Source organism: Saccoglossus kowalevskii, chromosome 4 (genome assembly GCF_978046115.1).
Source record: "Saccoglossus kowalevskii chromosome 4, keSacKowa6.1, whole genome shotgun sequence".
NCBI classification, from domain to species: Eukaryota; Metazoa; Hemichordata; class Enteropneusta; family Harrimaniidae; genus Saccoglossus; species Saccoglossus kowalevskii.
In genome coordinates, this window is record NC_140644.1 from 28,601,307 (window position 1) to 28,745,485 (window position 144,179).

General features: G+C 36.4%; 6 protein-coding genes and 1 non-coding gene across 8 annotated transcripts; 3 read left to right on the top strand and 4 right to left on the bottom strand.

Annotated features, from left to right (window-relative positions):
* Positions 1 to 18,278: 18,278 nt before the first annotated feature.
* Positions 18,279 to 30,391, bottom strand: LOC100378720 (putative methyltransferase-like protein 24). Its single transcript, XM_002735592.3, has 6 exons — positions 30,214 to 30,391; positions 21,775 to 21,854; positions 20,960 to 21,240; positions 20,504 to 20,575; positions 18,866 to 19,028; positions 18,279 to 18,705 (listed from the first exon to the last, which is right to left on the bottom strand). Exons 1-6 carry the CDS (start codon positions 30,287 to 30,289, stop codon positions 18,388 to 18,390), a joined length of 990 nt encoding a protein of 329 aa, XP_002735638.1. The 5' UTR covers positions 30,290 to 30,391; the 3' UTR covers positions 18,279 to 18,387.
* A 16,792-nt stretch (positions 30,392 to 47,183) lies between these two features.
* On the top strand, positions 47,184 to 50,666 carry LOC146747260 (uncharacterized). Its single transcript, XM_085498373.1, has one exon. The coding sequence runs from the start codon at positions 47,184 to 47,186 to the stop codon at positions 50,664 to 50,666; it is 3,483 nt and encodes a 1,160-aa protein (XP_085354499.1).
* Positions 50,667 to 55,071: 4,405 nt separating this feature from the next.
* On the top strand, positions 55,072 to 56,400 carry LOC146747261 (uncharacterized protein F54H12.2-like). Its single transcript, XM_085498374.1, has one exon. It carries the CDS (start codon positions 55,072 to 55,074, stop codon positions 56,398 to 56,400), a length of 1,329 nt encoding a protein of 442 aa, XP_085354500.1.
* Positions 56,401 to 60,723: 4,323 nt separating this feature from the next.
* On the bottom strand, positions 60,724 to 70,782 carry LOC102804374 (putative methyltransferase-like protein 24). 2 transcript variants are annotated; one of them, XM_085498603.1, is made up of 6 exons: positions 70,669 to 70,782; positions 70,013 to 70,092; positions 69,260 to 69,540; positions 68,804 to 68,875; positions 67,631 to 67,793; positions 60,724 to 60,789 (listed from the first exon to the last, which is right to left on the bottom strand). In XM_085498603.1, the coding sequence occupies exons 1-6, from the start codon at positions 70,742 to 70,744 to the stop codon at positions 60,772 to 60,774; spliced, it is 690 nt and encodes a 229-aa protein (XP_085354729.1). In that variant the 5' UTR covers positions 70,745 to 70,782; the 3' UTR covers positions 60,724 to 60,771. The 2 variants fall into 2 exon arrangements, with proteins under 2 accessions (XP_085354729.1, XP_006819456.1); XM_006819393.3 differs by lacking the exon at positions 60,724 to 60,789 and adding an exon at positions 66,203 to 67,461.
* Positions 70,783 to 83,428: 12,646 nt separating this feature from the next.
* On the bottom strand, positions 83,429 to 114,970 carry LOC100372627 (sacsin-like). Its single transcript, XM_085498375.1, has 5 exons — positions 114,717 to 114,970; positions 112,502 to 112,590; positions 111,646 to 111,904; positions 85,010 to 97,598; positions 83,429 to 84,875 (listed from the first exon to the last, which is right to left on the bottom strand). The coding sequence occupies exons 1-4, from the start codon at positions 114,733 to 114,735 to the stop codon at positions 85,030 to 85,032; spliced, it is 12,936 nt and encodes a 4,311-aa protein (XP_085354501.1). The 5' UTR covers positions 114,736 to 114,970; the 3' UTR covers positions 83,429 to 84,875; positions 85,010 to 85,029.
* A 7,311-nt stretch (positions 114,971 to 122,281) lies between these two features.
* Positions 122,282 to 122,707, top strand: LOC102802690 (forkhead box protein D3-like). The gene has a single exon (XM_006823599.1). It carries the CDS (start codon positions 122,282 to 122,284, stop codon positions 122,705 to 122,707), a length of 426 nt encoding a protein of 141 aa, XP_006823662.1.
* Positions 122,708 to 143,987: 21,280 nt separating this feature from the next.
* Positions 143,988 to 144,087, bottom strand: TRNAI-UAU (transfer RNA isoleucine (anticodon UAU)). The gene is made up of 2 exons: positions 144,050 to 144,087; positions 143,988 to 144,023 (listed from the first exon to the last, which is right to left on the bottom strand). It is a non-coding gene; the product is annotated as a tRNA-Ile (tRNA).
* Between the last annotated feature and the right edge of the window lie 92 nt (positions 144,088 to 144,179).

The window sequence follows — 144,179 nt, forward strand, 5'->3', positions numbered from 1 at the left end:
ATTCGACAACTATTCAGTTGTTTGTGGTCGAAATATTAATTCAAGTTGGATGCATGCAAGCTCCCACGTTACTACTAAATTTCGCTCTTTTAAGTATTTTGATGAACCTTCTTTTCTGTGTGATCTAGCAGGTGCCCCTTGGGGCTTGGTCGATGATGCTGACAATGGTACAAATTTTCAACGATATCTGTGACTTGCATGTTCCGTTCATTGAAAGACGTGTGAAATGTTTTAGACAACCGGGTGGGTGAATAATGAGATTCTGAATGCTATGCATAACATAGATTCGTTATTGAGGCAGTCGCGGGGTGACCCGAGCAAAGTTGCTGTTTATATTCGTGCAAGAAACATGGTTGTACATATGGTCAAAAACGCTAAACGCACTCACTTGTATGACGTCTTAACATAAAGTGGAGGTAATGCTAGTGCTATATGGAAACTTTATAACAATATGTTCAATCCCAGTAATTCAAAAAATACTCAAATTTTAAAAAATGGGGCTTCCTTATCTGACCATTATGATATTGCAAAAGCTTTCAATGCTCATTTGCATATTCCAATAAGCCTCAGGTTTCTATAGATGCTCCTCCTGATTTTGAAATGTTGTCTAATCATCTTAGGTCCAGATTAGATAATTCGTCGTTTCGTATACTATATTTAACAGAGTGTTTTGATAAACAATTATTGAGTGAATGTAAATCCACGGGGTATGACAACGTTAATGCTAAACTATTACGTTTGGGTGCGTCTATTGTTTCTGTTTCACTAACACGTATTATGAATCATGGCTTAATTGTTGAACTTTCCCACAGGTTCTGAAATGTGCGCACGTAGGTTCGAGAAAGATTAATGACATGTCAAATTAAGATTTTGACAGCAATTTCTAAAGTGGTTGAGAAGCATGTCCATGTTCATTTATATAAGTATTTTTGTGAACACAAGCTTCTGTTTGAAATCAGTCTTGCTTTAGAAAAAATCATTCATGTCAAACAGTACTACTTCGCTTAACCGACGAATTGCTTGGTAACATGGATGAAGGTAGCATTTCAGGTTTTTTTTTATCTTTCTAAAGCTTTTGATCTCGTAAATCATGATTTACTGCTTCGTAATTTGTCCCTATATGGTGTGGATGCACACTCATTAGATTGGTTTAAATCATACATGTTTAATCGAAGGCAGGTTGTAAATTACTTTGCTAATTACTTACAAGATTTCTTACGTAGGTGATATTTCAGTGGGAGTACCTCAAGGTACAGAGAATTCATTATTTCACTGCTATCAGTGCTTTCAAATGTCCCAATAATACTGCTCCACTGTATCTATGCAAAAAATTTACTCAGATTAATCAAGTACATCAATATCAAACTCGTGGTGCAGCACATCAGGATCTGCTTTTACTCAAATTTCGTTCAGAAAGTGGGCACAGAACGTTTAGTATGCGTGGCGTAAGGATGTGGAACTCTCTACCTGACAATATTAAGCAATGTACCAGTTTACCAATGTTTAAGCGTTTTTTAGTTATTGTCATTAAGGAGAATGTTGATAGATAGTTTGTCTTATAGTATCTGTGTGTGTACGTGTGACCCCATGGTAGATTACTTTCAGAGTTTTATGTAATTATTCATATTTCTTTGATGTGAATAGGTTATCATTAAATGTGTAAATAAATAAATAATGACTCCTGTCATATCCTTCTTCCTTTCCTAAAATATAGCTATTTCGATTGGCCTGGGCTACAACCAATTAATGTGTAACAGCTTGGTACATACTACACATATTCTGTTTTGTTTTTTCCAATCACTCCTTGTTCTCTCTTTTCTTTTTTTATTTTATTATGCTTTCAATTTGTATTTTGTCTTGCTATTTTGAATGTATCTGGCTGGCACTTTATGGTAATTTGAAAATCTAGATCCTAAACAGGGTATGATTTCAATAAAGGCATTATTATTACTACACACCATGTATATGTTTGTACGATACTAGAAAAACATGACACACGATCGGAAGGTCTGGCACAGCTCAACAACCAATCTAAACAGACTGGCAACGCATATAGTTAATCCGCTCAATTCTACATTCTGTATGCATCGCTCAGTTGTATTGACGTGGACACCGTCGCAGTTTACCGAACACCGGATATTCTGCACACTTCGCGCTGCTTCGGAAATTGCGTATTTCATCGTAAAACAGACCCGGATATTTTAAAAACAACAGGAGATACGTTCAGGACATTTAGACCTTTGTAGCTTTGTACGATTTTAAGAATCTACCAACATTTAGGCGAGTTACAAGTAACTGAATGTCTTAGTATATATACAGTATATAGAGGAACTGTGGTATATACCGTACCTGAAATAGTTTTTGAATATATAATGAGCAATTTGAAACGATATTTCTCGCTATTGCGGATTTTGCGGAAGGTATCCGCGTCACATCAAATATTGGTTTCATAGTATAGTTTAACTTGAGATATTCTTGCGTGTGGTTTGACGCTGTATGTTGCCCGTAACTCGAGGTTCAGTTATCTGTTAGTTAAAATTACTAAATTGAGCCTACATTGCTGGGTGTTCCGGAGACGGTGACTTTTGATAGGAACATAATGTTACGTGCTTGTAATTTTCATGAGACATATAGAGGTGATTGATTTCATAGTGTTTATACTGAATTAATATGGCGTGTGGACGGAAGATTAAATGTTCGCCAGATGATGGCGTAGTGATAGGCTAGTGTGTTTTGTTAATAAAGGGCCATTAGCGGCGTTTTCAAGCTTTTTTTCGTATTTTTCTTATATTGAGCTTTTTTTCACTATCATAGCGACGAGAGAGCTATAAACTGTGATGGGCAGCAAAAAATTATCAACGTGTTACAAACGCACAAATATCAAGTTAAATTTATTTCGGGACGTCCCGATAAATGCCGTAAAATGGTGAATAATCTGAGAGCATGCGCAGTACCATCTCAGAAAAAAAATGGCAGATCAGATTGGGTGTAGGAAGCGACAAATTGTTTTCATATTATTTTATCTACCAGTTTTTTCAATTTAATTTTTTTAATTTTTTTTAAACTCATTGTCATGCTTTAGATAGTAATTTTTTGTATGTTTTTGAATTTGTATGTTTAATTTTAAATATGTGTTCTAGTGTAACCATATTAACTCCTGAGGAATTTTAAGTGTTTCAATAAACAATAAAGCTGGCCTAAATAGTCATGTTTGCACTGTGAGACACATCCTACTAATTTTAAAGATAGACAGTACTGATAAACTATTGTTTAAACATGTGATGTCATCATTTGGCAGAAACAGAGCACTTCCTGTTGTTCAACTCATGGAGCTCCATGTTCAACCGAAACCAAAATTAGCATATCTATAGCAAAGGGATATATTCATAGATATTATGAGAAGGAAAATTTAGGTATATTTGATTATCTACCCTGAATTACAAGACAAAACAAAAATGTTATCCAGGCCAGGGATAAAAAAGTATTGTACTTCAATGTATTCATTTTGTTGTATATTTGTGCATTTATGAGTTGGATACGAGATGTTTTTAGAGAAACATTGTACAAAACGGATACTTTGCAGAATATGTGTTTCACAATTTTCTGTGGTGAAACAATCATTTCTATGTATTTTGTTTTACTACTGGGTGCTCATAATTATATTTCCCACATAATAAAAAATATGACCAATGTAACGGGACACATACAAAAGATGTGAGACACCGACTAATGGCTAAACAGTTCTGACTTTTTAATTGTGTGTTTATTCTCTTGCTGCAGGTATCATGCTAGTAAGGCTGTACCCTCAACATCAGCTGCAGGTCCCAGTACTGCCAGTGTTCAAACTATGCAGCTACAGGAAACAACAGAATTTTTTGGAAAAAATGGCTGTTGAATTTTAAAGCTATGATTCTTGCTATCATGTCTTATTTACTATATTCACTAGACAATGTCAGAAAATATGTGTTCTATTCATGTTTTTGTATGTACAGTGGTAACGGGTTATGCTATTTGTGCATGATTTAATACTGTTTAATTTTTACTCGGTCAGATGAGATACCTTTCTAAGGAGTCTGTTAACCCTTCATCGTCCACTCCAGGCCCCAGTAAAACTGTTCCTATACTAAGAACTCCGGAAGTGTCAGAAATATCCTCTGCTGAATCTGAAAAGTGATTTTTTTCTCAAAAATTTTATCAATATTTTCTGTGTAGTTGTTTGATATATTGTCATCTTCATGATGCATGTATTATATCTTATGAAATACTTGTATTGTTATTTCATAGTGTTGTGTCCTGGATTGACCAGATGGATCAAACTGCTAAACAGAGCTCTAAAGATTCAAGGTAAACAAAAACAAAACATTTTTATTTTTTAAAACACTTCCCCCTGTGGCAAAGTATATCACAACAGTTGAACAATTACAAGATCCATGCTCACCCCCCCACTTTTGGAACATTTCTATTTTCAGGGTCACGTTTGACTAAGCACATATACTCTTTGAAATTCTTAATACTAAGAGTATATCACATTGACACATTGCATCCAAACACTTTCCATTTATTTACATTGGATGCAAAAGTGCTGTCACACAATGGAAATGGAGTTCCATCACTGAATACAAACATTCTTCATACGGTTATCATGAGAATACTACAGTATGCACTCAGGTAGTACAAGGTTGCATCAATCTCATCTATGTGTCAGTCGGTATGATTGCTGTATTGCCTTTGTTTATACTTTGCTGTATTCTTGTGATAATTTCATAATATAAGTAAACACTGTTGAATTATTAACTGCTTAGAGAAATAACGTTTACACATTTATTATTTTTAGGTATCATAGGTGCTACAAAAAAAAGACACTTAGATACTCTGTAAAACCAATCAGGGTACAAAAGACATATTCCCACATCGTACAGTTGATGAAATCAGTTGTGGTGAAGAGGTTGACATGGAATGCAACAAAATAAAGAGCTGGAACCCCAAGATCCAAGAAGAATATCACTGCATCCTACTCCACTTAGTCCACCTCCAACTGCTACTCTTGTTGAACAAAAAAATTTCAAGACGCACATAATTATACCAGTCTACCAGGCAGAAACCCTGTGTATTGCATGTTAGCATCCAGGTATTTATCCCTGATGCTCTAAACGCAACAGCTAGGTATTACCAGTCTGTCACCAACACCAAGTCTACCATGTGTCTATAATGTGTACTGCCTATATGCTGCACGACAATTTGCATTGTTTATATCATCATAGTCATCCAGTACTAAAATATCTCTGTGATAGTACCGCGCCAAAGCAAGTACAGCTTCATCAAGGACAAGTAGTTCAAAATCCTGAAAGAAGAAGTGTATTTCAGCTTAAAATATATTTTACAATGTTCGCTTGTTTTTTGTTCCTGTTTGGAGTGGCCAAAGTTATTGCTGTGTTTTAGCTTTATGAACCACTTGTAGCATGATTTCATGCAAAAGTATTTTTGGAAAACCCTTTCATATGAACCTTGTATATTTTTATTGTTAGTAAGCAATTTACTAAAATTATTCCCACAGCAGTAGGGTCTACATGAAGTACCGGTAACACGGTACCCTGTTCTCAATGTGACCAGAAACACTATTTCATTTGTTACTTTGTAGGAGTTATGTAGCACTTTTGATTTACAATACATGTTTATAAAAAATGATAAAACATGACTCATTGTGCATGTATAACACAGAAAGAAATCATGCCTATTTGAAACTCTGTGATACTCACTGGCCAGGTTGTAGTGCACTGTGGAGGCTGTCGCATGTAGCATACATTTTCCCTCTCTGTAGGCATCTCTTGACAATTGCTACAGACACACCAGCTGGGTTTTTGAGAGTCTGGGGATGGATGATATCCACCTGGATGTGGCACAACTGGTAACAAAAGATTAAACATCAAGCCTGGATGTACCTCCACCACTTAAATCTTTAATTTTTTCCCCATGTCATTTCATCAATTATAGTCTGAGACACAAGTGAAAAAACAACTTTTTAATTATATGCAAGACTTGCAAAACTGTAGGCAAAACCATTATTTTTATAGCCACTGTTCTCATTTGCCAATGGCCTCTGTACCCTATTTAAAGAATGGAATGATCTGCTTATCAATAACCTGTCAATAGGTTTTCTTTCTCATTGTGAGCTAAAATTTTATCTCCTATGTCTGCATATCCACTATTGCTCAATGCTTTCATGTAACACTCAAACTATAGGAACACACAAAATGAAATCAAATCCTTTTTAACTATGGTTATTTTAAAATGTGTATATGTTTAAAAAACAATGCAGATGGCAGAGTAAACAAAAGTTGTTAGCATATATTTTTGTTTGTACGGTTGTAGCTTGTACATGTGTTTCTGCCAATTTTCTTGCCCCAGGCTTGTTTGACCACTTAGCCTGTGCTACGAATGCTTAATTAATGTTGTACACAAGTTAGGTAATTTTCATAAATGAATAATCTTATGTTCAAGGTTTTTTTATGACTTTCTTTGATTGCTTGTTCACTCCTAAATGTTTACAGTTTTTATGTATTACTACACTGGGTTTTATGAAGGCGATCATTTATAAAACATTTATCCAGAAAGATCCTTGCACTTCATTCCAATTCAAAGAAGATGATTTCATTTGCTGTAGAAACCATTTGGTAATGCCAATACCCCTTGAATCTTGGCTATGAATGCAAAGTGCATTTCAAATCAAAGTCAATCTGCACTTTGTTGGGTTATTTTTTTATATGTTGTGGCAGCTTAAGTACACATTAAAATTGCATTTGCCAAATAAAATATATGTTTCTGTCTACAAAAATATACTCACTCGTATTCTGTTCTTTTTTTGAATAAGAAGAAGCCTCAAAGCATCATGAGCATTTCTCACAGTTTGGCCTTGCCCTCTACAACGTTCACCTCTTCCCCTTCCACGGCTACGACCTCTATTTCTACGCCCCCTTCTACATGGAACTGGCTCACTTTCACCATTTGTTGTGTCCAGGGAACTGCTTGATGCCTATAGAAAATGCAGTAGTAATTGTTTTAAACCATCTGACCATTTTTTGAGGTAATACTGAACAGATGATTCTCTGAAATCAAGCAGCCTGTCGGTTGAGACAGGTCCACTGCTAGCAATGCACATTTCAATTAAAGAACTTAAGATATCATTAGAAAATCAACAATATGTATAGTAGCAAAGCAATCGGACTTGCTGTTTTCAACAAGAAAATATCATTTTCCACCAAAAATGACAAAAATATTCATCAAAATTAGATAATTGAATATATCATCGTGAAATGAACAAATCTGAGAGAGGTCCACATGTAGTACCTATATGTGTATGATATCAAAGCAATTGGACTTGTGGTTTTTATCAAGAAGTCAAAAATATTTTTACGATGAACAATCACTAATATGATAAGCTTGGATAAGTTTACAGCTTAAAAAACAGCGAATATGTTTTTCCCTATATTATACAATCAACTCATTAAGAATCAATGAAAATAAACTCCATACAAAAGCTTAAACACCCAGAATATATATAGAATATATATATATATATTTAGCGACAATTAATGCCAGCTAAAATAAAGTATTTTACATCATAGCATTGTTAGGTGTGGGGATTTACAGTTTAATTTTCAGCCTCTTTTGTTCAGGTAATCCTTATCTGTGTTGCATGTACAAATAATTTGGGGCCTGAATAGTAGATTTGGCAGATAATGTAATTCATGCAGAATAGTGACCATGACCTTCACATAAAGTACATGGTTTATTTCATAATCAACTTTCTGTCCATAAAATGTATGTACTAAATATAAATAAACCACGGTTCTTCTATGTAACCATGACTAAACAATGGAGTAGTATGGTAACGTATCATAACGATAGCAGTGAGTTATAATTCATTCCAGGCTGTTGCAGCATACTCAATTTTTATACTTCTATATACAATTCCATGTCTCCACCCCTTCCCATCGCTAGCTACACAGTGGCAGCGACCAATGAGCTAAATAACGAAAATAATTTAGTCGACTTTCATTCCAATGCTTTTAATAAAAATCACTAATGTCTACACATTATTATGTGATAACTCGCCGAGAAATTCAATTGTATGCACTGGGTTGTATACGCGTCATCCTAGGCAAACACAATCGGCGTACAGTGTGATCGGGGTCGCCAAGAAAACAGTGAAATAGGTCGAGTGAGAACAACATGGCAAGAGAAAAAGTCTGGGAATTCAACTACAATAAAAGTTGTGCCGGTTTTTCTTGGAAAACGCAGCGAAATAGAATACACACTTGAATCGTCCATTGTTTGGTAGTACTTTGAGTGAGATGACGTCATTCAGAACTCTTAGGAATGTACGCCGCAAAGTATTTAGACCGGAAAATCTAAATATCACCTAGAGCTAGAACGGGCAGCTACATGTGGAGGGGGTCGTATTAAAAAATATTTCGAGACGCAATTGCCGCTATATATCGCGATATTTAGACAATCTAAATATCATCTAGAGCTAGAACAGGCAGCTACATGTGAACGGGGGTCTTATTAAAAATATTTTGTGACGCAATTGCCGCTATATATCGCGATATTTAGACAATCTATATATCATCGAGAGCTAGAACAGGCAGCTACATGTGGGGGAGGGGTTAAAATATTTCGGGACACTATTGCCGCTATAAATCGCGATATTTAAAAATCTAAATATCATCTAGAGCTAGAACAGGCAGCTACATGTGGACGGGGGTCTTGTTGAAATATTTCGTGACGCAATTGCCGCTATATATCGCGATATTTAGACAATCTAAATGTCATCTAGAGCTAGAACAGGCAGCTACATGTGGAAGGGGTCTTGTTAAAAATATTTCGTAACGTAATTGCCGCTATAAATCGCGATATTTAAAAAAAATATAAAGTAAGCCGTTGTGAGGGTGACATCATATATTATAACATGATTTTATTAGTACTAACTATTGCCCTTCAAGTTATAATTTCAGCTGGTGTGCAAACAAGTTCTGGTTATCCGTCATACTCTTTACTATCGTTTAACAACATGTGGCAGTGTAACATGCAATTTACAGCTTTTTCATATCACTTTACATTCTCTAGATATTTAACTTTTCATTAATTTATGTAGTCCACCATCTTGATTCTTCAACAAAGGATTATGAGTAAAATATGACATCATAGCCACTGTTGTCAAATATTGAGAAAATGATTTCTTCTATAACGTGAGAAATACTGGTGCATTGTTTTTCAAATCTTCAGTGTGCATATTACTCACGTAACTGTAAATTGCATTCTTCTACATTTGTGTAGGTCTTTCTCTAGGGAGCATTAGGTTGTTTGGTTTGACTTGCCCTTCAAGTTGTAATTTCAGCTGCTGTGCAAACAAGTTCGGGTTATCCGTCATATTCTTTAATATTACTTAAAAACATGTGGCAGCATATGGTCTATACCACACTAATACACTGAATTACTTAACATAGCAGTTATCAATGGGAAAACAATCCCTGAACGCATGATACGCACTGTGCTGGCTCTTTTTTGTTGACAACGAATATTCGGCGTTGTGATTAAAACTGGTCTTATGTTGATTAAAAACAACCTGCCACAACACAAAAGTAAACGATTTCTGTAACTGTTTGTGCTAGCTTTAATTGGGGTTAAGCGCTAAAGATTTCTAGATCTTTGAAGTGTCGAATGTTTAATCCAAAATGCTTTTACAAATATATTTGCGGGGAAGAATTCGGTCTTATTTTGATAAAACAATGTACAAAATTACATAATTTCATACTTTTACCATAACTAGAACAGTACTGATCAACCACTATCAGGCGCTCTTCATTTAGTACTATGTGAACAATTATAACCTATCGTACTATAATTGTATTTCTATTCAACAGTGTATAAAGTTTGTGATTTACGTCTGATTAATCACTTTTTATCTCATTTATATTCAATTAAAATTATTATAACTTTATTTTAATGAAATACGTCGTATATCTATAATAATACGCTTAACATATGCACTGTATATCATGCTTAATGTTACGGTTGGAGTTGTTTTAAGAATTGGCAGTTTTTCAATTTTAATTTTTTTTATCCCAAATGTTGTTTTTAAACCTAAATCTATTTCTTTAGAGAAGAGACCCGCAGTAGGTTCATCTATGCATCCATGCTTTGGATGTGAACAGCAAACTTTACATACCAAATTTCATGCTTTTATCATGATTTGAATATTTCCTTAGGTTGTTATGGCTTAACCACGAGACTACAAGTAAATCAATAACATGATAACAACGTGCGTGATAACAGTGTCATAATGGTTTTAGATTATTAAAAGCAATATCATTTGTTCTTGGTCTAGAAACATAGATTGAAAAGTATTATACTGGTGAAACAGATCATACTGGAAAAATCATGATCGGGAATAAAACTTTTACAATTTCAGTGGCAGTGATCGAATAATGTGAGTTATATCCCATTTTATACAATGGCAGGTGTCGCTATAGCATAGAGATTTGAACCGTTTTGTGTGAATGCTTTAGTGCACATTGAATAATTATACTAATGTGGGAATTCCTTACGTTATATTTGTTCTAAACAAATATATTTGATCAACCACTACGTAACTGTTCTGTTGCTAAATGCATATATCATTATGTAAAGTGTTGCACATTTTGGCCAATGTATGATATGAAATATATATTTGTTATCTTTGTACGTACTTTTTAGTTGTGAAGTTGTCCAACACAGTCACGTACGCTTGCAGAAAATGCTCATATTACCGGATGTGTTACAGCAGAACAGAAGATAATTTGAGAAAAGCGATTATAACCAGCTGTAGTGGAACATTAAATTCACATTTCACACACACATATGTTGCAATGTGGTCATGATATCAAATAAAATTAATGACTTAATGAGTATGCGGCCATCTTTTTCTCGCATTTCTATTTTTACAGCCTATACATATTCATTGCAAATTCACGGGATTTTTTTCGACGTATTATCCACGAACACAGAGTGTCAATATGTCACTAGGGCATATTTTTTATTGTTTTCCGAGTAATGGCTAGAACTCAACTGGAACTGAATTACATTACTTCCCGACATAGAAAGCCAGACTCTGCAGCAAACTAATAAATGCTTTGCATTTACATTAAGATCAACCCCACAATTCTTGCATTGTCAATGTTTTGCCATTTCAGCCACTTTTGTAGCATTTATAGTTGTGCCCAACCTCTGCCTTCAAGGAATACTATAACAACCAGTTATTGTTGCACGATAAATAATACCTTATCTCAGGAAAAAAAACACACATTTACGTTTATCAACTATATACACTCATGCACTCATCTAAAACACACTTTAAGGTAGAGATGCAGTTTACTTGACAGGTATTTTAATTAGTTAATTAGGAAACCAAGATTACCTTCCTTGTCCACAAAACTATATATTTTCGGAAAGCTTATTGTATGAATTTTAAGATTTGGTTAGTATTTTTTTTATGGTCACTGTAGTTTGAGTTTTATAGTTTTGGTCAATAGTGATTTAAACAAAAAATAGCTCCTAAACCATGCTGCTGTTTACTGTCAAAATTGGTTTATGGGTACATCTGTTTACTATGAAGAAAGTGCCGTCTTGAAAACTGTCTACCAGTTGTCAATTTTGCAGGGCAGCAGCCCAAATTTCACTATTTCAAGTTTATTCATAAATCAACACCAAGGCTAGTTGTCTGTACGATTGTTGTAACACTGTTCAACCAAAAACAATGCCCCAACGGCGTTTTGAAGATGAACACATTGTCAATCATTTGTGAAAATTTCAAAACAAAAGGTCAAAGCGTCTAGGAGCTAGTCCTGGGATGTGCACTAAAAAGAAGCTGAGATAATAGCTAATTTGCATAACAATTCACTCAGTAAGAAGTTTGCTAATGCTCATAATAAAAATGGCTATAACAGTTCTAAATTTAAATGTATTATCGTTTTGTTAAAAGTTAAATATCGTGCATATTATGGAGATCCCGCCATTTCGTTTTTTCACCATGTTTCTTTTTTATTATTTATGTACAGCCTTGCTAAATCTTGCTAAGCATTCAAAAGAAAAAATGTTTGCACCTGTTATCTATATTATAAAATCGTTTTTTTTGAGTATGTTCCACTATTCACAATTCTACAAAATTTTAACAGTCTATAGCCAAGACTGTTTGGATAATAAAAAGCAAAAAAAAAAAAAAAATCACTTCCAAGTGCCCACGAACCTGCATCTCTACCTTAAATGCGCGGGTTTATGTGGTTTAATTATACTGCTGTGAAAGCAGCAGTTTACATGGCTGTTTTATGGTGCTCTTCAGGTTGATATACTATTTATTCCATGCATCTAATTCGCAGCTTCTGTAACACAGTGATCGTGAGCGCGCATTCAAGACATCTTAAATCGTTCTGGCTCATTTGCATAACATATCGCTGTTCATGAATACCGTTTACCGATCAGTTTACCTTGTTGCGATTAAGGAATTATATTGTGATAACTCGTTGAATGCACCTAGGCCATAAATGCTGAAAGCTAACTTTCGGATTCGTGGGGTTAGTAGCTATGTTAGTGGTATATTGAAATATTTTAATGCTAAGTAGCTTTATCTGCTGTACTTGAGTGTTGTTCATAATCTATAAATAATGTGTACAACACTCATTGCATATCGCCTCCGTGAACAAGATTGACTTGATCTTTTCGAACACGGCCTGACATTTCTCTTCTGCAGATCCCCCATTCGATAAAGCGTGGCATAATATTATCATTCCTTATGTTTCTAGCTTAAGTGCGTGCGTCCACACGGGGCACTGTCACACACTTTAACATTGGACTGTAGCAATAACTTTAGATGCGGGGGGGGGGTGTAGTGTGTTCGTTATGAGAAACACGAGAAGCTTAGCTAAACGGCTCATAACATTTTGAGTTTCATCGACACTATCCTCACACAAAATTAGGAGAGGCGCATCATTTCCATTTAGAAATCGATTGCTGCCTCTTTTGTTTCCGTTCTTATTTACTTTTGTAAAAGCGCTTTCTTTGCTCAGCTCAGCGTTTTAGTAATTTCACACAGAGTGTGCACGATAGTTATTACTGAGTATAGTAGTGTGCTGCATGGTGAGTTTAATTCAAATTGTTCACAGACTTTTCTCTGGACTTATTGTACATTTTCTGTTTTCTGTTTTATATGGGCACACCATATAAAAAGGGGCCTCCCCTACCCCTGGTCATTTTTGCATTGGCTTTGTTTTTGTCATATTGTCTCTGTGATATAAGTTGTCTCTTCGCTGGTGATCTCTGGAATGGCGAGCAGTGTCCAGGAAGCCCTATATATACCCCTGCACCGACGCGGGCGCCACTGACGCGCAGTAGTCATGAACTGCTCGTGAACTCGTCGCAAACTGCTCGTGTCATGAACAAACTGTTAATGAAGTGCGTAAACTAGTCACGAACTGCTCGTGCCATCAATGCGTGAAGTACACGCGAGAAGGCACCAATTCGTGAACTCGACGTGAGCTGTTCGTGAACTATTCGTGGCTGTTAGTGATAGTCGTGGCATGACGCGCACCGCAACGCACTGGCACGCATCGTCCCGACGAGTTCACGAACAGTTTGCCCATAGTTCACAACCCGGTCGCTAAATTTTGTCGTGACCAAAATTTTGAACATTTCAGAATTCTCGTCCCGACATGGCACGCAGTCACGACGGGTTTACGCACACTTCACGCCAGTTTATGACTAGTTTGCAAGCTGGAACGACTCGAATCGTACCAATGCGTGCCACAGAATCGTGCAAGTGTCAGCCTTGCTTTATTTTACGTCCGCAATATTCTGAGGCGTTTCAAACTTGGTGATGCGTGGTTTCATGTCGATACATCTTCTAAACAATAAATTTAGTCGGGTAATGACAGTCAATAATATTATTCTTTTTTGAGCGGTTATTTGGCGGATATTGCTGTCATTCTTTACTGCCTGTCTCTTCCCTGTATTAGTCATCAGTTCGAGCGTCCGTGATCATGACAGCTGGAGTTCGTGCGGTCGTATTTGTTTTGAATGAGTGACTGGGTTGGTATCAGGTTGAGCGATTGTATTGAGATCAGTTCAAATGATTATTAAGTGATTATATTGGCACCGGGTTGCGAGCGTGATGTAAACATACTGAGAAGTCTCGTATTTTGTCCCCGTCTGTAAAATGCATAGATATGTTTGAAGACACATGAGCAAAATCATAGTTGGTGTAACATGAGACAACTGGTCATAAACAAAATGTAGCGTTGTTTTGCCGATCGTGAAGAATCGCCGATGCATTTTTTGCGGCCTTTCCACAGTTCCAAATTGCCAGATTGTCTTCCGTATGTGGCTGAGTATTGAAAAAAATACAGTTGGTCGTACTATTTATGTAGCTTATCACTTTATTCAGTTACAATGTGTATTTGACGCAGGCACCTCAGCCGATTCACACCCGTTCTTTCGACGTACAGCGCGGAGCCGACACGGAGCCTCCACCTCAAGCATGGGTTGGTCTGTGCAAAATATTGAAATCATTATTTTAAGTCCTACAGTCTTATCAATTTAGTTTTAAGCCCAGACACGTACCGCAAATACAGTTACTATGTTTTCAAACGTGTGACGGTTGGAAATCTATGTTTATATTATACTGAGAGCACAGCTTGCATCATACACACGGATATTACCGCGCATTTCACTGTGGCCGTATTTTATATCTGTTTCTTCAGTGTGGTACAATAAGAAAATGGGAAAACAAATTAATGGATTGAAATTATCTAATTAGCCATGTTCAGCCATCAAGTTACAGATTGTAAAATGTCAGCTCAATCTCTGGCTGGGAAGAACGTCTTTTACTGTACAATTTTGTCCGTGATGCAGCTATGACGAGCAGTTTTACTGGACAGAAGATTGACGAATACATCCCTAGTATTTCCAGAGAAGGCACTTAAAGAAACGTTCACTATATAACATCTGCCAAGGTGTAGTGGTGAGACGATAGTCAAATAAACAAACATTGGCTGGCGATGGTATGGGAGCTGTTGTTTTTTACAACCCAAAGGAATTAAGTGACCACTTACCATAACATTTGAGTTTGTACTCCAGTACGTCATTGAGAATAATTAGGACCCCTGAAAGTACAACTTGTGTAGCCGGTTTGACCGGAAGCTTTATATAAATATAGATGTGTATATTGATAGCAAGATTGCCAACATAAACTTCTGCAACTGATTTAGCGTAATACTAAACTAAATTGAAACTGTACATATACATACCACTATCGTGCATACTAAGCCTAAGGGGCGTTGATTTGTGTCATATATATCTGACCAAGGATTGTAGATTTAAATAGCTCAACTTCCTGTATCTACTTTACGTCGAAAACAAAAACGTGCAGTCAGTCCTTCCATCAAGACTTAGTTATAAGCCACATTAGTCTTTTAGTACATGACAGTGGGTAACTAGTAGATACATTTCTCCTACGCTATGGGATGTTTTTAATAATAAACGAATATCATGTGTAATAAGGATTCAGTAAATGTATCTTCCCAATGTCAGTATGATGAGTGAAATAATGGTCAGATTATTCCTTCTTAGATTTGTGTGACGTGACTTACTTTAGTGTTTTTCAGACAAAAAGGCTTGTGATAAATTCAATAAAGATGAACTAAATTGAAACTTAGTTATTTTGTAGTACGAATACATGACTAAACATGGTCTGTATTATGATAACGTGCTTAATAACCCTTAAACAACAGATAACACGCGCGTGCAACCTGTTCAATCTATTTTGTAAACACGGAATGTGAATAAAAATAATACAATTCATGTTTCTACTTCACATTGTAATGTGATACTTGGGTATTTAGGGTTCAAAGAGATTTATTTCTGAATTACTCAAATGACGCCAACAAATGATATTCGTTGATAGTTTGTCGCTCGTGAATCGGGAAGTTTTGTCGACCCTCATGATGATGATTATTTGGCCACATACTGAAATCACAGTTTCAGAGATATTAAGGAAAGCTAAGGTGAAAATTATTTTGAACAGCAATAATACAATTTTATTTTTCTACTCGACGTACTGGACAAACAATCGCGATGAATTTCCTGCAATTAGACCAAATTACAATTTAGTTAGATGTTTTTGGTATAAAGAATATTTATATTTACAGCGGAAATCCTTTCAGCTTAACACTTCAACACGAGCAGTTTGTTTAGCGACTCACTGAAACAATCATAAGGTCTCAGTGGTACAGCTGGTATAGTACTGTACAGGTCGCACGTTTTTATCCATGCAGTGCGATGACTAGTATGACCCCGAACACTCGAATTGAATGGCTTTTTAACAAAATCATTCAAATGCGTACACATATTCGCAAAAGAAGAAAAAGAACATTCCGAGTACAAAAACATCAAAAGATTTGCCCGGAGATTCGCCAGCATGATCGACGGGGGACTCTCAAAAGAAGTTAAAACATTTTGCGTTTATCTTTTGACTTTTTAAACAATATGCTCTAATATTTTCGATTTTATAAAGCCTAAACACCGTAAGTGTAAACACGTGACTATCTGTCAATTATAACGTTTTATGCTGCAGCATGTGTAGCTAATTTCAATTCAAGAGCCCCTTTGGAAGTGCGAGTTGTTGCATTTAAAGAAATTGACATCAACAATGTTTATAATTGAAGCTGCAAGGTGGTTTGTAAATCTAAATTGTCATTATGCTGATAAACTATAACTGATATACCTACTGTGATATGATCACTTCAGAGAATTGCACATGTGCAATAAATATTAATCAAGTAATCAAAATGTTGATATGTAAATTATCATAGCCAATTTGTCTTCACTTAGCCATTACCCGAGTCTCGTTGATATTTCTTCACATATGGCCGGTATATGCTAACGTTACATTTCGATGTGAATGTGTTCTTCCGACTCTTACATCCAGCAAACTCTAGAGAATCTTTCCAAAGGGAATCTCATGTTGTTGAGTTCGTTATTTATTCCGTTCAGAAAAAAACGGTTTCATTAGTTTCCGAACTAGTGTGTGCTTAGAACTGAAAACGGCGCTATGCTGACTGTGTCAAACATTTATTTTATTTTTAAAGTACAATATGGCGAAGTCACGTGACCGAAACGGCAATGAGCAACATATCTTTACGCAAAATCCAAGATGGCAGCCAAACCAGGTGACTGGTCAATATTATTTTATTTCCTATAACAAACTTTGGCCATTAATACTACATGTATAATTTCAAGTCGATTGGTGACAACGCTTACGAAAAACAACAAAATGCTAATTTTTTGGCCATTTTGCCGGAGACCTAAGAAAATGGCCCAACCACAAAACTGGTGAATATTATTTTAGTTTTCTAATGTCATAGGTTACTACAAGCACAATTTCAAGTCGATTGATTAAAGCGGGAGGGTCGTCACCTGCGCACGCGCGGGAATTGAGTCCCAAGCGACGATAACACACGCTAAAACGGAAAGGCTCATGGGTAGATAATGACCATGACAACAATGGCACGCTATGGCTATGTGACGACTCCCCCCCGCTTTTAAGCACTCATGAACAACAAAGATAAACATGTTCGCCATTTCGCCGGAAATTCAAGATGGCGGTCAAATTGCGAATTCATTTTCTTTCTGGAGAGTTTCAACATAGCAAAAGTACTCTCGGTTCAGGAGAAATCTAAGATGACGGCTAGTCTACGTGTTCAATCATAAAGAGGTTTGTAAACAGTAATGCCCTCTAAGCCATATCAAGGCTTACGCACTGTGATATTGTATGCAGCATGAACATTCACGGATGTTGTTCCCTTACACTAGTTTGATAATAATTAAGGGTTAAAATAAATACTGTATACCCAGTAATTATATTCAGATTAATCTATTGTTATTGAGTAACCTGTGGAGAATTTTTCTCTGCAAAAAGACAGTACCAGTTACTGTAATACAATATGACTCGTAGTTGGCTAAGCCACATATTGTATTCATTGGCAGTAATATAATAGTAATATCATGCAATTGTTAAAGAGAAACAAATTTAAATGTAAGACAAATTACTTGAATTCATCAATTACCCTATTGCTTGCGTAACTCATTGTTGTCACATTTTGAATAATGATCATATACTAGAAAATCGATTATTTGATGAATGCGAATATATGAATCGAGTTTCTGATAGTAATATCCAACAATTAAAAATGTTCAATGTCACACATTGGTATTTTTATTTCATAATGAGCACTTTGACCAGATGATCATCTTTTTATTGGCTTACAATTAATCGTATTTGTCGATAATACATGCAATACACTATTTCATGAACTTCGAATTCACAAAAAACACTTCAATGCAGCCTGAGTGTCTGCCCAGGTCATCGAAATCGAACTGACCACACGAATAGGGAACTTCGTGAACATTCCATAGGTAAAAACCATGATCATTGAAAGCCATTAAAATGTTTTTATTTATGTCTTGAAATTTGTGTTCTTGGTCCTCTGGTGCAATTCCAAATATGTGAAACTCGAATGCTAGTTGTTTCACATTATTAAGTGTTCCAGTTTGCAACATCTGTGGGATTGCGGCGTACTCCGATTTCTCGATGTCAAACTTCAAGTACTCAATGATTCTCTGGAAATAATTGTCACAATAACGACGTAATTTGTATTTTCAGTGTTAAATATCTAATAGTGAAATTATGTGTGTTATTATATAAGCAGTGCGCGACTAACGTATAGTGACCATTTGTAAATGAATATGATTTGGACAGCCGTTATGTGTATATACTTACATCAGTGTGACCATTCTCCTCAAATATTTTATCAAGCGAACGCATTTTCCAATGTTGTTTCTGACCTTTCACAGTTCTGACAACATCATCTGAGTTATATGCGTCGAGGCCAGTATTGAAGAACCATACTCTTTCAGAATGTTTATGGTCAGGTAAACCTATCCTGGAATATACATATGAATCAATAAAATGATTCTTTTTAGGTAAACTTGTTTTGACTGAAATGAATGTTTAGTTTCTGAGCAGAGGGCCGACGAATAATGTGTTTCATGTGTGACCGTCTGTTCTTTCACACGCATCTTCGGTCAGTTATATTGTATGACGACATGTTAGTTTAGTATAATAATAATGATCAAGAATGAGTATTGGTACGAGTACATGTTGAACAGCTATTTGTAAACAATAGATAACTTTGGTACTCAAACATCTGTATCTAGAATGAAATATGTACACATACATCAGAAAGCATTTGACTTTACTGAAGACCATCCATCATAAATCCTCATTTATTAAATTAAGATTGAGTTCAGTCAAGTAGATACAGCAATGAAAACGTCCAAACTTGGTGGATACATTATAGAAATTGTGAGATCTTATGGAATTTTATTTCCCAGATCAGAGTCTAATTGCCTAACTGGCGATCATTTTGTTTGAATGAATCTCTGACATGACCAATCATGTTCATTCTTTATATATTGTCGCGGAAAGGTGGTTGGCATACCCCTTGAAGGTGACATACTCAAGTGAACTAGCTACCGTAGTTTGATATCCATTGTAACTAGGTCATGATGCTTTTCTGAAACTGAATCTTAAAGATTGTAACTTCCTGTCTTGATTAATCGCCTGATGTAATTTATTACTTGACATGTATATCCTATTTTGGCGGATCAGTGACCCCACTGCCAATCAAATTGCTTTTATTTATATACGACCCAATGGAATCCCCGAACATTTTTGATTTATTTAGCCTCATTTTGTCTTCAGTCACACCCATAAAAATGCAAATGAATATAAATTGCTATAAATAAATGCTATAAACTGGCACACAAACCAGCACTCCTCGGTAGTTCTTGTAACTCACCCACAAGACCTCAAGATCAAGCCGACCCCTGAAGAACTAAAGGCCTTGCACTCCACAGAGCTTGGACAAAGAATATAGAAATAACTTTGGCTCTATACCAAGATAATTGTGCATTGGTTTGAGCAAAACGTTACAATATACATCATAAAAAATGTCACACATATTTAATTTACTTTGTTCGACAACCCGACTCAAAATGGCCAAATGGTGGTAATTCTTTTGTTTTGTTAAAAATGTATAAACATAAACAGTTACTATTGAGCGGCAGTGGGGATTTTTTTAAATATATAATAATAAATAATTCTCGAATGTGGTGTGCGCTTTCTATTGTGGCTTACATTCTACAGTATTTAGTGAGGGATTACAGGTGGCAGCCGAGCAAGCACCATACACAAACTGGTAATATGACTGAGGTTTAGGCTAGAACTGTTCCCTCAAAAAAACTATAACTAATTGCATATTGCCGTTGTTGTGAAAAAGAGGGTGCAAGATTGTTAATTTATGTATGAGAAATTCCAGAGTGTTTCCGTCTCCCACCAACGCTATTCCATACTTACGATGGGTCATGTGAATACACGTTACATCCAGACTTTGACATCTCCTCGTCGAAGGTCCAGTCTGTTCTGATTCTAATAAATACATAGATAAGTATGAGTGTTATTAGTTTTAAAGATGCTAATGTAATTTGCTTTAGCAAACATTTCACAAACGTCTCTTTCTTCTGATTGCTGGTTATACATACTTTATATTACATACATTGGCACAGTCAGTAAACTAATTTAAAAACTATGAGGTTATTGTCATGACATAGATATGACTGTATCGTTTTCATTATGTCAATATGTAACGTTACATAAATCGAAACAGTTCTAACGTCATTTTGTACTGACAGTTTGTTTCAAGTCTGAGAGGTATTTGGTAACAAATGCAATTTTTGGTTTGGCGGGTTATTTTACATTGTACATATGATAAAAAAGATGTGTTTCAAATATATAGGACGTTAGTAATCATACCCAAAAGAATACACAACACAGTCGTCGAAATTTGGCTTAATCTTATCATCAAAACACACAAACCACCCGCCATCTTCAGGTAGTTGAGTTCCAACTCGCCGAAAATTGTTGCAGTAAAAACGTGGCTTTTGGAAAACATTCAAATTATATATGAAACGTAGAAATTCTTTTCCTGCATCTGGTGCCGAGTTGTGTACATGCAGCGTAGCTGATGGTTTTTCCTCCGATACGTTACTTTGTTTCTTCAAGACGTTTGTTTCAAATACATGTCTCTCCATGGTCTGTAATGACAAATCATCACTTAAGTGTTATACTCTGATGGACCGCCCAGTATACAGGAATCAGTAACAATATCTCAATTTGATATTGATATCAATGTCTGCATTGCAAAAATCACGATTTCGTCACAAATAAAGTTGTAATCAACGACTCATAAAGTTCAGTAACCAAACATTTAATCGTGGACAACAGAAAAAATAAACAAGCAGTCAATTTGATTGAAGGTGCGAAACGGTGGAATCAATTCCCGATTTATATTTATATATGCTACGTTCAACTTTCTTATTATTGATTTGTCAGATCTATTATAAGCCTCTTGTATTTATATTATTCAGATTGCCGTGGAGTTTTATCATATGCTCTATCTTTCACCTTTACACCAACTATATAGCACTTTGGACCGAATCAAATGTCCATTATATTTTAACAACTCTGAACAAATGGCTAATAAGGTATGTGCTAAAATTAAACCTCATGCTTTATGAATGTTCATGTCAGACAGCACGATATACACGGAGTATAATAACTATATTTACCGAGGCACCATTTGTTGGTATAGATTTTTTCTCCGGCTGAGTGGCTTCACAATGGCACGTCACGTTTCTACTTCTGAGATCTATTAATTTGATTGAAAGACTTACTGGTTAGACCTTATTCATCAGCTCCCATTCCTCAGCTCCTAAGATCGAGGTTATTTGTTATGTTGGCGATCGCCGCTGTGCCTGCGGAAGTACTATGGGAGATTGCATGATGGGAGTGAAAAGCCTTTTGATCAGAAAAATAATTTTTCGAAAAGTGAAAACTAGAGTGACTGTGAAAGGTTGGTTTTAAATATTAAATATCGTGTGAATCTGGATGTAATAATGAAAGAAAATTGAACTGGTATGAAAAGGTAGTAAATGTATCCAGAATGCAATCCGGGGGTCAAAATACGTCACAATAAATCCAACAAGGCGGTTGCAAATTGTCAACAACTATGGATGCGGTAAAATACTTGATTTGCAGTTACGTGAATGGCCATGGACAAAATCATGCAAATTCTGTGCTTCAGTTACAGTATTTGCTGCTTTTTTGTGCAATGGAAACTAATACAAGAAATGCTGCCAAAAGACATGTCCCTCTAGTAAACAAAACAACCTTGGAACGTTTATCTTGAGAAATTGAGAAGACGAAAATATCTTGGGACAGTCGTTGTAAAATAATAGACATGTTTCTCCAGGTTATCATGGGTATTTTGATTATTTGAAGATGGAAACTGCCACTTTATGGAGAGCCAAGTTCAAAGTCATTGGCCACAGTAATGACGTTTTAGTGGGGTGACTCGCTAGAAGTATTCGCCGTGACTCCGGACTTTTCATTCGGGTTTATAATAATAATAACTTTATTACGCTCCTAAAAACCTTCAGAGGGGTTGTGTATGGTAAGGAATGTAAATACACAGAAATACAAAAAACATAAAATTTAAAAAAGAGAAAATAAAATAAAATGTTAGTCAAAAACAAGAAGAAATTAATTACTTTCTGTGGTTTTAAAAATTGTGCTCTTCAATTATTTTGATAATCTTTTTAAATATGGAATTCACATCCATTGTGTAAATATTTATTGAACACTCGTCAAACATTTTTTTTATTTGTTCTATATGGCCAGTACAAAATAGCAGGAAATGTTTTTCATCTCCTAATACTTCAGTGTTACACTTTTTACAATGTGTATTTTCTAATTTTATTTTGGGCTTTGTTCTTCTACCTAATTCTATTTCTAAGTTGTGGTCACTTAGACGGAATTTTGAAAGCATTTTCCTGAGGCGGGAATTTGAAATGTTTTGCAAATAATTTTCCATATTATAACTTACTTATAACTTTTCCATATTATAACTTACATAGATGAGTTGCTTTTAAATTTTCCATTTGGAGTATATATTGCCCCTAAATAGCAAAACTCACTAACAGCTGTTATGTCTTGGTTGCTGATTTAAAAAATCATGTTTTTAATCAGTCTGTTACTGCAATTAAATACATAACCATAACTATAAATTGCTTAATTCCGCAGGTGGACTGAAATCCGTCAGTTATACCCTTTGGCAATATAGCTTTATATTTAATATCCTTATACATATATTTGATTATTTCATAAAAGCCAATGCCAATGTTTTTGTAACTTGCTGTCGAAAGATTTTCTAAACTCAACAAAACAAGTGTATAAGCAATTGTCAGAACTGCTGCTTTATTTTTATTATAAATTGTTTTTTCAACTGCTGTTTTTAAAAGGAAAATTAAAATTGCAAAGGAAATTTGTCGCCTGATTTGTGTGGTGGAACAAGAATTGTAGATTTCCAGATTGCAGGAAATTTTCAACTGTCTAGAATACTTTTGAAAAGTTTCTGTAAACATCTCATCATTAACTTATTTTTGGTTTTCAACATTTCATTGGCAATGCTGTCATCAGCAGCTGACTTATATTATTTTTTAGTTTGCTGTCATGAATTTGTTTTTGCGTATCTGTTAACCGACTTAATTAGCTGATTATTAGCGAATTGCTGTGTTATGTCTGTCATCGTTTAGGTCTATTTGAAGTTTTGGACGGAACTTGGCTCAGTGGTTTGGAACTAATTACAAGATACCGTCGCTATTCTGACATCCGTAGTTATTAATGTAGTGAACGATTAATCAAAAGATATGACGTATTCAGTACTTAGTTTGATTGGCTTTATGATTGAAGGTTACGCCCTAGAGTCTTTTTACTGTTTTGTAATTGGTTAGAGTTTTGGAAATGAATAAAGAGAGTTTGAGTTGGTCTTGGCGAATACTCCACGATAGACGCAGTCGAGTGCAGTCCTGGGCAGTCGAGTCCAGTCCGAGAGAGTCCAGTCCAGGGGCGAGCCTTGAGGCAGTCCAGTCTTGGTCTTGGGGATTTTTTCCCCAGGGCGCTGTGTCTGATAGAGTGCTCGATTGACCGACTAAGACGAGAGCTGAAACGTATTTCGTTGTGTGTGTCTTATTTGACTGTAAAGTTAAAGTGACTTTCCCGATCCCGTACCTCAAGGGGACGAGATAGAGAGACGAGACGAGATTCCCCCCTGACAAGTGTGGAGAACCCCCGAGAGAAAAGAATTTTACCCCTGATATTGCTAACAGCGCTAAGAATTTCTTCCTATGTGATATTTGAGTTTAGATATTGGTTAGGAACTTGTTGCATTTCGTTTTCTATAAGATTATTGTTTAACTCATGATTGTTATTGTTTGTTTTATTAAATGATCAATCCATTTTTTTTCCTGATATTGTTGTGTCTTGACTTTTGGTCTTTTGATTACGTAGGATTTTCAGCACAGATCAGTACTCATTTTGGTTGGCACTGTCCATATATTCAAGTTTGGACACGAACATGTTTTTATATTCTCTTTTTTTATATTTTATTAGTTTTGCATAATGCTTTTTAAGAGTATATTGGTGATATACGGGTTGGTTGGTTGATTTGTTAGCAACTTAGAGGTACTAATTAATTCCCTTTTACTGCAGAACACGACTTATCAAACCATTGTTGTTTTGGAAGTTCATATTTTATTGTTCTTTTATTGGTTAATTTTTAAGGCAGTTATCCGCTGCATCAATTGATATTTTGTTGAACTGATCTGTTGGTTCATTGACATCACTGTCTATGAAATCATTGACCGGGTAGTTTTTGAACATTGTTTCAAAATTTGAGTTTTGTAACATGACTTTGTATTTTTGCTTTGCCTCAACGTCCCAAATAATTTTTTTACAGCGCGGTTTCAATTTATCCAAAAGATTTGTGTTCTTGGTGTGATTGTAATTTACAGTCAGTGAGAAACCAATAGGAAATGATCTGACAAGTAATTAATATCATGAATTTTAAGATATTATATATGTCTATGTAAATCCTGTGTGATAATGCAGTACTTCAACTGTACTTGAACCAGCCGGATTATGACAGGTAAAGTTGCCATTTAAATCACCTATATTCCTACTATTTGCTATTAAAAGATTATTTATAATTCAAAGTTCGACTAATTGTTTGCCAAACTTATTGTTAGTTTTATCTTGGGTGTGCTTTTTCAAAATTTTCTAAATTATTTGGAATGTGTACATGAATGTTATCTTCAAATGCAATGTAATCAATTATATTTCCAATGCGACTATTGAAATCACCTGTTATAATTACCTGGCTCTGATTGGAAAAAAAATGTTATTTCTTTTTCTAAAATGCCAAAGTAGTCAACATCTATGTATATACAACCCAAAGAAATATCATTTTCTAATGAGAACAATTCCTTGTCCAATTTACACCAAAGGAAGTCATTAATTTCAGATGTTATTTCACTCAGCCCTCCCCTCAACCCTGATTTAAACAAAATTGCCACTCCCCATAGTTCCTTCTACTTCTAGCTGATTTGCATTTTCTGTCTCTTTTAAAATAACTATAACTATCTAATACATCTAATGAACTACTACCTAGAATACCTAACCAAATCTCTTGTAAGCATGAAATATCAAATTTCTCTAAAATAGAAATATAGTCAGACTCTACACACGTGGCACCATGGCCGTGAATGTTCCAACTACCTACATTAAGATTAGTCTGCCTAATACTGTTGACAGTTGTTCTTTTCATCATTATTCTATTCTCCACGATACGGGGTTGTTTTTCAATGAAATGAAATTATATCAAAAAAGCTAAGAAGTTAAATATTAGTAGTTATAGTAGTCATGGTTTATGGTTGTAGCTATTGTTTGTCTGCCACTTTGAACGTTGACTGTATTTGTTGCCTGTGTGGTGATAGTTCCTGTTTGCATGGTCATCTTCATAACCTGCACTGTGATATTCATATTGATTAGTAGCTGCAGGACTGTAGTAAGAATCATGATGGTCATTATTATATCGTCGATGTGAATGATGTTTCTGGGAATTATCATAGTAATATGCATTGTCGTAATGGTTATTATGGTCATAGTAGTTTTCACGATTGTTGTATCTGCTATAGTACTGACTGAAATGATTGTATTGTTCATCACGGTGATTTTGGTTTCTGGAATTATTATCCAATCTGAACTTGGATGATAAGACTTGTGTTTGTCTGATTTGTGGTACTGCTGTTGATCATGACTACCAGAATTTCTCCTTTTCTGGTAATGAGAGTGAGTATTCCTCTGAACATGAGCAGTTGTGTGTTTGATGTCAGCTACTAGTAGACTGGTGCCTCTAATGTTAATATGGATTCCATCACTGGAATACATATTTTTAGCACTGCTTTGCTTTCTATGTTCCACAAATAAACAGTTTATAGTGTTATTGTTTTTAAGTCTGGTTAAATTGTTTATATCATCTATCACTATCTTGAACTGTGGTAGAATACATGGTTGATGTGCGAATTTTCTTCACCTTTTTATATTTATACATGTGATTAGTGTTGTTTTGTCATGGAATCTCCAATATTTAATATGTCAACACCCTCTAAATTATGATGCATATGTTGTTTCATGTTATCAAACTTGGCCGCTTTATTTTGTTTGTCCTCGATAACAATTGGTTCTGAAGTAGTAGGGACAAAATGTTTTATTTCAGCTTGTAGGTCAGTAAAGGAAGTGTTTTCGTCACTAGCACTCTGTAAGCAGGATTACCGATTTCGAGTTTCAATTGGCTATGTTTGAATATTCTTAATATCCTATTTTACCTTATCCATTTCTTGCTTCCATTCCTTAGAAAGTGCAACTTGTCGACTTTTTGCTTCTATTTCCAATCCAGTTTGAGCTTTCACTAGATCGTCACGCCACTTTTCACTAATATTAAGAAATTGTTGTTTAAGCTCCTTAAATCTCTGTCGCCATGGCTCTGTTTTTGACTCTGAGTGTGCTTATCTCTGTTTGTTTTCCTTAACCTTTGTTACGTTCTGGAATTTCTCGAAATCGCTGATTTTTGCTTTAGATTAAGCTCCAACTCGGCAAATCTATTTGATAAAGTGGTGTGTTTATCCTCAATACTGTGGATCAAACTGTGGATTTCAAACTGTGACATTTCTTGATTCCTTCGATGAGAAATGAGAGTACTTGTCGCCCTGTTCACTGTTTCCGTCTTTTCAAGATGGCGGCTTGTTGTTTATCTACTGCAAGTAGTCGATTGTTGGTAGTTAGTTGTCTTTGGCGTGATTTTTGTTGTCTTCATAACCACATTCATTATTATTATTATTATTATTATTTAAATTCAATAGCGACTTGATCATGGTGATAGAATTGTCTTCATCGGATTTTACGTAACTTAAGTTTGACGTGATTTCCGCTCTGTTCCCATTAATGATGCCATCGTTGTCTGTTCCGTACATTTGAATATACTGTTTTGCGTCTTCTAAAGTATCGTAGCCCTTAAAACAGTTGCCTAGATAACCATTCGCCAGTCGATGACATTCTTTCTAAGTAGTCATGATCCCCGTCTTCTGTTCAATTACAACTGCAAAGAACTTCATTATCTTCCCTTTCGACCATTTATATGTCGGCACATAATTGATGCAACTCGTTGGAGATGTAAGCAAAACGTTTGGTTCTGTTGTTCCGTACAGATCTCCCAGTCATGACTAACGTTCTCCGAGCTTTTTTTATATGTTTAGTGGTTGATCTACGTTGATTTGAAAAAGGTAATGAACCTGCAACCGCCGTATCGATTTGATTTTGAAGAGCTCACTCACACACGTGTTGACAGTACAACGCCATTAGCATTATTTATACAAGACATACACATTACTCTCAAGAAGGTTTAATGTCTTGTTTGTATTTACACAATGTGAATGAGGGGATTATTGTCAAAATATATACGGGTGCTTGAAATTATACAAAATTCTGTTTCATGTGTTAAAAGAACATTACAATGTTCTAATGAAATTTTTAAATATTGGTATCATTCCCAACTGTCACCAAACTATACGTTTTGAAGACTTGTATGCAATTGTAAGATTATATTTCAGTTATACTCGAATTAAATCTCAGCACTGTGCCATTTATTAATGTCGTGGTTTTGTTATAAGCAAGTCTCAGAAGTAATGGGGTAGCCAATTTGCAAACTGGCTAGCGAATTGGCTAACTGCCTGGGTTTTGACTAAAAAGTTGACTTTCGAATCTCGCTGATGCCAACTTGTGGTTGCGTCTACTCTGGTCTATATTGTTTTAGATGACATAGAATGCTTTCACTTGGCCTGGTACGTGTTTGGATTCATCTGGACGATTTGCTTTGTTATGTGAGGCGTGATAATGCAAAATTAGTGCGAGTAATTTATAATTTATATAGGGGGGTAGCCATCTTAAACACGGCTTGAAACCAAATAAAGAGACAAGTTGAGAAACAGTTTCCTACAACTCAGGGAGAAAATAACATTTTCACATCCAAACGATCTGTTTTGGGTAACATTGAGTCAAAACCCAAACAGTTAGCCAATTCGCTAGCGACTTTGCAAATTGGCTGCCCCAATACGTCTGAGACTTGTAATAATTTTCTGGAAACTGTACAGCAAATCACATATTTTCATTATTTATTGTTCATAGTTTTTCTAAATTTCAGTTTTTATTGTTAATTATTATTTACAGTAATAAAACATTTTATTATATATGTGTGAGTATGTTTCATGAATTAATAGGCCACTCCTTTGCTTCAATTCCAACTATATCTTTGGGAATACCACTTGCTGTTTATCATCCATATTTTGATATCCCACAATGTCTGGTAATTCGAACTAACTACTCTTTCGCAAAATTTGCCCAGGCTTTCTTCTACTCCCATATTTTCCTTAACAATGAATGTTAATGCAGATATACAGTACAGTTAACTACAATGCATTTCCCTTACACTCCCTTGTATTACACAACGGTCTTTGTGCTGAGGCAGTTATGACCCACATCCATCACCAGCCCTCTTGTGTACGTTTGATATTTACATTTGTAGGGATACAGCGAAATGATTCTTCCACAGACAGCTCCACATGTGATTCTATCATATATATAGATTAGTCACGGCTGAGGTCAGAAATTAATTCCTCTGTATATGTTTTAGTCACGTTACCATTGTTTACCACTGGCGCGTTTTCATAATAGAACAAAACAAGAAAGCATTGGTTATCGGACAAAAGGCCACACGTTTGACCAGAAGCTAAAACTCGTGCGAGTTCTATAACCAATACTTTCGAGTAAATTTTATTTTGATTATACAACGAAAACACGATCAAATTGAAGGAGTCGTAAATCCAACAATTCATAGCACAACATATTTATATTCTAATTTTGTAGAGTCGAACTCACCATTTAAATACATACAGAAAGTGTTCCAAAATTTGAGAAAGCGAGCAGGAGACACAGTCTACTTTTTCACTAGCGTAATTTAAAAACACACATTCATAGTTATGTGCTGGTATTGGCACCCACTCAAACCTAAACATTGTTTTCTTTAATTTTTTTTAAAATATTTTTTGTGCCAGGCGACAGTTCCGGACATTTAGTGTCACTGTTGTCTCTCCTGACTTTTTTTTCTGTATTCCAAAGACGCATTTGTCAGTGAATGAATCTCGGCCAGCGGAATTGGCCTTCCCATTGAGTCTGTGGCACACTCACCCAGGGTAGGGGTCGACCCTTTGATGTTCAACCTAAGGTAGGTTTGAATTTGGGTCTACCGATCATGCGTCTGATACGGCAACCACTATGCTACCAGTGACCGGTGCAACCTAAGCGTTGTTTAAGAATTTGATAGTGACTGTAGCCATGCGAAGCCTGGTCGTAGCATACCTCTACTAGTCTTAGATTTTTGGCATCTATACTAAAATGGATTGAATATTCGGGCCGGTGGGGATTACCTTGAGTTTAGCAGGAGGAAGTCCTATATGTGGCACTCTCACATATCCCGTGGAGCATGTTTAAACATGCACGGCACTGACCAATTCTCACTTCTATACATCGGGTATGTAAAATGAAAAACAATATCTTACCAGTTATAAGTAGTAGACAAACACCTGCAAGTAGTATTGCAGATAAAGCCGCTGCAGAATTGGTTCGAATACTCATGACTATGTCAGCACACTACAAACGTTATAAACTCAATGACAAATAGTACGTATACTTTAGGCATATATGGTGAAACGTGGATATGCTAATCACATCAAAAAGTCAGTGGGTGTGTTCAGTAGTGCTTTCAAACATTCGATTATATTGATGCTAATTTATAACGAATGATTTGTTGGTCATTGGGGGCGCTAGCATTGACTAGAAACACATTTAAACAGTAGAGGCACAACAAAAAGTACAAATGAAGAAATTGAAAGGTACAAGGTTTACTTATTAACTAGCCATGGTTGATCAATTACATTTTACACACTGTGAAACATCAACATGTTTTGTTTTCTTTTGAGCAAATGGGAATTGATCGAATATATTTTGCACAGTGTCGTTCTTCAACTTGTCTATAACCAGCATTCTTGCCATTTGAAAGACAACTTAGTTCTCTATTGCATTGATAAATAAGATACGTGGATTGTGCAGTAGACCTTTAAATGAAACACATTCACATTCCATGCATAGATACAGTAATATTGTCATACATAGCGTCCTACGAACATAGAGATGTACACTATATGATTTCTTCAATCTGCCACACTGTGTGCATGCAAGACAATAGAAATAATTAAAATATCACCTATTTTTAAGAAAATTTAAAATATTTGCAGTAGAGAAAACTTGTGAAGTAACGCAGTGAAACAAGATCACTGATGAAACAGTTGATCAATTATTTTAATACTGTTACATCCAGTAAACACATCCCATCGGAACATAAATAAATAAAGAATGTTCCTAAGACGGATTGATTTATTTATGTTGTCAAAATAAGGACTGAAACTATCATTATTTGAAAAGAAATATTTGCACCACAAGAATAACAAACAAACCAAACAATACAGGGAGTGCAGTTTATACTGCCACTTGCTTACCATTCAGTCAGAAAAATGTGCCATCGTATCTTTTGAAATACACAGTAATTTAAACCAGACAAATAAGAACTCCCAACAAAATATGAATATCATCTCAAAATGGTTCAAGTAATAAATAATTAAGTTCGCTTAAACTGGTATTACTTTCCAAGCCAAAGTGACAGGATACCTTGTCATGTGGTATAGATCAATGGTTACGTCATGGCACAAGATATACTGGTTTCTCAAAACCTGAACACGTGTTTGATGTCGTGACATTTAACATTGTAAAAGAGCGTGTCCAGATATCTTGTAGACATTAAGTATATATTTAAGTCAGGAGGTGACTGTAAACGAAAACTTTAATCTTGTGACAACATTGAATTTTCTATTCCAGGAAGAAACATGGACAACATGCAACCTTAATTGGGTGGTGCGATTGAAATTTATCTTACCTCCATCTGTCCTAATAAAAATACAATACACACAATCTTGACGCGAATTCAGAAAGTTGCGCTCATTTCCGCCATTTCTAATACACTGAGTTATTATATGTTTGAAGCGTTTAACATTCACCTGGGCAGATGAACTGTGATTGTTTAAACATCACTGTCCTATGTGGAAGATACATATTGTACATTAATTTTATTCTACTGTACACATTGACCTATGCATGTATGTGTGTAAATGTAAATCGTTATAAGTTCACTAGTTGGCCATTTTGAATCAATTCATGAAACAACGCTAGAATGCACTTGCAAGCAAAATACACAAAACAGTCGTCAAAATTTGGCTTAATCTTATCATGAAAACACACACACCACCTGCCATCTTCAGGTAGTTGAGTTCCAATACACAAATTCAGAAAGTTGCGCTCATTTTCGCCATATCTAATACAGTCAGGTATGATATGTTTGAAGCGTTTAATATTATGAGTCTCGTAATATATGTAGTAAATAAATAAACAGTAAAATAGTTACTTCGGACTACTATATATCACGTAATATATGCCCTGTAATAAAAATGACCATGCTCAGCAAGCACAAGATATCTATATAAGTTCGGTATACACTTAAATCCTTTGTTTCGAAGAAAAAACATCATGTGCCCTTCTCCCAACCGTAGTCACGTAGTATTTTGTTCACAGTAAACGCGATCACGACTTCGCGGGCGAATTCATTTCCAATGAGCTTCTTTGCTCTGCCCCCGTTTCTCGTTTTAGTGCATTAGGTGTAATATTTATACTACTATTGTAAAGTAGTAATATAATGAATGTTTCGTCGATCAGCACTGCACGAAGTTTGCAATAGTGCAACAATGTTTCTGATTATTTGACAAACTAGTGTTCGAATTCAACGATTATTGCTGCCACATTACCTGCAACTAGCATAGTAAAATAAAAACAAATCAGGGCAAATCAAATCCCAATCGTGGAAGAGCGGGTGAAAGAGTGTGCTTGGCAGAGAATTTTTAAGAAAACCCTACCCCTCGAAACCAAAATTTACCAAAATACACCCTATAACATACTAAATATAACACAAGCTCATTTTCACTATTTCAAATTCACGGTATAAGGCAAGCCACTCTGTCTAAGAAGAAACACAATTTATAGACTCGTTGGGTGCCTCGCACACCCATTGGTAAGTTCCTACTCGTGCCCCGATCAGTAAAACGGGGTGACAAGCTCAGTCTGTATATTACTAGATGACAGGTACATCGCACTTTTCACTTCTCAAGAAGCACATTAAAAAAAACTCACCTGCGACATCCATTCACATCTTGTTCACTCAGTATCATGGCAGAAATTCACACCATAGTGTGTGCATGACCAAGTTAAGGTAAATTTGTAATCTCATACGTTTTTTTTTGTTTTTCGATACCATAGCTGTAACTTTACACCGAAACTCGACCGAACATGCAGGGCCCGTGTCTGGCTGACACATGGCGTCGGTATTCGAAATGCAAATTCGTTATTGAACTATTGTAAACATCACGCTGTACTTATTGAGTAATAATAACATTTCTGTGCACTCTCACTAAAACTGTCATTGATGACTATGTCGAGTGGTCGTTTTGCTCCGCTCAGGTGTTACCTGTGGTATATGTTTATAGGACACATTAAAGTGTACGACTGTACCCAATTTTCATTCCATTATAATAACATATACCACCAGAGGGCGCCTTTACTTATATATCAGAAAATGATTGATGATGCGAGTGACTCAATTTTGCGACGTTTAAAGTTTCTAGTTAAACGTGCATAATGTTTGTGGGATATAACAGAGTAATCACTGTATATCTCATATTCAATTTTTGCTTTCATTTTTTTTAATGAAGTGTGTATATACGTATAGATCTATAATATCATGATTAACATATCCACTGCATTTTATGCATATATTAAGGTGTATTAGTTTTTCTCAGGTTTTGAATGTAAAAAAACGAATAACCCAAATATCGGTCTTTAGAGAAGAGATTCGCAGTGGGGGGTCATCTGTTTTTTTTTTAAATATGTAAGTTTACGCTTCTATCATATAAAAAAAACACCTCATCATCGCAACTACGAAGCAGCCTCTCTTAATGAATTAATCAACCCACAACAGTTATGCGCTCATAATTATTCAGGCAAAAAACATCAATTATCTTTCTATTATATATCTATTTGAACTTGAAATCAAAGAAACCAGAACCAATTTCTTCTATCTCTCATATCCTCGACATGTCCTCCTTGAATTTGATTGAGTATAAGGGCAAGGTAACCTTTTACTATCCTGTATGATACACGAGATGACTTAGATTTTACCATCACAAATTTCCCCATCTTTGTAGTAATATCCCTCTTTCTCCTGAATATGGTACACACATTACCCAGCTTTTTGGATATGCTGGATATATTGGGACTTTGAGAAACTTCACACAGAACGCCTGCCTACACAGAGTTCTTTGCAATTTGTATGAATATACCAAAATTCACTGCATTGTGGCCCTAGTGAAATGTTAATTCATGGGATCGAGTTTATTTATAGATCTATAATATATATATATATATATATATATAGGTCTACGTCGTATTAACATGTCTATTTCGTGTTTTCAAAATTTGTTACCCGAACGTTTTAGCCAGTATTATTAAGTATTATGGACTTATTAAGTTTGGGTTGACAAATTTTTGGCGATTTTTGGTCTACTACTGCTTCACTTTTTTTAAATACGGCTGAAGCGACTTCTTTAGCTCAGCAACATGGGTCCCCCAAAAAGTACGTTTAGAAGTTCATTTTATTTTTTATATGTTTTACACATAAAACATTTTTTCGAGGTACTATGTAGTTTCTAGAACTTTGCAACAATAGATCGTCGAATATTATAAGGTTATTACGAAGATACCTCAAAGTATGCACGAAGACAGTACATCGGCAGTATCGACCGACGCGCAGCGTACTGTCTGAGGTATCTTCGTAACACAACTTAACACAATCGATTAATGTCCGAAAAATTATATTTGACGTATGCATGAAACCTAATTTCTCAAAAAACAAACAATATTAACAATTTTAAATTTCATCTATATACTTAATTAAAATATAATATAATGCTACTTGTGTTACAATTATTTGTTTGAATTAGTATCTTATGCGTAGCATAGAAGATACAATACTAATCAAAGAAAGCTTAGAAAGAACACCCGTGTGCTGAAGGTATTGGAGCCATTAAGTTAGCTTTTATTAGACCAAATACAGCATTTAATCAAAGAAAACTAAGAAAGAACTTCTGTATGCTGAAGGTATTGAAAACACATTACAAATTAATATTGAAATATTGATGAAAAGCTGAAAACTAATTATACAAATCAGGTAATTAATATGAACAGATTTGAGTGTAAAACTAATGTCAGACCATCTATGCGCCAATTTTCATTGAAATGTAATTAGAACCCAAAAATATGAATTATTAGGTAATTAATATGAACAGATTTTAACCCAAAATTAATCAGGCAGGTCTATTGTCCTAGAGCATTTATGTTTTATTGAAATGTGATGATCAGTATTTGAGATATCAGTGTGAAAGTTGAAAATTGACAAATTATGCAAATTAGTTAATTAAGATGCAAAAATGTTTACCCTCAAACAATCAATCTCTTCATAGTCCTAGAATACCTATGTACCACGTTTCATTGAAATGTGATTACTACTTGAAATACCAAAAGCTGAACATTTATTAATTATGCAAATTAGGTAATTATTATGTACTGACATTACCCTAACAACTTTCAGGTTTATGCAGTGTCCTATGACATCTATGTACCAGGTTTCATTGAAATGTGATGATTAGCAGTTGAGATATCAGTGAAAAAGCTGAAAATTAACTAACTATGGAAATTGGGTGATTAATATGCACAAATATTTACCCCAAAACTAATCAGGTCTCTGCATATTCTAAAAGATATATGTACCAAGTATCATTGTAATGTAAAGATTAGTACTTGAGATATCAGTGTAAAAGCCGAAAATTAACTAATCATTATGGAAATAAGGTAATATATGTACACATGTTTACCCAAAACTAATCAAATCTGCATATTAGTGTAGAGCATCAATGTTCCAAGTTTCATCAAAATCCAATGAGTTGTTCTTTAGATATCAGTGGAAAAGTCATGGAACAGCTAACAATTAGCGAATTTTCATGCAAACTAGGTAATTAATAAGCGTGGATTTTTACCAAATCAAATCTGCGCATTGGCCCAGAGCATCTATGCTTCAAATTTCATAAAAAACAACATATGGTTCTTGAGATATCAGTGGAACAGACGGACACATACACACATATACAGACAGGCTAACTGCAAAGAATCTCATTGTGTGTTTCGCACATGGGAGTCAAAAACTGTAAATACAACAACATTTTAAAATTTCATCAACAAACTCAAAGTTTATAAATGAAACTTAACTACCTATACATCTGCTTTGTCACTCTATTGTTTAAACTTGAATAGTATAAATCATTAGCAATGTCTCCGTCATGCTTTTAGTGACAAACAATAAAAAGTCAGATTATGTTTAGATATTGGGATAATATTTAGCATATTAACTACAAATGTTGATAACATTTTGTTTTGTTAAAATTTTGCAATTTTATTCCTTTTTCATAAAAATGCCCGCGATTTCACTAAATTTCACTGAAATCCAAAATAAATGATAAACAATATTTAACCAGTTATATCTTGCCTTTGTACAAAATGTAACCCAAATCTGAACAGTCATCTCTGTAAAATGAGCAGAACACTCACAAAAACCAATGGCCACCAGTCCGCCATTTTAAATCACATCACCAAAAACAATGACGTGCATCAGTATGCCAATTTTGAAAGATATCGGTCAAGGCATGTCCAAGAAACAGTTGATAGCAGTAACATCTCTACTCTATCAGACATGCAGCATGCCAATTCTGTCAGGCCTGTAACAGGTCTGCTCTATCAGACATGCACCATGCCAATTCTGTCTGGCCTGTAATAGGTCTGCTCCACCAGACATGTAGCATGCCAATTCTGTCAGGCCTGTAACAGGTCAGCTCCACCAGACATGTAGCATGCCAATTCTGTCAGTCCTGTAACAGGTCTGTTCCATCAGACATGCAGCATGCCAATTCTGCCAGGTCTGTAACGGGTTTGCTCTATCAGACATGCACCATGTCAATTCTGTCAGGTCTGTAACAGGTCTGCTCTATCAGACAAGCACCATGCCAATTCTGTCAGGCCTGTATCAGGTCTTCCCCATCACACATGCATCATGCCAATTCTGAATATTGGATAATTTAAAAACATTTCAGTATCCCCTAATCGCATACCACATGTAACTTTTCATATTTTATATTCAAAGATATAAAAACCAAAAATATCACCTTACAACGCGTTTTTGAAATTTTGTGTTCTATCAACCATTATAAATCAACAGTATCAGAATTGAAAGCTTTATATTATCACAACTTTACATTATCACAAAATAATGTTAAACCTCTATTTGCTAGTGAGTTCATTTCAACAAAACATCCAAATTTGTTTAATAATGGTGGTGATGCCCCACAGCGCCATATTCAGTGAAGAGAATGGTCTAAGACACGTTATCATTTTAATGAAAAAGTCCTCTGGCTAGTATATTTTTTGGAGTCGTGTGGTAAGCCAATAGTCCACTATTGTGCAAAATAAATGTTGTAAACTAAACTCTAGTGAGTACACAATTCAGTAGTTTGATTTATTCAGTTTGATCAATTGAGGTTACTGACAGACACTGAAAGTACACCAAGAACATATTGACCATCACATGATATGGAATTTTTAAAATGATAAAATATTAATAAAACACCTCTCCTTCAATGTCATGGTAAGCATTATAAGCACCCCGTATTGACAATGCCACTTGCTGTATCAACCGATCCATACATTTCTACCATGTCCCCTGTTTGTTTCTCGCATTCAATGGCTCAACATCTCATTCTCCTAGAAAACAAGACATAATGTCATCATGCCAATGTGGTTGCTGAAGTGAATCATTTAAATTATAGTGTATATTAGAATCAAATCATGTAAAGCAAAACATAGCATTCACAGTCTACTACAGATATTAATTAAAAAAAATATAACCCCTTTATAAGTTATATTTTTGAAAAAAAAGTCAGTTGAGATTATTACGAATTAATCAATTTAAGTGTTATACAGTCAAAAACAATGTTTTGTAGTCATAGTCAATGACAAAAACTTATTTAGTCCCTATTCAGTTTTAGTAACAGTGTAAATTATAACATTATCAATACCAGTGAATTGCTGCAGATTATTCACAATAATATATTCTGTTTTTGAGCATCAAGGCTTGTACCATGAATATGAATACAATATTGTTTTCAACAACGAATGAAGGAGAGGGTATATAAAAAGAAGAGAAAATATTGGGTAACACATTTTTAATCATAAAGTTGACATTAAAAAAGTACCATTGGCAATAACAATGGATTTCATTATTAAAATTGATGATATTTTCGGGACATCGTCATCTGCTCCATGACTTGATTCTTGTCCAAATGTGGCGTTCCATCCAGTATACCGTGCTTGTAGATCCCTGCTGGTGTCATTGTGGTCATTTGAACGTGTTATTATTGATTAACAATTTTTCACCAGTTGAACTATGAAACACATTGTGACACAAATTGAATGTTCGAATAAAATGAACAAAATCAATCAAGGCCATTTGAGAAATTATGTCTGATGGACACACAAATGTACAGAACCCAGAACATTCCAGTCGCTTATTCAACAGGACAAATGATGTTCCAGGGATTGTTTTGGTTCTTCTATTTACTGCCTTAACAAATAACAAATATTAACTTGATAGAATCAAATAAAGACTTAATTCTTACATGTTTACATTGCTGGCGTCTACTTCAGAAGGTTTTAACTTCTTGCAACTATATTTATTAAAAAATATATGTGTGAGACATATCGTATTAAATACAAGTCATTACACCATACAAACGGAATAATAAACACATTATTATACACCTGTCACCATAACGTCATAAGTTACAGCGTACAGTAATTTTGCGGTGTTTTACAGGGTATTTTCATCCTACCATACAAGGAAATTCGAATTCCAAATATTGGATGATTACGGACATAAGCGACCTCTAATAATAAAAAAAAAACATTGCTGCCACCAAAGTTTGACGGGACTCAACACAAAGTAGTTCGCTAATTCTGTTCTAAACGTTTTTGATTTCGGAATTTCCATGATGTATCCTTGAACGAAAAAGATGTATAATAATAAGGTCATTACGAAGATACCTCAAAGTATGCACTCAGACATATATGATTTTTCCACATTTTATACCACTATACCACATTCCCAACTTAAAAGCAGGCTTAAAGATTTAATTTTTCATTTTTTCTTGTACAAAAATGGCAAACGTCGATATTATTTAGTATTTAGTATTGAATCGTATATCTTGCCACTTTGTTCAAAATCATACAAATTCAAGACGAAGTATACTGTGGTTGGGTTCGGTTGGCCACATTCCAATTTGAGTAGGATTTCAGAGGAACTTGAACTTGAACTCTCACGAATCAATTGATAACATTAACTGCATTTATTTGCGAATGAAACTCTTTAACGAACTGATAAATACATAAACTTGTAGAACTGACCTACAGTTGAGCACGAACAAAAAACTGGAACACAACTACCGTTTAACTTTAAAAAGGGAAATAGAACATTACGGCGTTTTCTACGCATACGGAGATTAACCAATCAGTGACTGCGTACTTAACCAATAATGGAATGTCAGTCAACACCTATGGCTTATTATGGTTTCAATGATATATACTGAAGACGATTTAGTGAAAATGGTTAATTTTCTTATTGACAACATATTTGTTCTTTGTGATGGGCAAGTCTTTCAGCAAACTGTTGGTATTCATACGGGCACTAATTGCGCCCCTTTGCTTGCTGATTTGTTTTTGTATTCTTATGAAGCGGAATTCATTGAATGTTCAATGAAAAATGAAGCCAAGACACAGGCTCGTTCCTTCAATTTCACATTTCGTTATATTGATGATATTGAACAATCACTGAACAATCCTCGGTTCAGTAGTTATTTACATGCCATTTATCCTAACGAACTTCAAATTAAGGATACTACTGACACACTGACTTCTGCTTCATATCTTGATCTACTACTCGAATTTGACAGCAGTTGAAAACTGCATACTAAGCTGTGTGACAAGTGTGACGATTTTAATTTTTCTATTGTGAACATTCCATATATCGGTAGGAACATTCCTACATCACCAGCTTATGAAGTTTATATTTCACGGCTTGTGCGTTACTCGAAAGCATGTTTTAGGTATTCAAATTTCCTGACCAGATCTCGGCTATTGACTGCCAAGTTGATAAGCCAAGGGTTTCTGATTCCTCGACTTAAACGTGCATTTAAGAAGCTTTTTGGTTCGTAATAAATTTCTGTCTGTAACATGATTGTAAATGTGTTTGTTGATTGATGTATGTGGTCGTGTTTGTCCTTGTGACTTGGTGTGGTTGTTTGTCCAATAAATTTGATATTTTTCCCTGGCATGACTTTGGAACATCACGGCGGGTGTGGCATGCCAGCAGCAGATGTTTACCCTTCACGTGCACTCGGTCTGACTTCCTTGTGAGGGTTTGTGATGTTCCGCTTCCATCGATTTTGTCAGTATATTTTTTCTAGACAACTGATATTTGGCTTATTGGTACTACTATAATTATTGTATTATTCTCCACTGTAGGTCTCCTTCTCTTTTAGTAGAGGGCGCAGCATAGCAAACTTTGAAATTAGACTTTATATCACCGCTGAGGCCCATTTTATTCCGCCACACTGAGTCAAGTCGATCCGGAAATTGCATAATGTATTATAGTTCTAATATGTACTTATTGATGGCACCCTTCACAAATTTATAAAGCGGTTGGTTCAGGCTTTCATACTCGTGCAGCCTAAAGCTATACCTGAGAAGACATGGCAAGTCTGTTTTTTTTATTTGTAATGTAAATATTTATAACTTGTTTCCACTTGTTAGATATGGCATCAAGCAGTGCTTTTAGAAAGCGGAATTAGAGCCTCTTCAGCCGATTATTAAGATTCACATGTAGCTGGTTACTAGTATACCAAGTCTTGTTTGTGTGGGCGATAAGGTCACCTATTTTGGTGATGCCTGAATTCACATAATTTTCAAATAAAAACGGTGTATCTGTGTTTGATTGTAAAAGCACAGGATTATTAAAAAGTGGTTTATTAACAGTAAATTGTGGATTATAAAAAACATCTTTCCTAATTTTATTGAGCGTGTTCCAATATTAAGATTCCAGCATAAAATGAAGGAATGTGCAAAGACGTACAGTCAATATTGGTAACAAGGAGTTGTTTACCATAAGACGGACACCCAACTGTTTTGAAGAAATAATCGATAAAAGAGAATGGTGTGTGGTCACAGTCTACATACAGGTAGCGTTAGATTAACTGCAATCTCATGGCCTTGATCCTAGATGTTAGGTAAATTAGATTTTGACCTCCTTTCTCTAGAGGTAGGTATACAATTTCATATGGAATCCAGTAGCGGCCTTGCCAAAAATAGTCAAGAAACAGTTTTTCCAAGTCTGTGATTACAGTGGGTAGTTGGGTGAAGCAGTATAGACGATGGTAGAGTTAAGTCGCTACAAGCTGAATTATAATTGATCTAATTTTATGTATTGCATCATCCCAGTATTTTTCAGTGTGCTGAGTTGCCTATATACGTGCCAAGGACTGAGGCCTTCACTGTTCTACTGTATACCCATGTAAAGTCAAAACGATATTTCCACTGCCCAACCCATAAACCTTTAGATTTGCCAAAGTTAACTCGCGCATTGCTTGCTCTCTCATACACTTCAAGCCATTGCGATAGTTTGTCAAAATCTTTATTTTTGGTGATGTAGAAATTAACATCATCTGCATAGGCGGTGATTTGGCATCGCCTGCTGTTTGTTTCTGGGATAGTGATACCTTCAATTTCGCTCTTTGTCCTTATTTTATGGAGAAGAGGCTCAATAGCCAGTGCATAAAGTTGGCCAGAGAAGACGCAACCCTGTCAGTAGTTTAGGATGGACTATAGGTACGACCATGAGGGCGCTGTTCATAATCGGATGTGATGACGTCATACGAACAGCGCCCTCATGGTCGTACCTATAGTCCAGCTTTAGCATAAATAATGACGTCACAATGGGAATTCGTGTATAAATTAGCATAAATGAGGAGCAATGCCGTAAAGGGGATCATTTGAATGAGGATGACGTCACAATGGGATATTGTGAATACATTTGCATACATAAAATTGATGTGAATACGAGGTCGTGTCGAGGTCATCGTGAATACATTTGCATAAATTACCATCATTTTTTAATTATTTTTTAATTATTTTTAATTATTTTTAATTATTTTTTAATTGGACAGGCGTGGACGAAAGATTTTTCACTCACACACACGCACACACACACGCTAATAAATACACATCATTTTGAAAACTAACAGAGTTTATTACACAAAGAAGGGAAATCTACTAATGAGTAAATAATCAAAAAGAATGGATTAAAAACTGAGTAATTGAAATTGAGTATATAGAAAGTATACATTTTGTTTTTGTTTTGTTTTTGTTTTTTGTTTTTTTTTTGTTTAAGTAAATAATCAAAAAGAATGGATTAAAAACTGAGTAATTGAAATTGAGTATATAGAAAGTATACATTTTGTTTTTGTTTTGTTTTTTGTTTTTTGTTTTTTTTTGTTTAAGTAAATAATCAAAAAAAGAATGGATTAAAAACTGAGTAATTGAAATTGAGTATATAGAAAGTATACAATTTGTTTTTGTTTTGTTTTGTTTCTTGTTTGAGTAAATAAACAAAAAGAATGGATTAAAAACAGTAATATAAGAAATATTCGATTATAATAAAAACAAGAGAAAAACGAAAAACATCGAAAAGTCAATACACACTTTTTTCTAATCAGAATCGCTCATCTGTGATAAAAAGAAAAAAAATAATATGAAATCGATTTTTGTTTTGTTTTGTTTCTTGTTTGAGTAAATAAACAAAAAGAATGGATTAAAAACAGTAATATAAGAAATATTCGATTATAATAAAAACAAGAGAAAAACGAAAAACATCGAAAAGTCAATACACACTTTTTTCTAATCAGAATCGCTCATCTGTGATAAAAAGAAAAAAATAATATGAAATCGATATATATATATATATACATGTGAAATTTCAAAAGCATAAGTCATCTAGTAAAACTGCGTGGGAAAAAATATTTGTCATAAATAGGGAGGTTGAGTCCGGTCACGTTTTCGATATATCTGTTCACATAAAGGTCATTCAAATGTCTATCACGCGTAAAAGAGTCGGCTACGGAGTTCACAGGTTTCCCCTCGTCATCTGCGCAACAAATAGGGTTAGGGATCAGTAGAAAACTCACCGAGTGTCTTTCACTGTACTACGGAGAATGATTGACATTCTTATTATTCTATATATGTTGTTGTATAATGTCAAGGAGTTGGGAATCCATTTCACGAGTTGATAGCGTAATTTCACAGGAATCTAAACACAGTTCAGGGTTAGATTTATACCTTTGAAACAGAATACGTGTATAACGCTTGGAAAATTTTCCAACCAAATCTGGGTAAATGCGTTGAAATGCGTCATAACACATGGAAATTTTACCAATATCAATCTCAGATAAAGCTTGGTCAATAAAAAACCGGATTTCATCGATCCGGCTATTTTTATCGACGAATCCATAGGATAGACACCAATGTTGACGTTGTGACGGGTGGTCTATTTCACATCCGAGACAATTAGTTTGGATGATGCTACGTACGTGTCTACAAATGAATTCAGCGATGAGTTTTTTGGAAACAAGTTTATCCAGTGGTTTCCTCAGACTGCTGGCTGTGAAAAAACAAAACAAAACAAAAAACAAACTGTAAATGACTATTTCTCTGATTTACCATTTCAGGCATATTCAGTGGGTTTTAAATTCACGGTTTTATCGTTTTAATACATAAAATGTTCTATGCATTAGAAGTCGGGAAATGAGCAACGAATATTTGGATTTTTAAATGAAAACTAACATACCTGACAGCCCGGTTGATTTGCGGGATAATATCATTCAATATTCTGAACTGGTTAGCCCGTAAGGATACACCACGTTTTGTTGGGTGACCATTATAGTGCTCGCGAATGTGAACATAAGTTTGTCCGCGAAAAGTATTCACTGTGACAAACAATTGCTTGACTGGGCAAAGCAAATATGTAAAAATGTCTGTCTCACCTCTCGGTGGAGCTGGTGACGGACGCATTGTGCCACTTATAGCTAGTGCATTCGTGACTTTGCGTCGTTTAATACGGCGAGTTGAATTTTCAGAAACATCGGGCTGTTCTGTAACCGGAGTGGACATTCCAGGAGTGGACATTCCTGCATTCGTGACTTTGCGTCGATTAATACGGCGAGTTGAATTTTCAGAAACATCGGGCTGTGCTGTAACTGGAGTGGACATTCCAGGAGTGGACATTCCAGCACTCGCGTCCTGTAGGAGACTGCCTGAGAATTCATTGAGGTAGGTGCTGAGCTGGTTCGAAGCCATGTTGCGAGTACGCTCATCAGTGATAAAATGATTCGCAATACTATCGTCGCGTGTTAAAACAAATTCCCTTTCTGTTACCCCGGATGTTTACATCATGTCAGCATTTTTCCCAACCAAGTCAAATATATTTATAGATTCATCACACACTCACACACACATGTTTATGGTAAAATAAACAGGTTTCTTCCGTTCAAAACAATTCATGAATCCAGGGGGGAAATCAAAGTCGAGTTCGCTATAGTGTTGAGCGATGAATGTCAGACCTATGTCGTCATAATCCATTTTTATCACACAAACCACGGTTACTAGTTTGTAACTGTGCACAAACTGACCACACAGACACAAAGATGTTTATAGTAAAATAAACAAATTCACATCTGTTCCTGAATCCAGGGGGTGGGGGTTTATGAATGTCTGTTATCTAGGGCATTTCAGGGTGTCAGATCTGATATCAAAACACAAATCGTTGGAGTGTATTATCCCAGTGACTTCATAGCTTAGCCAGTATTTTTAATCGAGCCACACTCGTTACACGGAATGAAATGGCGTCCACAGATAATATAAGGTAGGGAATTCATTGTTTACTTTTTGTTTTCATGTTGTAAACACTACCTAATAATTCGGGATATGTGAAAAACTGTCAGTTGAAACCAGGGGAAAGCTTCTACCATGAGTCTTTACGTCTTTAAAGAATACTTATCTTTTTATGCTATGAGAGACATTGTTATAAATTGGCACAGAAAATAGAAAGTCTGAGTAGGTAGAAAATGTATAATTAATGAAGACTTGTTTACTAAAAAACGAAAACTACAATATTTTCAAATGATGTCATACCGCGGTCATTCGCAAAGAATGTCTTGACACAGCGAATCAAGACTTGCTTGGACTCATTCATCGAGCATACCCCTCAGCTTTAAAACAATGATTATGTGCGGTATTTTCCCAATTAGTTAGGGTGTCTTTTCACTAGACTTGACCTTTTATTTTGTCATGAAGGTCAACATAATGTATAGCGTTACCCGCCAACATGTTTGAACATACCGGTAGCAACGTTATTTTCCAACCTTAGCTCGTTCAAAATCTTTTGTTTTTTAAGCGGAGCATGAATGCACGCCCTCTATATCTGAGTAAGTTTTTTTTTTTTTTTTTGAACTGACCACAAAGTTGTAGCTGATTCAAAACTCTTGTTATTTTCAGACAAACAGAAGAAAGCGACAATTCAGATGAAGGGTGATTTATTTATTTATTTATTTATTTATTTATTTATTTATTTATTTATTTATTTATTTCAAATTTTACCTGAGGAAAAAATAAAACAGGATAAAACATGTTTTTTAACTTTTTGAATTTACAGGGAAAGCAATTCACAGCTTAAAACTTTGTCAGACCTAGAACATGAATATGGTTTTATAAGCAGGTGTGTATTCGATATTATATAAATAACTCGTTCGATATGCGTATGAAGATTTAGTAAACAATATGAATAATAACAATAATATAACTCTTATTTTTTCAGTGAAGACGACGCATCTGAGAAATCACCTACGAAAGATAGTGTTTCGTAAGTTATTTATTTGTTTGTTTGTTTGTTTGTTTGTTTGTTTGTTTGTTTGTTTGTTTGTTTGTTTATTTATTTATTTATTTATTTATTTATTTATTTATTTATTTATTTATTTATTTATTTATTTATTTATTTATTTATTTATTTATTTATTTATTTATTTATTTATTTATTTATTTATTTATTTATTTATTTATTTATTTATTTATTTATTTATTTATTTATTTATTTATTTATTTATTTATTTATTTATTTATTTATTTATTTATTTATTTATTTATTTATTTATTTATTTATTTATTTATTTATTTATTTATTTATTTATTTATTTATTTATTTATTTATTTATTTATTTATTTATTTATTTATTTATTTATTTATTTATTTATTTATTTATTTATTTATTTATTTATTTATTTATTTATTTATTTATTTATTTATTTATACATAGTTCATGGTCTCCAGCCAGCAGTATAGATACTCCAGATTTCAATCAGAAGTTGAAATGTCTTATTAAATCTGGTTCCTGCTCACATGTAACGTAAGTATACAAAAAACAAAAACAAAAAAAAACAAAAAACATGTGAGGTAAGTTGAAATTTGTTTTTTCGTCTTTAATCTTTGTTGTTGTTGTTGTTGTTTTTATAGTTCTACAAGTACTGGATTTGCAACACCCAAGTCCGCTAAGAAAAATTTGTACTCTATATATGGAGAAACGAACACGCCTTCCCACCCTCCGACTCCAATAGGGCCTGTTAACCATCCATCTACCTCGGGATATCAACGTGGGGGTCGTAAAGACTATGTAAGGTATGTTTATTTATTTATTTATTTGTTTATTTATTTATTTGTTTATTTATATATTTGTTTGTTTGTTTGTTTGTTTGTTTATTTGATTATTTATTCATATATTTGTGTATTTATTTATTTAATTTGAAATTTTATTACAGTGATACTGACACAGATGATAGTGACGAGAATATCACCGACAAGATTAATTTCAATCTTGTCAGTAAGAGAAAACGTTTTGTCAAAAAGTTTAAGGTGAGTGGAACGGACTGGGTCGTAAAAGTTTCGCATCCAAATGCCAATACGTTTGATGAAGTGTATAGCGTATTACACGCTACTTTTCATCAACTGCTCGAGCTGGTCACCTCTGACCTTGACGGACGTGACCAAATTCGCATTTCCATAAACGTACCCAACTTGAACAACGAAATTTGGTTACCATTTATACCGGTTGAGGACATGAATGTTGACAAGGTGATGTCAAAAGTGGAGAGGATTCTACAATCTTACCAAGATATATCCCTTGAGGAAAACATCACCATCAGGACAGTATCTGTTGAAATGCCTCTTGGTGCCGGCAAAACACGCGGGAGGAAGCGACAGTTTGATACAAAGATCGCAGACAGGTTGAGAAATTCCAAATCTGTCATTGAAATCGTTTCCGATGACCAGATGTGTTGCGCCAGAGCGATCGTGGTCGCCATGGCACACGCCACAAAAGAGGAAAATCCACCATCGGTGTGGAATTCTATAAAGAGGAAAAAAACGGCAAACTACTCTATGCAAACCGTCCGAGCTAGAGAACTTTTACGGAAGGCCAGAGTCGAACAGGGACCATGTGGCATCGAAGAGATTAAAAAATTCCAGAGCGTGTTACCCGATTTCAGAATACACGTATTGTCGCACGATCATTTTGACTCCATCATCTTTGTGGGCGATGCCGCAGAAGATTCCAAAGACATATATCTGTTTCTGAAAGATAAACACTACAACGTCATCACAAAAATGACTGGTTTTCTGGGAAAGGACTACTATTGCACTCGATGTGACAAGTCTTATTCCAAACGTTACGACCATGTGTGTCCGACTGGGTGTTTGAGTTGTGGAAATCAACTGGACTGCGTGGTTACACGATGGCAAAAATGCGGAAATTGTCACAGATTTTTCAAGAACGAAGAATGTTTCGAAAAGCATCAAAAGTCAGTTAATGGGAAAAAAACTCTTTGCCAGTCAGTTCAATGTTGCGAAAAATGTCACAAACTCCTCAAATATCGTGATGGGTCTCACAAATGTAACGAAGTTTACTGCAAAACCTGCAAGTCTTTTCAGACGTACGACCACCTGTGTTACATTCAACCACTCACCGATAGAAAAAAGAACCAAGAATCTGACGATTCGATGGAAGAATTTGAGGAGGATAACTCTGACAGCCATGGTAACTACGTCTTTTACGATTTTGAATGCACGACCGACGAACATTGCACTCATATTCCAGATCTATGCGTAGCGCGAATTCCACCGAATACGGAGAAAGTGTTCAATGGTTCACGTACCTTGGAAGATTTCTGCGAGTGGGCATTAGAAAAAGAGCATAATGGGATGATTTTCATCGCGCATAATTCAAAGGGGTATGATGGAATTATGATTCTGAAATACTGTCACGATCACAAGATACTACCCGAAGTCATCATGAATGGTTCGAAAGTCATGCAACTATACATCCGTCGTGCAGATATCAAATTCATTGATAGCTTGAATTTCCTGCCCATGGCTCTATCTAAACTTCCTAAGACCTTCGGCATAGACGAGTTACACAAGGGTTTTTTTCCTCACCTGTTTCCGAGATCCACTGGAGACAATTACAGAGGACCGATACCCGGGGCTCATTATTTTGACCCAGATGGTATGAAGGAGGTGGCTAGAAAGACATTCTACACATGGTACAATGGAGAAGTAGAAAAGAATTCCGTTTATGATTTACGTAAAGAACTGCTCAAGTACTGTCGGAGCGACGTGCGCATACTCGAGGAGTGTTGTTTGGCATTTAGATCGATGATGATGGATCTCACCAAAGTTGACCCCTTCAGCCGTTGCATCACGATCGCTTCCGTGTGCAACGTCATATTTCGAAAGCATTTCCTGACTCCTGACACAATCGGGGTTGTGCCTGAGAAAGGGTACCTCAGCGCCCAGAATCAATCTGCAGATGCTATAAGATGGATGGAATACGAGGCACACGTCAATAACACGCATATTCAACATGTTCGTAATTCCAGAAGGGAGATGAAAATTGGACCTTATTACGTAGACGGATATGATGCTTCTACCGAAACCTTGTATGAGTACTACGGTTGTTACTTCCACGGTTGTCCAAAGTGTTTTCCCAGAAGGAATGAGACGAATCGCAAGAATGAACTCAGTATGACATCCCTCTACGAAAGACTACTGGCGAGGGAAGAGTGGTTGAAATCGAAAGGATACTCGCTAGTCACCATGTGGGAATGCGATTTCAAAAACCTGATGAAGAACAATCACAAAGTCGAGAGGTTTGTCGGAAGCTTAGATATCTCAAATCCTATCAGAGGTAGGGAGGCTTTTCTCGGGGGTCGTACCAACGCCCTAAGTCTGTATTACGAGGTCAAGGAAGGCGAAAAGATAGAATATGTTGATTTTTGCAGCCTCTACCCGTACATCAATAAGACCTCGCGATATCCAGTTGGCCACCCGACAGTCGTAACTAAAGACTTTATCGCCAAACCCACAGACTATTTCGGTATTATCAAGTGCGACGTTTTACCTCCGAGGAGAATGTATATACCAGTTCTACCTTTCAGGGTGAACAACAAACTGATGTTCCCACTCTGTTCCAAATGCGCGGAAACCATGAATCAAGACGAATGTCACCATGGTGTCAATGAACGTCAGCTGACGGGTGTTTGGTGCACTCCAGAATTGGAAAAGGCTGAAGAAGTAGGGTATCGCATCACCAAGGTATACGAAGTTTGGCATTATGATGAGTCGGCAACATACAACCCTGAAACTGGAGAAGGAGGGCTGTTCACCGATTACATCAACATGTTTCTGAAAATTAAACAAGAGTCTTCCGGTTTTCCAGAGTGGTGTCGCACCGAGGAAGACCGAACCATGTACATCCAAAGGTACCGCGAAAGAGAAGGTATCGTCTTGAACAGAAGCAAGATAACCACCAATCCAGGTCTCAGAGCTCTCGCCAAGCTAAATCTCAACTCGTTCTGGGGAAAGCTGGGACAGAGATCAAACTTTGGACAGAGCACGTATGTTGAAACGCCCGCCAAACTGTTGGAAATGTTGATGGATAATACAAAGGACGTCACAGATCTTTCTTTTGTCTCTGACGAAATGGTTCTTGTCCAGCACTGCGATAAAGAAGACAACATTACCGAAGCACCCAATACGAACGTTGTACTGGCTGCCATGACGACAAGCTATGCCCGACTTAAACTCTACAGTGTTCTGGAGAAATTAGGTAGTAGAGTCTTGTACTTTGACACAGATTCCATCATTTACATCCAACGAGCTGGAGAATGGGATCCACCGACAGGTGATTATCTCGGAGATTTGACGAGAGAAATAACTCCGATGGATAATTACATCACACATTTCGTATCTGGAGGACCGAAGAATTACGCGTACCGACTACACAAACCGGACAAAAGTGGGAACCAAACGGTGTGTAAAGTGAGAGGGTTCACCCTCAATTACAGAAATCAACTGGAAATTAATTTTGACTCCATGAATCGACTTGTTCGGAGAACAAGCGGTCCTCTACACGTCAAAGACCCTCGAAAAATAACGCGCAAAGGAGATAGAATATTCAATAGAGAAGAAGTTAAAACGTACAGTTTAGTGTATGACAAACGGGTGATACAAGATGATTACTGTACCATCCCATACGGCTTCTAAAAACAAAAAATATATAAATAGAAGCTAGATCGTCGGTTACCCATCATTCATCCATTTGAACCTTGAACAATCACATTGGCATGGGCTCTACCAAATCGGACTTGGTTCTATCACTCGTCTATTCTGGCTTATGTACACTACCTTATTTTGTTTTAAACTGGATGTTGAAAAAGTACATTGAAGAACGTAAAAGGAGACGCGATAACCAGCGAGGTCCTATGATATCGTCATGGATGCAAGATTGAAACACCCATTTACCTCTCTCGTGTGCGGTCCCACGCAGTCTGGGAAGACGTTTTTAGTCAAACTGATATTAGAACAATGTGACAGCGTCATATCTCCATCACCAGATGTTATCTATTGGTGCTACGGCGAGTTTCAGCCAGCCTATTTGGAAATGATGAAGACAGTGCCTCAAATTCGCTTTATCGAAGGGATACCTCCAGATATTGGTAGAATAATCGACCCGGCTAAAAGAAACTTGTTGGTGATAGATGATCTGATGACAGAAACGGGTAACGATAAACAAATCGCCCAGTTCTTCACGAAGGGATCTCACCATCGAAATTTATCCGTGATACTGATTTTGCAAAATCTCTTTCATCAGGGCAGACAATCGAGAACCATCAGTCTCAACACGCACTACATTTTCCTGTTTAAAAATCCAAGGGACGCATCACAAGTCAACGTTCTGGCAAAGCAAATGTACCCCGGAAACATTAAGTTTCTTCAGGAGGCATTCACTGATGCCACCCAAGAACCTCACGGTTACCTCCTCGTGGATCTGATGCCAGACACCCCTGAGGAAATACGCATTCGAACGAACATACTTTCATCTCAAGTACCGATAGTGTATGTGAGAAAGGTATAAAAAAAAGACAGTCTTTCATCGTCAGTCATTTCACCATGTCATCCCGCATGCGAAAGAACGCTGATTTTCTCTCTGTATTGCACAAGGCCAACTCGAAACAACAAAAGGGGATAATTGATGGAGCCTCTAGTGACTTGATACAGTGTCTGTGTGAATGCTCGCTCAATGTGTTGAAAGGGAACGTCCAGCTATCACCTAGTCAGAAAAGAAAATTGGCGTTGTACGTGAAACATCTCCGAGCACTGTCCAATAAGAAAACTCCAGTCAAGAAAAAGAAAAAAATTCTGGTTCAGAAAGGAGGTTTCCTGGCCGCCTTGATTGCTCCCTTAATTTCGAGCATACTCCCTCCCCTACTAGGTCTTAAATAGATGGAATCCGTGAAGAAGATGGCTTTAGTCCCTGCTGAGCTATTATCTACCATCCAAAGCCAGAATGCTCAAATGACGAGACCTGTGGTGAAATCATTGACTTCGCTGGATAGAGACATGAACGACATAACGCAAATGGAAGAGTTGCCTGAAGATGAAAAAGTCAAACTGTACCAACAGGTTCTACGCAAGTACTTGTTGTTGCGGGAGAAGAAAAACGAACCGATTCCAATCTCCGTTACGCAGCAATTACCCAACACTGATGCTGTAGCCGATCAGGAATCTCAACCCAACAAAGATGGTGTGCCAGATCAAATTACATCCGAAGTCTTACAAAGTGTTCCCAAGAGCATGCAGAGAAAAGCGAAGCTTCTACTACAGAAGGTTAAACAGAACCAACGGGTCGACTGGGGTAAAAATGGTGAATTAATCATTGATGGACAATCCGTACCAGGCACGCACATCATCGATTTAGTCAATGATTTCTTGCGTAAAAGGAAGAATTTCACCCCCACAGGTTGGAGAGAATTTGCCGAAGTTATGAAAATGTCAAATGTACCTCAAGACCTAGTTGGCAATACAGATCGGTGGTCTTACATGCATACCAACACACTCAAGGGGAGAGTTCCGAAGAGACGTGGACCCCATGTGGTTTCCACTCCCATTCATCCTCGACACACGTGGGTGACGTATTAAATAGAACCTCGTCGCAACCGCTAGATCTCACTTTGGTTCAGTCGGTCGTGATGGATCCACGCTGTCCTGCTTTGCTTTCGTTTATCGAACGTATCCACTGCCTCTGCGCGTGTGAAATAACCACACCCGTAAACAATGACGAAGAAGATGGACACCGTCCTAGACGAACTGTTTTACGATGTCCAAAGTCCTGGAAGTTACGGGGGTTTGAATTCCCTTTATGTTGCCGTAAAAAAAACAAAGAGAGGAAAAAAGATAACCAAGTCGGACGTGAAGAAGTGGTTGAGTAAACAGGATACATATACTCTGCACAAACCTTCTAGACGGTCCTTTAAAAGAAGGAGGGTGGTGGTTTTCCAAGTGGACGAGCAGTGGGAGGCTGATCTATGCGATCTCTCCTCGATATCCAGATACAACAGTGGATACAAGTTCTTATTGACGTGTATCGATGTTTTTTCAAAATATGCTTTCGTCGTACCTCTGAAAGACAAGAGAGGGGCGAGTTTGGTCGAGGCATTTCGGAAAATACTCGGGAAGGGGCGTCGCCCTGACGTTTTGCACACGGACAGAGGAACTGAATTCACCAACAGACTTTTTCAGAACTACCTCAAGAGCGAAGACATTAAGTTCTTTACTACAGGCAATGAGACTAAAGCCAGCATTGTGGAGAGATACAACAGAACCATCAAGGGAAAAATGTTCAGATATTTCACGAAGAACAACACGTTGACTTATCTACCTGTATTAGACGACATGGTACGTTCTTACAACAATACCCATCACAGAAGTATAAATACCAAACCCTCACTCGTTACCTACGCGAACCAGAAAAAGGTCAGAGACATATTGTACGGTGATCTAAACACAGAGAAAAATGGGGTGAAGAAGAGGAAGATTTATAAACTCGGTGACAGAGTCAGAATCAGTAAAACCAAACACGTTTTCAAAAAAGGTTACTTACCCAATTGGACCGAAGAGGTATTCACGATTGTTGGACGTCTCAACACACAACCACCTGTTTACAAAATTTCAGATTACAACGGCGAAATGTTGGAAGGTACTTTCTACGAAGAAGAACTTCAGAAAATAGTAAAAGACGACGATGCATTGTACATTGTGGAGAATGTGCTGCGCAAGAGAAAACGTAAAGGTCACGTGGAATATTTCGTTAAGTGGCGTGGGTATGATGCTTCGTTTAATTCTTGGATCAGGGACTTGCAACGTTTATAAATACCATTCACACACACGATGACCCGATTCATTTCAAAAGATCATCATGTCTGGAAAGGATTTCTTTTTGACGCTCCCTAGTAATGCCTCGCTCGATGTGTTCCCGAACAACACATTGACAAAATACACTGTCAAACTACCGAGAACGCTTTCGCTAGATGGCGATTGGGAAGTAGCATTGGCCGACATCCACTACCCAAATTCGTGGTACAACGTCGTACATGACGAAAATAGGATCTTTTACGATGCCTCACCCAATATGAGAGATCACGGAGAACTGAAATTGAATCCGGGCTACTACAACTCGATCGAAATGATTTTAGATGCGATTCGAGAAAAAGGTCTACCAGATGAAATACTGATGACATATAATTCGAGGTCAAGGAGAGTGACCGTGGCGGTTGAAGAAGGAGCTCGTGTAATCTTGATGGGTGGATTGGCTGAACTGTTAGGATTTCCCTCAAATACAACAATTACAAACGAAAGACGCACTAGTCCCTACCTTGCTGATGTTAGAAGTTTGTATTCTCTCTACGTGTATTGCAATATAGTCGAACACCAAATGGTCGGTGATGTTTCCGTACCTCTCTTGAGAATAGTCAATGTTGAAGGAACCCATGGAGATAGCGTCAATCACACTTACAACAAACCTTACTTCCTGCCGATTCGAACGTCAACATTTGAGACTGTGGAGATTGATATAAGGTCTGATACGGGGGAGAAGGTGCCATTTCAACGCGGACGAGTGATCGTGACGCTGAGTTTTCGCAAAGCTCGTCCTTCGCTAGTGTGAAGAAAAAATGAACAGACATCGACCTTACACTCCTCACGTGGGGGTTTATAGAAATTACTACATGAATCAGATTGGACGAGGATCTGTATTTTCTGGCGCGAGACTGCAACGCGGATATGGAATCGGAAGTATGTTTTCTGGATTGGCGAGATCGGCCGCACCTCTGTTAACACAAGGTCTGAAAGCAGTGGCAAAACCAGCGCTCGATGCCGGTTTGGGTATTCTAGGTGATGTTGTACAAGGGAAAAACTTTAAAAAAGCGGCTTCGAGTAGAGCAAAGACTGCGGGTCGTCAAATTACTTCTTCAGTATTGAGCAATTTATTTGGAAGACCCTCTCAAACGGGGCGAGGACGCACCATCAAAAGAAAGAAGACAACAACGAGACGTGTCATTTCTTCCAAGGCTAAGAAGAGGAGAAGATCTCCGGATATATTCGACTGAACATCATGGCTTTTGTACATGAACACTCCTGTGAATGCGCAAAGACGGAACTCGATCTCTTTACTATTCCTCCGACACAGACAAGTATCGAAAAAGGAAGTTACGAAGAGGTAAACCCACTCACGAATATAGCCGATGGTCCGATCGAATTTGTAATACCTTCGGCCGGAAGTGACTACATCGATATTGGTTCTACGCTTTTGCACATCAAGGCTAAAATCACGAATGCAAATGGAAGTAATTTGGCTGCGGACGCCACTGTAGGGCCTGCAAACTTGTGGTTGCATTCCCTCTTCAATCAAATCGACGTGTATCTAAATGGAAAGCAGATTTCGGATGCATCTCCCACCTATTCTTACAGAGCCATGATCGAAACACTATTGAATTATGGAGGCGATGCCAAATCAACGCAGATTGGTGCTGCGATATTTGAGAAGGACACCGCTGGAAAAATGAATGTTGCAAACCCAAGGGCTGATGATGGTGACGCTAACATGGGACTCAAACGTCGATACGCATATACATCACTCAGTAAGACGGTCGACATGATCGGACGAATACACGGGGACATATTTTTTCAACCAAAGTATTTACTCAATGGGGTGGAAGTTAGACTGAAATTACATCGAAGTAAAAATCAGTTCTGCTTGATCAGTTCAACCGAAAATCCAGCATTCAAAGTAGTCATCACCGATGCTACCCTCCTAGTGAGAAAAGTCAAGTTGAGCCCCAGCGTACAACTGGGACACGTTGAAGCGTTGAAACAGGGTACTGCAAAATACCCCATCGATCGATGCGTTATGAAAATCGCTTCCATCCCGGCTGGTACAATGTCATTAAACAAAGATTTGATCTTCCTCGGTCAGCTGCCCAAAAGGATCATCCTGTGTCTGGTTTCTAATACGTCTTTCAACGGATCCTACGAAACAAATCCATTCAACTTCCAGAATTACGGTATCACATCACTGGTTCTCAATGTTAGAGGCGAGCAAGTTCCCGCAAAGCCATTGAAGACAGACTTCACGGCAGCTGGTGGCAGAAGTTGCATCATGGCTTATTACACTCTATTTACCGGTACAAATAAAATGGGTCAAGACCAAGGCAACGGCATCACTCGAGACGAATATCCCGAAGGGTACACAATCTTCGCATTTGACCTCACTCCCGACGAATCGGCCAGCGATTATCACCTCAATTTGATACAAGAAGGAAAGATTGGTCTTGAGATTCAGTTCAGACAAGCATTGACTGAGACTGTGTCCGTTTTGATTTATGCTGAATACGATAACGTTATCGAGATTGACAGAGACAGAAACGTATTGACTGATTTCTAGCTGCGATGGACACGAATCAACTGAATCGTATTCTGTCGACTAATCCGTACACTAGAAACGTGTTCTTTGGCGTTTATGCTAGAGATCAACTGCCTAAGGCTAAAGTGTTGGAGTATCCCGCAGCGTTCGTATCAAACACCGATGATAGTAGCGAAGGTGGGACACATTGGGTGGCTTTTTATCTGAAGGATCCCTACCGTGGAGAATATTTTGACTCGTATGGTAGTCAACCCTACTACGTGGAATTTAAGAGATTTCTCGATAAAAACGTTTGTACATGGGTCTACAATCATCAAATACTACAAGCTCCGTTCTCTACAGTGTGTGGTCAATACGTCCTGTATTACTTGCTGCGCAGATGTCGAGGGGAACCTATGAAGTCCGTAGCCGACTCTTTTACGCGTGATAGACATTTGAATGACCTTTATGTGAACAGATATATCGAAAACGTGACCGGACTCAACCTCCCTATTTATGACAAATATTTTTTCCCACGCAGTTTTACTAGATGACTTATGCTTTTGAAATTTCACATGTATATATATATATATATATATATATATATATATATATATATCGATTTCATATTATTTCTCTTTTTTTTCTTTTTATCACAGATGAGCGATTCTGATTAGAAAAAAGTGTGTATTGACTTTTCGGTGTTACTCGTGTTTTCTTGTTTTTATCATAATCGAATACTTATCCGCATTTGAAAATGTATACTTTCTATATACTCAAAATGTCATTTTTTATTCTTATATTACTCAGTTTTTTAATCCATTCTTTTTGTTTATTTACTCAAACAAGAAACAAAACAAAACAAAAACAAATTGTATACTTTCTATATACTCAAAATGTCATTTTTTGTTCTTATATTACTCAGTTTTTAATCCATTCTTTTTGTTTATTTACTCAAACAAGAAACAAAACAAAACAAAAACAAATTGTATACTTTCTATATACTCAAAATGTCATTTTTTGTTCTTATATTACTCAGTTTTTAATCCATTCTTTTTTTTGATTATTTACTTAAACAAAAAAAAACAAAAAACAAAAACAAAACAAAAACAAAATGTATACTTTCTATATACTCAATTTCAATTACTCAGTTTTTAATCCATTCTTTTTGATTATTTACTCATTAGTAGATTTCCCTTCTTTGTGTAATAAACTCTGTTAGTTTTCAAAATGATGTGTATTTATTAGCGTGTGTGTGTGCGTGTGTGTGAGCGCCCTCTACGAAACATTCTGAAAAATCTTTCGTCCACGCCTGTCCAATTAAAAAATAATTAAAAATAATTAAAAATAATTAAAAAATAATTAAAAAATGATGGTAATTTATGCAAATGTATTCACGATGACCTCGACACGACCTCGTATTCACATCAATTTTATGTATGCAAATGTATTCACAATATCCCATTGTGACGTCATCCTCATTCAAATGATCCCCTTTACGGCATTGCTCCTCATTTATGCTAATTTATGCACAAATTCCCATTGTGACGTCATTATTTATGCTAAAGCTGGACTATAGGTACGACCATGAGGGCGCTGTTCGTATGACGTCATCGCATCCGATTATGAACAGCGCCCTCATGGTCGTACCTATAGTCCATCCTAAACTACTCCTGTCTATTCCCCGCAGAAAGGGGGCAGGTGAGGTGAGGGCGCTGTTCACATGGATTACGCTTTGTGTTCCAGTGTAGATTAGTTTTATAAATGATATAAAGTTTTCATCAAATCCAAATGCACTCAAAGTTCTAAAGAGATGACCATGGTGTACTCTATCAAATGCCTTTTCCTGATCAAGCGCCATTACAGTAATTGACTATTTCACGTACTAAGTGGATGTTGTCATAGATCTGCCTGCCTGGAATTGTTTAGTTTTGATTAGGATTGATAATCTGTCCAAGTGCCAATTTTAGGCGTAGTGACAGTGTTTTCTTAAAAATCTTATAGTCAGCAAAAATGAGGCTAACTGGTCGCCAGTATTTTAGTAAGGTGTTGTCTCCTTTTTTTGGTAGGAGAGCAATAACTGCTCTGCGGCAGGACAGTGGTAGGACGCCCTCAGCGACGAAGATGAAAATATTCATCAAAATTAGAGAATTAAAAATATCATCACGAAATAAACAAAAGTAATCGGACTTAAATATTACTTTTTACCAAAAATAACAAAAATATTCACGCAAAATAACGAATTCGAGATTTTGACATGAAATGAACAAATCTGAGAAAGAACCATCCAAGGTACTTGCATATCAAATTTTGGAAACATTCTGACTTGCGGTTTTGAAGAAGTAGTTGATATTGTAAAGTTGACGACGACAGACAACTACGAACAATCAGTAATATGAACAACAGGGTCACAACAGTAATCAACATTCCATGAAGTATAGACAAGGGGACGTTATAAGATGTAGCAACAAAGATGTGCAGTACATTATTGTTAAGGGTTTTTTAAGTTTCGAATTTTTATGTAGTTCTGTAGTTTGATGAGTATTTTATGAATTCGAGATCTCGGATGAAATGTTTTAGCTTTTTAAAAGACTTAAAAAGTAGACAGGAATCTGAACAACACTAGACAGCGCTCCAGGATCTTTTTATACCCTTTTATGTCGTCTAAAAGTGTACTCAATCTAGAGGGCGTAAATAGACTTTTTTGTTCTGCAGATCAGATATTTCCGAGGAAATAGACTCGACTTCTATATCACCACATTGCCCGTCTTCACTATCCTGATCAATGTCAGCGTCAGCAGCTAACAGATTCGGCAGTGATAAGCTGTTCGTTAAAGAGGGCGGTTTGCAGGTTTGTGATTTTTTTGAAGGAGGGGTCGTACCCCACTTCATCTAATGTTATCAGTGTCTATGTTCTCATCGGCGGTATCGGTGATCTGTTCAGTATCATTATTCACAGTTCCTTTAGCGTCTGTTTGCTCAATTTCAGTATTTACATCTTTATTAGTTCCAATATTACCAGTTTCATTAGAGTTAATTTGTTCAGTTTCAATGTTTATAGTGTCATTTACATCCATATGTTCGTTTTCAGTTTTGTTAGTTTCAATATTATCGGTTTTAATATGTACAACTTCTTCAGTGCTTTTTTCATTGTTATTTATAACGAATGTATTACCAGCTTCCACCGTTTCGTTCAATTCTGTTACTTTCGTTTCTGCTTGAAGTCTTTTCAGGGTTTTGCGTTTTATCTGTACATGGACAGTTTTTTCGAATATGACCAACCTGTTTACATGAAAAACATCGCATCTCGGCAGTAGAGATGTATGCAGAATAAGGACGACCTTCGTGCATCACATGTATCAAACCATTAATGTGTTCATTGCGTAAAAGCATATGAACTTGTGCCTAAAAGACTGGGCGTGCTTTAAGGTGTCTGATTTGCACCCCAATGGGATTGTCCGCATTGAACCAACTATCCGCCCGTATACAGAGAGCTCTTTAATTAATGCTGAGTTTGGAACAAAAGGAGAAACATTAGCAACTGTAACTAGAGTAGCAGGTTTCACCACTGGCTCGACACCGACCATTTGGTCATCAATAACAAGTCCAGAGTGGACTAGAGAATCAACAAAAGAAAAATGACAACTGATCGATTCATTATGGATGCTACAATAACATGTTCATCCCCGATCAGTTCTCCTGTTGCAATGACGTACTTTCAACAGACATGTTCTCAAAGCTGTCACATCTAACATCATGTTTTGTGGTGAAACTTACACCAGGTAGTCGATCAATTGGGGCGGCGCACACTCAACCACAACACAAAATAAAATCAACCAAAAATCACAGCACGCCTGTGTAAGAAAACCAAAACCAAATAGAAATGATGACGAAAATACCATGAACAAAGATAGTGCATTGTACTTTCCTGACTTAAAATGATCCAATATCCCGGAGCTCTCACAACACACGTCCACAAGCGGCGTCAGCGGGACCCAAGCTTACATGATTCTGTTTCATGATTAATGAGGTCACATGACAGACAATTAGATAGTCTGAATGATCAGTAATATGAGGTCGAAATGCAGTTGGTTTCATGTGTTTACCTGGTCTGGTTATCGAGATATGGTTTTCAAAATATATAATGAGCCATGTGCTGATGCATATTAATGAGGTTACATGGTCATATATGGCCATTTCTTATGTCAGTTGCATCTTTTATTTGATGCCTTCATTATGGCACTAGTTGCATGTCCCATATATGTGCTATTTTAATCAAATCTCTTGTTCAACGTTGTCATAATAACACAGGATTCATCTTCGTAACGTCAGTGATATTAAAGAAAGCGAAAGTAACACTTGTTTTGAACAGCAATAATACAATTTTATTTTTCTACTCGACGTACTGGACAATCAGTCGCGATGAATTTCCTGCAATTAGACCAAATTACAATTTAGTTAGATGTTTTTGGCATAAAGAATATTTATATTTACAGCGGAAATCCATTCTGCTCGACAATTCAACACGAGCAGCTTAAGAGAGTTTGTTTTGCGATTCACTGAAACAATCATAAGCTCACAGAGGTACAGCTGGTAGAGTACTGTACAGGTCACATGTTTTTTATCCATGCCGTGCGACGACTAGTACGACTCGGAACACTCAGACAGCCAGCAGAAGGTAGAAAAGTGTTCAATTTTTTTTTTGCGGCATTTTTTGTTACAAGCAGGCATCTATGCTAAATCACGTCATTATATAGTAAGGTTGCACATCAGGGGCGATGCCAAACTTGAAAATCATGTTTGACCCAGAAAAAAACAATTTTGGGGCCAAAATTCAAAAATGTTTCAATCCATTTAAGATGCATATCAATTTACTCGTCTTGATGAGTAGAGTTAAAAAATAAATAGTTTGACCTATTTTTGACCTTGCGTTACATCGACCGAAAATGTGAAAGTCTCAATACACTTTTCGTGAAGGGTCAAATTCATAAAATCTGTTATAATGGTTCGATTTTGACAATTTTGGTGTCTAATTATATGTTTTCTTGCATGAAAAAGCCAAGAAGACAACTTTAGTAGACCATTATGCCAGTCTTAGCTATGATGATACAATTATGTCAGATAAGATGGGTTCTGGTCATAATTATTCATAATAGTAACTGGCCTAGATTACACAAGGACCTTTATTGTACATTAAAACTACTTAATATTAAAGTGTATTTTGGTGAATATGAAGGAAACAAAATAATAATAACAATTGTATTGATTTTCAGAAAGATATTTTGTGAAACACAGTTGATGTGTTTAAAGGGGAACCGATACTATAAATAAGGGTCAAGATGGCCACCGTAATAGTATGCTAATCCGAACCAAGCCGCTAACATCGTGGCGGGAGCTCCGTGAAATATGCCATTTACGATGTTTGGAGATCAAGCTGTGGTTCCAAATACACATCCGCGGGGGCATGAATATGTACGCTGGCGATTACACTCGTCTGGTTGGGCTTTTGGTGTATAAATGTTGTTATTTTCGGTCGAAACGTGCCGCGACCGGTGAAAATCACAAGTTTAAAATGGTGGCCAATGTATGCAAAATTCCTGTCAATCACAGTTTGAGTAAACGAAAATGTAAATCCCCTAGATGTTTATTCAATCTACAAAGCTTGTTGGTTTACAAACAGCATTATCGTTACATAGTTTGTATATGTCTAACCATGGAGGTAATAACTATGGTCTAACCATGGAGGTAACGGTCTAACCATCGGTAACACTGGGACATGACGATGTAAGACATGAGTAAACAATGTCAATAACATTAGGTTACGGGCTTTCGGATATCTATTGCAATAAATTAAATGTAGAAGTAGAAAATAATTTCTCGTTGAGTTCAAAAGCACTAAAATAAAACCACGCAAAAAATTCCCGTTGGAATGTAAACACAATACCCAAGTCAAAACAACACTCACTCCTGACCCACAATCTTACGAATTTTACCGTAGTCATTGACGCCTATTCAAGACTACGATTTTTATTGTGGTTAGCGTGAATGGGTAAAGCTTCGCGTCGACAATCAGCTGTTATCACCGTAAAAATGTTAAATTAGTTACGGCAAAACTAAATTGAAATTTACTTGCATTTCAGAACAATTCAACGAGTTTACTTTTTGTACTTTATTAATAATCACTACCATGTAATAATAATAATTTTGAAACGTAGCATGGTCGGAATGCGCTACCGTGATTATTTGCTACTAAGCAATGCAGTGTTCGTTTTTTAAAAACTTTTTTTAGGAACGCCAGAACGATTTTGTGAACATTTTTCTTTTAATCATACGGCAAAGACTTGTGTTTTCTAAGGGATGGAACTTTTTGTATAACTTTCTAGACAGTCTGGAAAAAGGAAGGGGTACAGTGAATAAGTGTCAGACTGCAATGAGCTGCAAATGGTAGTTGTGTAATACTGGTAGGCGTGTAGGAAATAACCGTTCTGTTAGAGCATGGTTAGAGGTTCCAGGTTTCGGATATCAACAAGACATTGGCCTGACTTTCGTATGGTGTTACCCTTTATTTTATTTTTCGCGAAATACTTCGACAGCTCAAAACCACAAAATAAGATGTTTCCACAGCACACACCACAAGTACAAGAAGTGAATACGCCATGCTTGAAAAGCATGAACAACCAGGTCTTGGCATAAGAAAATAAATCAGTTTTTGTTTCTGTATTTGACTGTCGGACGAAACGGCACCCAGACAACACGTCACAGGCAGTTCCAATTCATATCTTTTACAATAGATCGTTTTCGTTCATGCGTCGCATATGTGTCCAGAAAATTTAATCGAGTGTATGTGTGTATTTATATTCTATTTTTGGATTCTTATTTATAATAAATACAACGCTGCAGAATGGTCGTTAAAATTGAGTCTACGGTAAAATTGTTTTGACAGAACGCTCTTCTCCCCCTCACCGCTCATTTGATTTTGACTGTAAAGACAACCCGACATTCACCCACCAGATCACAAGAACTCAAATCTCACACGAGATACAAGCCAGTACCACCCGTGTACATACGGGCTAGGCTTCACGGAAGACAAAGCTGTACATTTTGATTTTCCACACGAGTGTCGTAAACAGGTTACAAGATAAGCCCGTGATGTCGCGGCGACTTTTCTTTACTAATGATTTTGATAACCTGTACTTATAATATACAGTTTTCACACTTGTTATATTAGCAGTCTGGAGTAGTAGTATGTATACAGAATGTGCATAGGAAGTTTCGTTCTCAGGTTTACTGTATACGAGATCAGTACCGTCAATAGACCGACGCAACTGAAACAGACAAATAAACTTGAGTCGGCGGATTTTCTTCGCGACCGTTTAGCAACAATCTGGTCGTGTGTATCCGGTGGACTCCCGCCTTTTCTTGTTGGCCATCATCAACTTGAATTAGTTCCGCGTCATATTTTTCCGACGATGTATAAATTACCGAGCACGCGATGTTTCAAATCATGGCACATGAAGACTGCTCTGTATTTGTTTGAAATTCAATTGCTATGTTAAACAACCAAATTGTAATCCGTTCTTAGAATGTTTATATCAGTTGTTGTTTTGTGGGATTAGCGGTACAGGGGGAAAGATAAGCATTCATTTACTCAGTGGACAGAGGCGGAGTTAATTACCCATGAGCACTTGGTGCAATCCAAGGGATTGAGCGGTTCCCCTTTAATTGAAGTATATCCATCCCTATCTCTTGCAGCTATTTAAATGGCAGATATGTCATTTTGAGCTGGAAACTGTCGATGTTTATGACTTATATTTAATGTCTTTACGTTTTTACCACCATTTTGAGTTTATTGTTTTACCAATTCATGCATGTTATGCCCACATAAGGCCAAACGATTAATAAATGGCTTTCCTATACCCGCTGACAATTACAATCTAGCATTCGACCTGTTCAACAAAAAATATGGTCAACCGCTGAAAATTATTAAAGTCCACATGTCATCCCTGTGGTCACTTCCGGATTATAATGCAGCCAGCCTGTGAGAATACCACGACGAAATTGAAACTACAGTAAGAGCAATAAAAGGTCTCGGTCGAGATGAACAGTACAAGAATATATTAATTCCAATATTGTTATCAAAAGTTGCATTTTTTTACAATAAATGACACGTTCCAAAATTGTACACTAGATTCTCTCAACAAAGCCATACATTGATTGAGTGTCGGACATGACTTCCATATGTTCATCCATAACTCTGTCGCTACCTCTAATATCTGGACAAACACTCGCCCAAGCAACGCAGGTGAAGTCTTGTTTCACGGTTCAGCACATCGTAAACCCCGCTACCCAAACCCGCTGTACCGCTAGTCATAGATTGAATTCACTGACTCCAACTCACCGAAGTGCTGAATCGCCAAATGAATCTACCCATCGATCGACCAACTCGAGATTTACTCAACTATCTTGTGCATATTGCAAAGGACGACATTTATAGATGAGCTGTCAAACTATACTATCCCTTAAAGACCGCCTGGACTATGTGAAGCATAACAAACTGTGTTACAATCGTTTAGGTCACCACGAAGTTAAAGTATATCATTTGCAGAACACTTGTAAACGATGCAAGGGTAAACATTATACATCATTGCACTTAGACACCAAAATTATCAAAATCGGACCATTATAACAGATTTTATGATTTTGACCCTTCACGAAAAGTGCGTTGACCCTTTCACATTTTCGGTCATTGTGACGTAATACAAGGTCAGAAATAGGTCAAAATATATATTTTTCGACTCTACTCATCAAGACGAGTAGAATGATATGCATCTTAAAAGGATTGGACCATTTTTGAATTTTGACCCAGAAATTGGGTTTTAGGCAAAAAATGGGCAAAAAATTATTTTTAAGTTTGGCATCGCCCCTGACGTGAAACCTTACTATACAAGAATGTGATTTAGCATAGATGCCTGTTAGTAACAAAAAATGCCGAAAACAAAATTTGAACACTTAAAATCCTTCAAATTCGTACAGATATTCGCAAAAGAAGAAAAAGAACATTCCGAGTACAAAACATCAAAGCAAATCCTATGTTAGAGGGAAGTATACAAGATTTCGAACATAGGTTAAAAATTTACCCGGAGATTCACCAGCGTGATCGCCGGAGAGACTCTCGAAAGAAGTTGAAACTCGGAGATTGAAAAATAATCCTTTTTGCGTTTATCTTATGATTATGGAAACAATATGCTCTTATTGTTCGATTTTATTAAGCCTAAACATCGTACGTGTAAACACGTGACCATCTGTCACTTATAACGTTTTATGCTGCAGCATGCGTACCTAATTTCAATTCAAGCGCGAGTGCGATTTCTTGTATTTAGAGTAATTGACAAGTTTTCAATGTTATAGGTGATTTGAAAATCTAAATTGTCATTATGCAGATAAACTATAACTGATATACCTACTGTGATATGATCACATCAGAGAATTGTACATGTGCAATAAATATCAATCAAGTAATCGAAATGTTGATATGTAAATTATCATAGCCAATTTGTCTTCACTTAGCCATTACCCGAGTCTCATTGATATTTCTTCACATATGGCCGGTATATGCTAACGTTACATTTCGATGTGAATGTGTTCTTCCGACTCTTACATCCACCAAGAGAAAAAGGTGTTATTAGTTTCTGGACTAGTGTGTGCTTAGACCTGAAAACGGCACTATGCTGACTGTGTTAAACATTTATTTTATTTTTAAAGTACAATATGGTGAGAGAAGTCACGTGACCGGAAACGGCAATGAGCAACATGTCTTTACGCAAAATCCAAGATGGCAACCAAACCAGGTGACTGATCATTTATTTTATTTCCTATATAAAAAACTTTGGACATAAATACTACATGTATAATTTCAAGTCGATTGGTGAAGGCGCACACAAAAAACAACAAAATGCTAATTGTTTAGCCCCCAAAAAAGATCCAACTACAAAACTGGTAAATATTATTTTAGTTTTCTTGTGTCATAAATACTGCATGCACAATTGATTTGTTAAAGCACGCATGAACAACAAAGCTGAACATGTTCGCCATTTTCGCCGGAAATCCAAGATGGCGGTCAAATCACGAGTTAATTATCTTTCTAGAGAGTTTCAACATAGCAAAACTATTTTCTGTTCAGGAGAAATCTAAAATGACGGCCAGTCTACGTGTTCAATCATAAAGAGATTTGAAAACAGTAATGCCCTCTAAGCCGTATCAAGACTTACGCACTGTGATATTGTATGCATCATCAACATACACGGATGTTGTTCACTTACAATGTTAAATTTGATAATAATTAGGATTAACATAAATATCGTATACCCAGTAATTATATTCAGATTAATTTATTTTCATTGAGTAACCTGTGGAGAAGATACATTTTTCTCGGCAGAAAGGCTGTACCAGTTACTGAAATACAATAGTACCCAAAGATGTCTAAGCCACATATTGTATTCATTGGCAGTAATATAATAGCAATATACTGCAATTGTTAAAGAGAAACAAATTTAAATGTAAGACAAATTACTTGAATTCATCAATTACCCTATAGTTACCACTTTTGCTCTACTCATTGCTGACACATTTTGAATAATGATCATATACTAAAAATTCGATTATTTGATGAATGCGAATATATGACAATTTTCTATGCCACACATTGCCATTTTTACTATATAATGAGCACTTTGACCAGATGACCTTCCTTTTTGGCTTACAATTAATCATAGTTCTCGTAATTTGTACAATACACTAATTCATAAACTTCGAATTCACAAAAAACACTTCAATGCAGCCTGAGTGTGTACCCAGGTCATCGAAATTGAACTGACCACACGAATAGGGAACTTCGTGAACATTCCATAGGTAAAAACCATGATCATTGAAAGCCATTAAAATGTTTTTATTTATGTCTTGAAATTTGTGTTCTTGGTCTCTAAATCCAATGTGAAACTCGAATGCTAGTTGTTTCACATTATTAAGTACACCAGTTTGCAACATCTGTGGTATTGCGGCGTACTCCGATTTCTCGATGTCAAACTTCAAGTACTCAATGATTCTCTGGAAATAATTGTCAAAATAAAGTGACAATTTAGTGCAAAATATCTAAAAGTAAAATTATGTGTGTTATTATATAAGCATTCCGCGACTAACGTATAGTGACGATTTGTAAAGTAAAAAAAAACGTCAATGGACATCATTTGGACAGCCGTTAAGTGCATATACTTACATCAGTGTGATCATTCTCTTCAAATATTTTATCAAGCGAACGCATTTTCCAATGTTGTTGCTGACCGTTCACAGTTCTGACAACATCATCTGAGTTATATGCGTCGAGGCCAGTATTGAAGAACCATACTCTTTCAGAATGTTTATGGTCAGGTAAACCTATCCTGGAATATACATATGAATCAATAAAATGTTTGTTTTTTAGGTGAACTTGTTTTGACTAAAATTAAATGTTTAGTTTCTGAGCAGAGGGCCGACGAATACTGTGTGACCGTCTGTTCTTTCATACGTATCTTTTGTCAGTTATATTGTATGGCGACATTATATAAACTATATGTTCTGATGTTAGTTTAGTGTTATAATAACGATCAAGAAAGAGTATTGGTTCGAGTACATGCTGCACAGCTATTTGTAAACAATAGATAATTCTGGTACTCAAAACTCGGTATCTAGAATTAAATATGTACACATACCTCAGTGTAGAAAACATTTGACTTTACAAATTTTAAGTAAACACTATCCGCATTATAAATCTTCATTTATTATATTAAGTTTGAGTTCACTCAAGTAGATACAGCAATGAGAACCTGCAAACTTGGTGGATACATTATGGAAATTGTGGGATCTTATAAGATTTTAATTCCAGATCAGGTTTTAATTGTCTAACTGGCGACCATTTTGTTTGAATAAATCTCTGACATGACCAATCATGTTCATTCTGTATTTATACATCATAAAAAATCACATATGGAATTTACTATGTTCGTCAACCCGATTCAAGATAGCAAAATGGTGGTCATTTTATTGTTAATGTTATTGTTATTGTTGCATAAGAATCAAACATTTATATAAGTAAGTATCGAATCTCGTTTAATCATAGAAAGTTAAAGTATCCTATCATATATTACATAAATAATTCTCGAATTTTGTGACTGTGTTGTGCGTTTTCTATTGTGGCTTAAATTACATTGTGGCTTACACTATGTAGTGAGGGATTACAGGTGGCAGCTGAGCAAGCACAATACTGGTAATACCACTGAGGTTTAGGCTAGAACAGTCCCTTCAAAAAAAACTATAACAAATTACATATTGTGCAATGTCCACCAGACATTAGTGATTGTTAATTTATGAGCAATTCCAAAGTGTTTCCGTCTCCCACCAATTCTATACTTACGATGGGTCATGTGAATACACGTTACATCCAGACTTTGACATCTCCTCGTCAAAGGTCCAGTCTGTTCTGATTCTAATAAATACATAGATAAGTGTGAGTGTTATTAGTGTTAAATATGATAATGACATTTGCATTAGCAAACATTTCACAAGCGGCGCTTTCTTCTGATTGCTGGTTATATATACATTATATTACATACATTGGCGCAGTCAGTAAACTAATTTAAAAACTATGAGGTTATTATCATGACATAGATATGACTGTATCGATTTTATTATGTCAATATGTAACGTTACATGGATCGAAACAGTTCTAACGTCATTTTGTACTGCTTGGTTGTTTCAACCCAGAGAGCTATTTAATAACAAATGCAAATTTTGGTTTGGCGGGTTATTTTACAATGTACATATGATAAAAAAGATGTATTTCAAATATATAGGAGGTTAGTAATCATACCCAAAAGAATACACAACACAGTCGTCGAAATTTGGCTTAATTTTATCATCAAAACACACAAACCACCCGCCATCTTCAGGTAGTTGAGTTCCAACTCGTCGAAAATTATTGCAATAAAAACGTGGCTTTTGGAAAACATTCAAATTATATATGAAACGTAGAAATTCTTTTCCTGCATCTGGTGCCGAGTTGTGTACATGCAGCGTAGCTGATGGTTTTTCCTCCGATACGTTACTTTGTTTCTTCAAGACGTTTGTTTCAAATACATGTCTCTCCATGGTCTGTAATGACAAATCATCACTTAAGTGTTATACTCTGATGGACCGTCCAGTTCACATGATTCAGTAACAATATATGCAATTTATTCGACCAACAGTGTTCACATTGTACATTCTCATTATTCATTGCAGAAGCCATTATATTGATGCCAATATCTGCATTGCAAAATTCACGTTGTAATCAACGACCCAGAACGTTTGGTGACCAAACATTCAATCGTGTATGAGCTCGGGAAACTCATACATCATGTCAGTGAAAGGGAACAGAAAAAAACGAAACAAGCAATCAAATTGATTGAAGATGCGCTTTATAGTTTATATTTTAACAACTCTGAACAAATGGCTAATAAGGTATGTGCTAAAATTAAACCTCATAGATTGACTCAACACACATCAAATCGCGTACCAACATATGCTTTATGAATGTTCATGTCAGACAGCAGATATACACGGAGTATAATAACTATTTATTTACCGAGGCACCATTTGTTGCTATAGATTTTTTCTCCGGCTGAGTGGCTTCACAATGGCACGTCACGTTTCTACTTCTGAGATCTATTAATTTGATTGAAAGACTTACTAGTTAGATCTTGTGTATGTTTCATATTCACATGTGTAGGGATGGGGGTTATACAGCGACATGATTCATTCACAGACAGCTTCATATATGATTCTATCATATATCTAGATTAGTCATAGCTGACGTCAGAAAATAATTCCTCAGTTTATTTCTTAGTCACGTTACCATTGCTGCTACTGCCGCGTTTTCATAATCGAACAAAACATTGGTTATCGGACATAATGCAACACTTTTGACCAGAAGCTAAAACTCGTGCGAGTTCTATAACCAACAATTTCGAGTATTTTTCTTCTGATTATACAACGAAAACACGATCAAACTGGTCGTAGCATACCTCTACTAGTCTTTTTTTGCATCTATACTAAGATGGATTGAATGATCGGACCGGTGGGGATCGTACCTTGAGTTTAACAAGAGAAACGAACACTATCCATGCACTTTCGCATATCCCTTGGAGCTTATAATTGAATGTTTAAACAATGCACTGACCAATTCTCTCTTCTGTACATAGGGTATGTAAAATAAAAAAAAACAAAAAAACAATATCTTACCAGTTATAAGTAGTAGACAAACACCTGCAAGTAGTATGGCAGATAAAGCCGCTGCAGAATTGGATCGAATATTCATGACTATGTCAGCACACTGTAGCCCACAAACGTTATAAGCTCAATGAGAAATATAACGCATACTTAAGGCACCATATGGTGAAACATGGATATGCTAATTACATAAAAAAGTCAGTGGGTGTGTTCAGTAGTGCTTTCAAACATTCGATTGTATTGATGCTATTTGATGACGTATGATTTGTTGGTCATTGGGGGCGCTATCATTGGCCGATCTCTAGAAACACCTTTAAAACAGTAGAGGCACGAGGTACAAATGCAATGAGAAACATCAACATGATTTTCATTTTCTTGAGCAAGATGCAATTGATAAAATATATTTTGAACAGCGTGGTTCTTCAACTTGTCTATAACCAGCATTCTTGTCATTTGAAAGACAACTTAGTTCTCTATTGCATTGGTAAATAAGATATGTGGATTGTGCAGTAGACCTTTAAATGAAACATACTTTCACATTCCATGCATAGATACAGTAATATTGTCATACATAGCGTCCTACGTTAAATAGAGATGTACACTATATCATTTCTTCAATCTGCCACACTGTGTGCATGTAAGACATTAGAAATAATTAAAACATCAAATATTTTAAATATTTTTTTTAATATTTGCAGTGGAGAAACTAGTAAAGTAACGCAACTCGTGAAACAAGATCACTTACAAAAAAGCTGATCAATTTAATACAGCTGTAACATCCAGTAAACACCCCATCGGAACAAAAGTAAATAAAGAATGCTCCTAAGACGGGTTCAAGTTAAACATTTATTTATGTTGTAAAATAGGGACTGAAACTTTCAATGTTTGCACCACAAAAATAAAAAATCTTACCAAATAATACAGGGAGTGCAGTTTATACTGCCACTTACTTACCATTCAGTCAGAAAAATGTGCCATCGTATGGCAGGAAAATTTCACAAGTTTCTTTTAAAATACACAGGAATTTAAACCAAACAAATAAGAACTCCCAACAAAATATGAATATCCTCTCAAAATGGTTCAAGTAAAAAATAATTAAGTTCGCTTAAACTGGTACAACTTTCCAAGTGACAGTATACTATGTCATGTGGCATAGATCAATGGTTACGTCATGGCATAAGATATACTGGTTTCTCAAAACCTGAACACGTGTTTGATGTCGTGACATTTAACATTGTGAAAAGAGCGTGTCCAAATATCTTGCAGACATTAACTATAAATTTAAGTTAGGAGGTGACTGTAAACGAAAACTGTAATCTTGTGACAACATTGAATTTTCTATTCCAGGAAGAAACATGAACATAAATGCGTCAACCTTAATTGGGTGGTGCGATTGAAATTTATCTCACCTCCATCTGATAAAAATACAATATAAACAATCTTGTTACTAATTCAGAAAGTTGCGCTCATTTCCGCCATATCTGATACACTCAGGTATTATACGTTTGACATTACGAGTCTCGTAATATATGTAGTAAATAAATAAACAGTAAAATAGACAATGATTAACAAATTATATCTCTTATATATAATGTAATATATGCCCTGTACTAAAAATATCTATATAAGTTCGGTATACACTTAAATCCTTAAAACATTATGTGCCCCCTCTCCCCACCGTAGTCACGTAGTATTTTGTTCACAGTAAACGCGATCAAGACTTCGCGGGCGAATTCAATTCCAATGAGCTTCATTGCTCTGCCCCCCGTTTCTCGTTTTACTGCATTAGGTGTAATATTTATACTACTATCGGAAACAACCTACAGCTGGCATAGTTATTCCTTACAGAACGTCAATGCAAATCAACACCCAATCGTGGAAAAGTGGGTGAATCTGCTTTGAAGAGAATTTTAAAGAAAAGCTTACCACTTGAAAAATAAAAATATTACAAAAATGCACCCTAATACATGCTAAACATAACACAAGCAAATTTCCACTAGTTCTAATACATGCTCAATTGTGCTACGTTTAATGTTTCTAATCAAACGTGCATAATGCTTGCGGGCTATAACAGAAGAGAGTAATCACTGTTTATCTCATATTCAATTTTCCTAACATGTTTTTAAAGGAAATTTGTATATTTTTAAATACGTATAGGTCTATAATATCATGATTAACATATGCGCTGTATTTCATGCATATATTAACGTAGTTTTAAGATTTATTATTTTTTTCTCAGTTTTTGAAGAAAAAAAAACGAACCATGTACACATTACCCAGCTTTTTCGATATGCTACATAAATTGTGACTTTGAGAAACGTCACAGACTTCCATCTTCCAAGTATTTTTGTATGACAACGTCTTATCTAAACATTCAATACAATTATTCACCTAGGCAGATGAACTCTGGTTGTTCAAACATCACTGTTCTATGTGGAAGGTCAAATACAAATATTGATATACTGCGATAGCTACCATTAGGGCAGGATAAGCTCACTCATTTGCAAACACCTGGTATCACTTTTCGGTCTTTATCTCGAGGTACATATTGTACATTAATTGTTCTACTGTACACGTTGACCCATGTATGTATAAGTAAATAGTTATATGTTCATTGTTGAAATGCATGAAAATAAACAAATATGACCACTAGTTGACAATTTTGAATTAATTCATACAACAACACTAGAATGCATTTGCAAGCAGAAACAAGTTCGAGCAATTAGGCTTTTTGAAAACAGCACCTACTTTCTGCTGTAAGCTATTGAAGTGTATTGTTTTCAGGCTTTTCAGTTGTGTCTATATATAAAAGACCCTGCAATTTTAATTATCTTTAATTATGCCATTTAAAACATTTGTTTTGTTACCTGTAATGATCCGTAAAATATATCGATAAGACCGTATCGATGGCATCAACGTGTAAAATTGGGGAGAGTAAGTTTGTGGGTGTATGCCGAAGACACGCCCCCTCTTTAAAATTATCCAAACACCAATTTTTTTTCACAATGTGCCATATTAGGAGAAATATTACTGTCAGCATCTATTATTCTATTTTTGTATATTAACTCAAACCTCCAAATAGAAGTGTACATGAAATCATGGGAAGAAACAGTGTGTATTGTCGTGTGATCACTGTCATAATGGTGATTGACAGGTCATACTTGTTTACAACTCTGGAAGGACAATTGGAATATACTAGGTGTGCTTGTGATTTACATAACAAATGATGGTTACGAACTACAGACTTGCTTGCATGTCATCGTGAGGTGAGAGAGCTGCCAGAAAGACTACTTTCTGATTGGCTCCTGTAGAAACCCAGGTGGTGTACATGAAACTGGGCCATTTATGCTCTATAAATAGGCTATACTGAGGACAGTTGTGGTCCACCATTTCAATTGAGTACTCTGTGGTTGCTGCTACATAACAATATTGTGAGACAAGTGACACAGGCTTCAATCATCATTCTGTGAGACTTGCATGAACTGCTAGTCTGTCATCAATTTCCACACCCTGGAACTGTGAGTTATCACCAATGCACACTTCTTTAGGCAATCCCCTATTTTAGTGAATTTATTCATTGTATTATTCTGTGCTTTGTTTCTTGATATTTTGGTGATATTTTGGTGTGCGTTTTTAATTTCCAGTAGTAGTGTCTTGCAGTGAAAGAACCCTCGTGTCCAGTGCGAGTTCTGTGGGTGGCCCTCTCCATAAGCAGGCCTAGCACTGTGACAGTTACGTCTCTTTGAGGAAAATAAAATTGCAAAATGAGTTTCGTCGTCATTGATTTCCATAACACTTTATACAATGAAGTAACAAAAATGTTCAAAACAACATGCATATTTTATTACAAAATTATTTACATACCATCTGAATTTACGGTGTAAAATTATTACTGTCTGTGGAAAAAACAGTCGAAGTCAAGATCATCATCATCTTGATTTCGCTGTCGATATTTTCCGGTCGTACACAAACACAAAGCAATTTTCGTTATGTTTTACAGCACGATGCTGTGTCTAACTAAAACAAATCTCCGAATATTGACGATAGTAGATATTTCCGTGATGTTAAAATACGATCTGTTGGTACTGGTAGGTAAATTCATTGTAGACGAATATTTTATTTTATTAATGTTTTATTTTATTAATATTTTATTTTCGTCATCGGAACACGTTACCAGAATACATCGGAACTCACATACTGTACATAAAGTTGTGTAAGGTATACATGCGCGAGACATGGACAACAGTGTCGCTGTTTATAATTTCATGATTGCAAAGCATAACTAGGACAACAACTCAGCTAGCAAATATACACGTTGGTGGGTGGGCGTACGTACGTGCAAGTCATAAAATATATATGCACATTTATCGAACAACAACAGCTGTAAACATAATTTCAAAATCATCCCCTATTAAGGTAGCAACAGCGGGAAATCTGGTCAAATTTTCATGTTTTTTTTAATAATCGGTATATCACTTTCTTTTAGTGTATTTTTTTAGTGCAGCTAACAAAAAATAGTACTAATGTTAATTAGGATGCAGGTAGGGGATACTTATCAGATATAATGGCTTTGTTTACATCTCGCAAGTCTACACAAAGTCTAATATCGCCGGTCTTTCTGCGTGCAACAACTAAATTTGAAATCCACGGAGAATTATCAATGCGTTCAATAATGTCCAAATTCTCAAGACGACTCAATTCCTTTGAAACTTCCCCGCGTACTGTTAGCGGTAATCGTCGAAGTTTCTGTGACACTGGGGAAATGCTTGGATCAACCCGTGGTCGGTGCGCAAAAGTAGTAATTTTCCCAAATCCAGAAAATAATTCAGGAAAGTTGTCAACAGCATCCACTGAGTTGACAATTGTACCATGTCTACTTATCTGAAATCCAAGTTGGTTGAATAAATCAATTCCCATGAGATTACTACCATTTTTTGTGACATAAAACTTAAAGTTCTGCACAGTATGTTCATCATACTGCACTGGAAGACGTACTACACCAATAACCGGAATGTTACCTCCATTGTAGCTGGTTAACATTTGTCTAGTTGGTAGCAGTGGTATAGCTTTGAAGTGTTGTTTGTACAATTCCTCATTTAAGATGGAAACCTTAGCATCAAGGTCTAGTACTAGGTTGAGTCTAATCCCATTTATTGTCACAGCACAAGTTTTGAAACTATTGTCAATTGCGTTAACTTCGGAAACAGTATATATTAACACTTGTTCAATGTCTGAGTCCTTATTGGGTGTATCCACTTGTTTAACCTTTGTAGTTGCAGAGCTTCTACACATTCATGCAAAGTGACCAATTTTATGACAGTTTCTGCACTCTTGTCTGTTGACTGGGCAGTCTGAGTGACGTGTATCATGGTTATTGGAACCACAGTTGCGACAACCTGAAAGTTTATTTTGTGTGGCCCGATTTCTATTACGGTAGTTTTGAGTACGATTTCTGTTGTACTGTCTCTTGTTGATACCTTGTATTTTGGGGTTTTCTTCCAGTTTTACTTTTACTGGGTTTGGTTCGAGTGACATCGTGTCAGACGCAATCACATGTGAATCAGATAAAGCATTTTCAATTTGTTCAGCTAAAGTTGTGGCTTTATGCAAAGTTAACGTGTCTGGCTCCATTAGTAATCTTTCTCTAATACGTGGAGTATGTGTTTTCTCAATCAGCTGATCTTTGATCATTTCATCTGTGAGTGTACCAAAATTACATTTGGCAGCATGTTCGTTCAAAGTAGCAACATAACTCGATATTGACTCACCAGGACGCTGTCCGCGCTGACGAAATCGATGTCTTTCCAGGATAACGGATTTTCGAAGACCAAAGTGCGACTCGAGTTTATCCACAACATCCTTATACGTAGGGCAATCACCAAGAGACTGGAAGATTCGCTGTCCCTCGATCCCTAAACAATGTAGTAGTACTGCACGTTTTCTGCCGTCAGCAACGTCATCACTGTCTAGATTAGTGGCAGTCATATAAGTTTTAAACCCGGAATACCACCTCAGCCATGAAATCGCTGGTTCACGTGGACTAGCTAAGAAAGGTGTTGGTGGTGGGAGATGAAATTCAGCCATCCTCGTCGCCAAAATGTGGTGTCGGGCCCAATAAACACGCAGACAACAGGTTCGAAATACAAGCAAGGTTTACTTGTGTGTAATAACTAACAGAACTCACAAAGATGGCAGCCCTGTCCCAGAATCCCATCTGTTGCTAAGCAACCCAACTGATGGCGGGAATATGGCCATGTACGGTATATGTTTATACTATTAATGCTCAGACACAACACAAATGAGACAACGATTGTCAAATTGTTTTGGTAATTATCGCATGTCGATTCATTTAATTTGTACAGGGTACTCTGACACAAAAACCAGTGGTAAACCAGCCTACTTGGTGCTAATGATTTTGTGATTTCCCACACGAAGAGCGTTCTCAGAAATAATCCGACATGCTGATCAGCACACCAACAATCGGCACCAAAATTGATCACAGCTGTCATGGTAAATTCAGTATGTTTTACGAGTTTTTTCTCTCCAAATCCCAACACATATTTACACATGTAGGCAAATTTTGTCAGCTCTGTGTAAATAGATATTTTTACTGGGAATGTGCCCCATTTTACGTAAGAGAAGCCCTTACACAACGCAGTAGTCATCAACACACATTAACATCCCATACCTACTAATCGACTTGATAGCTTCGTAATTTGGGGAGGGTGTGGATGAAAGTGCGCCATGCAAGTTTCCAAATGTGTAAAGAAAAATAAAGAAGTACAATACAATGTTGGTATGCGATACAAAGAAAATATCTCCTTACGGCAGCGACTTGATACAACTACATTGATGCTGGAGGTCACCATATTTGTTCTCGCAATAATACGGTCAGGCCCGTAGCCAGCACTTTTGAATAGAGGGTTCGAACACAACAATAAATGATATATTTATTTATAATATTCAAAAAGTATTTTTGAGCTCTGTTACATATTCTCGGTTTTAAATTCAATTGGTTTACTTTGTGTTACGTTGGTAAGTTATTCCACATAACATTTTTGAACTATTTTACCATTTTAGAGAAGGGGTCCTAGGCTATTCCCCACCCACAAACACACCCACACCCTTGATCCATTACGGCAAAATGTTGTACACAAAAAAGACAAGACTGTACGTATCTTAGCATTATTGTCCAAGCATTTTAAGGTAGAATGCTACTCACGAGCTTTTTCGCTCTTCACAGATGTTAGCGCACATAAAAGTGACACAATTTCATGTCGAAATCTGTCTACAATTATTCATTTTAGTATTAGTCAATTATGTAATTTTATTTCTGTACAGAGCCTCACCACACCGTACAAAATGTAATGGGTAGAAAAGTGCATATCACGTTTTAAAAACAATACAACATCCATGGTACTAAGTTAAGCTGAATTCATATTTATCTCGTCGCTTTAAAACTTTTAAAAGATACAGAGCTAGTTGATATATGGTGTGGCAGTTTGTGTAGCGACGAAGTAAGCCCAAACTGTCAGTATTTGCATAAATCAGCCCTTAGATCATTATAAAATGAACATATAAAATGAACATATAAAAACAAAGTGAATTTTAATTGTCTACCATGCTAAATTCAAACGTATCACTGCAAAAACTAAAAAAGATATTGATCTAACTGTATTTTTGTGTCTGCCTAATTCAACATTATGTTTATGGCCAAAACAGCGAAAACTCATCAGTATATATTTTAGTCTGTAATTGCTTGCCAATAAATCTCCCAGGTTATAATACTACATTGGTTTTTCCGAAAGTACACAACCTGGATGATTGTGAAATTGAGGCATGCCATTCTTGCTGACAACATTTTTTTTTATTCTTTGAGTAAATTTCTCTAAGAAATTTGCAATATCTACAACTTGTTTTTCAAACCAGGCAATGCCGAAACCATATTTGAACAGGAGATTTTTATGTGGGTTTCCCAAGTAAGTCTGCCGGTCTTGTCTAATCGTTTAAGCATGATATAACATGTTTTGGGGTTCCAGCTATTTATTATTTAATTTTAACCAATATAAGAGACAACGCTTGAAATAACCACAGCATAATTGCAGCCTTCCACATTCGTCCAACATCGCTATATTGTTTGTACAACTATTAATGCCAAGTAGATATCAGCAAAATGTTGTCTGTACCCTCTCGATTTCCGAATTTTGGTACCCCCATATCGCTACCATAAGAAATAGCTGGCACAATGATTGCATCAAACAAATTAAATGCACTAACCAATGGCATACTACCAAGTTTCTTGCAGTACGTAAATTTGTTGGTTCACTGTAAATCTGTTTTTAGATGGCGGTAAAATAATATGCATATAGTAGCAGTTTAGCAGTAAACAAATAAATAAACTTCAATGACTACATCTCCTTTTTATGAACCCACTAAAAACATAGAAAATTTTCTAAGACATCAAAAAAAAAAACGTGTAAAAAATATGTTTGAAAAAAATATGATTTATCGCATAGTTTCAGTGCTGAAACAACACTGTGGGATAATTATTTGGCTGCAAGAAGCTCTTCGACCTATACAACTTGTGATGATAAATATTCGTCATTTTTTTAATGATGTTTTCAACTCTTAGCTGTACATTACATTCAATAACACAGTCTACACGTGCTAATACAATAAGTTGACTACATTTGGCTGATACACTTAGAACAAAACAGTATATATGCCATCATTAACTTGAAGAATACAAAACTAATGAACCAATATGAAAGTACAGTGTCGTGTTGTCGTCTCAATGCCGTTCGAATCCCACACTTTACTAACTGAGCGAACACTAGCACAATACAAACGGACCTATTCAGGACCACCACATCCTTCAGAGAGTGACTACCATTACATTATTGTTTCAATGTTGCTTTAATATTCAACATCAGCTACTTGAACGCGATCTTCATTACACCATCGTGGAATCACCGAATAAAAGCTCGCCCATTTATAACAACCTGTTTTGATTGGCTGCTGTTGAACTGAGACGGCGTAACTTCACGATTGACATTCAAAGCTCGTTGCCACCTAAATGCTCATTACTATGCTATTTCGACCGAGTCTGATAGTTACCTCACTGAGTCAAGTGATTTAAACGATGATAATTATTTTAATTAATACTGTTTATTTTATTATGTTCTAATCTACGATCATAAATCTATTCACTTCCAAAATTTAGGGGGTTCGACTGAACCCCCGAAGCCCTCAAACTACGGGCCTGACGGTGATAAATCAGGATTCACAAGTACAACGAATTTACACAACATTTTACCATGAAATAAAATCTACCAACCATTTTCATATCTTCAATACTGCCATGGTTTTGGCGAGGATGAATCTTACATTCATTATTTCCTTGACTGGGCTCACACAGGTTTCAAATGTTCCATGGCTTGAATGTAATTGTACACTACACATGAATGTAAACTAGCTTGCACAGTAATTCGTTTCAGTCATTGAGGTCATATATTTGTTCAATTACTTATTTATTTATTTACTTATACGATAATAAAAAATCATACATGTAATTTCTTAGACCTTTTCAAAATGTAAACTGATACATGTCATCTCCCGGGCGTTTGTTTTGTTTTTGTACAACACACTGGAAATAACAAAATGGCTGACACCATCATAAATTGTTGGTCATGCGCAACATTATGTAAATTAATCCACTCACCGATTCCTATTAGTTGCATTTATGCAATTGGGCAGAAAAAAATTAAAAAATAATAATAAAAAATACATAAAAAATTCTAAATTTTAATTAAAATGTAAAATAAAACAATGAATTGCAGCAGCCAATCATTAGTAACATTCTTACCAAATTATATAAAAATCGTTTTAATGCTTCTTGAGATATAACTGAAATAGCTTAAAATTCACACATTATTATGCAGATGAGCTCAATAATATGCATGGATGTCAACCAAAAAACTAATCAAATCTGTGCATTGCCCCAAACAAGCTATATACCAAGTTTCATTGAAATCCGAACATTGGTTCTTGAGATATCGATGGAACAGACACACACACACACACACACAGACAGGCACACCAACTGCAAAGCCTTCCTTTTTGTGCTTCGCACACGGGAGTTGAATTGAATCAGATTATCACTCAAATTGATTGAAGAAAAGATTACAGAACCATTTACAGAACCCAAACAAGCCACAACTAGTTTATGCAGGATGTAATTAATGCCGAAGCTACTACTTGCCCAAGTAAATCCATGGATATGTCCAACTGTTAAAGTACCACACTTGGGAATGCAGAAGGCCCAATACAGTTACTTTATCATGCTGCACAAATTATCAAGGGTGATTTGACAGATTGCAATGGAATTAATACCAATCCAGTCGACATTGAGGACCTTTCGAATTGAAGAAATAATTCCGCAAAGCCTTTACTGGTTTTTGAGATGGCTGATTACAAAGAAGGATGTAGGAACTGATGGGCTTGGTAATCGTAGTTCAAAGCCATTCAGAGTTGTACATACAAATCATACTGTCAGAAGAAAAGCCTTAATTGAAACAGACTAAGTTCATAATATTCTGGAGTGTGGAGTATTTGGTAAGAGACCAACTGTCACAAACCACTTCAACAGCATCAATGTTAAATGGTGCCAACGTAACAATCACCTTGAAGAAAGTCCATAATCCATGGATCTGACATGGGCAACTCCCGCATGTGTCCTTCTACGTTGTTTTAAGTGAATATCAACCCTATGTTTAATCCAGAGAGAAAAGTAGTTTCTAGCTGGAGTTTCTTTAATTCACAAGTACTTCAATGTAATAAACCACCAACCACAGAGATTGGTTACTGCCCTATGATTGCAGGTTCTCCAACTGAATTTAGTGTTGTGTATACAGTCATGAAGCAAGTTCAGAAAATGATGAAGGTGCTGGGACAGGCAGATTCAGTAACCACATTCGACTTGTCAATTTATGTAAAAGCAAAGGAACTGCAGTGGAGACATGGAGAAGAGTGTATGATACTGTGATCAGAATGGGTGTTTCCATATAGCTCTCAACTACTTGGCTGTTATAGGGAAGCGCTTTGCAGACTCAGGCCTAGAAGATTAAGATTCTCATTAAATCTAAAACATATGGCGCTAACACAGCATCTTCTCTACTAAATGGTAAATCCTACAATCGTGGTGTTAGAGCTCATAAACTATTGATAGAAACCATGCTGCGTTTACAGTGGCAGTCATTTTCCCAACAGCAGCTGAACATGGCACCTGAACACCATATGGATATGACAAGAGTTGGAAGTTTAGACAGAAAGATTGAAATATTCAGAGATCAAGCTGTAAAGAAAGGTGAAATAGTTAAGGAACTTGAAGAGTTACGCAGAGATCTACGGGACATGCAACACAATTTCACGTCTTTCAAGTCAGAAGCAGTGTCAAATCTCTTTGCTTTCTGGAACTCTTATATTGACATGGTTCAAATATTGCTTTTGTTTATTCGTGCTGAGAGAACTAGAGACTGGAAGCTACACTTGTCTGCTACTGCTGGAATGGTGCCTTTTTCCTACTGCATGGATAGAATCAATTATTCAAGATGGTTGCCCATATACCTTGCTGACAGGAATCAACTGCCAGACACTCACCCCCAGGTATAAGAAGAGTTCATGGAGAGAAATCACCCTGTTAGTCGCTCAAATACACCTTTCAGTCAGGTTTGGTCAGATATTGCCCTGGAACAGTCTGTCAACCTGGATTCCAAGAAACGGATAGGATAATCGGAATTACTCAAAAGCCAGGGGCCTTAGAAGGATTGTTTCTCACCAGTCACAGGACGGCAGCCATAACAACTGCAACAAAAGACATGTGTGGTCTGCAGATGAATGAATCTGTTGGTGTGTACAAGGAATTAGGAAGAAAGCGTCTGAAGAGAGATGAAAGTGATGTGCAGAAGCTTCTGACAGTATGATCTGCATGTCACATCCGAGTTGATGATAAATCCATTCACACTTGTGGGAGATAGCAAGTGCTTACCACTTGTTAACATTGCCACGGCAGTTGTGCTACTACCAGAAATGAGACCTAATACACTGTATGCTGTGAGGAAATTGGTAAAGAGCATATGAATGTGTTCATTCAAGAACGGCTCAATTCACAGGTGAAAAGCTTCTGGGATTCATTACCACATTTTAAACTAAGAACATTTGCAAATCTAGTACAAAAGGAAGCAGTAAATACAAAAAAATGAGAAAGGGATGGGGATAGAGAATTGTTTGGAAGACAGACAATTGCAGCAACAAGCCGGGATAGCCTTAAGCACCACATTCAAAGGGCAAACTACCAGGCTTTGGTGTGGAAACGGTCATTGAAAGCAGTCTAGCTAGTACCTTCCATCTCCAGGTGGGCATGGTTGGTGCTCAGTTGGTGGAAATTTCAACCCAGTGCTTATGTTAAAAGAACCAGCTCCAAGTGGATTACTTGAACTCACGACATTAATTTAAAATTACCAGGTTGAACAGAGCAATATGTCGTTTTACAATGATTACAATGCCAGTGCATGACCTTGACCTTTGACTAAATATTCTGACTAATTATAAGATAACAAATATATGTACCTGATGTGGTCATCTTATAACAGTTTACTACAGAGTTTTCAGATCCCAAATATCGTTTGCCCATGTTGCTATACTATACAGTAATTAGTGGTTTGGGGTGCTGTTGCCATACCAACTTCAAAGGAAACAAGACTTTGCTACCAGCTTTTTGAAGTACAACAGGGCTAAAAATGTTCCTTGAGTACTCCTTTATTCAAAATAAGTGTCAAACCTTTTAAGTACTGGGGGTGCAACGAAGTAATTTTGAGCTGGTGTCAGCTCCTCGACTAATATTTAGTAGAGTTGGTGTAGGTTAAAATGGTTATTGCGATGGGCCCTATATTTACAATCATTTAGCTACCGCATTATAGCAATTAAAGGTAAAGAAAATATAGGTGCAGGCTATTTAAGCAGGATTGACAATACTTAGATTTACTGTTACAATATTTTTTGCATTTTTGAGAAATGTAAATTAATTGGCAGTTGATGCTGATTATTGGTGTGAAAATGTCAGCATCCTTTATTTCATGTTTTTGTCATATTACCTCAAACCCTGCAAATGGAAGTGTGCATGGAGTCATGGGAAGAAACGATGTGCATTGTGATAACTGTCATAAAGTGATTGACAGGTCATACTTGTTTTCAACTCTGGGAGGACAGTGGGTTCTAACAGGTGTGCTTGTAATTTACATAACAACTTACAATTTACAACTTTGGAAGAACAATTGGAATCTACCAGGTGTGCTGTTATTTGATTAACAAAGGATGTTTATGATCTACTGAGTTGCCTACGTGACACAGCTGCTAGCAAGATTACATTCTGATTGGCTCATGGGGAAACCCAAGTGGTGTTACTGCCTATAAATTGGACAGACTCAGGACAGTTTGGGGTGGATCATTTCAACTTGGTGTCCATCACTTCAACTTGCTTTCCTGTGTGTTCTGCTACGATACGATATTACAGGCTACAACCATCATTCTGGGAAATTTGTATGAACTGGTCTGCGATCTCCTGCTTCCAGCGATGCCCTCGAGAATACCAGTGTTCCTCTGCAAGCAAGACTCCTGTATTTCTCCGTTGTTGTGTTGCAGAAGCCATTGACTGTCGTCCAATAATACATCCTGAAACTGTGAGTTATCACCAATGCACACTTCCCTAAGCAATCCCCTATTTTAGTGACTTTATTCATTGTATTTTTCTGTGCTTTATTTCTTGTAATTGTTTTGAGAGGTATTAAAGCCAGGAGCTTTAACTTGATATTTTGGTGTATGTGTATTTCATTTCCAGTATTATTGTCTTGTCTACCCCATACTAGCAGTGAAAAAAAACCTGTCCAGTGTGAGTTCTGTGGGTGGCCCTCTCAATTGCGATAAGCAGGCCTTACACTGTGACAGCATCTAACTTAACTTAATCAACATCTATGTATTATTGTTTTTAATTTTTGAATGCTGATAATGTCCCATGTTTATGGCATACTGGACTATATGTCTAAGAACATAATGCTATTTGAAAAAAAACATTGATATATAAGGCTGTGCATGATATTGCTTCTTTTTAGTACAATCTGAATTGTTGGCTGGATGGAAAGCGGATTAATCATCTCACACAGCAACTGTGGAAATACAAAAAAAACACATAAAATCAATGTTGGACATGTCACGATATACTTCTTGACATTCTGACTTGATATTACAATAGAGTAACAATACCACACCATATTCTGTAAAATATTACAAAGTAACAAACCTTGTAATGTCTGGTAAAGTTTAGAAGCGTTGTATTCCAATAAACTGCTTCAATTTGTCCAATAATCTCTGTGCACATTTCACTGCATCCTTAGCTTCTCTTATTTTGTATCGCTCATTTGGTGTCTCAAGTCTTTGTGGATATCGAGTGTCATTAAAGTCACAGTGGTTTCGAACTAGCTCTGCAACATCTTCTTCTACACCTGGAGGACAGTCAGGGTGAAACTGTACTGCATGCATTAGACTTCTAAGATTTGTGCAGTTAAGCATTGGGTCACCATCTGTAGCAAATTTGGCAGCTTTTAAAGCTTTCTCTGCAGCTTGGTGTACTTGAAAACAAACCCACTCAGCAGATGGATTTATAGATTCCAGACGAGCAGAAGCATCCTGTAAATCACACTTAGCTTGCTTGAACCAAACCCTTGCTTCTCTTGGCATAGGGGTACTTCTGTTGAATGATGGTGGAATGTTTGACTTTGAAAAACGACCTGATTGATAATGACGACCATATTCTCTGTAATATCGTTCACTCTGTGATCTTTGATTTCGTGCCTCTGCATTCCATCTATCATACTGTCTTCTATAGTTTTCTCCAGTTATGCCACCACCTTCCATTATATCTAGTTGTTGACGGAGATATTGAAATGCTGCGGTAGCTACAGCAGAATTATTTGGGTTTTTGTCAGGATGCCATTTTTTATACAATCTTCTAACAATCTTGTTACATTCTTCTTTTGGCATTTTGGAAGCTTCATATAACGTCTTTTCAATGATATTTTTTGCTTCTTCTAGCTGTACAGTAAGAGAACGAGTATCTGGCAAACTGGCTTGACCTGTAGGTGGAGTTGGTCGTAGAAATTTGTACAAGTCATTGCCACTAACAACAGTTTCTTGAGAACCATCATAAATGTTATACTTAGTTGCAAGGCCTAATTCATTATCTGCATCATTGCTAATCACTTCTCTAATCTCTGCATATATATAATCACAGATGTCTGTGTCTTCCCCATCATCTATAAGTCTCTTTAATGCCACAATTTCTCCCTTGCGGAAAATGTTAATTGGGTCGTCATCAAGAAGATGGTGTATATCCAATGGTACACTTTTACCTGGTGCATGTTTGTTCTCTTGGATTGCTTTCCTCTGCGTCTGAAGTTCAGGAATATCAAAATTAGTTATCAAATCATGAAAATTTTCAATCTTGCTTGCTAGAAGCGCTGTAATTATCCTTGTGTCTCGAATTTGATATGATATTATTCTGTTGACTGTTCCTGCCAAGAGACACAACAGTGTAGGATTGGCGGGAAACTCATCAGAATGGCTGATATAAAGCATTTGCTCATCATCCAAGAATAACTTTACATGTTGCTCGCTCATTTCTATGTAAGTATTCTGCTTCTGGTTAAACAACTTGGTTCTCAGTTCAGTCACACAGCATACTTTAATCTTCGTCTTCAACATTGTTATCTTACTTTCAATATTTTCATCTATCATTTTTTTGTGTTGATGGCGTACAAGACGTATAATACACTGAGCAAATTCAGGGCTTTTCATTCTGTCTTCTATATACTCTTTTAATAGACACGTTTTCCCAGCAATACAGCATTCACACTGTGGGTCTACTTTGGCCACAACAAAATTACTGATGTTTTTTGGGCGAAGATTTTCAGGTAAAAGATCAAATTCCATGTCTTCAGGGCAATCACATTCATGTAACTGTAGTGCAAATTCATACTGCACAGGGTTTATGCGTTTCAGTAAGTCGTCTTTGCCATAAAACAGATCTGTTGACAGTTTCATTTTCTCTGTTATACTTGGCAGGTAAAGCTTGTTATAAACATTACACTGCCTTTTATTGTCTTCAGCTAAGTAATAAAATAATCCTTTGGTAGCTTTCTTTGCTTTTCCCAATTCATTTGGTCCCATGATTTCATTTTCACATTCACTGTGAATCTGTGACAATACATTTGAATATTGTCTGAATGTTGCACTTTCTTCTGCTCCTAAACGCTTCAGGAAATGTTCATATGATCCCAAGGAACGTGGAGGTACATACATGTAAGGATGTAGGTCATCTTCTTTTAAATGATCAAACTTATATGCAAGTTGGTTAGCACACACCAGTACTTTTTGTTGATCGACAAGCACAAGTGGAGTGTTATGCAGTCTGGACATCAAATGTGATTTATTTTGGTAATCTCTCAGGAAGTCATACACATCTTCCAATACCTCAGCCAACAATTTACGAATCTTGGGAATGGTATGTTGTTTTTCGGCCGAATTTTTTCCAGCCAAATGATGACATACATTCTGACAATGGCTTATGACTGTATCAACCGATGGTTTATCTAGAATTCCAAGGCATTCATGCAGATTAATAACTTCATTGCTTCTGGGAATGTGTGAACTTTTTTTAGGAATTGCCCAGTCAGGTAAAAGCGATGAATTGGACCAACTAAGTTTCACATGAAGTGATGAAACATTCCCTCTAAGACATATGAACATTGTAGAGTCAGTTGAACTTCCAGAGAGTAGTGGATATATTTCAAGAAGGTCTTCACGTATTGGAACAGATGGAATAAATTTAATTGTAGAAACTTCTTTTAGAAATGTGGGATAGTGAAGTGACTCATTAACAGAAAGCTCCTTGGCTAACATTTGTGATTTCTCTAGTACCACTTTCATGTCACAACTTCTTAATCGAACTGCTTCAGAGGCAACCTCGTTTGCATATTCTAAAAACAGGTCAGGCGTAACTGTAACATTAAATCCCAATTTAACAAGGAAGTCTCTCCATTCATATGCAATGAACAGATCAGGCAGAAGTCTTCTTTTTTCTACCATTACTTTGAAAACTTCATTCAGCCCATCAAAGAAGTAGTCTGCACTCTGCATGGAACCATCTGCAGCTTTGATGAACTTTACCTTGGAAAGTGCTGAAATGAGTTGCTTAATAGTTCGTTCAGTAGATGCCCAGTTAATTGTGTTACGTAGGTAAGTTATATGTGTCAAACGACATTCCACAGTTAGAAGGTTGAAGTTAGGTATAATGTATTTTAAGTAGACATCAACAGCTGTAATGGCAGTTGCTCCAAGAGTTTGTTGAAGTAACTGTAAATGATGACTCGGCTTGAGGAATATACAACGACAGTGATATGTCCATTTATCTTGCTCTGCTTCTGGAAATCTAACTGACAGAAGGTGATACTTTTGATATGCATCTAAGCTGGAAAGATGTCCATCTGTCTTCTCATAAAAAGGCAACTTCTTCAATGTAGTGAGGGAATTATGATCATAGCTTTGTACATCTTCTTGAAAATATTGCAACATTATAGAAGAATCCTCTTTGGATACATTATGAAATTTAATTAGGTCCATGTTCATCATATATTCAAATAATGTCAAAATGTCTTGGCATTCACTTGGAGAAGCAACATATGGCTTTAGCAAAGTTTTCATATGTGTAGTGATGTTTTCTGACACTAGATCAAATTTAATCTCTAGGCAACCAACTTTCCTCAGAAAATCAATTACTTTTCTTTGCAAACCAAAACTGTCCTTATATTCAAGTAAACTAAGGACAGTCTTCCCTTGGGATGGGGATATAAACATTCCATTTGTGGTTGGAATAATAGGCCAACGTAGTAAAGAATCAAGAACATTTTCCTCCTTCCTTGAGCAAAGGTAGTTCCAGAGTAATACCATTCGTGCCAGTATACTTCCGGTGTTACATTTAACATCCAAATTCAAATGTAGGCCAACATCACACCATTTAACTGGAAACACAGTGCCAATATAACGATGAAGATCTTGTGGAGTAAAATCCTTCCAAACTAATGTTGTAGAATCATCATCATTCTTTTTTTGAAATGTTTCCAGTAAGTTGAGTACATCTCTTGAGACAAATTTGCTCTTTATAGAAGGCAACAGACCAGCATAATGTGACAGGAAATGTAGTTTATTTGGATGAAACACATCAACTGAATTATCTTCACGAAGTAATACAGGTAAACCAGTGAGATCGTTTGGATGTTCCATTACATTTAAGATGTACTCTAATACACTCTTGAAGGTATTAACATTACCGTATGTTGTCTGTGATATACTGCAAGGCAGCCTACCAATATGACATTTTTCAGGGCACATAAATGCAATAACAGCTTCCGGACTCACTTGTTTGACAGCAACTTCTGCATTAATGAATGCATTATATATCTTTATTGTTGAGCTTATAAGCTTAAAACCAGACTTTAAAAGGAATATTCGTAAATCAGCATCATTTTTCTCGACCAAGCAGTTAAAATATACTTGATCATCTTCATTTACTGGTTCATGCCATGTCAGTTCAGCACAACCGTCTCTTTGTCTAACTAAAGGTAAAACATGCATTCCATCCGTGGACATTATTTGTAGCGTCCTGGCAGAGAGATAACTCCATATTCCCTTACTAGACCAGGCTACACCAGCTTCAGTCTTATTTTGTGATGAATAAGATGGGAAGAGGTTATGATACCATTCTAACTTTTCTTGTTTATTTGCAGTTAGATATTTATGACCTGCCAGCATTATCAGAGAAGCATATGCATGTGCCAGAGCAGATTCAACTAGTGTCTTATTCCATATGCTTCTGACAGTCTGGTGTGTCCCAGCATCACTCCATATGTACCGACGAGATCTATCAAGAGCAAAATGACCATTAACATGTACAGGTAAATCAGTTGCTATTGGTAGTGGAAGGAAGCAATATGCATTGAATCTTTTTTTCATTTCAGTTTTAGGTGAGTGAGTGTAATTCTTCTCTTCTCCTTTGTGGCCATCAACCAAGGCAGCTACACCAACACGGGGAAGTAGCTTACCAAGCTCTTCATCTGAGAACTCAACATCAGGAGTGTTGTAGAAGCCAAACTGTTGCACTACAAGCCATTTTTCTGTCCTGTTCTTGGAATCACATATCTGTAAATTGTAGTCCACCAGCTTTTGTGGAATATCAGTGACGCACATTTTCTTATGATTCAACATGTGAGTTGCAATGTCTTCTCTTCTGAGTCTGTTTTCACCAAATAACTTTGCTTCAGCCTTATATAGTTGTTTCATTTCGCCAGTATTAAGTATCTCTGAGAGGGTTACGACTTCCACATTGTTGAGAAATAAAAGACAGTCACATGCCTCATTTTCAAACCTATTTAACATGTGCCTGATATCTTTATCAGAATAGGTTTTGCTTGAGATTTTGGAAGAATAAGCATTCTGTCTGAGCGGCAACCGAAACATAGTACCTCCTTTAAGAGAGAAATATTCACCAAGGAAACCACTGAGCATGTCACCAAAGTTTTCTTTCAAGATATTAACAGGTTTGTAAAGAATACCAGGATAGTCATGCGTGGCATCTGGCACATATTTAAGATGTGGGTCAAATACACCCAGCTGGTGATCATCAGAGAGAAATGAAGGGCAGTCAGTGAGATGGTATACTGAATTAAAACCGATTCCATACTGGCCTGTTGTATGTGCATCTGCTGATTTAGCACCAATTCCAACTTGTTGAACTCCAGCTATGTCATCATCACTGAATATTTGGTTATTATATACACATATTGCAGGACTCTGTTGAATAGGTTTCCATGATTCACTGACAATTTTGTCAGTGGAATGTGAACGTGGGTCATATATGATGTGAAGTTCAGTAGCCTTGGCATCATCTGCATTTTGTAGAAGTTCTTTAAAGATTTCTGACTCACCAGGATATGCTTTTAAGATATCCTTCAGACGATTTGTGAGCTTTTCTTTCTGACCAAATCGCTGAGCACATCCAAGTGGCAATGTGAACTCTTTTGCCCTCTTCTTTCTTGCTGCAATGATACCAAGCCTATCAGCCTGCTTCCAGTTGATTTCGTGGTGAGCATAGGTAAACTGAGCTTTATTAAATAACCATGGCGCATCATCATAGGTCAGCTCCTTGATATCTCTTAGAATTCGATCTGTGTCAGGAGCATACACAATGTTATCCGAAAAGTCAATTCTTTTTAATATTAGTAAAGCAATTCGTAGTTCATGTTCATCAAGAGGTTCTGCACCATTTTTCTCTTTTAGCTTCATCAGTACATCTAGATAATCACCAATGGAGAATGATTTTCTAACACCACAAACTTGCAGAAGCTTTTTATACTTCACAAGATCGTTAGGGACCTTATACAAATAAGGTGCAGTCATCTCCATCCACGTAAATGCTAACTGATCAGCGCCAACAAACATTTCATCAACTAGGAAAACCTTCATGCTTTTAAGTTTCTCTACTTTCCTTTCATAACCAGTAGTAATCTGTACTATAGTATCTCCATCATCAGTTGCCACCTCTTCACATAACACTGTTTGTAAGTACTGGTATATCTCAGAACACATTAACATTGTTTTCTTGGCTTTTGGAAACATTGATACATGCTGCAACTGTATGAGAACATCATCAACTAGGGCCTTGCTCCTAACACCTAGGATTTGCATTATTTCTTGACTTACGTCAGCACTGTCTATACAGCATTCGTCAAGTATTTGTGCAACAGAGCCAAGATAGTACAAACATTCTTTCCTATACAAGTTATCTCCATTCGACAGCTTATTCTCACCAAACCATTCACAAGGATAATCATTTGGTTTTGTCATTACTGGCAGAAAGGACGTTCTAGTCAATCGTTTAATATCATTTAAATGTGGCATTTTTCCTTGTTTCAGCAAATTATTCATCACTTTAAATATGATTTTGGTGCGAGAAACAGCAGCAAAAAACCCATAGCTTTTAAAGACATCCATCACAGATTCTGCTCTCCCACACAAATCTTCCCATGATAGTTCATCTGTAGCCATTCCAAGGTCAATGAGTGAAAACAGTCTTTCTTTGGATAGGAAACCAGCACCATGGGGGAATCTACCATCTGAATCATCAAACAGTTTGCCTACTAAAGATTCTGGATGCACAAGATTCTGGGGAACATCAATGGAGAAGCCATCAGGAGAGACCGGAAAACATGGTGCCTTCTTCAAATTCACATCAAAACTAATATCTTTCTGAGCACCAATACGAATATCTAGCAAATACAGCAGCATTGAATTTCTGATTTCCAGGGAAATATCTTCTGTATATTTGAAGAATACATCCTTATAGAAACGTGTAATGTTGTACACATTTTCCTGGTTGACTTGTCTTATGATACAATATTCTACGGCTTTATTTAGTTGAATAACTTTCTTTGGTTTGCAATATTCATTCAGGAGAATCATTGCATGTTCAGCAATAGTTGTTTCTTGCTGCAAATCAGTTCCGAGGAATAAACAATCATTCAGTGTTACCCATTGAGATTCATTGTAAATTATTCGAGGTGGCTCACTGTTCTGATTTCCACTCATCCCTTCATAGAAAGCTTTTACAAAAGGGTGGAAGTCAGTCTCAGTTGATTCTAGGTTTGGCCACAGAGTATGAAAGTCATGCTTCCCAACTGTTCCTTCCATTCGAAGTTGAATCATGTCAATTAAAAGATTTATGAAAGCTTTTTTCAGAACATCAATCATGAGACACAAATTCCATTCTCCTTCAAATTCTGTATTTTTCCCTGAAACAGAGGATTTGCTCCATATGTGTCTTCTGTTCGGCTGTAATGCAAATGGTGCGTTGAGGTGGATTGGTAAACCTGTCTGAACAGCTACAGGAAGAAATGAGTATAACTGTCCTACTACTGGGGAAGGATTTAGTCCATTTACCTCTGATTTTAACTTAGCTGCTACTCCACCACAAGGAAGAACTCCCTGTTTCCTACCATCATCAGTTTGGGCTGCTTCAAAAGCGGCTCCACTACTAGCACAGGCACTAACAAGCCACATTTCATTTTTTGTCTTCCAATCTTTTAAACACTTAGACTCAAATACAACTTCTATTAAACTAGTTGAATCTGGTGGTTTACCATTTACATTGATCAACCATTTTGAAGTGGCTTTCAGGATGTTTGATTGATTTTTTAGCTGTTCAATCTTGTTTGTTGGTGGACATTCAGTAACACTGGTGATTTGTCTCGGTAGCTGTTGTATTAAGTTGACTTTAATGGTTAACATTTTCACAGCATCTGCACCTGTTTTCCCTTCAGTTTTCAATTCCCATATGCTCATTTCCTTCACACTCTGGGTAAACACGAGAAGAGATGGTGCTGAATCTCTAAGTTGCACAATCAATTGCTGAAGTTTGTGTTTGTCCAGATAAACCTTATCAGTGATACAGTTTTCCATTTGGTCACTTGCTTGATAATGATTTCTGAGAGGAAGTCGAAAAAGGGTACCATTAAATTTAAAATCTTCAGAAATATTACACCCAAATATTTCATGATAAGGTTGAAACTGATCTACACATACACTGAGGGTCTGTCGATGAGATTCTTCATGGAGGTTCAACTTAATGCCAGGCTGGGAAGGGTTGTGAATACGAGATTTGAGATGAGTCATCCTTGGATCAAAAATCATGATATGCGACCCACTGACAACACTTGGAACGTCTGTAACATGGTATACTGAAGTAAATCCAAGACCGAAACGTCCTATCTTGTCAAGTTTGTCTTTCTTTGATGCTGCAGCTATATCACAAATGTTTCTTATGTCTTCACTTGAGAACATGGCATCATTGTATGACCAAAGTGCAGGACCATGACAGTGTTTCATACCAGGGTCTAGGAGCTTCAATTGCACATCAGTATTTTGTCTGTGGTCTATGAGAAACCTAATTTCACTAGCTCCTGCATCATCAGCATTTTGAATGAGTTCCTTGAAGATGTCAACACCTTCTTTGTACATTTCTAAATTCCTCTTTATGGCATTTATGACACTTTCATGAGGACCAGCCAAGTCATATCCTAGATTATCAGTTGGAGCCACATGGTTACTCAAAGGCTGCATTCCTAATTTACGAGCTGTTGCATTTGGTATGTCATCATGTACAATATAATATGAGTTGTCCTTCAGGTCATCAGAAAGAAACTCTCTATCACAGTAAAGACATACATTTACTTCAACCAACTTTAACTTTGACATATCATGCATCTTTGCAGGTACAAGAATCAATTTCTGAATATCATCATTCAAGTTACTATCCTTGCACAGTAGATGTATTATTTCGCATGACAGCTTCAAGTCAGATTCTACATCCTTTGAAGAGTCAGTCCTACAATGTTTCTTCTTAATGCTATGCAAAACATCAGCAAGTGCTCCTGGATTAAACTCTTTAGGGATGTACATTTTCTTGAACAACTGTGAATGTTCTTCAGCTAATGTCAGTGGCAATGTAAACAGGTAAGGTTGAAGGTTGATATGCAAGTTTGAAGTAAAAGCTACATTATTTGCACTTGTGAAGCCTCTTCCATGCCAGATCCATTTCAGTGTTTTGCCTCCTTTGACATTTATCCAGTGTCTCACCCACTCAATGTTGGACTTGGAAAGAAAGCTGTAAATTTCAAAAATCATATCTTCCAGGGGTTTTAGCATATTTTGCACGACTTCCTCTGCTGAATCAACTATGAGCTTCATCTGCATTACTACTTTCTGCACATGGTCAATAGATGCCTCACCATCCAAAGTCTGCCATTGAAATGTGGAATATAGGGAATTATTCAGATACTGTACAGGTATGATAGGCATGACACCACCAACTTGTTTACAATGCTCATGAGATGTAACCTCTGTAGGAGTAAAGAGGCATTGGCTGTTTTGTTCATCATCAGCAAACCATGGAAGCCATTCTGGGTAACATTTTGGTCTGTTAACATCACAGGGAAGCCACGCTAAAGTTGTTAACCTATTAAACAGTAGCTTGGCACTGCATCTGTCAGTTGTGTGTTTGTTAAGCTTCTCTGGATATTTACTCACATATTCCAGCAAACAATGTGCTTTCTGCATCATATCTGGTGTACACTTACGTCTCTGACAGTCAAGGTTCATTGCTATGTTGTATATCATATCAGGACTCACATTGGATTCTTCCATGAGACCAACTCTTCTAATGAGTTTAATGAATTTGGGTTGAACGTAAGTGTCAACCGGCAGTCCTGATTCTCCAAGAAGCATTCTCAGTAGAGAGTTGTCTGGATCAATGATTTCACATGGTTTAGACAACTGCCCACCACGAGTCTGTATACATCTATATTTCTTCACAATATCATCATACTGGGAACGACATAGTACCCATTCCATAATCTTCAAGACTTCCCGGTTAGAAAAATAACCATTATCAAACTCATGTAGAATGTGGTTTTCTATATATTCAGCAAATTCCAATTGATTTGCCCCAAGAGCCTTTGCTAGGTTAAGAGTATTCACATCATCACTTTCAATCATCTGCTTCTTGATCTTGTTACAAGGGATATCTTTATATTCATTGGGTGCTATCAAAGAACAACGGCTTACAGAAACGCAGGTATCACATAGTATTGTTCCAAAAATAGATAATTGTCTCAGAGTCAGGAAGTGTTCATCATAGCTATGAATATTAAGTATGGACAAAAATGTGCACAATGGTCTAGCTAAAATAGGATTGTTCTTTAGTTTCTGTTCAACCACATCAATACCAATGTTCTCCAGGACTACCAAAACACCAGTAGCATCAGGTGAAGCAATATATTTGTTGAATGAAGAATCTTGTGGATAATAAAGTTGTTCTTTTATTACAAAACCACCACAATGCTCAACAACGTTGACTATATCTTCTGAGAGTGTTGACAGTGATGTTCTATTAAATATTGCCTTAGGACCCGATTCCAGTTTAAGTAATTCAATGGTACAACTAGAATTATTCAATGGGATTAACGGCAACCCTTCTAGAACTGTTATAGAAAGCTGTATCTTGCATCTAAACCAGTTCCAAAATTGAGACAACCATTCAGGTGGAGGACATTGATCATCACCATCCTGACTCCACATTACTGTACTTTCAGAACCTTCAGTCCATTTAGAGGGTAGAGCAGATCGCAGGTTCTGAACGACAATCTCTGGATTCAGAATACTTAGTTGTGTATACTCAGAAGCATCTTCCAATTTTGATTTGAGCAGTTGTGGCAAACTTCCATCCAGGAATCTGTTGTTCATATTAGGCAATAAATACTGAGGGCAAATTGTAGTAGCAATGAAAACTTTTCTAGAGTCACCTACACAGCTAAATGATGTAAATGTCCCATTGGCTAATGGTAGCAGATGAAGACCATTAAGATCACTGTATTGTGCATCAGCTAAAATATATTCCAGTATATTCAGTTTGGTCCGTCGTTCAAAATGTTGATGCCATATTGACTTTAAAAAGCACCTAACACTAGATGGTGTGACTTTAGTGAGCAAAATATTTGATGCCTTTAACCACTCTAGGATATGCATTGGAAGAGTGACAATTGGTTGTTCATGCTCTAATAACATGTTCACGATGTCTTGTTGCACTGTACAGGATATATTCCTTTGAGGGATGTTAAATATAGCTTTCTTAAGTCCAATCCAAGATCCATAGTAAGCTTCTGTGTAAAATACATCATTTTCCAGTAGCTGCTTTAGCAATTTCTCCAGCAGCAATTTCCAGTTTTCTGTAGTTAATTTACAAGGATCTGGCCATGCTGCATAAACACATTTTGGCTCCAGTTTATACTCGCATATTAATGATGTAATTAACTTCACATACACTTCAGGAATAGCTTCTGATGTCAACAGTTTGTTCCACCTTGCTGTTTTGTCTTGTTGTGATTCCATATCTGGCCATTTTATACTTCGTCTGTTATCTCCAAGTCCAAAATATCCATGTATGTGAACTGGGAGACCTGTAGTCTGGCTTGGTGGTAGTGGTAAGAAGCAAAATATCCTTCCATCACTCTGTTCATTTTTCGTCTTGCTTATCTGCACAGCAACCCCAACCCAGGGAAGCAACTGAATCTCATCGTCATCTGCAAGACACCGAAATTCATTTGACAATCCAGACTTTGGGATCTGGTGAACAACCACCCAACGTTTCACTTCTTCCTTGAACTGCTGCATAAGCTTGATTTCAACATCTATAGAGAGAGGTTGAGCTTCTTTATTTTGTTTTAACTGCTCTAGAAATTTAGACTTCTGGATTCGTACATGATCAATAACTGAATTCACTATTGAGGCACTGTAAAGTAGGGTTGATTCTGTATTCTGTCCACTGCGCTCATAAACGGATATTGATTCTATTTTCTTCAAAAACAGCAATGTCAAATCAACATCAGTTCTAAATGATGTAATCCATCCATCAGGGCCCATGATGCGATCTTTAGAGATAATGTTTCCACTCAGTTGTGATTCAGTTTTACGCAGAGGAAACCGAAATATTGTGCCATTAAACTTCCCTTTTTGAAAAGAGGCTTCATCACAACCAAAGATTCCCAAATATGGTTCAAACTGGTTGCTGTATGGAGTATGGTCTTTTGATAACAACTCTCCTTTCAATTTCCATTTCTTACCAGGTTTCTTGTGATAATGCTTTTTCTTGAATTGGTCATAAGTAAATACTGTTTCCAGAGGGTCGAATACTCCAAGATATTTACCACTGAGGATACTCGGTAGATCTGCAAAACATTAGAAATATAGAAATTGACATATATGGTCGGAAATTAAAATGGATATACTATTCATGCATTTTTTGTATCAAAACTGAATTTTACTTGTACAGGCTCATGTACAGAAATATAGTAGTTTGGTCGAAAAGCAAGACTGTAGGCATTCAACCATTTCTGATCCAATTTTGACACAAACTGACATGGACATGTATTCCAATATGTATGAAGTATGTGCTAAATATGAATGAAAATGGTTACTTAGCCTTGGTGATATAGTAGTATGGACAAAAAGCAAGATGGCTGACAGTGGAACATCTTTCATCTGATAGTGAAACAAACTGACATGGACATGTATTCCAATATGTATGATGTATTTACCAAATATGAATGAAAATGGTTCCTAAGCCTTGGAGATATAGTAGTATGGTCAAAAAGCAAGATGACTGACTGTCTGCAATCTCTGATCCAATTGTAAAACAAATTGTCATGGACATATATATAACCAAAAATTTATGTTTATAACAAATTTGAGTGAAAATGGCAAACCACGTCCATTTCCAAAAAACAAGATGGTTTCCATTCTTTGATCCTACCGCAGAACAAATTGTTATAGACATGTATCCTTACATGTATAATGTATGTACCAAATTTGAATAAAAACTGATTAAGCAGGCATAAGATACTACAATTTCAAAAAAACAAATGGCTGCCAATCAGATATCTTGGATTCAATCATTAAACCACTACATGTGCATATGTTCCAGATAAAATACTAGCCACATGCAAAGAATGAACAGATTTGGTCCAAAGGGTTCTAAAATATGACTCCAGACAGCTGGACAGACGGAGACCAAATTATATAACAAAGTTTGAAACAGGGACTAATAAGCTTGATTGCTATTTGCAGTCAGTGGTTTAAACAAAACTATGTACATGTATGCATCAAGTGAAATTTGAATCTAAGAAGTGGTTCTATCAAAAATTTGCCTGAAGTAGGGTATGATGTGCAGTTTTAATCTAAACTAATCAAATCTATGAATCACCACAAAGCCAAGTTTCTTGCAAATATTTTATCTAAAAATCTATGCAAATTCGATAATTAAATATGAAAACATTTCAACCTTAAGTAATCAAGCCCTTTTCCTTTGCCGAAGATGTATGAATCTATTTGTGGTGAACTGTGGTTCCTGAAAAATTTTCTAATTTATGTAAACTAGGTAATTAACATGCACTGTTTTCAACGCTAACCTACTTACATATGTAGAACATTCTAGAGCTATCATTAAATTTATTGGAGATACCATTGAAAAGAAAATTATTATGCATGTTATTTAATTATATGCACCAATTTAAAATAAAATGAATCAGATCGCTGCATTATTCCAAGCATCTATGTATTTAATTTTATTAAAAACTGATCTGTAATTATTGGTATGTCAGTACAGCAGACATGCAAACACATACATGCACATGGTTACACTGTAGCAAAATCAGTCAAATGATAAGATCAGTTTAGACCAGCTTTGGTTTTCGTGTGAGTGAAAATACCAAATATTGCTTACATAAGTAGCCAACATTGATATCAACACATGTATGTAGTCCCTGTATTTAAAAAATTAAATACTTTCTATATCAAACTACACTGTAACATTATATGCATTTAGGGGTGGACCATTAGATACTCTGTAGGTTGATAGCAGATAAACTGTGCAAAATATTTTGCTCCTTCATTTAGTTTTGTGCTATTTTTTTTCATGATGAATTTGCTGTAATTGTTTTTCCACTGTGTGAAATATGTTTTACCGTAATTTTATTTTCTACTGTGGAAAATATTTAGATTTATGCATGCAGGATTTTTTTACATGTATAAACACGCAACCAACGCAATCTAATAATAGGTAATTAATATACGTGAATTCAACCCTAAAGCACCTATGTTTCATTAAAATTTGATGAGTGGTACTCAAGTTATCTGTGGAGCATCTACAAATTGGTTAATTTATGCAAACAAGATAATAACCATATTTAACCAGGTAAGCAAACGCCCACGGTCCTGAACATGGAAAATGGCCAAAAAATAGGGGTGGGTGTATGCCCAGACATCCCCCGCAAAAAAAATGAAAATTCATCAAAATTAACAACACGCAGATTGTACTGTGGCAGGGAATAGAATGGCAAATGAAAACATGCAAGGGAAATAAAACAAAAATATGCAACATTAGAAGTATAACAAAAATAATTTATTGCTAATACCTGGTAATATGACAAATAAACCAGAAATAATAATCAAAGAAAGCTTAGAAAGAACTCCCGTGTGCTGAGAGTATTGGAGAACTTGAGATATTGATGGAAAAGCTTATGCAAATAAGGTAACTAATATGAACAGATTTAAGTGTAAACTAATAAGGTCTGCACAATGTAAAAGTAATAAGATTTGCGTAATATAATATCTATGTACCAAGTTTCATTGAAATGTGATTAGAACCAAAAAATAGTAATTATTATGCTAATTAGTGAATTAATATGAACAAAATTAATCAGGCTGCCTATTGTTCTAGAGCATTTATGTACCAAATTTTATCCAAATGTGATGATCAGTACTTGAGATACAAGTGTTAATTAATTAATTATGTTAATTAGGTGATTAAGAAGTATAAATATTCACCAAAAACTATTATGGTGTATAGTCCTAGATTCATTGAAATATGATGATGAGTACTCTTTAAAAGTGTCATTATAATCCAATGAGTAGTTCTTTAGACATCAGTGCAACAGCCATGGAACAGCAAAAAATTAACTAATTATGAAATTAGGTAATTAATATGCACAATTATTTACCCCAAAATTAATCAGGTCTCTGCATAGTCCTAGAAGATCTGTGTTGCAAGTCTCATTGAAATGTGATGATTAGTACTTGAGATATCAAGTGAAAAGCTGAAAATTAACTAATTATGCTAATAAGGTAATTAATATTTACCCCAAAACTAATTAGGTCTCTGAACAGTCCCCAAGTAACTATGTACCAGGTTTCATTGAAATGTGATCATTATTGCTTGAAATCTCAAAAGCTGAAAATTAATTAATTATGCAAATTAGGTAATTAATATGTACTCTAAAAACTATCAGGTCTGTGAAGTGTCATATGTCATCTATGTACCAAGTTTTATTGAAATGTTATGATTAGTACTTGAGATATCAGTGGAAAAGCCGAAAATTGATTAATCATTATGTAAATTAGGTTATTAATATTCATGGATTTTTACCCAAAACTAATCAAATATGCGTATTAGTTCAGAGCATCCATGTGCCAAGTTTCATCAAAATCCAATGAGCGGTTCTTCAGATATCAGTGGAACAGTCATGGAACAGCTAAAAATCAGCTAATTATTATGCAAATTAGGTAATTAATAATCATAGATTTTCACCAAAACCTAATCAACTATGCGCATTATTACAGAGCATCTATGTACCAAGTTTCATCAAAATTTGATTAGTGGTTCTTGAGATAACGGTGGAACAAAAAAAGTGACATACATACATACAGGCATACAGACAGGGTAGCTGCAAAGACTCCCTTTTGTGCTTCGCACACGGGAGTCAAAAGTTGACAGTGAGGAATTATTTGAATTAGGATTTCCTCGCCGAAAAACACGCCCAATATGCGTGAACTCAAAATGAACTAAAATATCAGGGGTTAAACTGCATACAATTATTTCCAGTTTTGATAAATACTGGATCAGTCATACAAGATCAATAATAAATTACACAGTAAAAATTACGAAAGTGAATAGTTGTTTGAAAAAACTTCTCAGATCTGTATTTGTATGTTCATTGTCATCTTCGTAAAATTCGAACAAAATCCCTATAGCTTCGTCCTGAAGTTTGTCAATATCGTCGCACACAATTTGGAGTTAGCTAGGACTTTTAATTCATGTCTAATCAGAATGAAGAGACAAGAAAAATAGGCTCGCAGCAAACGAATCTGCTACAATGGCACACGATGCTTTTGTTTACCGTCTGTCAATCATCTTTGAGCTTGAAGCATCTCCTTTACTGATTGGCTAAGAATGATATCACTACTAGTGTTTCATCATAGAGGTTAAATCAACATTGCTTTCCTATCAGACTGGATGTTCTTCAATCATGGTGAAAGCTACCATTCAGCAAGTTGGTGGTTTTGAAATAAGAATTTTTTTTCTTTAGCGACAGAAGACAAATTTTCATGACAGAAATGCAATAGCTTTGATTAAAGATGGTAAAAGAGTTGGCAGTCTATGGTGTGACATTGCAAAATTGCTGGCCTCAGTTATGGATTTACAAGCTGCTACCAAATATTTTATAAAGCCAAAACAACGTGATTTGAACCACTCCCACTATTGCAACATTGGTTTCATTGTTGGTGGCGCTAAAGCCGAACAAGTGCGACACTTGCTTCACAGCTCTCTGTAAGATTTGCTTGAATCATTTTTAAGGAAGTCAACTGTTAATACAAGGAACAAAAAAACAGGTTTTTGTTATTCACAGAATCTGATGAGTGGTTGAGATATTGGTGGGAATGTTAAATATTGGCAAATTACTATGCAAATTAGGTCATTAATATACATGGACCAATAACTAATCAGATCTTCACATTATCCAAAAGCAACTATGTACCATGTTTTATTAAAATATGTTGAATGGTACATGTACAACGAATGAAAATGTTTAAAATTGAGTAATAGTATGCACATTAGGTCATGAATATGCACGGTTTAACTAAAAAACTAGGTCAAAGCATCTAAGGCATCTATATAGTACAAAGTTCAATTGAAATCTGATAATTGGTTATCAAGTTATCAGTGGAACAGACACACATACACACACACTAACAGCAAAGACTCCCATTGTCAAACATATGTATCATTGAGCACAGTAGCTGCTACAATGGTGAATTTATTTTGAAACCAGCTCTCACAAGAATGATATTGTGAAATCACCAGCATTGCTTCCCTCATAGAACTGTCTCTGCAACTATTATTGACAAGCGGTTATTGATATTTCTACAGATGTCATTATTTCCACAACACATATATAGACGCAGGGCTCAAGTGCAAATTATTAATTCATAGGGGAAATCAGTAAAAAATATGTACATTGTGTCAAGCAAATACAGCACAATATTGATGTTTTCCACTCAGGTGGAATCAGAGGGGTCAATGGATATTCTAAATAAATAAATTTGTTGCCAAACTAGAGAAGTTACCACCACAAATTAGTTAAATTTAATGATGTGATTGTAAGTAGAATTGGTACAACTTAATTTAACTGTGATTTCAAGCGTGGCATTCTTAATTATCAAAACACAACTTGTAAGGAGATCACACTTTAGCACCCTTGCATTGCACATGCTTGATTGTTTGTCATTTACCAATACAAAACGATGTACAAATACAGACAGTTCAATAGCATGCTACGTACATTTTTTATGAATGAGCAATAGTTGATCAAATGCATGTTGAACGATGTTGATTTTCAATCTCTCAGCAAGCTTGTCATTTGAATATAATGTAACATGCAAATTTTCGTTGATACCTGCTAATGAGTTTCCGAGGAAATGCTGGTAACACCTTTTCAGGCTGTGTAATATTGCAATATCCAGCACTGTTTAAAAAGTTATTCACCTAACCACATCAATAAGGGACAACAAGCAGCATCTCAGCTGAGTGTTAGCAATGCACATTTCACAAACTTTCTGAACAAATTTTAGATGTCTCCAAATACACATATACAAAAGTAAAGCAGTTGGATAAATTGTTTTTATAACAAAGTCAAAAATATCACTTTTTACCAAAAAAGACAAAAATATTCATCAAAATTAGAGAGTTGATAAAATCTTCACAAAATGAAGAAATCTGAGAGAGGTCCACATGTAGTATATATATATGTATAATATTAAAGCATTCAGACTTGTGGTTTTCAACAAGACGTTGAAAATATCACTTTTTACCAATCAAAGTTAACTTCTGGTGAGCTTGCCCTTTGTTACATAATATTATTTCATTTATCAAAGTTTTTTTTTTAATATGAATATACATTGTCATAATTAATTTTAAATACAAACATGTTTTAGAAGAGAGAAGGTTCTACTCATGACATTCCATTTGGGTTATTTCAGTAACATGCACAAAATAACCATTAGTGTTACCGAAGTACACGAAGCTGTCATCCACGTTTATCCACTCAGATTAGGATTTGGGTGAAGGTGGGAATCAGTACAAATCATAATCATTTGACGAATTCAATAACAGTGCAGGGTTAGGTGACAGCAGATATTTGTTCTTAACTCAGTCTGTCCTGGCTTGAAATTAGGTATTACAAGCTATGCATGGCACAGTCCCCGTTAGTTATCAAATTCAAGATATATAGTTTTGTTTATAGTAATATAGCTGGAATATAACCATGTCAGGAATATGAATTTTTAACATTAGAATGATCGACATTTGTATCTGTATTTGTATATTGAGAGATATTGCTCTGGAACAGCATTCAAAAACAAAATGACGTGCATCAGGAACCTGGAATGTCTAATGTATGTTATAAGTTTGAACAAAATCCATCCATAAATGCAAGAAATGCTTGATAGTTGAGGATTTTTTTAGCACAAAAATAGCCACCATTTGGCCACTTTGAAAAGGATCGCCAAACCAATATATCCGTATATCTATGACATGATGTATAATGAATATTAAAACTTTGAACATAATCAGTCAAAACAAATCAGACATATGGGTCTGGAAACCCATTCATTAAAACCAAATGGCCGCCAGACAGCCATTTTGAATCTGATCTGGAAAATTAAATGATTTGCATCAGGCACCCGTAATGTCTAATATATATGTACCAAGTTTGAACGAAATCCATCCATAAATGCCATAAACACTTGATATTTGATGATTTTTTAGCACAAAATGGCTGCCATTCTGCCATCTTGAATCAGATAGTTAAACAAAATAACATGTATCAAAGTCCTATAATATATCCGTATATATTCAAATCTGAGAGAGGTCCACATGTAGTATATATATATGTATAATATTAAAGCATTCAGACTTGTGGTTTTCAACAAGACGTTGAAAATATCACTTTTTACCAATCAAAGTTAACTTCTGGTGAGCTTGCCCTTTGTTACATAATATTATTTCATTTATCAAAGTTTTTTTTTTAATATGAATATACATTGTCATAATTAATTTTAAATACAAACATGTTTTAGAAGAGAGAAGGTTCTACTCATGACATTCCATTTGGGTTATTTCAGTAACATGCACAAAATAACCATTAGTGTTACCGAAGTACACGAAGCTGTCATCCACGTTTATCCACTCAGATTAGGATTTGGGTGAAGGTGGGAATCAGTACAAATCATAGTCATTTGACGAATTCAATAACAGTGCAGGGTTAGGTGACAGCAGATATTTGTTCTTAACTCAGTCTGTCCTGGCTTGAAATTAGGTATTACAAGCTATGCATGGCACAGTCCCCGTTAGTTATCAAATTCAAGATATATAGTTTTGTTTATAGTAATATAGCTGGAATATAACCATGTCAGGAATATGAATTTTTAACATTAGAATGATCGACATTTGTATCTGTATTTGTATATTGAGAGATATTGCTCTGGAACAGCATTCAAAAACAAAATGACGTGCATCAGGAACCTGGAATGTCTAATGTATGTTATAAGTTTGAACAAAATCCATCCATAAATGCAAGAAATGCTTGATAGTTGAGGATTTTTTTAGCACAAAAATAGCCACCATTTGGCCACTTTGAAAAGGATCGCCAAACCAATATATCCGTATATCTATGACATGATGTATAATGAATATTAAAACTTTGAACATAATCAGTCAAAACAAATCAGACATATGGGTCTGGAAACCCATTCATTAAAACCAAATGGCCGCCAGACAGCCATTTTGAATCTGATCTGGAAAATTAAATGATTTGCATCAGGCACCCGTAATGTCTAATATATATGTACCAAGTTTGAACGAAATCCATCCATAAATGCCATAAACACTTGATATTTGATGATTTTTTAGCACAAAATGGCTGCCATTCTGCCATCTTGAATCAGATAGTTAAACAAAATAACATGTATCAAGGTCCTATAATGTCCAACGTATATATACAAGGTTTGAACAAAATCCATCTGTAAACAGCTGGGAAATGCTTAATTTTGATGATTTTTTAGCACAAAAATGGCCACCATTCAGCCATTTTTAATAGAATCATCAAAAAAATATATCTGTATAACTATGACATGATCTATAATGAATATTTAAAATTTGAACATAATCAGTCAAAGCAAGTCAGAGAAACAAAATGATGTGCATCAAGGTCCTATAATGTCTAACGTATATACCAATTTTGAACAAAATCCATCTGTAAACAGCCAAAAAATGCTTGATTATGATGATTTTTAGCACAAAAATAGCCGCCATTCGGCCATCTTGAATCAGATCGTAAAACAAATTGACGTGCATATGTATAATATCATGTATGATGTATGTGTGAAGTTTGATTGTGATTGGTCCAGGCATTTCTAAGATACAGGTCCGAATGCACACACAGACGCATACACGCACGGACGAACACACGGAGGTCAAAACATAAGTCCTCGTTTTCGGACTGCGTCCGAACGGGGACTAAAAATAAGTGTACACTACACGTAGTTACACACAAAACAATAGCCCTATAATTCCTAATTTTCGGGTTATTAGTTTTCCTCAGATTCCCACTAGAGGGTGCACCAAAAATACCCGGATGATGAGCCTAAGTGGGTTTGTTTTTATTGACGTAAAACTTGGCAAGAAAACCCTCATACATTGTTTAAAAAAGGTGATATATTCGCATATACAGAATTAATTTTCTATATTGCAGAGTTTATTCGGGAAACATCCACGAAAGAAAAGCTCTACAAGCCATAGCTTATTAATAAATAAAACTCTGAAGTAGTTTCTGGTGGTTGTAACTGTGTAGTGTAAGTTCGATTTCATTTTCTATTTTATTCACCAGGTGAACAGCAGATGCAGTTATATAAATGGACACATGTGTTTTCCTTTCCGTAGTTAGATAACTTGTTAGCAAATTGTCATTTTAACTTCAACTTCATAACACAGCAAATCCACTGGTATTGACAACACTACAAAATAATAACAATAATGAACTCCCCGATAACCCATAATGGACTCAAGTACACTTTATGCTCCAAATATGTACTTGGGTCACGCCTCGTACATATATGTCGCACAAAGTAGGCTTTCGCTCATTATGGGTTGGCGGGTCCGTTCATTATTGTTTAAGTAACAGATTTCCACTGAAAACTTATAAAATCCATAAATACAGACACCTACATAGATAAACTAAACCGCAATTACTCCTATACATGTCTTGTCATATGCAAATTAACAAATATATAAAAGACTTAATGACCAAACTGACCACAGTATTTCATTGATTTAGTGGATTTTCACTAAAACCTTATGAGGTGCAGCATTATTTCTATCCAGCCTTATACCCACTTGTATTGAATTGGATTAGCGATAGTTAACATGCATCTCAAAAAAATGCATGAAAGTGAAAAATAATTTACACAGTATTTCTTCCCTTCAGAGTTGTTAATGATTTACCCCAGTACTAAAAAAAAGTGACCTTATGGTTTAAATCGATCTACTGTTTTTGTAAAGTGTCTTCCTCAAAACAAAGTTGATAATGTTCTATAAGGTGATATATATTAGTGATTTGCCATGGTTATTGTTAGCACAATGTTCTACATCAAAGCCATGGCGGTTTATGTGACTGTTGCTATGGCAATTGCAATTGTTATCAACTTGTTAGAAACCATACAAGTATCATGATTAAAGAATTGAAGATATGTCCATGAAATGAACAAATCTGACATAGGTCTACAAGATGGCGACATTGTCCCCGTTATGCTGAGAGTATCGACCCTCGTATATGCACATTTCGTCTCAAATTGTCATATAGTTAGTATTATTTGGGGGTTAGATATCCCAAAAAAATTAACAAATACTATTTCCATTGCTGTTCTCTTATGTTTTTTCATTAGTTTTTTTTCCAGTTAAAAATTAAGTCTTGTTTGTGGCCAGGTGTCAACTTGAAGCCATACACGACAACGGTGGTGGTGACCATGCAGTGTTTTGTTCACATCCTCTTATCCTTGCATATATCCTGCAACAAAATACTGAGGTCCTTTTTCCATTATGTCATCCCAATCAATATCACTGTAGCTGAAACCGACAAAATATTTGTGTTTTCCCAATCTGATTAAAATCTGATGTAGTGTACAGGCTTTAATTATTTTAGCTATAAACTTATTTTATTTTTTTATTACTTTTGTTATTAATGCTTTTTATTTTATTATTTTACTTCGATTTTGATCTTGTGATTTTTTTTAATTCCGCCTTACATACATCTGATCCGACGCCTATGTAAGTCCCGTTCAAATCTCGCGTAAGTAACAGCCAATCACAGCCCCCCTTTTATACAGGCTGTCGGTTGCTTACTTTTCAGTGTAGGGATAACTCTACGGGCAATCTTTCTGTACATTAAATTTTGCCCACTTGAATAAACCATTAATAGAAAATTGCTAGTATATTTTTATTTACAAATTTTAAAGAAATTCCGCAGCATTTTACAATTTTTGTCATTACATTGAATATTTTTTTCACTTCCAACAAATGTGTACGCTTCCTGATACATCTTCGCCAGCCAAGCGGGATTCACGTGTACTTACGGTTTGGCAATCGTTCGACGAATACCGGCTTTTACAGTAGCTGCAGAGTCGTGGAATAAATCTTGATTTCGCTGATCGAGTTGCAGATTTACTGTAGTGTTGATTTGTGGGAGGCGGTGAATTTGATCCATGGTTGGTGGTTGTCGCTGTTGGGTTTGAAGGGCTGTGTTGAGTCGAACCGTGAAACGCGGATATTTCATGGCGGTTGTTTTGAATGGCCTGCGTCACCATGTTGAACGCAGCACGGAGGTAATACCTCCATGAACGCGGCGGCGACTGATGAGGGGTACGTGTCCGGGTTGAGATTAGTTTTCATGTCCGACATTGAGAACACGTATTTCTTGAAGCAAGCATTTACTTAGCGTGGCTAATGTCCAGTCCTTGTTACCGTTCATATGTGCATTGATGATTCCTCGGGGGTTGACCATATCAATCGTGAAACAAGTCGAATGCGAGTTTGTAGTTCTCGGCGGTGGTTGGAAATCCGTTGATCAATCGTTTGGCTTCACCATCTACGTAGTTTCTGAGGTATGTGAACTTTTGGATATCGGATATATGAGGGTCGTTGTGGACAGCGGCTTTGAAATTAATAATGAATTCAGCCCAAGTGAGTAGATCGCCGTGAAAAGTGGGTACACTTGTATTTCTAAATGCGGAAGATGAACTGACTTGTAGTGGGTTTGTTGATCCGGTTGTAGGGCGGTCATGTTGTGATCGAGGAGTGCTTGTTGGATCACAGGGAGCCCAGGAACTATAATAAACTGTAATACGCAGTCTTTATGAGCAGGGGGGGGGGGGACTATTTCTTACACTAGATACCAGCCGATAACCCCCCACCACACCCCACCCCGCTCATAGAGACTGCGTATTACAGTTGATTATAGTTTCTGGGCTCCCTGTGGTTGGATGACTGGTTGTTGAAATCGAATAGTCTGGAATTCTTCGACAAACAGTGAAAGTCGAGCGAAGCGGGCGATTATTTCGACTTCATATGACTCAGTCTCGGTAAATTCGGCGTGGTCTTCATCGTAATGATCGATGACTTGTTGGTCCGCGTTGACTAGCGCTGATAGCCGGTTGTCGACAGCTAATTTCCGTGCGAGTATTTCCCGGTACGCAGCGTTTTTGTCATTGGCATCAGGGTACTGCGTGATTAGCTCTTCAATCGGTGTGACGACGGCTTGTAGTTGTGCCCTTGCTTTGTTCCTCTGTTGCTCTTGGCATAACGATGATTAACTTGAAAGTTGGGATGAAATGTGGATCTTCCCTGGAAGTTGACTGGTAGATGAATCAATCGACTCGCAGAATCCTGGTTTCCCGGCACCAATTTTGTGGGGATATAGCCAAGAAGATCCACATGTGCGACCGCAACGATCCACCATTTTAAATTTCGTGATAACGAATGCATTGTGGAAGAAATATTAACTGCGCATGTGCACAAGTAGAGCGCTGCTGATTGCGTTAAGCATTCTGGGTAAATCCATTAGAAAACGTGTGGGGGAGGTTTTAAATCAATGTATCAAGAAAGAAAGAATGCACCCATTGACTGCCTAAATGAACTTTATTCTCTTGAAAAAATACAGATATATCACAAATAGCTAACCTAGAATCAGTGAATGGCATCCTTATTCATGGATTTTGTAATTTCTGCCTCGCCATGGCATAGGCTCATCAGGCCTTAAGGCCGGATGAGCCAAAAATACAAAATCAAAGTAAAATAATAAAATACAAAAGTAATACAAAATAAAATTAAAATAAGTTTATAGCCAAAATAATTAAAGCCCATACACTACATCAGATTTTAATCAGATTGGTGTTTTCCCCGCATTTTGTTAAAATAAATACATGTACTCGGAAGTCAGAAACTTTAAACATGAAAGCAGTGGAACATGAATATAAAGTTGTGTACGTCTGCGCAGAAATGAATTGCGTGGTATTTGGGATGAAAATTATGTCATATTATATGCTAATGTTGTGTTAATGTTGACAGTGTGGGGATTACCGATAAGCTAATTTTACGAACTCGTAACATAAATTGTGACAATAGAACTCAAAGCGTTTCCTAACCGGGTGTGAAGGAACTGAGGTATAGTAAAAAAAAAAAAAAAACTAATTGGATAAGAGCCAATTAAAAAATAACAAACACAAGACACTATATATAGATAGGGTACATGACACAATATGGTGATGTAATGTGAATACATAATATACTGTAAAACATGTCTTTTTCGCGAGTATGTCTTTTATTATAAATTCAAAATGGCCACAATTCGCTAAAATTGCATGCCGCTTTTTCAACATGTTTTACAGTAGTTCTTTGTGATGCTGATCGCCAGTGAGGATAAAACCCAAACCCATCACAATATATACATACACATATACAGACAGAATAGCTGCAGTTGTCACACAGGAGCCAAAAATACCAGCCATACATACAATTCCAAGATGATAAACTCTGCTAATGGTGATGACAGATTCAATCAACAAATCAAATGTCAAGCCAATAGCTGAACAGTAGTACATAGTGAATTCAGTCAACTTTCATTTTGAATTTTTGATAAATACTATATAATTTAGATAATTAATATACACAGATTCAGACAGAACATTAATGAGGTATGTGGGCAACCTTATACATGTACCAAATTTCATTAAAATATATATATTTAAGTGCTTCTTGAATGACATCCAGAATTGTTAAAAATTGCTAAAGTTTCATAGCAGGAAAAATCAAAAGTCTGGCTATTTATGAAGCAAACTACCTAATTAGTATGCAGGTTTAAACCAAACTAGTTATTAAAGTCTACAGGATATCCTAAAGCATTATCCAAGTACCACATTTGTTTGAAATATTCTGAATGACCCCTGAGATGTAATAATACAACCCTTCACTATTAAATCTACAAATAAGCGATTTTAAAGGAATAAAACCTCATCAATGTCACAATAGTAGTGCATGAGATTAGATAAATGACAGAGATGTGCCTATGGTCAAAATAAGACATATTTTAATGTGCAGTATACAATAAATGCCAATTTTGGTGTACATACACTACCAATCAAGATATATGCACTTGTAATAGGGCAAATAAACATAAACGTACCTGTGATATGGTAAACAGAATTGAAGCCGAGACCAAACCGACCAACTTTAAGTGGATCATCTGCTTTACCACTTTGTTCAGGTCTTTGGTGTACATACATTACCAATCAAGATATATGCACTTGTAATAGGGCAAATAAACATAAACGTACCTGTGATATGGTAAACAGAATTGAAGCCGAGACCAAACCGACCAACTTTAAGTGGATCATCTGCTTTACCACTTTGTTCAGGTCTTTGTATACTAAACCAATCTTTGTCTTTAAATACAGCATTGTTGTAAGCATACAGTGCTGGACCATGGAATTCTTTTAATTTATCAGACCAGAGACCATCTGTTGGATACTCTGTATTGTCATAGAGGAACTTCACTTCGGTTGCACCAGCATCATCAGCATTTTGAATTATCTCCTAAAGTCAGTAAGATAAAAATATTTATAATATTTTGAAAAGTAACAAACTCAAAGCCATGTACAACTGTCTTGTGGCACTGATCTATAGTAAAATGTCAATTTGAGGCACTGTCCAGAAAATGGTCTGCTCTTTTACGAAAATTTCCTAATGGTTGAAATATGTCGTCTTTGTAAAGTGTCTTACATAAAACAAAGTTGACAATGTTCTGTGTGATCAGAAATTAACTATTTGCCATTATGTTCTTGCAATATCACAACCATGGTAGATATTTTGGTTGTTGCCATGGTGATTACAATTGTTACCATCTTGTTACAATTTTCATAGACCCTGGACACTACATGGACCCGGCCCTGCATCCCAAGTATCGAGCTGATAGTTTTTAAGAAGTCGGAAATAGTAATTGACTAATGACAGATAATCATCTGTATAAACAGCTCCGCTCTGTCATCTTTGATGAAAGTGGAGCAAATAATAGGCCAATTTACAGTGTAACATTAGACCATTATTTACCTAACACGCTTTTTTTTAATTTTCAGGGGGAACATAGCAGTGATTCATTAGGGAAATATAACTGAAAAGTAATTATTTACTCACCTTTAATATCTGTCCGCCTTCAGGATATTTATCAAGAATACGTTTTAAATAAAGATAGAGAGGAGGCACTTCCTGTCCAAATTCTTCATCTAAGAAAATAAAAGGATAAAATTACAAATAATAATAATATTGTCAAGTCATGAATGTTCAATCCCCTAATTTGAACCATTGTAGCCAATCACAACCAATGTTTAGTGTCACATGACTTTATACCTACAAACCAGTCTGGTTCTGAATAGTGTCTGATTGGAAATACCATATACATGATCTGAAAGCTCATTCTTTCATTCAAACAGCCACAAATATCAGGCATACTAGTAGCAAATTAGGCAATAACAAATATTTGTTCTTAAAAGAAATAATGTAATGACACTCTTTGTTCTTTTTTTAATTTGTTGTGGAATTCAATTTGTTTTCTTATTTACAATATTTTGGAAAAACAAAACTTGCACACATAATTGACACACTCCTAACATAAAAATACAAAGTAAACATTGAGAAACTATGTACCTCACAGTGCAGATAATAAAAGCAAAGCACAGAAATAAAACTGTACCGGGGTATGTATGGCACTGTACGTTTTATGTTGATTAAAAGAGCTTAACATGTACAGCATGATCAACGCAAACCATGGCACTAAATCACCTAGCTTAATGGATAAGATGAGATAAATTATATCATAACATGTACAGCATGATCAATGCAAACTATGGCACTAAATCACCTAGCTTAATGGATAAGATGAGATAAACTATATCATAACATGTACAGCATGATCAACGCAAACCATGGCACTAAATCACCTAGCGTAATGGATAAGATGAGATAAACTATATCATAACATGTACAGCATGATCAATGCAAACCATGGCACTAAATCACCTAGCTTAATGGATAAGATGAGATAAAGTATATCATAACATGTACAGCATGATCAACGCAAACCATGGCACTAAATCACCTAGCTTAATGGATAAGATGAGATAAAGTGTATCATAACATGTACAGCATGATCAAAGCAAACCATGGCACTAAATCACTTAGCTTAATGGATAAGATGAGATAAACTATATTATAACATGTACAGCATGATCAACGCAAACCATGGCACTAAATCACCTAGCTTAATAGATAAGATGAGATAAACTATATCATAAGGGACGACGTCAAAAGATCGATGTCGGATAAAAAACTTATTTCCTTTAGTTTGGGGGTGGGGGGTTTTGACCTCAAAAAGTTTCCATCCTTCAAAAACGATTTTAATTTTAATGAAGTCAAAAAAATCTTGGAGTATTTGTAGTTCGTTTTTATTCTATCCAATCATGGACAGAAATAACCGAAAAGGGAAAAAACAGAAAAATGGTTTGGTTCGAGTGTAAATCTGTGCGTCAAATGAGGTGCATTTGTAAAATATTTTCACACCCACCTGACAACCAACTGCTATGCAATACTACTGTCCGATTATCAATTTGTATTTAATGGTGAATGTAGTCTGACGCCATTACCAATATTTATCAATTAAGTTTCAGTGGGGGGTAGGGGGGTTTTGGAATAAAAGTAAAGGAATTAAGTTTTTTATCCGACATCGATCTTTTGACGTCGTCCCTAACATTATAAGAAAGTTGGTCTAAAATCATAGATAGATTTTGTACTTAAAAATTAATCTTTGAAAATACACATCATGGCAGAAGTAGAGATTAAAGATTCATCAGATATAACAATGGAAAAGTCAGTATCTGTTACTAAAGGCCAAAGGTCAACATTTAATATGAATTTACACAACAAAAATTAACAACAAGTTTGTAGGAAAATTATTATTAACATTTTTGGCCTAATTTACTACTCATACCGGTAAGTTAATTTCTTCTTTTATATATGCAATTATAAATTGCAATGAATTATTATATAATAAGTGATTTTTTTAAATGTGACCTATATCCTGATTATGATTAATGTCTATAATGCCAATATTTTGAACATTCTTATGTATATTTATATAATTTTAGCTTTTTCTTAGGTTTTCAAGACAGAAGTCTTTTGTTACCATTCTTTTTTTTTTATTATTCCGCGAAATTTTCAGCTAAGCACAATTCAAACACTATTGTCTGAAAATCAGTAATATTTGGCATGTCTTTGGAGTTTGATGAGATCTAGAGCATATCCTAAGATGAGACAAACAGACAGATATTTCTCGACATAAAATTACAAATCGTACCTGAATCACTGCTATCCATGGCTTAATTCAACATCTTCTAAATCTGCATAGGATTAAACCATTCAGTCCTGTGAATTATGCACATATTTAAAGAATTATGAGATATGGTTTTTGCTAATTTTAATCTGTGCCAAAATGAGAACCCACATACATCATGTAGCCTTGTGCATATTTATTACCTATAAAATTTAACTCTTTTAGATAGAACTATTTTGCCCATAGAAGCACTAGCATACATCTCTCGTCCAACTGGTGCGAAAACATTTATTTTATCACATTGCACATTTTGCCAACATATTTCATCACACTATACTGGGGATGGAATAAACTTTAATTTGGTAATTATATTATTCTAGATCATTTTTTTAAAAGATCATAAATGTCATGTAACATGCATTCAAATTTTACATGCATTCTAAATGTCGTATATGGTTTCATATCAAACCTGACACGGCAATGCAAGAAATGATATCATAGACATTGGACGATCATTAAAAGTGAGGAAGTGTGCTATATATTTGCCTGCAATGACTGTGGACTGCCACTGAAGTGATATGGGATGTACGCTTGAAAATAATTGAACGACAACACTAATGCAATCAATGTTCAACCCTCCAACAGGACAAAAGCATAATAATCGCCTAATGTGTTGAATGTAATGTGAAAATACTGACACTCCCAGGTTGCATGAAATTCTTGTGGGTACAGCTACATCACAGAACATCATTTGTTGCTTGACACGTTTACCACTGTGACTGTATATACCATGCATTTCTACGGGCTTTGTGTGAGCTGCTGTGGAACACTGGGTGAAGAGCTATAGTGACAACATCTAAAGTGTGAAAAACAACACAAACTCAAATTTGAGGTAATCCTGAACAAGAAAATTTCCATATGTTGCCAATGAAGGGGTATAATCTTTTTACACTGTCTCAAGAACTAGCCAGTTTCCTGAGAGTTTTCTGCCTTTGTTTTCACCAAATATGGTTGCCAATTGGTAAAAATGCCCAGGTTTCCACCCAAAAGAATTAGAATCACACCACCTAGTATTGCCATTGGGAATTTTTACTTTTTACAAGGTTGTGAACAATAATCACACATTACAAGTATACCTCAAAGTATGCACAAAGACAGTATATGCTGGAGTATAGACTGACACGCAGCGGAAAATAATGCATTACGGTGACAGATGTATAATAATACCAATTATTAAAGTTATTTTTAAAAATTTGGAAATACTGATAATAATTCAAATAGTTCATAGCAATTGGCTCAGTAACTACAGCCATAATGTGAGCTTATCGTGCTTTCACATAGAAACTTTGACCTTCCACATAATCAAAATAAAACGCTTGCTGATAGGATATGATATTCAACTCATTCATATCAATTAGAACTCACAATGATGTTTGTAATAATACCATTTCTTGATTGGTCAATTTGCAAGCCAGCTATGTAGTGTTTGTGGGAATATCAATAAAATGTTTATATCCTCCCAAGGTTTCTTGTATTTCATCTTTGCATTTTTGCAAGCCCTTCAACAATTGAAGGTCATATTGTAGAATACAAACTATGATGACCACATGGAAGTTTGAAAATCTAGAATCAGAATCACCACTAACTTAAACAGAATTATATGACACCATCCCATGGCAACACTTTACTTTATGGTACTTTTATTTTTAGAAAGTGATGTTCATCAACAAATTTGCTATATTAATGATTGTGTATTTGTTTTACTTTTTTGCAATTTTTTTTACAATCAAAACCAGGTATGACCACCATTTTAATTTGATGTCTAAGAAAGAATTTCGGAAAGATGAACAGGTCTTATATTAATGATTTTGGGGACTAAAAATACTGGGTAGGTAGGTTTTTTTATTTCAATTATTTTTTTTAACTTTAGCTTTGAGTTTGTACTCTTACATTATATTATATTATTGCTAGAACAAAATCACAGTTTAACTACGGATAATTACACCTAAGTTAGATTTCAGGTTATGAGTGCTTGGCATTCACTACATAACTGAAAGTAAATGAATGAAAAAATCACAATATTGTGAAATTTCCACAGCTAATTTGCATACTACTAAATAATTCTTGGCTCATTCACATAAATCATATCAATTTATTTTTATTTAGACTCATGAGAACAAAATTTCTCAAATATCCTGACTAGCTAATTCCAGGAAAACCTAGCTGCCTCATGTGAAGTCAAAACGATTTACAATATGCAAATCAAATCTTTTTCAAATTGCCCAGCTTCATAATGCTATGAGAACCTGATGAGTTAACCTGTATGGACAAATTTGTGGTTAGTTACAGCTAATACTTGAGATAACGTGTGATATTGCAGGGAGCAATATGTAATTTTATATTCCATATCAAAGATATCCTATAGTATGGGTCAATACCGTAAAATTATAATTTATGCGATATTATATATTTGGGGGAGGGTGAAGGGTTAGAATTAAGAAATAATCATTCACCAACTCATGAGTCAACTGTCAACAGACTGTAATAGACCTTAACACTAGAATTTTGTAAAAAAGAAAAGTTGACTGCGGCCTGACTCCCCCCCCCCCTCCGACAAAAGGTTTCCACCCCAAACAAATTCAAGTTCCTGATTGGTCAGATTGAAAAACTTCGTCCAGAAATAGCTCTTTTAGAATTATTCCGTAACAGTATTATATGTGCAGTAGTGTGTTCCTCTAAAAACTAAACACTGAAATTGTACTGAGACTGAATTTCACCACCTTGGTTCATTCTTGGGTCAGTTTGTATCCACACCCCCTACATGTATGGTTATAGTCAAAAATGTACACCTCGGATTAGTTTTTGATAACTCCTCCCTTGAAATATACAATGGTGTTTCAGCACCCCGGAAACCATTTGTTTACCAATACTACCCTGGACGATCATTCCCCCAAATGTACCAAACGGAATTAATAGTCCAAAATTTACCCTTCGGATTTAACATCTAACTGAATGAATCTAATACAGTGACCCCTAGGGGAGGCCCGGAACAGAAAAAAAGTTGTGGATACAAACTGCAATAACCCAACCACAGTCACTTGGGGGCTGAAAATCAATAAATACTAATTTTCAAAAAAAAAATCATCTGCTATACGTATATAAATAAATTATTTATATACGTATAGCGGATGATTTTTATTGAAAATTAGTATTTATTGATTTTCAGCCCCCACGTGACTGTGAACCCAACTCTTCGGAAGCCATATTGAAATCATCAGCCTGTGGAATTGATTTACGGTAACCCCTCCTCCCGGAACAGAAAAAGTACATTATTTTATACCCTCCGGGATTATACCATCCATATGGGGGTGTGTGGATACAAACTGGAATGGCCCATTGACTGCACTACTATTCACTGCGCACTGCGCATCTACAGCGCCATTAGGCCACAAGCTGGCTCGCTGATTTATACATGAACCACAGGGAGCCCAGGAACTATAATCAACTGTAATACGCAGTCTCTATGAGCAGGGGGGGGGGGTATCGGCTGGTATCTAGTGTACGAAATAGACAAGGGATGAAGGCTCCAGTCAGCTCATATTTTTAAACTCGAAAAAACAGACAAAAAGAATGAAAAATAAAATCTATAAAAAATACCAGATTGAAGAATATTAGTTGCTCCTCCAAATTCCGCCAAAGCCTTACTCACATTTTACCGATATCTGCAGAATAAATCAAGAAAACTACACAAATTGACTCCATTTAGGAATTCCTAACGGTTTGCCCGAACGCACGGCACAGTTGGAGGCGTGGCCTGTTCAGCATTTGTCAACAACCAATCACAAGACTGGTTACGAACCACATCGAGGTCACGACTCGGTTAGCCTTGCTCAACTGGTTCGTAACCAGTCTTGTGATTGGTTGTTGACAAATGCTGAACAGGCCACGCCTCCAACGGTGTCGTGCGTTCGGACTAACCGTTAGGAATTCCTAAATGGAGTCAATTTGTGTAGTTTTCTTGATTTATTCTGCAGATATCGGTAAAATGTAGGTAAGGCTTTGGCGAAATTCGAAGGAGCAACTAATATTCTTCAACCTGGTATTTTTTTTAGATTTTATTTTTTATTTTTTTCGTCTGTTTTTTCGAGTTTAAAAAATGTGAGCTGGCTGGAGCCTTCACCCCTTGTCTATTTCTTACACTAGATACCAGCCGATACCCCCCCCCCCCGCTCATAGAGACTGCGTATTACAGTTGATTATAGTTCCTGGGCTCCCTGTGCATGAACTTAGGATCAGCGCGCCTATCAAACACCTTGTCGGTGCTCATCGAATGCCACCAAGTGTAGTGCAAAAATATCCGAGTGTTCACTAACCTCAAAACATAAAGTTTCACCAATTCTCTTACGACAACTTCGACTAGGTTCCACTGTGGAATGTCGTGTCATGAAGACAGGACCCCCTAGGCGGATAAAAACATTAAAATGAGCAATGATTTCCTGGAAATACGCCGAACAAAGAGTGTGTAATTCTACGTATGCGTCAAGTATTCGGAGAAATAAACACCCGGTTTTACAAATTATAGTACGGGTTAATTACAGTTTGATTTCTGCATTGCGTTGAATTACAAATATAATACGGCCTGTGACGTATAAAGCGAGACCTAGTGTATGACAATGAGATAGCGTTTTCATTCCATATGCCCAAACATACACGATATGACTACGGGTGAGCTATTTTAAATTCGGGGAGGGGGTTCTAAATTGTATTTTTTTCAGCTCAGCAACAACAACAAATTCTCGGCACTGTCGTTACACATTTATGTAGTAATTGGTATACTCAAATTTCAAACATTAAATAACGTATTTAAATATATAATATTGAAGATATTCACATATTGGCTGATATTTTTGCCACAAAAAGTCATATTTGCGCTTTCGAATTCGTTATACATCGCATGACACCCATATCGAAAACAACGTGATGCAACGAATAGGGCGCATAATAATATGAGGTTATTACGAGGATACCTCAAAGTACCGGTATGCACGAAGTCAGTACAGCGGAAGTATCGACCGACGCACAGCGGAGGTCGATGCGATGGCGTATTGTCTGAGTGCATACTTTGAGGTATACTTGTAAAGAGCTTATCATTATACATCTTTTCCTTCCGAGGATACATCATGGGAATGCCGAAATACGAAAAGTTTAGAACAGAATAGGCGAACTTCATAGCGTGGAGTCCGGCCAAACCTTGGTGACAGCCATGTTTGTGTTTATTATTAGAGGACGCTTACGCGCGTAATCGTTCCATATTTGGAATTCGCATTTCCTTATATAGTAGGATGAAAATTCCCCGTAAATACCGCAAAATTACGGCAAGCTGTAGCTTATGGCGTCACGGTGACAGATGTATAATAATATAATTTATGTGGCCTAATTAACTAAAATGAAAACCGCGTAGGACCGAATGACCGGATGTTACCGATATGAAGTGAATTATTACGACTTTAGATTTTACTATGTATGGCGCGCCAGAGAATCACAAATGATGAGGCTGATATAAAATACAATTTAGAATTCATTTTGCACAAGGTGATACACGAGGGCGCTAAATCGGTACATGATTCTACATGAACACAGTATCTCACATTCTAAGCATAAATATAAAGGCATAACACACCAAACACATATACAGTATATACAGTTCGTGAACATAAACGGTCCAATAACATTCAGAATATAATTTTTACAGGGAATTAATGTGGAGCATTAACAGAAAGTATTTTGTTACTCTGTTGCTTAATCGGCTAGATTATACATCGGCTACTATATCTATTTTCGAGATAAAAAATACATAACATTCATGTACAAATCAAAACCGTTGCAGTTACGTACATATCCACGACAGTCAACAAAATGTGGAAGCAAGAGATATTCCTTTATAACATATTAGTGTCAATACAAATATGGGAATACTTTTTTGTGATACATGTATCGTTCAATTTATCGCGCTATGATTTTGTCTGACACTTGATGGAGCGCGGTCTTTCGATTCCCGGCAAATTATCGAGGGATGAGTTGTCAGACTCTATGAAGTCTGGGATACTTGTCAAAATTACGGTGTCCTTGAAAACGATACCATAATACGTGTGAAGATATCAGACGACCGAAAAACAATAACAATAGTGTTTGAAAAGTGCCGTCTAGCATCACCATGGAAGGTTTAAACGAGCCCACCATACGACACACTGAGATGCCTACCACCAAGTTCATTATCATTATATTATTTGACTGGGAAATAAGTTGACATTTCAAAAACATGACGGAAATTTATCTAGGTTCTTCACAAATAATTATTTTTATTGAACTCATCTCACAACTCATACTCACTTTGCCAGATGACGTTATGTTTGTCGACAAATAGAATGCATTTCAACGCTCTTGAAAATTACAGTCTGGCGGCCATTATTAACGGCTATAAATAAACAAAACGAGTATCAGTTGTGTGTTTACATCTAAAATTAAAAAGGTACTGTCAAAGAAATATTATGTATTGTAACGACGATTGGTAACGACAGTTCCTTCGATGTGATTGAAGTCTGTCGGACAAAAACACGAGTACTAGTAACCAATTGTCTCACAGACGACTCCAATGTCTCGCACATGAATGAGTGAATATATGCGAAAAACAGGTCGTTAGATATGTGAACTGGTGGCATCTTTGTCGACAAAGTACGACATTCGTAGTCTAACACCATGAACAGTAGACTACACCATGCCAGTTCTCAAAAAAGTTCCCAAGGCAAATGACAAATAGGACAAAACGTCCCCATCAAGATCAGTTCTATTCAGCCGCAATTGCTTCATTCCATCGCTTTCCAAGATATATCGTTGCTATGCTAATATTCTGTACGTGACACGAACTGTGAATTTCTAATTATCTAGGTGTAACTCGTACGTTGCATGGACGAATTAATTATATTTTGGAGATCGGTATAAATCTGTTATTAGTAAACAAATTTAAATAACTAAATATAAATACGTCGTACTCGAAAAATACGAGTTAGAAATAGATAAATACATATAACGGTAAGAACTCAGTCGGTAATATACAATACATGTGTGTGACCGAAACGTCTTTGGTCGGAACTACCGACCACACACATGTTATTTATTTTTGGTTGTGTTCTTGTCGTAATAAGGTGGGGGTATTTTAATTTTCCAATATCCACCATGTTTAAAGTCAAATTGACTATGAACGGCGTATTTTGCCAAAGGTGTGGATCAGACAATAGATGTGGGAAAACAAATTGTCTATAAGTGCCTCCCAGAATTAGGCATGCTTGTTAAAGTGCCTGTGCAATGCCCACCCTCACGTTTCCCATTTTAGATCTGTGTCCCACTGAAATGGGCAGTTATTGTTTTTTTTTGCTGAAAATGATTACTCGTATCCAGCGTCCATTGTCCAGTCGTACGTCTCGCGATTTTATAACAATGAGACGGCGTATTGAGATGCAAATACGTGAGAATCTACTTGTATAAAAGGCGATACGTTTAGCAAACACCACATCAGTCTGCGCACACCAGCAATGACCATGTATTCCAACTCTCTATTTCCCGACGATATCTACTCAAACACACGGCGTACATATGCTTTCCATCCATACCATAACAACACTCACGTCGCCGCCGATGATATCAACAACCATCAATATGGCGCTGACCGTCCACCGTACAGCTTTGTAGCCCTTATCAACATGGCTATCCGGTCACATCACAATCAGAAAGCGACACTTAAGGACATATATGGGTACATTAAGTCAACTTTCCCGTATTATCGAGACAAAAACCCGAGTTGGGAAAACTCAATTCGTCACAACATATCGATGAACAGTTGTTTCGTAAAGATTGCCCGTAGTATCCATGATCAGACCCACGGACATTTCTGGGGACTCAGCGCCGTGTGGGAAGAAATGTTTACTGACGGAAACTATCGCCGCCGTGTTCGAGGCTAAAGGAGATCAGACAGTCACTCGTCAAGTTCATCTTCATCAAACTTCGCGGACGCCAGCGAGCAGAAATACGATGAGCATGGATTTCACCAAACCTCCCAAAATGCGGTTTCAACTGTAAAATGCAATCGAAGTTGTCCCGAGCTGTCCTTCGCAAGATTTGACACACCTTCATCGCCCGAGAAAGTTCTGGAAAGACTTTAGTATATCAAGTATATTAGGCTGCTCACCGAAGAAATCAGACCAAGCGAAGAAAAAGTCGGAAACATGAAACGACATCGAAGCCAAGAAGTTTACCCAATTACCCCTTCATCGCCCAACCACTATGCCCCCACGTCCGTGGTAGCACTTTCACCCAGTCACAAAAGACTTCGACGACATTGTAGTGATTCCTCCCCGCTAGTCACACCAGCAAGTTATCGAGTGCCGCTACATTACATAGTTCCTACATGCCAAGCGACATCTGCAACATCATGGGCAGGCATTTTAAGAATGGAAACTTCACTTTAAATTGGCTATTATTACGTTGTACCATATATTGATTTGTTTCGGTTGTTACTTGTTACATATATTTGTTCTAATATATTAATACTTATTTATTCGATTACACTAGATGTTAATAAACCTTCTGTGTGTAATTTTTTTCTGAGACACTGTTTCGTCCGAAAAGCAGTGCAGTAAATAAAACAATGCAACTTGACAAGAGTCGTTACACTACATGTATTTCCTGTAACATTCAAAATATAAACCACAGAAAATATCCTGATATCATTATTATACTCCGATCATTTCTGTTATATATTCCTCCGTCTTTCACATTACGACACATCGAAATTCTCACCACTAAATTATTCACATTTATTATATAATCGTCGCTTATCGCCTATATTTATTACACAATCGTTATCCTTCGCCCATACTTCATTGCATAATCGTGGTCATTCGGGCATATGAATTGACGCAAAATAAATTGAAATCACACGAACATCGAATCATTTACGGAATACGCATCTCTACGGAAACGACATCAACCACAGAGGACGCAATACGTGTGGAGAATCAGGCGACCCGTCAAACGAAAAACAACAATAGTGTACTTTGTAGGCAACGATCCGAAAACTGTCGACTAGCGCCATCGTGGAAGGTACACACGAGTCGATCACGTGACACACTTAAATGACTACTACCAAATTAATTCATTAATGACGAAAGGCCCCACGTAAGTGTACATCTGTGTCGATACATTACGTTATAGACGCAGACAACTGCGGAAAGAAAGTATTGGTTCTTGCTTCGCAGGGTTCTGACAGAGTTGGCCAATATTATGATGTGGTGTAGAGACACCGACCCGATTGTCATCATATATGAGCACGTTTTTTCCCTGAACAATGCAATAAAGTATCAGACAGCGTGTCCATGTTGACGAATGTGTCAAGCTTTAGAAAATGCCATCATTGTTGTTCACCCATATTTATTATAAAATTGAGATTTTTCGACCATGATATTATCATGGTTTTTCACATATTTAATATATAATCGTGGTTCGCCGCCAATATTTTCCTATATAATCGTGATCTTTCGCCCATATTAATATATAGTCATGGCCCGTATTTATTATATAAACCATGGTCCTTCGCCCATATTCATTGGGTAATCCCATTTTTTGTTTATATATATGATGTAATCGTGTTCCTGAGGCTTCTCCTACATTATATTCTATTTGATCAATTGCTGAAACTTCGCATTCCACTGAAATGCGCCACATACGGTAGAATGGTGAAATGTTAATTGAACAGTGAAAATGAACAATATTAGAGATAATTATGTTACTGCTTCAGTGCATTTTTGGGACAAAGGTTCAACGAATATATGGACAGAGGCACTTTGTGACTATCATTATTTGGTGTTGTTACCGATATGAAGTGAATTATTACGACTTTAGCTTTTAGTTTGTATGACGCGTAGAATCAAAAATGACGGGGCTGATTTAAAATAAAATTTAAAATTCATCTTGTACAAAATGATACACAGATGTGTCATACGAGGGCGCTAAATCAGTACATGAATCTACATGGACACAGTATCTCACATTCTAAACGAAATATAGAAGCAAAACACACCAAACACATTATATATACAGTTCGTAAACTTAAACGGTTCAATAACATTCAAAATATAATTATTACAGGAAATAAAAATAAAGTCAACATTCGCAACATTAACTGAAAGCCTTTTGTTATTCTATCACCCAGAAGGCAGAATCAAACAGCTTCGACGTTAGTCGGCTACATTATACATCGGCTACTTTAAAATACATTTTTCGAAATAAAAAAAAAATACTTACATTGATAGAAAAATCTGAACGGTTGTAGCTACGTACATGTCAACGACAATTTACAAAATGTGGATGATCTAGACACTCCTTTATAATGCAGTTGTATATCAATACAAATTACCGTCAATACAAATATAGCAATACATTTGCGGTATGATTTTGTCTGACACTTGATGGAATGCGGGTATTTCGATTCCCACCAAATTATCGAGGGATGAGTTGTCAGACTCTATGAAGTCTGGGATACTTGTCACAACTACATTGTATGTCTTTAAAATTGTCACCACAGCGGGCGTAATACGTGTGGAGATATCAGACGAAAAACAGTAACATTAGCGTACTTTGATCTGAAAATTTCCGTCGAGCGCCGTCGTGGAAGGTGCAAACAAGCCCACCATACGACAAACTGTGACGACTACCACAAAATTCATTCATAAGTGAAGAATTTTTTATTTTTACGAAATAAAAAGAAAACAATATATTTATTTAGTGATATTTTACAATTTGTATGTCACCAATACTATTGTTGAAAAAAATGCATTATATAGTAATTTCGTATTTCATTGCCACTCGAATACTCCTAATAATAGAACACAATAATAATAATAAAACAAATCAGAACTATTTGCGAATACTTGGGTGCTAATTTGTTTCATTATTTTTGTTATTATTCGATGGGAAAATAAGTTGACATTTCAAAAATATAACGGAAATTTATCTGGGTTCATCATCAATTATTTGTTATCAAACTCATCTCACAACTCATACTCACTTTACCAGATGACAGTATGCTTGTCGACAAATAAAACACATTTCGACGCTCTTGAAAATTGCAGTCTGGCGGCCATTATTAATGGCTAATATTTGGGTGCGAGACTCTGAATGTCGTACTGTGCCGACAAAGATACGACGGGACACGGTGTCAACGAACTGTTAATAACTATTACGTAGCAATATCATGTGTGAGACTTTAAACACACCAAATCGAATGCAATACATGTATATTGTTGAATTGCATGCATTGAATGGTGCAACTGTGATACTAGTATTTAACACGTGTCTTTCACTTCTGTACCAACAAGTACAGAAGTTCAATTTGTAAAATGTATTCCCAATATAACAATTCCGGAGTTGAACATTGGGTACGTTAACTAAAATCGCATAGGAATGATAAATTTGTCAAATGTGCAATTGTCGTAGAGAATGCATTATTAGGTATCAGGCTCTTCCTATTTTATTTATTTATTTAAAAAAACTACAGTACGGTCTTTTCCTCCATTTCAGTAGATCACTGGAAATTACCAGTTAATTTATTTCACAATTATTATCCGATATTAATGGCATTTGTTCGTCAACAGCTTGAACGATCTCCCACAAGCTGGTCTCTGTCTTGATCTAAAAATGTGAAATTACTAGTCTTTGTTCGGGAAACGGCCTCTGTTCTAAAATAAACTACGATACGAACCACATTATATGGTATTTGGACAGTTAAATAAATATATATTACTTTCGAGGAAATAGGTTTCAGTGAAATGTTGACTTTAATAACTGGAGTATTGCTATATAAAAGTCAATCGAGTATTATGTGAGCCACACAACACGTTGAACATGAAGAGTTTCCGATATCCACCATGTTTAAAGCCAAATTGATTATGAGCGGCGTGTTTTGCCAAAGGTGTGGATCAGACAATACATGTGGGAAAACAAATTGTCTATAAGTGCCTCCCGGAATTAGACATGCTTGTTAAATGCTGGTCAGCGTCCAATGTCTAGACGTACGTCTTGCGATTTGATAACAACAGACGGGGTATTGAGATGCAAATGTGCGAGAATCTATTTGTATATAAGGCGATACGTTTAGCAAACACCACATCAGTCTGCGCAATACCAGCAATGACCATGTATTCCAACTCTCTATTTCCCAACGATATCTACTCAAACACACGGCGTACATATGCTTTCCATGCATATCATAACAACACTCACATCACCGCCGAAGATATCAACAACCATCCATATGGCGCTGATCGTCCACCGTACAGCTTTGTAGCCCTTATCATCATGGCTATCCGGTCACATCACAATCAGAAAGCGACACTTAAAGACATATATGGGTACATTAAGTCAACTTTCCCGTATTATCGAGACAAAAACCCGAGTTGGAAGAACTCAATTCGTCACAACCTATCGATGAACAGCTGTTTCGTAAAGATTGACCGTAGCGTCCATGATCAGACGCACGGACATTTCTGGGGACTCAGCGCCGGGTGGGAAGAAATGTTTACTGAGGGAAACTATCGCCGCCGTGTTCGAGGTTATAGGAGATCAGACAGTCGCTCGTTGAGTTCATCCTTATCAAACTTCGCGGACGCCAGCGAACAGAAATACGGTGAGCAAGGATTTCACCAAACCTCCCGAAGTGCGGTTTCAACTGTAAAGTGCAATCAAAGTTGTCCTGAGCTGCCCGTCACAAGATTTGACACACCTTCATCGACTGAGAAAACGACAAAGATATGCAAAGACTTTAGTATATCAAGTATATTAGGCTGCTCGCCGAAGAAATCAGACCACAGCGTGAAACGTCATCGAAGCCAAGAAGTTTACCCAATTACCCCTTCATCGCCAAACCACTGTGCCCCCACACGCGTGCCAGCACTTTCACACAGTCACAAAAGACTTCGACGACATTATAGTGATTCCTTCCCGCTAGTCACACCAGCAAGTTATCGAGTGCCGCTACATTATATAGTTCCTACATGCCAAGCGACATCTGTAATAACTTCATGGGCAGGCATTTCAAGAATGGAAACTTTACTTTGAATTAACGGTCGCTTATTGGCGATTATTACTTTGTAACATATGTTGATTTGTTTCGGTTGTTACTCGATTATACTACATGTTAATAAATTATAATTATTTTGCAAACCTCCTGTGTGTATAATATTTTTTTGAGACACTGTTTCTTCCAAAATGTAGTGCAGTAAATAAAAACAATGCAACTTGACAAGTATCATTACACTAATTCCTGAATTATTCAAAATATAAACCACAGAAAATACTCTGATATTTTTATTATTCTTCGACCGTTTCTGTTATATATTTCTCCGTCTTCCACCATACGACACATCGAAATTCTCACCACCAAATTATTCATTATTTATTATGTAATCCTTCGCCAATATTCATTACATAATGGTGGTCGGAAACGATATGCACCACAGAAGACGCAATACGTGTGGAGAATCAGTCGACCCATCAAACGACAAACAACAATAGTGTACTTTGTAGGCAACAACCCCAAAACTGTCGTCTTGTGCCACTGTGTAAGGTACTCACGAGTCCAACACACCGTGACGACAAACTGAAATAACCACCACCACATTACTTCATTAAAGCCGAAATTCCCTCGTAATTGTATCTCTGGGTCGATGCATTACGTTATAGACACAGACAACTTCGAAATGAAAGTATTTATTTTTGGTTCGCAGGGTTCTGACAAAGTTGGCCAGTATTGTGATATGGTGTGGAGTAGCAGCGGCGAGACGCTGTTGATGTTGACGAATGTGTCAAGCCGTTGAAAATGCCATCATTGTTGTTCGCCCATATTTATTATAAAATCGAGATCTTTTGACCATGATATTATCATGGTTCTTCACATATTTAATATATAATCGTGGTTCCCTGCCAATATTTTCCTTTATAATCGTGATTTTTCACCCATATTAATATATAGTCGTGGTCTATCGCCCATATCCAATATGTAAACCTATTTTTTGTCTATATATATGATGTAATCGTGGTCCTCAGGCTTCTCCTATATTAATTATATCCTATTTGATCAAAAACCGCAATACTTTCTAAATGAAGTCACTAAGCATGTACTAGTACTCTCAGTTACTGATGCAATGTGGAGATGCACTAACGAAAAAAGTTTAGCTTCTCAGCTGACCGTCAGATGACGCGCGCATTTGTTTGCTGCAACTTCGCATACCTGTGAAATGTGCCACATACGGTAGAATGATGATCATGTTAAATGAACCGTAAAAATGAACAATATTAGAGATAAATATGTTACTTCTTCAGTGCATTCTGGGACAAAGGTTCAACGAATATATCGACAGGGGAAACACTGTGACACTATGTGACTTTCATGATTTGGTGTTGTTACATATCATGATTAAGTGAATTATCACGACATTATCATTTACTTTGTATGACGCGCCGGTGAATCATGAATGACGAGGCTGATTTAAAATAAAATTTAGAATTCATCTTGTACAGTGAAACACAGATGTGCCACACGAGGGCGTAAATCAGTATATAAATCTACATGGACACAGTATCCCACATTCTAAACAAAAATATAGAAGCAAAACACACCAAACACATTGTACATGTATATACAGTTCGTAAACTTAAACGGTTCAATAACATTAAGAATATAATTATTACAGGAAATAAAAAATAAAGTTAACATGTGAAACATTAACTGTAAAAGCTTTTTGTTATTCTATCACCCAGAAGGCAGTATCAAACAACTTCGACGTTAATCGGCTACATTATACATCGGCTACTATCTGCAAAATGTGGATAGTACGGGTATTCCTTTATAATGCAGTTGCATATCAATACATACAACTGTCACAACAAATGTGGCAATATTTTTTATGATAAATGTATCGTACAATTTATCGCGCTATGATTTTGTCTGACACTTTATGGAATGCGGGTATTTCGATTCCAACCAAATTATCGAGGGATGAGTTGTCAGACTCTATGAAGTCTGGGTTATTTGTCAAACTATGGTGCCCTTAAAAACGTCATCACAGAGGGCGTAATACGTGTTGAGATATCAGACGACCCATTAAATGAAAAACAATAAAAATAATGTACTTTGATCCGAAAATTGCCGTCTAGCGCCACCGTGGAAGGTACAAACGAGCCCACCATATGACTGACACACAGAGATGACTACAACAAAACTCATTCATAAGAGAAGAATTTTTAATTTTTCACGAAATAAAAAAAAATGAGTGATATTGTCATTACGTGTGTCATTGCCACTCGAATACTCCTAACAATAGAACTCAAAACAAATCAGATCTATCTGCGAATACTTGGTTGCTAATTTGTTTCTATATATTGGTGTCATTGTTTGTGACATTTCAAAAATAGAACGGAAATTTATCCGGGTTCATCATCAATCATTTTAATCAAACTTTGCCAGATGACGGAATGTTTGTCGACAAATAGAACGCATTTCGACGCTCTTGAAAATTGCAGTCTGGCGGCCATTATTAACGGCTAATAGTTGGGTGCGAGACTCTGAATGTCGCACTGTGCCGACAAAGACACCGACGGTACACGGTGTTAACGAACTGTTAATAACTATTACGTAGCAATATCATGTGTGAGACTTTAAACACACCAAATCGAATGCAATAAATGTATATTGTTCAATAGAGCATTTTCTGTTCACTGCTAGATCCCGCGTTATGCGTTAAAACGAACATAAAAACAGGATAGACAAAGTTCATAGCGTCATAGTGACGACAAACATCGCGTGGAATTCGACAAACGTGAAAGTATTTGGGTGATATTTCCATGCTTAATAATGTGCTGTACACATTCGGTGATGGTCAATTTCGATGAAGTAAGGGTATTCAAACACAATATTCCCATGTCAAAGATCGGCTTTTCGATGTGAGCTACGAAATCAAGAAATTCGAGTTCAAAATCAAATCGTTCGTTTTTTGCTGAAGACGTTCGGCGCGCGTGTTTCACGCAACTAGCGAGATCTCGTAGTAGAACAGAAACTCGCCTATTGCATGCATTTAATGGTGCAACTGTAATACTAGTATTAACACGTGTCTCTCTGTAAACATGAGTACGGAAATGCATTCCCAATATAACAATTCTGGAGTTGAATATTATGTACTAGTACGTAAATAAATGATCATATCAATTTTGCGTACACTTTTGGAAGCGGATTGAGCTTTATTTAAATGCAAATAATATAGAAATTAACTAAAATCACATAGGAATCTGAATGATAAATCTGTTAAACGTGCAATTGTCGTAGAGAATGTATTATTACGTATCAGGCCCTTCACATCAACCAACGAAAATCACGGCAAGTGTTGATGTAATATACCGAGCATGGTTCGTAATTTGTCGTCTGGCACGAAACTTGAAGTATGGAGGTTTATACGATTCATTAGCATAGCATAAAAACACACACACACACACACAAAACGAGTATCAGTTATGTGTTTACATCTAAACTGTCTCAGATGGTATATGTCTGTCGAGGTGCCTTGTCTGATCTTGTACTGACAATTTTAAAAAGGCACTGTCAAAGAAATATGACGTATTGTAACGACTATTTGTAACGACATTTCCTTTGATGTGGTGAAAGTCTGTCAGACAAAAATTCTAGTTTTAGTACCCAATTGTCTCACAGACGATTCCAATGTCTCGCACATTAATGAGTGAATATATGTGAGTAACAAGTCGTCAGATATGTGAACTGGCGGTATCTTTGTCGACAAAAGTACGACATTCGTAGTCTTGCACTATGGACAGCAGTTTACAACATGTCAGTCTAAACACTTCTGCGCTAACAATAACACTTCAGTCTATCTACCATGTGGTGTCCAATCAAAGATATATCGTTGCTATGCTAATATTTTGTATGTTACAAGAACCGTGTATTTCTAATTATCTAGGTGTAAATCGTACGTTGCATGGACGAATTAATTATATTTTCGAGATCGGTGTAAATCTGTTATTAGTAAATAAATATAAATACGTGTTAGAAATAAATAAATACATATAACGGTGAGAACTCAGTCGATAATATGTAATACATTTGTGTGACCGCTCACACACGTGTTATTTATTTTCGATTGTGTTCTTGTCGTAATAAGGTTGGGTATTTTCACATCGATTATCCGATATTAATGGCATTTGTTCGTCAACAGTTTGAACGATCTCCAACTAGCTGGTCTCTGGTTTGATCTAAAAATGTAGTCTTTGTTTTTGAAACGGCCTTTGTTCCAAAAGAAACTACACAACGAACCACATTATATGGTATTTGGATAGTTAAATAAAGATATTTTACTTTCGAGGAAATAGGTTTCAGTGAAATGTCGACTTTAATAACTGGAGTATTTCTATAAAAAGGTCAATCACGTATTCTGTGAACCACACAACAACGTTGAACATGAAGATTTTCCGATATCCGCCATGTTTAAAGTCAAATTGACTATGAGCGGCGTATTTTGCCAAAGGTGTGGATCAGACAATAGATGTGGGAAAACAAATTGTCTATAAGTGCCTCCCACAATTATACATGCTTGTTAAATGCTGGTCAGCGTCCATTGTCTAGTCGTACGTCTCGCGATTTGATAAAAACGAGACGGCGTATTGAGATGCAAATATGTGAGAATCTAATTGTATATAAGGTGATACGTTTAGCAAATACCACATCAGTCTGCGCCATACCAGCAATGACCATGTATTCCAACTCTCTATTTCCCAACGATATCTACTCAAACACACGGCGTACATATGCTTTCCATCCATACCATAACAACAACCACATCGCCACCGATAATATCAACAACCATCCATACGTCGCTGACCGTCCACCGTACAGCTTTGTAGCTCTTATCACCATGGCTATCCGGTCACATCACAATCAGAAAGCGACACTGAAAGATATATATGGGTGCATTAAGTCAACTTTCCCGTATTATCGAGACAAAAACCCGAGTTGGGAGAACTCAATTCGTCACAACATATCGATGAACAGCTGTTTCGTAAAGATTGCCCGTAGTATCCATGATCAGACCCACGGACATTTCTAGGGACTCAGCGCCGGGTGGGAAGAAATGTTTACTGAGGGAAACTATCGCCGCCATGTTCGAGGCTAAAGGAGATCAGACAGTCGCTCTTTAAGTTCATCTTCATCAAACTTCGCGGACGCCAGCGAGCAGAAATACGATGAGCATGGATTTCACCAAACCTCCCAAAATGCGGTTTCAACTGTAAAATGCAATCGAAGTTGTCCCGAGCTGTCCTTCGCAAGATTTGATACACCTTCATCGCCTGAGAAAACGAGAAAGTTCTGGAAGGACTTTAGTATATCAAGTATATTAGGCTCCTCACCGAAGAAATCAGACCACAGCGAAGAAAAAGTCGGAAACATGAAACGACATCGAAGCCAAGAAGTTTACCCAATTACTCCTTCATCGCCCAACCACTATGCCCCCACGTCCGTGGTAGCACTTTCACCCAGTCACAAAAGACTTCGACGTCATTGTAGTGATTCCTCCCCGCTAGTCACACCAGCAAGTTATCGAGTGCCGCTACATTACATAGTTCCTACATGCCAAGCGACATCTGCAACATCATGGGCAGGCATTTTAAGAATGGAAACCTCACTTTAAATTGGCTATTATTACGTTGTACCATATATTGATTTGTTTCGGTTGTTACTTGTTATATTTGTTCTAATATATTAATACTTATTTATTCGATTACACTAGATGTTAATAAACCTTCTGTGTGTAATTTTTTTTCTGAGACACTGTTTCGTCCGAAAAGCAGTGCAGTAAATAAAACAATGCAACTTGACAAGAGTCGTTACACTACATGTATTTCCTGTAACATTCAAAATATAAACCACAGAAAATATCCTGATATCATTATTATACTCCGATCATTTCTGTTATATATTCCTCCGTCTTTCACATTACGACACATCGAAATTCTCACCACTAAATTATTCACATTTATTATATAATCGTCGCTTATCGCCTATATTTATTACACAATCGTTATCCTTCGCCCATACTTTATTGCATAATCGTGGTCTTTCGGCCATATGACTTGACACAAAATAAATTGAAATCACACGAACATCGAATCATTTACGGAATACGCATCTCTACGAAAACGACATCAACCACAGAGGACGCAATACGTGTGCAGAATCAGACGACCCGTCAAACGAAAAACAACAATAGTGTACTTTGTAGGCAACGACCCGAAAACTGTCGACTAGCGCCACCGTGGAAGGTACACACGAGTCGATCACGTGACACACTGAAATGACTACTACCAAATTAATTCATTAATGACGAAAGGCCCCACGTAAGTGTACATCTGTGTCGATACATTACGTTATAGACGCAGACAACTGCGGAAAGAAAGTATTGGTTCTTGCTTCGCAGGGTTCTGACAGAGTTGGCCAATATTATGATGTGGTGTGGAGACACCGACCCAATTGTCATCATATATGAGCACGTTTTTTCCCTGAACAATGCAATAAAGTATCAGACTGCGTGTCCATGTTGACGAATGTGTCAACCTTTAGAAAAAGCCATCATTGTTGTTCACCCATATTTATTATAAAATTGAGATTTTTCGACCATGATATTATCATGGTTTTTCACATATTTAATATATAATCGTGGTTCGCCGCCAATATTTTCCTATATAATCGTGATCTTTCGCCCATATTAATATATAGTCATGGCCCATATTTATTATATAAACCATGGTCCTTCGCCCATATTCATTGTGTAATCCCATTTTTTGTCTATATATATGATGTAATCGTGTTCCTGAGGCTTCTCCTACATTATATTCTATTTGATCAATTGCTGAAACTTCGCATTCCACTGAAATGCGCCACATACGGTAGAATGGTGAAATGTTAATTGAACAGTGAAAATGAACAATATTAGAGATAATTATGTTACTGCTTCAGTGCATTTTTGGGACAAAGGTTCAACGAATATATCGACAGAGGCACTTTGTGACTATCATTATTTGGTGTTGTTACCGATATGAAGTGAATTATTACGACTTTAGCTTTTAGTTTGTATGACGCGTAGAATAAAAAATGACGGGGCTGATTAAAAATAAAATTTAAAATTCATCTTGTACAAAATGATACACAGATGTGTCATACGAGGGCGCTAAATCAGTACATGAATCTGCATGGACACAGTATCTCACATCCTAAACGAAATATAGAAGCAAACACACCATACACATTATATATACAGTTCGTAAACTTAAACGGTTCAATAACATTCAAAATATAATTATTACAGGAAATAAAAATAAAGTCAACATTCGCAACATTAACTGAAAGCCTTTTGTTATTCTATCACCCAGAAGGCAGAATCAAACAGCTTCGACGTTAGTCGGCTACATTATACATCGGCTACTTTAAAATACATTTTTCGAAATAAAAAAAAAATACTTACATTGATAGAAAAATCTGAACGGTTGTAGCTACGTACATGTCAACGACAATTTACAAAATGTGGATGATCTAGACACTCCTTTATAATGCAGTTGTATATCAATACAAATTACCGTCAATACAAATATAGCAATACATTTGCGGTATGATTTTGTCTGACACTTGATGGAATGCGGGTATTTCGATTCCCACCAAATTATCGAGGGATGAGTTGTCAGACTCTATGAAGTCTGGGATACTTGTCACAACTATGCCTTTAAAATTGTCACCACAGCGGGCGTAATACGTGTGGAGATATCAGACGAAAAACAGTAACATTAGCGTACTTTGATCTGAAAATTTCCGTCGAGCGCCGTCGTGGAAGGTACAAACAAGCCCACCATACGACAAACTGTGACGACTACCACAAAATTCATTCATAAGTGAAGAATTTTTTATTTTAACGAAATAAAAAGAAAACAATATATTTATTTAGTGATATTTTACAATTTGTATGTCACCAATACTATTGTTGAAAAAAATGCATTATATAGTAATTTCGTATTTCATTGCCACTCGAATACTCCTAATAATAGAACACAATAATAATAATAAAACAAATCAGAACTATTTGCGAATACTTGGGTGCTAATTTGTTTAATTATTTTTGTTATTATTCGATGGGAAAATAAGTTGACATTTCAAAAATATAACGGAAATTTATCTGGGTTCATCATCAATTATTTGTTATCAAACTCATCTCACAACTCATACTCACTTTGCCAGATGACAGTATGCTTGTCGACAAATAAAACGCATTTCGACGCTCTTGAAAATTGCAGTCTGGCGGCCATTATTAATGGCTAATAGTTGGGTGCGAGACTCTGAATGTCGTACTGTGCCGACAAAGATACGACGGGACACGGTGTTAACGAACTGTTAATAACTATTACGTAGCAATATCATGTGTGAGACTTTAAACACACCAAATCGAATGCAATAAATATATATTGTTGAATTGCATGCATTGAATGGTGCAACTGTGATACTAGTATTTAACACGTGTCTTTCACTTCTGTACCAACAAGTACAGAAGTTCAATTTGTAAAATGTATTCCAAATATAACAATTCCGGAGTTGAACATTGGGTACGTTAACTAAAATCACATAGGAATGATAAATTTGTCAAATGTGCAATTGTCGTAGAGAATGCATTATTAGGTATCAGGCTCTTCCTATTTTATTTATTTATTTAAAAAAAACTACAGTACGGTCTTTTCCTCCATTTCAGTAGATCATTGGAAATTACCAGTTAATTTATTTCACAATGATTATCCGATATTAATGGCATTTGTTCGTCAACAGCTTGAACGATCTCCCACAAGCTGGTCAATTACTAGTCTTTGTTCGGGAAACGGCCTCTGTTCTAAAATAAACTACGATACGAACCACATTATATGGTATTTGGACAGTTAAATAAATATATATTACTTTCGAGGAAATAGGTTTCAGTGAAATGTTGACTTTAATAACTGGAGTATTGCTATATAAAAGTCAATCGAGTATTATGTGAGCCACACAACACGTTGAACATGAAGATTTTCCGATATCCACCATGTTTAAAGCCAAATTGACTATGAGCGGCGTGTTTTGCCAAAGGTGTGGATCAGACAATACATGTGGGAAAACAAATTGTCTATAAGTGCCTCCCGGAATTAGACATGCTTGTTAAATGCTGGTCAGCGTCCATTGTCTAGTCGTACGTCTCGCGATTTGATAACAACAGACGGGGTATTGAGATGCAAATGTGCGAGAATCTAATTGTATATAAGGCGATACGTTTAGCAAACACCACATCAGTCTGCGCCATACCAGCAATGACCATGTATTCCAACTCTCTATTTCCCAACGATATCTACTCAAACACACGGTGTACATATGCTTTCCATCCATATCATAACAACAATCACATCACCGCCGAAGATATCAACAACCATCCATATGGCGCTGATCGTCCACCGTACAGCTTTGTAGCCCTTATCATCATGGCTATCCGGTCACATCACAATCAGAAAGCGACACTTAAAGACATATATGGGTACATTAAGTCAACTTTCCCGTATTATCGAGACAAAAACCCGAGTTGGAAGAACTCAATTCGTCACAACCTATCGATGAACAGCTGTTTCGTAAAGATTGACCGTAGCGTCCATGATCAGACGCACGGACATTTCTGGGGACTCAGCGCCGGGTGGGAAGAAATGTTTACTGAGGGAAACTATCGCCGCCGTGTTCGAGGTTATAGGAGATCAGACAGTCGCTCGTTGAGTTCATCCTTATCAAACTTCGCGGACGCCAGCGAACAGAAATACGGTGAGCAAGGATTTCACCAAACCTCCCGAAGTGCGGTTTCAACTGTAAAGTGCAATCAAAGTTGTCCTGAGCTGCCCGTCACAAGATTTGACACACCTTCATCGACTGAGAAAACGACAAAGATATGCAAAGACTTTAGTATATCAAGTATATTAGGCTGCTCACCGAAGAAATCAGACCGCAGCGTGAAACGTCATCGAAGCCAAGAAGTTTACCCAATTACCCCTTCATCGCCAAACCACTGTGCCCCCACACGCGTGCCAGCACTTTCACACAGTCACACAAGACTTCGACGACATTATAGTGATTCCTTCCCGCTAGTCACACCAGCAAGTTATCGAGTGCCGCTACATTATATAGTTCCTACATGCCAAGCGACATCTGTAATAACTTCATGGGCAGGCATTTCAAGAATGGAAACTTTACTTTGAATTAACGGTCGCTTATTGGCGATTATTACTTTGTAACATATGTTGATTTGTTTCGGTTGTTACTCGATTATACTACATGTTAATTAATTATAATTATTTTGCAAACCTCCTGTGTGTATAATATTTTTTTGAGACACTGTTTCTTCCAAAATGTAGTGCAGTAAATAAAAACAATGCAACTTGACAAGTATCATTACACTATTTCCTGAATTATTCAAAATATAAACCACAGAAAATATTCTGATATCTTTATTATTCTTCGACCGTTTCTGTTATATATTTCTCCATCTTCCACCATACGACACAGAAAATATCCTGATATCATTATTATACTCCGATCATTTCTGTTATATATTCCTCCGTCTTTCACATTACGACACATCGAAATTCTCACCACTAAATTATTCACATTTATTATATAATCGTCGCTTATCGCCTATATTTATTACACAATCGTTATCCTTCGCCCATACTTCATTGTATAATCGTGGTCTTTCGGCCATATGACTTGACGCAAAATAAATTGAAATCACACGAACATCGAATCATTTACGGAATACGCATCTCTACGAAAACGACATCAACCACAGAGGACGCAATACGTGTGGAGAATCAGACGACCCGTCAAACGAAAAACAACAATAGTGTACTTTTTAGGCAACGATCCGAAAACTGTCGACTAGCGCCACCGTGGAAGGTACACACGAGTCGATCACGTGACACACTGAAATGACTACTACCAAATTAATTCATTAATGACGAAAGGCCCCACGTAAGTGTACATCTGTGTCGATACATTACGTTATAGACGCAGACAACTGCGGAAAGAAAGTATTGGTTCTTGCTTCGCAGGGTTCTGACAGAGTTGGCCAATATTATGATGTGGTGTGGAGACACCGACCCGATTGTCATCATATATGAGCACGTTTTTTCCCTGAACAATGCAATAAAGTATCAGACTGCGTGTCCATGTTGACGAATGTGTCAAGCTTTAGAAAATGCCATCATTGTTGTTCACCCATATTTATTATAAAATTGAGATTTTTCGACCATGATATTATCATGGTTTATCACATATTTAATATATAATCGTGGTTCGCCGCCAATATTTTCCTATATAATCGTGATCTTTCGCCCATATTAATATATAGTCATGGCCCACATTTATTATATAAACCATGGTCCTTCGCCCATATTCATTGGGTAATCCCATTTTTTGTCTATATATATGATGTAATCGTGTTCCTGAGGCTTCTCCTACATTATATTCTATTTGATCAATTGCTGAAACTTCGCATTCCACTGAAATGCGCCACATACGGTAGAATGGTGAAATGTTAATTGAACAGTGAAAATGAACAATATTAGAGATAATTATGTTACTGCTTCAGTGCATTTTTGGGACAAAGGTTCAACGAATATATCGACAGAGGCACTTTGTGACTATCATTATTTGGTGTTGTTACCGATATGAAGTGAATTATTACGACTTTAGCTTTTAGTTTGTATGGCGCGTTGAATAAAAAATGACGGGGCTGATTTAAAATAAAATTTAAAATTCATCTTGTACAAAATGATACACAGATGTGTCATACGAGGGCGCTAAATCAGTACATGAATCTACATAGACACAGTATCTCACATTCTAAACGAAATATAGAAGCAAAACACACCAAACACATTATATATACAGTTCGTAAACTTAAACGGTTCAATAACATTCAAAATATAATTATTACAGGAAATAAAAATAAAGTCAACATTCGCAACATTAACTGAAAGCCTTTTGTTATTCTATCACCCAGAAGGCAGAATCAAACAGCTTCGACGTTAGTCGGCTACATTATACATCGGCTACTTTAAAATTCAATTTTCGAAATAAAAAAAAAATACTTACATTGATAGAAAAATGTGGATGTCAACGACAATTTACAAAATGTGGATGATCCAGACACTCCTTTATAATGCAGTTGTATATCAATACAAATTACCGTCAATACAAATATAGCAATACATTTGCCGTATGATTTTGTCTGACACTTGATGGAATGCGGGTATTTCGATTCCCACCAAATTATCGAGGGATGAGTTGTCAGACTCTATGAAGTCTGGGATACTTGTCACAACTATGCCTTTAACATTGTCACCACAGCGGGCGTAATACGTGTGGAGATATCAGACGAAAAACAGTAACATTAGCGTACTTTGATCTGAAAATTTCCGTCGAGCGCCGTCGTGGAAGGTACAAACAAGCCCACCATACGACAAACTGTGATGACTACCACAAAATTCATTCATAAGTGAAGAATTTTTTTATTTTCACGAAATAAAAAGAAAACAATATATTTATTTAGTGATATTTTACAATTTGTATGTCACCAATACTATTGTTGAAAAAAATGCATTATATAGTAATTTCGTATTTTATTGCCACTCGAATACTCCTAATAATAGAACACAATAATAATAATAAAACAAATCAGAACTATTTGCGAATACTTGGGTGCTAATTTGTTTCATTATTTTTGTTATTATTCGATGGGAAAATAAGTTGACATTTCAAAAATATAACGGAAATTTATCTGGGTTCATCATCAATTATTTGTTATCAAACTCATCTCACAACTCATACTCACTTTGCCAGATGACAGTATGCTTGTCGACAAATAAAACACATTTCGACGCTCTTGAAAATTGCAGTCTGGCGGCCATTATTAACGGCTAATAGTTGGGTGCGAGACTCTGAATGTCGCACTGTGCCGACAAAGATACGACGGGACACGGTGTCAACGAACTGTTAACAATTGCGTAGCAATATCATGTGTGAGACTTTAAACACACCAAATCGAATGCAATAAATATATATTGTTCAATAGAGCATTTTCTGTTCACTGCTAGATCCCGCGTTATGCGTTAAAACGAACATAAAAACAGGATAGACAAAGTTCATAGCGTCATAGTGACGACAAACATCGCGTGGAATTCGACAAACGTGAAAGTATTTGGGTGATATTTCCATGCTTAATAATGTGCTGTACACATTCGGTGATGGTCAATTTCGATGAAGTAAGGGTATTCAAACACAATATTCCCATGTCAAAGATCGGCTTTTCGATGTGAGCTACGAAATCAAGAAATTCGAGTTCAAAATCAAATCGTTCGTTTTTTGCTGAAGACGTTCGGCGCGCGTGTTTCACGCAACTCGCGAGATCTCGTAGTAGAACAGAAACTCGCCTATTGCATGCATTTAATGGTGCAACTGTAATACTAGTATTAACACGTGTCTCTCTGTAAACACGAGTACGGAAATGCATTCCCAATATAACAATTCTGGAGTTGAATATTATGTACTAGTACGTAAATAAATGATCATATCAATTTTGCGTACACTTTTGGAAGCGGATTGAGCTTTACTTATATGCAAATAATATAGAAATTAACTAAAGTCACATAGGAATCTGAATGATAAATCTGTTAAACGTGCAATTGTCGTAGAGAATGTATTATTACGTATCAGGCCCTTCACATCAACCAACGAAAATCACGGCAAGTGTTGATGTACTATACAGAGCATGGTTCGTAATTTGTCGTCTGGCACGAAACTTGAAGTATGGAGGTTTATACGAATCATTAGCATAGCATAAAAACACACAAACACAAAACGAGTATGAGTTATGTGTTTACATCTAAACTGTCTCAGATGGTATGTGTCAGCCGAGAAGCCTTGCCCGATCTCGTACTGATAATCTTGAAAAGGTACTGTCAACGATATTATGGATTGTAGAGACGATTGGTGAAAGTCAGTCGGACCAAAACACGAGTACTCGGCGGTATCTTTGTCGACAAAAAGCGACATTCGTAGTCTTGCACCATGAACAGTAGACTACACCATGCCAGTCTAAACAAACTGCGCTATACAATACCACTTCAGTCTATATCATGTGTTGTTCGATCAAAAACGACGCCTTCAACAAATGACAAGGCAAATGAGAATTATGACAAAACGTCCCCATCAAGATCAGTCCTATTCCGACGTAATTGCTTCATTCCATCGCTTTCAAAGATAAATCGTTGCAATGCTAATATTCTGTACGTTACAAGAACTGCGTATTTATAATTATCTAGGTGTAATACGTACGTTACATGGACGAATTAATTATATTTTCGAGATCGGTGGAAATCTGTTATTAGTAAATAAATATAAATACGAGTTAGAAATAAATAAATACATATAACGGTAAGAACTCGGTCGATAATATATATTACATTTGTGTGACCGAAACGTTTTTGGTCGGAACAACCGACCACACACATGTTATTTATTTTCGATTTTGTTCTTGTCGTAATAAGGTTGGGTATTTTCACATTGATTATCCGATATTAATGGCATTTGTTCGTCAACAGTTTGAACGAACTCCAACTATCTGGTCTCTAGTTTGGTATAAAAATGTAGCCTTTGCTCGGGAAACGGCCTAAAAGAAACAACAGTATATAGTACATATTATATGGTATTTGGATAGTTGAATGAACATATATTACTTTCGAAGAAATGGGTTTCAGTGAAATGTAGCCTTTGATAACTGGAGTATTTCTATAAAAAGCCTTGGTTCAATCACATATTCTGTGAACCACACAACACGTTGAACATTAAGATTTTCCGATATCCGCCATGTTTGAAGTCAAATTGACTATGAGCGGCGTATTTTGCCAAAGGTGTGGATCAGACAATAGATGTGGGAAAACAAATTGTCTATAAGTGCCTCCCAGAATTAGACATGCTTGTTAAATGCTGGTCAGTGCCATTGTCTAGTCGTACGTCTCGCGATTTGATAACAACAAGACGGCATATTGAGATGCAAATATGTGAGAATCTAATTGTATATAAGGCGATACGTTTAGCAAACACCACATCAGTCTGCGCCATACCAGCAATGACCATGTATTCCAACTCTCTATTTCCCAACGATATCTACTCAAACACACGGTGTACATATGCTTTCCATCCATATCATAACAACAATCACATCACCGCCGAAGATATCAACAACCATCCATATGGCGCTGATCGTCCACCGTACAGCTTTGTAGCCTTTGCCATCATGACAATCCGGTCACATCACAATCAGAAAGCGACACTTAAAGACATATGTGGGTACATTAAGTCAACTTTCCCGTATTATTGAAACGTAAACCCGAGTTGGAAGAACTCAATTCGTCACAATCTATCGATGAACAGTTGTTTCGTAAAGATTGACCGTAGTATTCATGATCAGACCCACGGGCATTTCTGGGCACTCAGCTCCCGGTGGGAAGAAATGTTTACTGAGGGAAACTATCGCCGCCGTGTTCGAGGTTATAGGAGATCAGACAGTCACTCGTCAAGTTCATCTTCTTCAAACTTCGCGGACGAAAGCAAACAGAAATACGGTGAGAATGGATTTCACCAAACCTCCCGAAGTGCGGTTTCAACTGTAAAGTGCAATCGAAGTAGTCCTGAGCTGTCCGTCACAAAATTTGACACACTTTCGTCGACGGAGAAAACGAGAAAGACCTGCAAAGACTTCAGCATATCAAATATATTAGGCTGCTCACCGAAGAAAACAGTCCGCAGCGAAGAACTAGTCAGAAGCATGAAACGATATCGAAGCCAAGAAATTTACCCAATTACCCCTTCATCACAAGACCTCTGTACCCCACGTGCGTGCCAACAATTTCATCCAGTCACAAATGACTTCAAGGACATTATAGTGATTCCTTCCTGCTAGTCATACCAGCAAGTTATCGAGTGCCGCTACATTATATAGCTCCAACACGCCAAGCAGGCATTTCATGAATGGAAACTTCACTTTAAATTGGTTATTACTGCGATTTAAAACATACTCATTCCCCAGGTGAGGCTTGAACTCACAACCTCCGCATTGCTCAGTAACCGAGCAGTACTGCCATATAAGTACGGCGCGCTAACCGATTGTGCCACTGGGGAAGATGAAACAACCAATCGAGTGCACTTTCAATAGGATAACCGCATTTTGTTTAATACAACTTGCGTCAGAAATGTCGTGGAATTTTAATATT

What these genes read in the sequence shown, in the direction of transcription:
- LOC146747260 (XM_085498373.1), top strand. Translation starts at nt 47,184, where the DNA reads ATGAATGTTGACAAGGTGATGTCAAAAGTGGAGAGGATTCTACAATCT.
- LOC100372627 (XM_085498375.1), bottom strand. An exon ending in AAGGCGGACAGATATTAAAG is followed by an intron (nt 111,905 to 112,501) that starts GTGAGTAAATAA and finishes TACTGACTTTAG; the next exon opens with GAGATAATTCAAAATGCTGA. An exon ending in TTCTGTTTACCATATCACAG is followed by an intron (nt 97,599 to 111,645) that starts GTACGTTTATGT and finishes AATGTTTTGCAG; the next exon opens with ATCTACCGAGTATCCTCAGT.
- LOC102802690 (XM_006823599.1), top strand. Translation starts at nt 122,282, where the DNA reads ATGACCATGTATTCCAACTCTCTATTTCCCGACGATATCTACTCAAAC.
- LOC100378720 (XM_002735592.3), bottom strand. Translation starts at nt 30,289, where the DNA reads ATGAGTATTCGAACCAATTCTGCAGCGGCTTTATCTGCAATACTACTT. An exon ending in TGTGTTGTGTATTCTTTTGG is followed by an intron (nt 20,576 to 20,959) that starts GTATGATTACTA and finishes TGTATTTATTAG; the next exon opens with AATCAGAACAGACTGGACCT. An exon ending in AGGAGAATGGTCACACTGAT is followed by an intron (nt 18,706 to 18,865) that starts GTAAGTATATAC and finishes AATTATTTCCAG; the next exon opens with AGAATCATTGAGTACTTGAA.
- LOC102804374 (XM_006819393.3), bottom strand. Translation starts at nt 70,744, where the DNA reads ATGAATATTCGATCCAATTCTGCAGCGGCTTTATCTGCCATACTACTT. An exon ending in TGTGTTGTGTATTCTTTTGG is followed by an intron (nt 68,876 to 69,259) that starts GTATGATTACTA and finishes TGTATTTATTAG; the next exon opens with AATCAGAACAGACTGGACCT. An exon ending in AAGAGAATGATCACACTGAT is followed by an intron (nt 67,462 to 67,630) that starts GTAAGTATATGC and finishes AATTATTTCCAG; the next exon opens with AGAATCATTGAGTACTTGAA.
- LOC146747261 (XM_085498374.1), top strand. Translation starts at nt 55,072, where the DNA reads ATGGCTTTTGTACATGAACACTCCTGTGAATGCGCAAAGACGGAACTC.